Below are 126,067 nucleotides of genomic sequence, written 5' to 3' on the forward strand. Positions count from 1 at the left end.
GAACACTACGTCAGAGCACATGCCTGCAATCGTTGTATCGTAGCGCAGCAGGGGAGAGAGGGTTCATCACAGTAGCACATTCAGAGATTGATTTATAGGCCTCCTTGGATGAGGAAATGGATGAGCAAAAATGTGGGATTTTGTCGTAAACGAGCTTTGTCTAAGGCCAAGATTCAATCAGATCAAGCGTTAACCGGCATAAGCCGACACAAGCATAGTTTATGTTTTGGCGGTGTCAGAGGTGTAATTGTGTTGGAGCTGTCAAATCGGTGAACAGCTGCTCTGGATCATTGTCACGGAGCCTCACCCGTCCCACTCACGTTAGAATTTCAGAACGAGAAAGTGAAGGCTATATAGAACTAATAACGCTCAAATTGAAAATCATCAAACATTACGTCTCACATTCCAGTGTTCAAACTTGTAAACAAGGCTGCATGGGATTTCTCTTAATGCGACTCAGTGCAGCCAATGGCAATGTCTGCTTTAGGTGTAATGCCAGGAGCCGTTTGTGGATTTGACAGCTCTAACACTGTTCCTATTCAGACACCGCTAAGACGACTGCTAGGTGGATCTGAGTGAACAGAGCCCTAAACGTAACGTTAGAAAGTAGCCTAGTCAGGGATGCGGTGATCATGTAATATTGGCATTCTACACTTGATACAGACCAAGTGAAGGGGAACAAAAGTCAACCTTGAATTTGAAAATATCCCAATGCCCCATGGCAGTGATTGTGGACATTGCCCTGTGTAGGGTGCTGTCTTATGGATGGGATGTTAAATGAGTGTCCTGACTCTCTAAGGTCACTGAAGATCCCCTGGCACTTATCATAAGAGTAGGGGTGTTAACCCCTGTGTCCTGCCTAAATTCCCAATCTGGCCCTCATACCATCACGGCCACTTAATCTCCCCCGCTTCCAATTGGCTCATTCATAGCCCCTCTCCCCTGTAACTATTCCCCAGGTCATTGCTGTAAATGAGAATATGTTCTCAGTCAACTTACCTGGTAAAATAAGGGTTAAATATAACATTACAAAAAATAATGAGAAAAAGTTTGACATAGACTGATGCGGAATTGATGCTCTAACTTTTTCTAATGTTCGCAAGTACACCCCCCCCCCCCGTGATTTATATCCTATTATGAAAACACAATATTGTCCTTTCACATTAACACTTAGAGGGAGTGCATGAGCAAATGTAAAATACTACATAAATAATTTATAATGTTATGAAGCAAGAGGGAGAGAGAGAGGGAGTAAATGTGTGTGTGTGTCACAGAGGGAGGGACTATTTTCTGCCATCGCCTCTTGATCGTACTCTCTCTGGGTGTTTCAGAGACAGTTTTAATAAACATGGTGGGACCTATGCATCGCCTGGAGCCTGGCTGGGACCAGCTCTCTACCGCCGCACTGCTCCACAGAGCCCGATATCGCACTCTGTCTAAACGCCATAAATATTTAGCGGAAGGCAGTAGGGGATAGGAGGGAGGGGGGTGGAAGGGTGGCCAAGGAAGAGACTAGCACTCCGGGAAATTGAGAGAGATTTGATGGAATGCATCCGACCACCAGCACACACATACGCACACGCAAGGTGATATTGACACAAACCTCATCCACTTTCAGATTTCCTCATTGTCAACAGATAACATCCCCATTTAGTTGATTGAATTTCGTAATGGATTTCAACACCTACACACATTCTCATTCTCGCTCTCTCTCTCATTTCTGTCTCATATATTTTTTATAAATTATTTCCCTGGGCCTCGGAAATGCTCAGTCTGATCATGTGGGCGTTAGAAAACAAATTTGAAAATGAGATTTGATATTTACATACACAGCCCTTATTGGATGGTCTAGAGCCCAACCCAAAATGGTATTCAACCTGTCAGTTGGAGCTGGACCCTGAAAACTACGAACTTCCACAGGTGTGTAGGCTACAGTGTCTTGTCTTTAAAACAAAAGGCATACAAAAGGCATACATAGAATCTTAATTTGCTATATCATTGTTGTAAAGTTTTCAATAGGTAACCAAAAGATTCAGGACCAGAACAGCCTGTTTGCATGGTGGACCATCCTGGTCTATACCCTGTCTGCCATCTATTCATTGCAGTATGCCCTGATTATCTAAAAGACAGACTATATGGTATAATCTTCAGTGTCATCACAAAGTCTATTTCATCATTTGACGAAATAGACTGTGATGATACTGGATTATAACTTGCTTTCAATGGTGCAGCTGTATAACTTTTTGATGATTTGAGTGCCCATACCAAATCTTTTCAGCCTTCTCACTAATGTTTGCGTGTGATGGACCATTTTAAGTCCTTCGTGATTTGGACACAGAGGAACTTGAAGATCTCGACCCGCTCCACTGGAAACCCAACGATTTGGATTGGGGCGTGCTCGCACTGTGTTGTTTTTGTCGAAGGCTGCAATAGAAGCGTCTTTGGGCAGATCACGAGGGCCATTTCTCAACGGAGCACTTCACGGGTACTTCCTGTTTGAGCTTCTGCTTGTAAACAGGAAGCAGGAGTATAGAGTCATGTTCTGATTTGCCAAAGGAGGGATGAGGGAGGGCCTGGTAGGCTTGCTTGTGTGTAGCGTTACAGTAATCTAGGACTTTATCACCCCTAGTGGCGAAGAAGACGTGTTGATGGAAGTTGGGCATTGTGTGTCTTAATGACGTGGAACTATAATCACCGGCAACAAGGAAAGCAGCATCCGGGTGCGTGGTTTCCTGAATCCAATGTCCTGTTTGCTCGATGAATGGAGAGTCCGTTGAGTTGCACAGCCATGGGGGGTATCTTGTCCAAAAGCCATTTTCAGAAAAGCTGAGAATATTGCAGTTACGAGAGTCCTGTTGATAGCAAATCTGCAATCAGAGGTCATCCATTTTAATCTGTACATTGGCCAGTAGAATGGAGGGAAGTGGTAGCCGGTTTTCCCTTCACCTTAATCTCACCAGGGCTCCCCCTCTCCTGCCTCTGTAATGCCAATTTTTCTTCTTGGATAGTCCGAAAATTGGGTCGGAATAACAAAAAGAGTCCAGGGGAGATGAGCCGAGGTTGAAGCCGGAAATTGAGGTTAGTAACTGCATATATGATGTTCAAAGGTTCTTGTCGATTATAAGAAATGATAACGGATATATTTTGTGCAGAAAAAGATAAACACCAAAAGAATCACAAAATAGCCATAAAGTACAGTGCCATATTCCATAGAAAGTGGGGCTACTCATCTATCTGTGATTGGCTGTATAACCAATATAAGACATTGGTAGAGGTATCTGGCCTATAGGAGCTTTGTCAGTTAATGCTGGGGCTGTCCGGGCCGTAGGAACAGAGTAGTGCTCTGTTCCGGGATGCAGAAAGAAATGGACAGACAAACAAAATATGAACTGCAATACATCGGAACCACTTCTATATATCCATACCATCATTTTCTAGATTGAAACAGAATATTCACTGCCCTCTTATACCTTACCTTTTGATTATAGAATGTAGTGACATATAGTTATTGGTGGTAATCCAGTCATTTGGGGCTATGGCAGTCTATTGCAAATCAACCTGACAGTATTTTTACAGTAGGTCAATCTGAATGAGGTATGAATTGAAGTGATTGAAATTATTCAGAAAGGTATCGGGAAGTGATCAGAAGATCACCAGGCAATAATTGTGTATGATCTTCTGTGTGGAAAATAATATAATTTACATTGCTTTCAATGATGTGGTGCTTTTCGCCACAGTCTGATTATGCCGGGTCCTGTATACTCTCTGTTCTCATGAGAATGAGAGAGAATCTAATCCTTAGGAAAAGGGTCATAATAGTTTATAACTCCAACCGTTCAAAAGCTAGAGCCCCATTTGCAGGGGGAAACAGAAAGCACTTTGTTTATCACAACCGCATTTAGGGGCTATCGGAGGTTACATACGTAACCGCGGTTCTATGAAGATAGCGACACATTTTAATTTGATTTCGAGCTTCTCTCACGACTGCATTTTCAAATCAGGCGAAACCAAGACTTTGGGAAACGTGGCGAGCCAGTCGGGTTGCCTCCCACAACTTTACAACATAAAACTTCCAGCCTATACATTCTCTAGTTTAGGGAGTTAGCTAGCAAGGCCCAGCTAGATAGTGTTGACCGCAATTAGGATACTGACGCGGTATACAGTATGTTTACCTAGGTACCTGTACATAACAAAGCAATATCAGAATCGTAAATAAAGTTAAATGTCACGTCAGTATCCTAGCTAATTGCAGTCAAAGCTAGCTACCTAGATACTAGCCAACGTTAGCTAGCTTAATCCCAGACGTAGGGGGAAAGTGTGGGAGGCAACGTTTGCCGAGGCCCGAGGGCAGCGTTTCCCCTTTACGATTCTGTTATTACTTTTCATGTAGCTAGTAACAGGTAGGTAGCTAAGTGAACTTTAGCTAGCTAGCAGCAGCACCACAATATCATGTACTTTACTTTTAATAATAATAACTAGCTAGAAAAATAATTTAGAAACTTACTTCTTGAAAGGTTGCTGCCTCTGCTGGATGCAAGATGTATGAGACAGAACCCTGATGGAGCAGGATTGATGAAGCTGCTAGAAAATCCACTGGCTGGCTAGTGTAGCTAGCTACCTTGTCGAAATGTGCTGTGCATACGCTAAATCAGATAAAGTGATGGAAGACAGTGCAAAGAAACAATTGCTGCTCATACTGCCCAATAAGCCTTTTGTGCAGCGATTATACATTTCTCACTAAGGTCCTCTCGCGCAAATTAGAGACAGTGATGCGCTATTAGCGAGCACCCCACTAACTAGCTAGCCATTTCACACCAGTTACACTTACCCCCCTTTGACCTCCTCCTTTTCTGCAGCAACCAGTGATCCAGGTCACGGCACCAATGTAACAGTGTTGCTTCCATCCCTCTCCTCACCCCAACCTGGGCTTGAACCAGGGACCCTCAGCACACATTGACAACTATCACCCTCAAAGCATCATTACCCATCGCAGAGCAAGGGAAACAACTACTTCAAGGCCTCAGAGTGAGTGACATCCCCGATTGAAATGCTATTAGGTCTCATCCTGCTAACTAGCTAACCATTTCACACCCGTTAAACAATCTTTCTATAATATGTGGTGGCTATTTAATGTTCTTTATTCTGCCCACTCAACTCGACAGCCAGAGGTCGTCAGCTCTCGATGCTGAGAAGGCTTTGAACCAGGTTGAGTGGGAATATCTATTTACAGTCCTAGAGAGATTTGGGTTTGGCCCATCATTCCTTTCCTGGATTAAGATTTTGTACTCTGTTCGGTTCTGTTCGCACCAACAATGTTACCTCCAGTTACTTCCCTCGCCACAGGGGGGCCAGACAGGGTTGCTGTTTATCCCCTTTCCTATGTGATATGGCTATTGAGCCTCTTGCTATCACCCTGCACGCGGAGGGGAGGATTAAGGGAATACTAAGGGGCGCTATAATTTAGCAGAAGGTATTGGGTATGCCAATTTCCCATTTAAGGTGGAGCATCAGGTCTTTACTTATTTGGGGATAAAGGTCACACGCTCATTGAAGACTGTTTGATCATAACTTCAAAACACATCTGGAGCGCACTAAGCAGGATTTCATAAGGTGATTGTCTCCTCCCAATTCATTAGCAGGTCACATTAATTATGTACAGATGACTGTACTACCTAGGTTTATGTACTTATTTCAAATGATTCCCATTTTTCTGCTAAAGTCGATGTTCAAACAACTGGACAGCTACATTTCCAACTTCCTTTTGAGTAAGTTAAATCCACTAATGAGAAAGGTATATCTAGAGAGACCGAGGCCTTCCCAATTTTGTACATTACTACTGGTCATCAAATATATCTTGATGTGTTTATTGGGTTTCTACATTCGAAAACAAGGATGGTTCAACTTGGGCCATCATGGAGTTACAGTCAAGCCTTCCAACTTCTACTGTCTTGGTCTTGTGCTCCCCACTGCCCATGAACCTTGGCACCCATGTTTTGAATCCCATTGTCAATCTGGTCCCAATTCCGAAATCACTTTAGCCTTAAACAAGCAAGCGGCTTTTCTCCATTAACATCTAATCATCTCTTCCCAGTGTCTTAGTTTGACAAGGCACTCCAGTTCTGGCATAGGAATGGTCTGGTGTTATTTTGTGACCTATTTGTTGATAACACATTCGATATTCTGAGGGTTGACCATAATATTCCCAATACCCACTTTTTTTTAGATACCTGCAAACTCGCAGCTTTGCCAAAAAACATTTCCCTTAATTTTCACCCAAGCCCACTAAGTGTCCAGTCGAGAGGTGCTTAGATCTTAACCCGTATCTGAAGGTCACAATCTCCAGATTATATGACATGATACAGAACATTAATCCGCCTTCCTTGGCAAATACAAAATGGGAGCAAGACATGGGTGACGAGCTACCCAATGATATATGTCAACACAGTATTACGCGTGTGCACACCTCACCAAGGCATGGGCTCATTCAGTTCAAAGTTTTGCACAGTCTCCATTACTCAAATATATCCAAACGTTAACCCCAAGCGTTTGAGAGTCCAGTGACTGTGGGACACATGTTTTGGTCATGCCAATCTTTGAGTGGCTTCTGGGACCCCGTTTTTGAGGCATTCTCACACATGTGTAATACAACGGTTAGCCCCAACACGTTCACTGCTATTTTTGGAGTACCTCCCCAGACCAGAATGCTACCACGCATCAGGCAAATGGAGGGGTGGGAAGGAGGTGTGGAGGGAGGGGTGGGAGGGAGGGAGGGATGGATGGGGGAATGAGGGGTTGGTGTTGTACTGTTTTTCTGTTCTCATATCTGAAAATCTATAAATAAAGTATAAAAAAAAGAAACAATTGCTGCCTTGTAGCCAGCTACTGCACAATCTCTCTTGCTTTTGGCCGTGCATAACTAGCTATCTCCCTCTCCTGTGCATGCCAACAAATTCACCGGTTGGGATAGCAGGAGTGGATATGGAGATCAAAGATGAACTCTCATTGGTCTATTACAATCAGACTGCTGAGTGATGTTATGCGGTGGCCAAAACACCAACCCACCTGAAGAGGCTGAAATGACCGTTATTTTTTTATAAAAATTGTATAATTTCTGTTTGTTATTTCGACCTCAGTGAGGAAATAGCATTAAAATAAAAACGTTTTAGACTGCACTGCTCAATGTCAATGTCAATGTACTAGTCTAGCGTTGTATGGCTATACAGTGCCTTCGGAAAGTATTCAGACCCCTTGACTTTTTCCACATTTTGTTACGTTGCAGCCTTATTCTAACATGGATTAAATACATAAAATCCTCAGAAATCTACACACAATACCCCATAATGACAAAGCAAAAATGTTTTTATAGAAATCTTTGCAAATGTATAAAAAATTATGCACAGAAATACCTTATTTACATAAGTATTCAGACCCTTTGCTATGAGACTCTAATTTGAGCTCAGGTGCATCCTGTTTCCATTGATCATCCTTGAGATGTTTCTACAACTTGATTGGAGTCCACCTGTGGTAAATTAAATTGAATTGACATGATTTGGAAAGGCACACACCTGTCTATATGAGGTCCCACAATTGAGAGTGCATGTCAGAGCAAAAACCAAGCCATGAGGTCGAAGGAATTTTCCGTAGACCTCCGAGACAGGATTGGGTCGAGGCACAGATCTGGGGAAGAGTACCAAAACATTTCTGCAGCATTGAAGGTCCCCAAGAACACAGTGGCCTCCATCATTCTTAACTGGAAGAAGTTTGGAACCACCAAGGCTCTTCCTAGAGCTGGCCATCCGGCCAAATTGAGCAATCAGCCTTGGTCAGGAATCCGATGGTCACTCTGACAGAGCTCTAGAGTTCCTCTGTGGAGATGGGAGAACCTTCCATAAGGACAACCATCTCTGCAGCACTCCACCAATCATGCCATTACGGAAGCCACTCCTCAGTAAAAGGCACATGACAGCCCGCTTGGAGTTTGCCAAAAGGCACCTAAAGACTCTCACACCATGAGAAACAAGATTTTCTGGTGTGATGAAACCAAGATTGAACTATTTGGCCTGAATGCTAAGCGTCACGTCTGGAGGAAACCTGGCACCATCCCTACTGTGAAGCACGGTGGCGGCAGACTGGGGTGAAGGTTCACCTTCCAACAGGACAACGACCCAAAGCACACTGCAGGAGTGGCTTCGGGACAAGTCTCTGAATGTCCTTGAGTGGCCCAGACAGAGCCCAGACTTGAAACCGATTGAACATCTCTGGAGAGACCTGAAAATAGCTGTGCAGCAACGCTCCCCATCCAACCTGACAGAGCTTGAGAGGATCTGCAGGTAAGAATGTCTGAATCTCCCCAAATACAGGTGTGCCAAGCTTGTAGCATCATACCCAAGAAGACTGGATGCTGTAATCGCTGCCAAAGGTGCTTCAACAAAGTACTGAGTAAAGGGTCTGAATAGTTATGTAAATGTATTTCAGTTTTTATTTGTAATACATTTGCAAAAATGTCGATACCTCTTTTTGATTTGGCATTCAAATCAAATCAAATAGTATTGGTCACATACACATGGTTAGCAGATGCCAGTGTAGCTAAATGCTTGTGCTGCTAGTTCCAACAGTGCAGTAATATATAACAAGTAATCTAACAATTCCACAACAACTACCTAATACACACAAATCTACAGGGATGGAATAAGAATATGTACATATATGGATGAGCAATGGCTGTAGGCAAGATGCAGTAGATGGTATAAAATACAGTATATACATATGAGATGAGCATGTAAGATATGTAAACATTATTTAAGTGGCATTTTTAAAGTGACTCGTGATTCATTTATTAAAGTGGCCAATGATTTCCAGTCTGTATGTAGGCAGCAACCTCTCTGTGTTAGTGATGGCTGTTTAACAGTCTGATGGCATTGAGATAGAAGAGATTGAAAAACAGCTTCTGTCTCTCGGTCCCAGCTTTGATGCACCTGTACTGACCTCGCCTTCTGGATGGTAGCGGGGTGAACAGGCAGTGGCTCGGGTGGTTGTTGTCCTTGATGATCTTTTTGGCCTTTCCTGGAGGGCACCTATGGGATATTATGTGTAGATTGATGAGGGAGGGAAACTATTTAATACATTTTAGAATAAGGATGTAACGTAACTTTTCCTTGTGGAAAAGGTCAAGGGGTCTGAATACTTTCCGAATGCACTGTATATATTATTGAAGTCCATTTGTGCTACAAATGTGCTTTGTTTCTATTCGAGGACTAAGAATTTGTGTTGCAGTCCCAAGAGGGCTATTTTATATAGCACTGTAGCCTATGAAAAGTGCCTAAAGCAATGTAAACAAATCTGGATTAAGTGTAGTACAGGGTCATAATCCCTCAACCATGGCCTTCTGCTCAGATATCTAATCTCCATTCGGCGGGATTTTGTAATAATCCTGTGATCGTGTTATGGGATTATATCTCCTCAAATTCCATCAGTGACTTGCTCATTTCTCAAAGTCTCTTAATCTTGGACAATGAAGCCAAGCATGGCATTTTGCCTTCTCAGTGGTTGGCACTGAAGGTAACTGGGGGTGTGCCAGTTTTTTCAAAACCACTTGATCTCCCCAGTGAATTTCTAAAGCATGCTCTGATTTACATAACTCATGATAGTATAAAAACACATTTTTTTTGCAGCCTCATGAAGGCTGTTACAGTAATTACATGATTATAGATGCAGCCTAACTACTGGATCAAGTCTATCATACAAATTCAAAGGAACATCTCATGGGCTCAGTGACCCATTTCTAAATGTAAGTTGTGTTACTTAATTTTCACTTTGCTACCAAACTTGTATGAGTTCTCCATGGAGTGGAGAATCCCTTATACTGTATAAAGGTAGTCTTTTCATGGAATGAATTTAATTGAAAAAGAATAGGCTTCAAAGTACATCAAAAAGAAAAATAGTGATTACTAACAAATCTCCTTTCATCAGTCATTTAGATATTTTCTTTGTGATATTTTTGTGTGATTTTCTTAGATGTCAGAGAAAGTGAGAGACTGGTTGCCATTCTTGTTCTTGTTATTCTCATTTATGTAGGCTATAGCACTTTGTTTGCAATACCTTGACTGAATACCAAGGTTATTTCAGAGAAATAGACCGTATTTTCAAGTTATTTTTTTACATTTCAGCCCTATTAGTTGCACTTAGAAATGAAGGGGCTATCTAGAACCTTAAAGGGTTCTTCGGCTGTCTTCATAAGAGAACCTTTCGAAGAACCATTTTTGGCTGGAACCCAAAGGGTTCTACCTTGAACTTAAAAAGGGTTCTCATGTGTGGACATCCGAAGAACCCTTTTGGAACCCTTTTTATAAGAGCGTAGGCTATTAGATAAATGCCTCTAAAACTGTTAATTATCTCACAATGTTTAAGCCTCCATTTCAATGTGATTCCAACTAACATGTAACATGATGTAACATGATGTTTCAAAGCCTAATACTGTCAAAGATATATGCTGTCATTATTGTTTGACTCTGCATTAACCCACTATGCCATCAACTAAAAGTGATCAACTCCACACAATACTGTGACTAAAACTGTTTCACAGTCATAATTATTCTAAATAACTCAGGAGGATGTTTATCTTTTCGGTGAGTTGGCCTCCTCAAATTACCACACCTGCAGTTTCAACACAAACACATTTTGGCAATAAATTGAGGCTTAACCATAGAGGCTTGGTAATTGCAATCAAGCCACACACACACACAGCGCTATGAATATACTTGAAAGAACACCACTGACAGGCTTTGCTGATAATGAATATATTTGAGAATCGTTTATTTGCTCATCCCAGTGTCGGTTGTTAGTTAAAGGATTGCCACAATTAATTAGTTTCCATGCAGATGATTCTGTCACCCATACCAGGAGGCAGAGCTGCCACACTGTTTTAGGTGTTAGCTGAGCTCCCGGCTGGTCCTTGCCAGATTGTCATTGTTACATAAGGTAAACTATACATTTTGATAGCAATTGTCTTGTTCAGGCTGAAGAAACATAGGTAAGGTACGGTAGGATAATAATGATGGTCATGTTGGTAAATTGTGATTCGAGTGATCTGTATAGAGAATTAGTGAGGTGTGTGTGTGTGTGTGTATCTTTGTCTGTGTGTGTGTGTGTGTGTGTGTGTGTGTGTGTGTGTGTGTGTGTGTGTGTGTGTGTGTGTGTGTGTGTGTGTGTGTGTGTGTGTGTGTGTGTGTGTGTGTGTGTGTGTGTGTGTGTGTGTGTTTGTGTCCCTGTGTGCTGTGTGTGTGTGTGTGCATTGAAAGGAATTGTATAATATCTGTACATTACAATTGTACCTGTGATTACAAAAGTACAATGATTAATGTTTTGCTTCAACTTGAGATTAAGAATCAGTGGTAGACTTTGTAAGTGCATGTCAATTGTACAAAAGTGATGTGCCTGTTTGTTGAAACTATACGTTCAGTTCCTGTTGATACTATGTTCCAGTCTTACTTCTGCTAGCACATGATAGCAATAGGAGGAAGAAGGATTGAGAAACTAACTGCAAATAGCAGTAAGCTGAACTCCACCTAACAGACACATATTTGTATTAGCAACTATTAATTATGAGCTTATATGGTATTACAGTTAAGGGACATCACCCTGGGCGGGGTGATCCAAAGTAGGGGATAGAAAGGGAAAACACCATCGTTTGTACTGAGTGTGTTGCTTGCAAATTACTGTAAGTGTATACTCCGGGTTGCAATCTGGCTTGCAATCCTTATTAAACAAACTAATCTCTGATCAAAGAAGTGTGGTCTCTTGTATAAACAAAGGGCAGAGTTCCCTTAAAGCATTTGTCTGCATGTTTAAACAATAGTCTTACAGTCCTCTGGCACTACGACAGAATCTTTGTGTGTCTCACTACCTTGACTGGTTACTTCTTCCTGAATATAAGCTAAACCCTGGCCAATACACCACCCACTACGGTAACTGCATTCATTCATTGCCTGTGAGCAATCCCTACACAGAACAAAATACATGACTCACCACTATCTACATTATAGTGCATTATGATGTGTGCCTGCCACACACATGAAAACCTATCTCATAAGCCTTGCGAAAGGGAGGGGAACAAGTGAAATTTAAATATCAACCGCTACTGGCCTTTTAACCATTTGGGAAACAGAAATTCATAGCAATTGCTTCAGAATGCAAAGCCCTCAGCTCTGACACCTGCTGCCGTTGAAATAGCATGTTGGCCGGCAACCAAGGTAGTATGTGGGATCTAATAGCAGGAAAATAATCCTTTGAAAGGCTTCTGGGGATTGGTAATCAATTAGAAATGAGTGATTCTACCCTCGGTTTTAAGCCATCCTAAAACCCACCATCCATTATATCCAGCAATGACGCAAATGCCAAACCCTGCCTTTTCTCCAGTGGGAGGACATTTTGGCTCTTTACTTCCAGACCTTTCCGTCTTTGGAGAGGAGTGGCGCTCCTGTATCAGGCAATTACTCTAAAAGCCTGGAAATCAAAGTGACAGAGTGTGACCTAGTCAAACAAGACACTGAAGAGTAAAGTACGAAAGAGACAGACAATAAATGTCATATCAGGCTGTATTGCGGAAACCTACGAGAGTTGACCTTGTTTACCTGTTAGAGCACCATTATCTAACTTGTTTCACGTGCTCATACTGTCTCCTCACATTGAAACTGGAGACCGGGTGGGTTTGAGCCACAACAGTCTCTGTATCCATTCTAATGAAGTCGAGGGTGTTCTGCTCTCTACTGACCACTGGCCTGACCCAGGCTAACAATACGCAAAGAAGCTTAGAGAGCCTGTCTCCCTGCACGTTAACGACTTCCATCGCGCCCGCAATTAAACTCTCATTACCTTCACAATTTGCATTTCTATTGCTGTTTTTACTGCCTTGCTTTGCCAGGCACTCCAGTAGACTGTAATTATAAAACAACACGAACAACAAAAAGGGGCCACACTGTTTTGTCTCCCACTTATTACTTCAAATAAATAACATTTGAATGCAACACAATAGGGTTTTAGTTCACTTTGAATATTCTGCAGTACACAATCCAACAATGTCCATACCCATATAATGTCATAAGCAACAGTAAGCACCACCGGACTATACACCTACTTGCACACAGGGCTGTAATGATTACGTACTGTAATTTAACATCTAATGCCTACTTGGAATGGAATGCCCTGCTAGGATAAAACCAGATATCAGTCCATCCACACGAACCTATGGGAGTCTGGGAGATGGTAGGCATGCTATCCCTAAGAGTGGAGTATGTGGTGGTCCTTTCTCCTTTGTTTCACTTTGTCTCAATGTCATATTTTAATTGTAATAATATATGTTTAGAGGAAGATAGAATTTGTATATAAAGATACGCATTCAGTATATCTTTATATTCAAATTCTATCCTGTTTTGTGATTAGGCACCTTCTGAGATAATATGATAACGTTCAAAGAAGGACAAATAAGCCTCCAACTCAATCATCAAGTTTGGTGAAGAAGGCGCAATAGCGCCTCTTTAACCTCAGGAGGCTGAAAAAATTTGGCTTTTCACTTAAAAACCTCTTGGGCTGTATCCCCGCCAGGTACGGCAACTGCACCGTCCACAAACGCAGGGCTCTACAGAAGGTGGTGCGGTCTGCGCAACGCATCACTGGGTGCAAACTACCTGCCCTCCAGGACACCTACAGCACCCGATGTCACAGGAAGGCCAAAAAGATCATCAAGGACAACAACCACCCGAGCCACTGCCTGTTCAACCTGCTATCATCCAGAAGTCGAGGTCAGTACAGGTGCATCAAAGCTGGGACCGAGAGTCTGAAAAACAGCTTCTATCTCAAGGCCATCAGACTGTTAAACAGCCATCACTAGCACAGAGAGGCTTTAATAATGTAACTTTAATTAATGTTTGCACTGTCGAAACTGAAGCTAAAGCATTTCACTACACTCGCAATAACATCTGCTAACCATGTGTGTGTGACCAATAAAATTTGATTTGATTTGAAGTACGAGAAAGAGCACCCTTGTGAGGCCCCTGTGTTGAGGATAAGCGAAGTGGAGGCGTTGTTTCCTACCTTCACCACCTGGGGAAAGGCCTTCGGGAAGTCCAGGACCCAATTACACAGGGCGGGGTTCAGACCCAGGGCCCCAAGCTTGGAGGGTACTATGGTGTTGAATGCTGAGCTATAGTCAATGAAAAGCATTCTTACATAGGTATTCCTCTTGTCCAGATGGGACAGGGCAGTGTACAGTGCAATGGCGATTGCATCGCATTTGGATCTATTGGGGCGGTAAGCAAATTGAAGTGGTTATAGGGTGTCAGGTAAGTTAGAGGAGATATTATCCTTAACTAGCCTCTCAAAGCACTTAATGATGACAGAAGTGAGTGCTACGGGGCAATAATCATTTAGTTCTGTTACCTTCGCTTTCTTGGGTACAGGAACAATGGTGGACAGGAACAATGGTGGACATTTTGAGGCAAATGTGGGGACAGCAGACTGAGATATGAAGAGATTTAATATGTCCGTAATCACACCAGCCAGCTGGTCTGTGCGTGCTCTGAGGATGCGACTAGGGATGTTGTCTGGGCCGGTAGCCCTGCAAGGGTTAACACACTTAAATGTCTTACTCATGTCGGCCAAGGAGAAGGAGAGCCCACAGTCCTTGGTTGCGGGCGTCGGTGGCACTGTGTTATCCTCAAAGCGGGCGAAGAAGGTGTTCAGCTTGTCCGGGAGCAAGACCTCTGTGTCTGCGACGTGGCTGGATTTCCCTTTGTGGTCCGTGATTGTTAGTAGACCCTGCCCCATATGTCTCGTGTCTGATCCGTAGAATTGCGACTCCACTTTGTCTCTGTGCTGACGTTTTGCCTGTTTGATTGCCTTACGGAGGGAATAACTACACTGCCCACTTCACAGTGGGTACAACACATCCTATACACTTCCTGATGAACTCAGTCACCATATCTGTGTACTCATCGATGTACATTCTCAGAGGCTACCCGGAACATATCCCAGTCCGCGGGATCAAAACAATCTTGAAGCATGGACTCTGATTGTGTTGCACCATTCGGGTTGGTGTTACTAGTTAAAATTAGAGGCAAATTATTCCAATCTTACTGTAAACAACTTGACCAAGCCTAAAGATATGCAAAACTGTTAACAAAACAATTGCACATTAATAAAGGTAATTATGGTTTCAGCAACTTGATCCAGCACTGAAATTTGAGCAGTGAGATTAAAGGGATATTTTGGAATTTTTGCAATGCAGCCCTTTATCTACATTGTCAGAGTTGGATGAACTCATGCATACCATTTTTATGTTTTTGCATCCATTATGAAGGAAGTTAGAGGTATTTTTGCGAACTAATGCTAACTAGCTTTAGCACAATGACTGGAAGTCTATGGTATCTACTAGCATGTTAGAAGTTACCATAGACTTTTAGTCATTGCACTAACGCTAGCTAGCAACTTCCTTCAAACTGCACGCAGCGACATAACAAATGTATCCATACGTTCAACTGACTCTGGTGAAGCAAATAAAGGGTGTAATTGAAGTAGATAAAGGGCATAAAATTATGAAGTATCCCTTTAATTTATCCCCCCTTGTCTCTGCTTGTTCCAGGTTGAAGCACATGACACCCGGCAGATGTAAATAACGTGTTGTAAACCTCCCAGCCACCAGGATAATGAGCATATCACGGAATATTATTCAGTATTGTGCAACATCACAATGTTGGATAGAAATAAATTCACCCATGTTATTGTTTATCATGCAGATTTGTCAGGACATTGTAATTTATGAAGCTAATTCGAAAATATAGAAGTTATTTCTGTCCCAGGGAATTGCACTGTGTGCAAGTATTTTATTTAGACCACAATTAGTTGAATTAGGTTTTAGTGAAGGGTTGGAACAAAAATCTATTAACTCCCGTCCTGTCCAGCTGTGGCTGTCATGACTAAATTTGCCTCGTACTGAACAAGCGTATTAATGTTCGAGGTTAATCTCCTTGATATCCCTCACTTGGGAATTACTTATTTTGTACAATAGACTGTGTATAAGGACTCATCCATAGATACAGGAAAACCAATACTTTTTAAACATTTATTGTGTTGATGTATCCACATGTTTCTAGTTTTGAGGCTTGAGCATCTGGTGACTGCAGTTCATTTGTCTAATCCCCTGCAAGGAGAGAGAAATGTATCAATAATATTACAATGCTGTATTCATTTCATTTAATATACCGTATATTCCTGTTTGATATGCATTTACAGTATGTAAGAGATAAATGCCAACGTTCTGTACATCACCTTGGAAATAATAAACTCCACCCTTTTGCGGGGGAGTTTATCCCACTACTACCCCAGTTGTCAAAGAAAACAATACTCAAGCACAAATTTCCTAGTAGAAATAAAAGCATTTAAATGTCATTTTCATTTTTGTAAGCAAATTCATAATTTCTCATATTTTGGCTGCTAAAGACACCCAGCTGTTCATTCAATTAGTTGTATATTTATGGACACAAATAAAATAAAACAACATTTATTTATATAGCCCTTCGTACATCAGCTGATATCTCAAAGTGCTGTACAGAAACCCAGCCTAAAACCCCAAACAGCAAGCAATGCAGGTGTAGAAGCACGGTGGCTAGGAAAAACTCCCTAGAAAGGCCAAAACCTAGGAAGAAACCTAGAGAGGAACCAGGCTAGGTGGGGTGGCCAGTCCTCTTCTGGCTGTGCCGGGGGGAGATTATAACAGAACATGGCCAAGATGTTCAAATGTTCATAAATGACCAGCATGGTCAAATAATAATAAGGCAGAACAGTTGAAACTGGAGCAGCAGCACGGCCAGGTGGACTGGGGACAGCAAGGAGTCATCATGTCAGGTAGCATGGTCCTAGGGCTCAGGTCCTCCGAGAGAGAGAAAGAAAGAGAGAAGGAGAGAATTAGAGAACGCACACTTAGATTCACAAGGACACCGAATAGGACAGGAGAAGTACTCCAGATATAACAAACTGACCCTAGCCCCCCGACACATAAACTACTGCAGCATAAATACTGGAGGCTGAGACAGGAGGGGTCAGGAGACACTGTGGCCCCATCCGAGGACACCCCCGGACAGGGCCAAACAGGAAGGATATAACCCCACCCACTTTGCCAAAGCAACCCAGTTGCTCTGCAATACCAGTCAAAAGTTTGGACACACCTACTCATTCAAGGTTTTTCTTTATTTTGACTATTTTCTACATTGTAAAATAATAGTGAACACATCAAAACTATGAAATAACACATATGGAATCATGTAGTAACCAAAAAAGTGTTAAACACATACAACATGTATCTTATTTAGATTCTTCAAAGTAGCCACCCTTTGCCTTGGTGACAGCTTTGCACACCCTTGGCATTCTCTCAACCAGCTTCACCTGGAATGCTTTCCAACAGTCTTGAAGGAGTTCCAACATATGCTAAGCACTTGTTGGCTGGTTTTCCTTCACTCTGCGGTCCAACTCATCCCAAATCATCTCAATTGGGTTGAAGTCGGGTGATTGTGGAGGCCAGGTCATCTGATGCAGCACTCCATCACTCTCCATCTTGGTCAAATAGCCCTTACACAGCCTGGAGGTGTGTTGGGACAAATACAAATGGTAGTCCCACTATGCGCAAACCAGATGGGATGGTGTATCACTGCAGAATTCTGATAGCCATGCTGGTTAAGTGTGCCTTGAATTCTAAATAAATCACAGACAGTGTCACCAGCAAAGCACCCCCACACCTCCTCGATACTTCAAGGTGGGAACCACACATGCAGAGCTCATCTGTACACCTACTCTGCGTCTCACAAAGACATGGCGGTTGGAACCAAAAATGTCAAATTTGGACTCATCAGACCAAAGGACAGATTTCCACTGGTCTAATGTTCATTGCTTGTGTTTCTTGGCAAGTCTCTTCTTATTATTTGTGTCCTTTAGTAGTGGTTTCTTTGCTGAAATTTGATCATGAAGGCCTGATTCATGCAGCCACCTCTGAACAGTTGATGTTGAGTAGTGTCTGTTACTTGAACTCTGAAGCATTTATTTGGGCTGCAATTTCTGAGGCTTATAACTCCAATGAACTTTTTCTCTGCAGCAGAGGTAACTCTGGGTCTTCCTTTCCTGTGGCGTTCCTCATGAGAGCCGGTTTCATCTTAGCGCTTGATGGTTTTTGCGACTGCACTTGAAGAAACGTTTTGACTGACCTTCATGTCTTACAGAAATGATGGACTGTCATTTCTCTTTGCTTATTTGAGCTGTTCTTGACATAATATGGTCTCGGTTTTTACCAAATGGGACTATCTTCTGCATACCACCCCTACCTTGTCGAAAACACAACTGATTGGCTCAAATGCATTAAGAAGGAAAGACATTCCAGAAATGAACTTTTACAAGGCACACCTGTTAACTGAAACGCCTCATACCTCATGAAGCTGGTTGAGAGCGTGCCAAGAGTGGGAAAAGCTGCCATCAAGCAAAGGGTGGCTACTTTGAAGAATATAAAATATACATTTTTTATGTGTTTAACACTTTATTGCTTACTATATGATTCCTTATGTGTTATTTCATAGTTTTGATATCTTCACTATTATTCTACAATGTAGAAAATAGTAAAAATAAAGAAAAACCCAGGAAATAGTAGGTTTGTCAAACTTTTGACTGGTTGTGTATATGTTCAGTTCCCATGCTCGCTGGTAACGTTCTTATCCCTTGTTTGCTAGCTAGCCAACTAGCTACGGCTAACACAGTCACTACATCTGCAGCCAGAATAACAGCAAAGTAGCTGCATTTGCGTTTGTTTAAGCCGTTTTAGATTGACATTCATTTGGATATATTCAAATGAATGATGACACCCGATTTTGCCTCGCGTGGCTAGACACTCAGACCCAGGGCCACAAGCTTGGAGGGTACTATGGTGTTGAATGCTCTGTAAGGAGATCGCATTGCATATCCAACACTAGGTTAGAAGCTACCATAGCTAAATAGTTTGTTGCTAGCAAACCTGCCAATATATGACAACTGACTTCAAAGATATCATGGCTGCAACAGTAGGGTTCAGATAAATGAATGTTCGTCACTAACCACCTTAGGTCATCAGATGCTCCAAAAAAAGAAGTCTCTGCAAAAACAAATCAATGCTGCAGTTTGTTTCCCTAGTTGAACCTACGTTTACTATGTATCCAATTTTGGTTTGTGTGGTTGTTGGTTTAGCTTTCTGTAACAAGTACGGTCTGCAAGTGCAGCCGCATATTGGGTCATGATTGCAAGGTGTCCCGATACCTTTTCCAACTGTCCCATTATCTGGTTTTAATGCCCATTCTAGAATGCCCTTATAGCCAATCAGAAATAAGTATTTAACAATGCTGTGATATAAATAATTATATCGGACGTCTTATCCTTTATCACATACCTGTATTTGTTTTGCATCCAATGCATTTAGCTCACATTAAGATGAAGCCTAGGCCTTCTAATCTAGTTAGACTGCGTCATACCACCTTTCAAAATTTGTTATCAACGAATATAAAACCATGTTATCTTGAACATCGGTGTCATTTAATAATATGCACGGGTGTGATCGTTGTATGAATTAATCACAATGCAAGCCTACTCATTAGAAGAAGAAAAAAACATTTGTTCTAATGCAATATTAGCTTCACAGAGAAACACCCCTATTATTGCTATTAACGAAGTGTCAAAACGCTGGGCACTAACTGGCGATGCCCGGAGCTGAAGCATTGCTGCTCAGACCACTGCTCTATGGCAGTTCACAATGCTCTAAGCAAGCCGTCAGAATACCTGATGATACTTGATAGTATGAGGTCAGTTGGTTTACAGAGCCTTCCCCAAACCATAGCCCCCTAGGTACAGTACTGCATAGCCTAAAAACACAGCTTCCACCTACCCCCTGGCGGCAATTCTAAATATTCATTATTCATTCAAATCCTCCTGCGGCAGGAATATTTTCCTACTGCGACGAAATGGGTCATATTAAGATCCAACATCTGAAGTCCATCTGAGGGCCTTTTGTTCTTCATCACTTTGGATATGAAACTATACAATGACTACGAGGATGAAGTGCAGACTGACAGCTTTAATCGGGTGATCCGTTTAGAAATTACAGCACTTTTTGTACATAGTCCCCCCCCCCCCATTTTAGGGAACCAAAAGTATTTGGACAAATTCAGTTATGTGTGTATTAGTATTTGGTCCAATATTCCTAGCACGCAATGACTACATCAAGCGTGTGACTCTACAAACTTGTTTGATGCATTTGCAGTTTGTTACGGTTGGGTTTCAGGTTATTTTATGGCCAATAGAAATGAATGGTAAATAATGTCCTTTTGGAGTCACTTATATTGTAAATAAGAATATAATATGTTTCTGAACACTTGGATGCTGCCATGACTACGGATTGTCCTGAATGAATTGCGAATAATGATGAGTGAGAAAGTTAGAGAGGCACAAAGATAATATCCCCAAGACATAGTAATCTGTCCCCATTACCAATTGCAGTGGAGGTTTACATTTTTTGGGAGGTATGATATTTATGCCTCTAATGTTCTCACTCATCAATATTCCATTATAACAGTACAGAGACGAAACAAAATTAAATGTCTCACTGTCCAAATACTATTTATTATTTTAGGATTTTAAAGGTGATGGAACGGTCACTAGAAACTTGTTGGTTTTCCATGATCCTTTTCAACAGATCTCAACACTGTACTTTGTTACCCATCGGCTCTCAGCCACTAAATGTGCTGAACAACCTCTGATCAGGCCCCACTAAGACAGTTTTTTTGCGTTCCAAAGAAGAAGAACAAAAAACACTGTATTAAAAAAACTGTTAATCTCAAACTACTTGTGGTTCTCTTCACAAACCTGTGCCCTTTCTGAGCTGTGAACACACAGTGCATTGCTACGACTGAACACCCAAACCAGCACATTAGATTTAGGATGCGTCATCGGCGGCCTGGGCTCCTCGGGGGTTCTGACAGTCTGGCGAGGATTACACTGTCATGTCCCTGTTTATCCTGCACAATGAATAAAGGCAAAGACAGACCGGCTAAAATTATTGTTACTTAATGGCCTATAATAGGGGGAATGTTTAAGATGTCTCTGAAAAGACATTTGATGAAGGCCTGAGTAAACAAAACATTAAGGATACCTGCTCTTTCCATGCCACTTGTTAAATCCACTTCAATCAGTGTAGATACAGTGCCTTCGGAAAGTATTCAGACACCTTGACTTTTTCCACATTCTGTTACGTTACAGCCTTATTCTAAAATGTATGAAATAAATAAAAATATCATTATCAATCTACACAATACCCCATAATGACAAAGTGAAAACAGGTTTGTAGAAATTTCATCAAATATCTAAAGAAATATGAAGAAAAAAAAACGTATTTACATAAGTGTTCAGACCTTTTGCCATGAGACTCAAAATTGAGCTTGGGTGCATCCTGCTTCCATTGATCATTCTTGAAATGTTTCTACAACTTGATTGGAATCCACCTGTGGTAAATTCAATTGATTGGACATGATTTGGAAAGGCACACACCTGTCTATATATGGTCCCACAGTTGACAGTGCATATCAGAGAAAAAAACCTAGCCATGAGGTCAAAGGAACTGTCCGTAGAGCTCCGAGATAGATTTGTGTTGAGGCACAGATCTGGGGAAGGTTACCAAAACATAATTCTTAAATTAAAGAAGTTTGGAAGCACCAAAACTCTTCCTAGAGCTGGTCGTCCAGCCAATCTGAGCAATTGGGGGAGAAGGGCCTTGGTCAGGGAGGTGACCAAGAACTGATGGTCACTCTGAGAGAGCTCCAGAGTTCCTCTGTGGAACTGTGGGAGAACCTTCCAGAAGGGCAAGTCTCTGAATGTCTTTGAGTGACCCAGCCAGAGCCCGGCTCTAACATCTCTGGAGAGACCTGAAAATAGCTGTGCAGCAACGTTCCCCATCCAAACTGACAGAGCTTGAGAGGATCTGCAGAGAAAATTGTATAAACTCCCCAAATTCAGGTGTGCCAAGCTTGTAGCGTCAAACCCAATAAGACTCGAGGCTGTAATCGCTCCCAAAGGTTCTTCAACAAAGTCCTGAGTAAAGGGTCTGAATACTTATGTAAATGTGATATTTCCAATAAAAAAAGAAGCTAAAATCTCTAAAAACCTGTTTTTGCTTTGTCATCATGGGGTATTGTGTGTAGATTGATGAGGGGAAAATCTATTTGATCAATTTTAGAATAAGGCTGTAACGTACCAAAATGTGTAAAAAGTCAAGGGGTCTGAATACTTTCAGAATGCACTGTAGATGAAGGGGAGGACACGTGTTAATGAAGGATTTTTAAGTCTTGAGACATTTGAGAAATGGATTCTGTATCTGTGCCATTCAGCGGGTGAATGGACAGGGCAAAATATTGAAGTGCCTTTGAACAAGGTATGGTAGTAGGTGCCTGGCACAATTTCCCGTGTGCATCAAGAATGGTCCACCACTCAAAGGACATCCAGCCAACTTGACACAACTGTGGGAAGAAGCACTGGATTCAACATAACTCAATATTAAGAAGGTGTCCCTGATGTTTTGTTCACTCAGCTTATGCATAATAGTCTGTTTCTTCATACACAGTATTATATAATCATCCAGCTTTAATGCTAGATGATACAACTTCTCAATCAAATATCCTAAGATATAGAACTTGTATAGATGCCATATGCCATTAAATAATTAAGCCCATGTAAACATTATTATGTACAATTTATGAACAATTACAGTTGAAGTCAGAAGTTTACATAAACCTCAGCCAATTACATTTAAACTCAGTTTTTGACAATTCCTGACATTTAATCAGAGTAAAAATGCCCTGTCTTAGGTCAGTTAGGATCACCACTTTATTTTAAGAATGTGAAATGTTAGAATAACAGTAGAGAGAATGATTTATTTCAGCTTTTATTTCTTTCACATTCCCAGTGGGTCAGAAGTTTACATACACTCAATTAGTATATGGTAGCATTGCCTTTAAATTGTTTAACTTGGGTCAAACATTTCGGGTAGCCTTCCACAAGCTTCCCACAATACGTTGGGTGAATTTTGGCCCATTCCTCCTGACAGAGCTGGTGTAACTGAGTCAGATTTGACAGCCTCCTTGCTCGCACACGCTTTTTCAGTTCTGCCCACACATTTTTCCATAGGATTGAGGTCAGGGCTTTGTGATGGCCACTCCAATACCTTGACTTTGTTGTTTTGCCGTAACTTTGGAAATATGCTTGGGGTCATTGTCCATTTGGAAGACCCATTTGTGACCAAGCTTTAACTTCCTGACTCTTGTCTTGAGATGTTGCTTCAATATATACACTTATTTTTCCTACCCCATGATGCCATCTATTTGTGAAGTGCACCAGTCCCTCCTGCACCAAAGCACCCCCACAACATGATGCTGCCATGGTGTTCTTCAGCTTGCAAGCCTCCCCCTTTATCCTCCAAACATAACGATGGTCATTATGGCCAAACAGTTCTATTTCTCTCTTTGTCCCCATGTGCAGTTGCAAACCGTAGTCTGGCTTTTTTTAATGGCGGTTTTGGAGCAGTGGCTTCTTCCTTGCTGAGCGGCCTTTCAGGTTATGTCGGTATAGGACTCGTTTTTACTGTGGATTTAGATACTTTTGTACCTGTTTCCTTCAGCATCTTCACAAGAAGAGCGTCCTTTGTTGTTGTTCTGAGATTGATTTGCACTTTTCGCACCAAATTACGTTAATCTCTAGGAGACAGAACGCGTCTCCTTCCTGAGCGGTATGACGGCTGAGTGGTCCCATGGGGTTTATACTTGCGTACTATTGTTTGTACAGATGAGCGTGGTACTGTCACGCCCTGGTCTTAGTATTTTGTGTTTATATATTTATTTGGTCAGGCCAGGGTGTGACATGGGGTTATTATGTGTTGTGTTGTGGTATTGGGGTTTTAGTAGGTATTGGGATTGTGGCTGAGTAGGGGTGTCTAGCATAGTCTATGGCTGCCTGAGGCGGTTCTCAATCAGAGTCAGGTGATTCTCGTTGTCTCTGATTGGGAACCATATTTAGGTAGCCTAGGTTTCACTGTGTGTTTTTGTGGGTGATTGTTCCTGTCTCAGTGTGTTTGTATTTTCACCAGATAGGCTGTATAGGTTTTCACGTTCCGTTTGTTGTTTTGTATTTTCGTGTGTCATCTTCATTAAAGATGTATCGAACTAACCACGCTGCATTTTGGTCCGACTCTCCTTCGACGGAAGAAAGCCGTAACAGGTACCTTTAGGTGTTTGGAAATTGCCCCCATTTTCTTTCCTGAGGTCTTGGCTGATTTCTATTGATTTTTCTCATGATGTCAAGCAAAGAGGCACTGAGTTTGGTGCCTTGAAATAAATCCACAGGTACACCTCCAATTGACTCAAATGATGTCAACTAGCCTATCAGAAGCTTCTGAAGCCATGACATCCTTTTCTGGAATTTTCCAAGCTGTTTAAAGGCACAGTCAACTTAGTGTATGTAAGCTTCTGACCCACTGGAATTGTGATGCAGTGAAATATAAGTGAAATAATCTGTCTGTAAACAATTGTTGGAAAAATTACTTGTGTCATGAACAAAGATGTTCTAACCGACTTGCCAAAACTATAGTTTGTTAACAAGAAATTTGGAGTGGTTGAAAAACTAGTTTTAATATCTCCAACCTAAGTGTATGTAAACTTCCAACTTCAACTGTACATACTATAAAATATAATTATCGATATGAACAGTCAAATGAATTGAAGCTTTGACCAGAGCTCTAATCCTAACCCTCTCCAACTCTAATCCTGAACTTCACCCAAAATATATTACATCTCAATGTGAGGCATACATTTAAGTCATTTATAAATTCAAGCTTACAGCAAAGTATTCCCAATAGGGAGAGGCTTTGATTGTTGGCTGTTGTAAGTTTGTTATCAACCTGGGAGCTTGTAGCTACAGTGATCCCAAAATGCCTGAGTGACCTAGCAAAGCCAAAGTTATATTTAGGTCTATAAGAAATCTAAATTGCAGTCAGTCTGCCCTCTTCAGTATTTCCTGCTTCCTTCCCTTCCTTCCTTCTCTTCCTTCCTTCCGTTCCTGTATCTGTGTCTTTACATGCCACACCTAGATTGATGGTAAAGTCACACACACCTGGCGGATGAGCCTTAAACCCAACTGGTCCCAGGGATTTCCACCGTGAAAAAGCTTGATTTCACTACTTTCATTCATCTGCTTGCTCTGCACCCATATTTAGACTCACATTAAAGTATTTTGCACATTTATATTCAGGACAACCAGAGCTACAAGTTGAACACAACAATATAACATAAACAGTTACACTCATGAGTTTTATAAAAAATGTTATTAAAATTTAAAAAATTGACAAAGATGCATTCATAAGAATGCTGTAAATACAGAAATTGCTCAGTGGGCTATTAATATCCAACTAGTCACTAACAAATGTGTGGTGTTTTGTGTTCGTGGCGGTCCTGAGATTTCCTCTGCTCTTCTATATAGAAGAACCCCTTACCTTCTAGCGACTCTTGTGTGGGTGTTATAGAGCAAAACCGATTACATGTGCGTATTCGTGAGAGTCTCAGCTTTTTATATCCCTTGTCTCACAAACACCTCTCTGGCTCAGTCCCACGCACAGGTTATTGGTTGGTTAACAGAAGGTGCAGAAGAAATAGACAAACCCAATGCAACAACTCAAATGTCTGTAGCTTAATTTGGATTTATTTATATTTTTTTCAAGATTTTATTTTATTTTCCAAACAGTTTAAACAAACACAGACAGGGGATGACTGACAGATGCACACAAACATTAATGTCACCACTGCCCAGACACACATGCTCCAACTGCCTCCCTCTTCAGCGCCCACAAGACTCTATTGCACATGACCTCAAACTGCTCCACTCTGACCTTTTCTGTCACCCACACCCTTTCAATATTCAAATAATAATGCATTTGATTCTTCCACCATCCCAACAACGGAACATCACTTGATTTCCAGTTTTTTTAAAGCATTTTTTTGTATTTTTATGATTGATGAGAAAAGTACGGTCCAACCCATTGGGCATCTCACTGCACCCATATATGCCATGTCTTGAAATATACGGATTACATTTTTTTTTTTTTTCAAACTTCTTACAGCCAACTTTCTAACTCCGCCCATAAACTTTTGGATTTCATAGCACTCCCAGAAGGCATGAATCATTGAGTCACTGTTAGTTTTAAGACATGGTTCTGCTGTCATGCTGTAGAAATTCTGAATTTTGTCTCTTGTATAATAAATTCTGTACACGTTTATACTGGATTAAGCATACATTTTGTTACACTCAATGTTTAAAAGGGGTTGGAAGCACTAAACTACACGTGATTGTCACGCCCTGACCTTAGAGCTTTTTATGTCTCTATTTTGGTTTGGTCAGGGTGTGATTTGGGTGGGCATTCTATGTTCCTTTTTCTATGTTTTTGTATTTCATTGTTTTGGCCGGGTATGGTTCTCAATCAGGGACAGCTATCTATCGTTGTCTCTGATTGGGAACCATACTTAGGTAGCCTTTTCCCACAGAGTTTTTGTGGGTAGTTAATTTCTGTTTAGGGTTTGCACCTTACAGGACTGTTTCAGATATTCTCTTTGTTATTTTTGTTATAGTGTTCAGTTTTAATAAAGAAAGCATGAACACTTACCACGCTGCACTTTGGTCTGATGATTCCACATCTTCCGACTACGAATACCGTTACATGATTGTGGGACTCGAAGCTTCAAGCTCACCACAGTGAATGGAGATCCACCTCAAAAACATGCACATTAAAAGATGGCTCGATGATAAATTGGGTCCAGTTAATAATCTGAATATATTGGTTCTGGATTTACATTGTCTGTGATACTTGGACTTTTTCCTTTTAAACTGAAGTTCAGGATATAGTAGTGGCTCCCTAAAGTCAGAAAGACGCGAATGAAGCGACTCTGTTCTAGTTTCATTCATGTTCAATTGAACAGGGACGGGAAGCTTTTTGAAGTCGCATGAGTCATGCAGCCAGAAGCATAAACAAGTCATTGATGGATGGCAGTAAACAAAGGGAAAGGGGATTGAGAAGAGGCACGTAACGCAAACTCCCTCTGAAGGCTACTATTACTTATGAGAGCAGATTGTCTGATGTAGGTTAGAGCCCGCTCACCTAAGAGTGTCTGTCTCAACCTTTAAATCCATAGCTCCAAGAGTTACTCACAACTGTGAATCTTAATTCCTTGCGATAAGTGCTGTAGATTCTGTTAGACATTGAAGTAGCTGGACATTTCAAGCCTTTTGGTGCACAAAAGATGCTATTGACAAAGGAGGTCAAATGACTGAACTCACAGCCCTTCTATAATCCAACATATAGGGTAGTTTACAGGAATTAACACCAAATATACATTTTATGTTCAAAACATTACCATACTACAAAAGATTTACATGTTATGTTCCCACATATTTCTGCATGTATTGTGGGTTATCTTTCATTCTGTCTTTTAGACAATGTATTTTCTTTCTTCGACGTTTAGCCAAAGACATTTTCAAATTAAAACTCTCCTTCAGTTATCACAAAGTTTGAAAGAATCTTCTCTTTCTCCACAAAATCGTTTTTGATCAAGTTTTTGCCAGGGGAAAAGAGAATAAGATTAAGGAGGACACTACAGAGACTCATCCTCTCAGAGGGAAACAATGGGGGGGTTCTGGGTAAGGAACTATAAACATCTAACAGGAACGTAATACAAACATGTGAAGCCCATCTGTTAAATTGTGCGTAAGTTATTGCTGTTGTTGTTGCAGTTGTTTTTCCTTTAGTTGGCACAAAAGGGCGTGCTGTGTTATTATTTTATCCCTTGTCCCCTGCATGGCAGCTTAGTCAGGGGCAGATGACAGTATCTGCAGCGCCATCAAAAGAGAAGCTCCCAGCTCCATCTCAATCACCAGGCTCCATTAGGAAAGACAGTCATGAGAGAGAAGGATGACTATAGTCGGAAGGGAAGTGGAGGGTAAGCGAGTAGAGGGAGGAGAGGCAAATATTCTGGCAGTTACAGTGACAGAGGGTAAGAGACAGAGACTAACGTCTGAAAGACAGAGAGGACGGTGTAGAGAAACGGTGAGTCAGAGAGAACAAGAAAGGTGGGAGAGGAATGGAGAGTGATGGACACATCGACTATGAGGAAGTGCTGGAGGTGGAACAGGAAGGGGTAGTGAACGAAAGAAGGATTTAGGAGAGAGGTAGAGGGAGAGTCCTACTGTTCAGATGAACAGAAGAAAAAGGACAGAGCGGCAGATCAAAGTAGACGGGTGATCTGTCAAGGGCCCACCTTAGATTTAATGAAGTGAAAACTTTTCCTACAAAACACATAAAACTGCCTGCCCTTCCGTAGATAAGAGAAGAAAATTACTTAATTTTCATGATGTCTCTGCTAAAGAATGAACATGTCAGATAAAGACAGCGTCATTTAAATAATGGTGCCAGGCAAAGGAAGTTGTAATCGCCTCCCTTCTCTTTCTTTTCTTTCCCTCTCCTTCTTTCTTGTTCATCCTCTTTCATCAACCACTTCTCATCCCTTTGCCTGTCCATTTTAACATCACCCTGGATTTCTCTCCATGTTACCATCTGTTATTTTATCCTTTCTTCCTTCCTCTGCCCTCCTTGACACTTCACTCTCATCTCTTATTCGTTTGCTCTGTCTTTGATTTCGCTTCTTGAACACTGTCCGACTTCTGATCAAGATGAGGACGAGGCTCAGATGAGAATAAGGAGGAACGTACCCCAACCCCCCCCCCCCCCCCCCCCCCCCCTCAAACTGCCTTATCCCGCCCCCATAAACAGACATCCTATGCTGCTATCCTATGCATTAGTTCTTAAAGGGAGGGTTAAACCAGGGTGAACTTTTTCTCCTGGCCTGAGGTTGAATTTGGCCTGAGCTACCCTCTTCCTTATCTCAGGGCAAAGTTAATTAGCTCTTACTTGTGCTCCCATATTTCTCTCCCTCCTCACACCCATAATCTCTCTCTCTCTCTTTGCTGAATGACAGTATTTACCAGTTATCACGTTTCATGGGCACATATTGTGCCCTTCCAACCTCAAAGGCTATTTGTCAGCAATATCGCAAAGCCTCACTGAAAAATGGTAGGAAATAAGAAAACTACATTTCAAATGTCACAAATCCTAGCATTTTACCTTTCGGTAGAAATGACAGAAAACATTTTATAATATGTGATGTTAATATACACATTTGACCACATCACAATTAATAAACCAAGACTTATTTACTAATTTAATGTCATCTACTGTAATACAATACAATATTGTAGCAGTTATCTTTAGTGACGGCTACAGTAATACAATACTGTAGCAGTTATCTTTAGTGACAGCTACAGTAATACAATACAATACGTAGCAGTTATCTTTAGTGACTTCTACAGTAATACAATACAATACCGTAGCAGTTATCTTTAGTGACAGCTGCAGTAATACAAAACAATATTGTAGCAGTTATCTTTAGTGACAGCTACAGTAATACAATACAATATTGTAGCAGTTATCTTTAGTGACAGCTGCAGTAATACAAAACAATATTGTAGCAGTTATCTTTAGTGACAGCTGCATTAATACAAAACAATATTGTAGCAGTTATCATTAGTGACAGCTACAGTAATACAAAACAATATTGTAGCAGTTATCATTAGTGACAGCTACAGTAATACAAAACAATATTGTAGCAGTTATCATTAGTGACAGCTGCAGTAATACAAAACAATATTGTAAACAGTTATCTCTCTTATCTGAGAGAATTGTAACTGACTAATAACTTCTACTACCATTCACATTGTAGCTGGTGGCCAGCAAATTAAATCAATAACAAGACTGGAGCTTAATCGGCAGACCTAGAACCTGTCACACTGAACGAGCCAAGACATTGGACAATCGTTTAGAAGACTCAAGAATTTACCCAGGATGTGACAGTTTTGTCTTGGATGGAGAAAAAAATTGTGGCATAAGACAATTAAAATCATATGGTCTGCAAAGAACATAATTATTTTCACAAATAACCTTTAAGGAGATAGGAACTGCACTGGCATTTCCTTCATTTTGGGGAACCTCAAAGGCTGAAAGAGGATGTCGTATCGTATAAAATAGAACATTTGTTTGAAAATGTTGTTTCTGTCCTCCATGTACCTCAGAAAATATTCAGGTTTCTTTTTTTACATTTTGTTACGTTACAGCCTTATTCTTAAATTGTTATAGTTTGTAATAGTTTTTTTTCCCTCATCAATCTACACACAATACCCCATAATGACAAAGCAAACAGGTTTTTAGACATTTTAGAAAATGTATATAAAACTAAAAACTGAAATATGAAATTTACAGAAGTATTCAGACCCTTTACTCAGGACTTTGTTGAAGCCCCTTTGTCAGCGATTACAGCCTCGAGTCTTCTTGGGTATGACGCTACAAGCTTGGCACACCTGTATTTGGGGAGATTCTCCCATTCTTCTCTGCAGATCGTCTCAAGCTATGTCAGGTGGATGGGGAGTGTTGCTGCACAGATATTTTCAGGTCTCTCCAGAGATGTTAGATGCCCTGTTGGAAGGTGAAACTTTGCCCCAGTCTGAGGTCCTGAGCGCTCTGGAGCAGGTTTTCATCAAGGATCTCTCTGTGTTTCGCTTGGCATTCAGGCCAAAGAGTTAAATCTTGGTTTCATCAGACCAGATAATCTTGTTTCTCATGGTCTGAGAGTCATTTTACTGAGGAGTGGCTTCCGTCTGGCCACTTTATCATAAAGACCTCATTGGTGGAGTGCTGCAGAGATGGTGTTCCTTCTGGAAGGTTCTCCCATCTCCACAGAGGAACTGGGGCTATGTCAGAGTGACCATTGGGTTCTTGGACACCTCCCTGACCAAGGCCATTCTCCCCCTTATTGCTCAGTTTGGCTGGGCAGCCAGCTCTAGGAAAGGTCTTGGTGGTTCCAAACTTCTTCCATTTAAGAATAATGGAGGCCACTGTGTTCTCGGGGACCTTCAATGCTGCAGAAATGTGTTGGTACCCTTCCCAGGACCTGTGCCTCGACACAATCCTGTCTCGGAGCTCTATGGACAATTCCTTCGACCTCGTGGCTTGGTTTTTGCTCTGACATGTACAGTCAACTGTGGGACCTTATATAGACAAGTGTGTTTCTTTCCAAATCATGTCCAATCAATTGAATTTACCTCAAGTGGACTCCAATCAAGTTATAGAAACATCTCAAGGACAATCAATGGAAACAGGATGCACCTGAGCACAATTTCAACTCTCATAGCAAAAGTGTTTTTTTTCTTCATTTGTAACATTTTCTAAAAACCTGTTTTTGCTTCGTCATTATGGGGTATTGTGTGTAGATTGATTAGGGAAAAATGTATTTAATAAATTTTAGAATAAGGCTGTAATGCAACAAAATGTGGAAAAAGTCAAGGGGTCTGAATACTTTCCGAATGCACCATATATGCCATAATGTATTACTGTAAATGGAGATGTAAGTGACCTGAAATATACATGATATGGAAAAATGTTCCATTCAGTTTCGTTCTTCATAGCTAATATGTAAGTTTAATTGTCACCTTGGAGGCCTGAAAGAACAAAGGACATTTAAAGCTATTGGGAATGAGCCATTAATTTACAGATAGACACATTCAGTATGTCCCCCAAGGCCTGAGTTCTGGTATGAAAAGTATATCAAGCACACAACTCATCCCAGACGCCTCAAGACTTCCTTCAGTTTTAGGCAGTCTTATCATACCATTATTCAACTGAAAAGGGGTGATCCTAGATTAATGTATTAAGCAGAGGCATCTTTCCAAAAAATCCATTAGGCAATATATCCATTACACCTGTGCAGACTTGCTTCCAGAAAATCAATATCTTTAAAACTAGCAATTTCTTAGCTAATCGAGTAATTCTGCTAATTGACAGTAATTCTACTCAGATTATTTAACTAAGCAAGTAAGTTAAGAAACATTTTATATTAACAATGACCTGGACAACACTGGGCCAATTGTCTGCCGCCCTATGGGACTCCCAATCACAGCCAGATGTGACACAGCCTGGATACGAACCAGGTACAGTAGTGACGCCTCTGGCACTGAGATGCAGTGCCTTAGACCGCTGTGCCACTCGGGAGTCCATTATGCATGTATGAACTACACAAGACACATCCAGCCCAAAGCGGGAGGTAAAAAAAATATTTTGTAGTCGCTAAAGTCCTAGAGCTTTAAAAGGCTAAGCATTCGCTTTGACTTTCAACTGCAAATTTGCAACCAGACCTGTCATTAATTCACATTAGGTGAAGTCTCAATTCCTGCAGGGCTAGCCTGAGGTGATTCTCACTATCAACAGGGTGAGTCCGAGTGGAGTCTTTGTTCTCTAATTCAAATATGTAACCAAGTACTATTCACAATATTGATTGGTTGTTAGTGTGTCTCGCTGCTCCTGTCATGGAAATAACATCCTAAACTACTGTACACGCTATAAGAATCTGAGAGCCAAGAGCGACCAACAGGCCAAGGCCTTCGATGTTTATCACATAAGAAGTGAAAGAGAAATTATATGAGCAGCCTATGGTCGCCCACTTCCTTTGTATTTTAACCAATGTTAAGAGGATGTGATGCAGATGAGGATGTGGTTTCTACAGAGCTAATAGCTTTTGATGTTCCAAAGAGCTTAAACGTGTGGAGGGCATGTCTTCAAGTCTGACCCCGTTTAAGTGAATGCATTGTGCAGTGCCACCCCCACACCAGAAAGCTATGGTACCAATTTGACGAGATGACTTTAAATGTTCTTTTCATCACCTTAAAGTGTCAATTAGCTCTAAAGCAGGAAATACAATTACTGAAGGTTGCGTTTCTTTGATTTTAGCCTTTGACAAACACTGCAAATTGGCGTACATTAAGATTAGGATTATTACCATCATGCTATCAGTTTATTATCAGTAATGATGCAGAGGAAATAGTGTTGCTAGCGTAACTGTATAAAATACGCAAAAGCAGTTCAGTCATTTTGAATTGCATGAGCAATTAATTTGTGAGCAAGTAGACTATACAATTCCATGCTTACTTCCTGTGAAAAAGTTGCACCTACAATAGCAAACATCTCATTTGAAACCGAGTTGGCCAAACGGGGCCATAATCATGGCTGTTGAACTCTAGTATTAGTATTGTAATTAAACATTTGCCAAGACATGAGTGATGAAACTGACAAAGAGAACATGACTTTCTATTTGTTGTGGTCAATTATACTGTGTCAGGGAATGCCAACACGGATCGAAACTAAAGGGGTTGAGACATTACATGAAGAGTTTCCGGTGTAATTATATTTTGATTAATTATGGGGAACATTGGTTGTTTAACTAACACCTGTGATGGATACTAGCAGAAGGTTGGTCCTATACATAACACATGCCGATCAATACAAACATATTAAGGGAGAATTGATTAAGGAAATGAAACTTAGAATAAAAAATACAGTGTATTTGGAAAGTATTCAGACACCTTGAATTTTTCCACATTTTGTTACATTACAGCCTTATTCTAAAATTGATGAGTATTTTCCTTATTTAATCCATCAACACACAATACCCCATAACGACAAAGTAAAAACGTGTTTTTAGAAATTCTTGCACATTTATTACAAATAAAACACTGAAATATTACATTTACATAAGTATTCAGACCCTTTACTCAGTACTTTTTGAAGCACCTTTGGCAGTGTTTACAGCCTTGAGTCTTCTTGGGTATGACGCTGCAAGCTTGGCACACCTGTATTTGGGGAGATTCTCCCATTCTTCTCTGCAGATCCTCTCAAGCTCTGGCAGGTGGATGGGGAGCGTTGCTGCACAGATACTCCCAGTCCCTGCTGCTGAAAAACATCCCCACAGCATGATGCTGCCTCCACCATGCTTCACCGTAGGGATGGTACCAGGTTTTCTCCAGACGGGATGCTTTGCATTCAGGCCAAAGAGTTCAATCTTGTTTTCATCAGACCAGAACATTTTGTCTTTAGGTGCATCTTGGCAAACACAAAGTGGGCTGTGTGCATTTTACTGAGGAGTGGCTTCCGTCTGGCCAGTCAACCATAAAGTCCTTATTGGTGGAGTGCTGCAGAGATGGTTATCCTTCTGGAAGGTTCTCCCATCTCTGTCAGAGTGACCATTGGGTTCCTGGTCACTTCCATAACCCTAACCCTTCTCCCCTGATTGCTCAGTATGGCAGTGCGGCCAGCTATAGAAAGATTATTGGTGGTTCCAAACTTCTTCCATCTAGGAATGATGGAGGCCACTCTGTTCTTTAGGACCTTCAATGCTCAGAAATGTTTTGGTACCCTTCCACAGATCTGTGCCTCGACACAATCCTGTCTCGGAGCTTTACGGTCAATTCCTTTGAGCTCATGACTTAGTTTTTGCTCTGACATGCACTGTCAACAGTGGAACTTTATATAGACAGGTGTGGGCCTTTCCAAATCATGTCCAATCAATTGAATTTACCACAGGTGGACTCCAATCAAGTTGTAGAAACATCAAGGATGATCAATGGAAACAGAATGCACCGGAGCAAAATTTCAAGTCTTATAGCAAATAGGTCTGAATTACTTACATAAATAAGGTATTTCGTTTTTATTTTAATATGTTTGCAAAAATGTCCAAACTGTTTTCGCTTTGTCATTATGTGTAGATTGATGAGGGAAAAAAATATTTAATCCATTTTAAAATAAGGCTGTAATGTAACAAAATGCGGTAAAAGGGAAGGGGTCTGAATACTTTCCAAATGCACCGTACACAAACAACCCCATGATGGGACTCAAGCTGAGGCGCAAAAACCAGCAGACAACATATTCAATCTCTTATTCATACAAAATGTAATCATGTCTAAAAAGAAAGTAATTCATAATAGAATCAACTATTTCTGCTGTAGACAAATAGTAAAAATATTGATATGCTATTACATTATTATTATTATTTTTTACCCCTTTTCTCCCCAATTTCATGGTATCTAATTGTTAGTAGTTACTATCTTGTCATCACTACAACTCCTGTACGGACTCGGGAGAGAAGAAGGTCGAAAGCCATGCGTCCTCCGAAACACAACCCAACCAAGCCACACTGCTTCTTTAACACAGCGCGCATCCAACCCGGAAGCCAGCTGCACCAATGTGTCAGAAGAAACACAGTGCGCCTGGCGACCTGGTTACCATGCACTGCACCCAGCCTGCCACAGGAGTCTCTGGTGCGCGATGAGACAAGGATATCCCTACCGGCCAAACCCTCCCTAACCCGGACGAAGCTAGGCCAATTGTGCCCCACGGCCCTCCCGGTCACGAACCCAGAGTCTCTGGTGGCACAGCTAGCACTGCAATGCCCTTGACCACTGCACCACCCGGGAGGCCTTTGCTATTACATTTTGTATACAATAAGTCTTTATAAAATAATTCCCCCACAGGTACTTTTTGGTTCATGTTTAATCTCTAGTAACAAGATAGAGATAATTATTACTGGGAAGTCGTTGCAAACATGGCCACAATCTTTGTAATAATGGCCAAATCTATTGATCTAACAGTTTGAATACATTTAGTCAATGCAATGTATCCAAGGTATGTAAATCTGTATTGATCAAATATCCCTCGAAAGCAATTGAAAAGCTAACAATGGTCATGGGCCTGCAACTATAAATACAGCACTCCATTCTATTAAAAAAGTAATTCCACTTTGTGTTGCTTTCTCGTTCTCCTTTAAAACCTCTACGCGATCGGTGTCCCTATACCAGGAAGGGTTAGCTAACGTGCGCTAATGTGATTAGCATGACGTTGTAAGTAAAGGCAAACTTTCCAGGACTTATACATGTTTTATATGGGCAGAAAGCTTAAGTTCTCTTTTAACTTTGTCAATATAAACTGCGCAGGACTCCCACTATCTCTTAACCAGACACACATAGTCCTGTCTCTCACCTTACCTCAATTCCTCGTAATTTCCCAGTAGAAGAAAAATGCTACATTTAATTTCAAACAAATGATAGTTATTTTCTACTTCACAAGAAGTGTACTAAAGTCAGCCAGAGGTTTTTGGGTGGCAATAAAATGTATGTAATAAGACGGAGCTCGGAGGACTAATATTCGAAATGCCACGAAAACAACTAGACAAATAAAGAAACATTGCCTTTTTGTATGGTGCTATTCCCCTGTCTGTGACTTCAAGTGGCTTGTTAGCATGCCAGTGTGTTGTGGCTTACAATGGTGGTGCTAACCCCCTGGGAGCTAACGGCTGTGGAGTTTGATTTCCTGTGCACACTGTCGCATTAGCTCCAAGGCTAATGCCCTGGAGTTTGTGTGTGCTGCATTATGAGGCAGAGGTTTGGCCGTCTCTCACTGCCAGCTTGAATAAGGGGAGAGTCAACAAGGGGAAAGGGAGCTATGATTGATTTTGGAGTATTCACAGGCTACTTCAGGGGTGGCCAACCGCACTCCTGGAGAGCTAAAATGGTATGCACACTTTTGTTGTAGCCCAGCTCTATCACACCGGAATCTAATCAGCTGAATCAGGTGCTTTGTTGCAGGTCTGGAACCAAAGCCTGCACACCCTGTAGCTTGCCCTGGGTTACATGATCTGTGCAAGTATAGAGCACAATGTTTGCAACTGTTAGAAAATGGAAACGCGGTACCCGACCTGACCTTGTCAACTCAAGTCTGACATGAGATGCTTAACAACTTAGTGCCATTAGAAAGACAAGGGATGAGAATGGAGGAGAAAATTATTGTTTACATACAATTGAGAGCCGATAATGAGATAAATAAGTGCAAACTCTGAACCTTTTGTTTTTACAAATGACAGACAGGAGGTAATTGATGCTTTTGTTAAGCCTGACCCACTGACATTACCCTTAGAAACACACTGTTTATGTCTCCACTACTGCAGAGTGGCATACAACTGTCATGGCTGTTGGAAGGAGAGGACCAAGGTGCAACGTTGTGAGCGTACATTTTCTTTATTTTAATCAAAATGACGCCAAACAAAACAAACACTACAAACACTACAAACACCAACCGTGACGCTCAAAAGCAAAGTGCTCTAAACAAAGTCAACCCCCCACAAATACAGGTGGGAAAAAGGGTACCTAAGTATGGTTCCCAATCAGAGACAACGATAGACAGCTGTCCCTGATTGAGAACCATACCCGACCAAACACAAAGAAATAGAAAACATAGAACACAAAACATAGAATGCCCACCCCAACTCACGCCCTGAGCAAACCAAAATAGAGACATAAAAAGGATCTCCAAGGTCAGGGCGTGACAACAACTATCAATTATCAGTCCATAGAGATCGCTATTAAATTACTAGATGGGCTATGTCATAAACCCTCAAAGTTCCAGAATGGGGTAAAAATGGTAGCCATATTGGTCAGGGAGAAATCCAAACCAATTTATGGCTTGAATAGCAGTAAAGGCATAATCCAAATTTGACTAATGCAGGAAAATAAAAGTAAGGCATGTATCAGAAATTGTGTAATAGAATTATAGTCATATAATTATAAATACACATATGGATTATATACAGGTTTAATACAGTTTTGGCATTAATAGCATCTAAAATATATGTAAACAGACCATAAATGTCTACATTTTTTGTTTTTTTGGAAAGCTGTGAGTGCTATTAAATGATACAACATCAGTACTTGTTGCATTTACAACTTGTCTGTCCTATCATCAACTGATTTCAGCCAGTGTATGGTTGTGGATTGACGGTATTGTTTGAGTGGAATGTAGGCATATTGGCAGTGAATTTAAAGAATTAATGGAATAATTCCTCTAAAACTGGATGGCTAGCTATCTAACAAACATACAGTGCAGATAGGGCTGTGGCGGTCACAACATTTGGCCAGCCGTTGTTTGTAAAGCAAATGACTGCCGTTCTCAAGGTAATTGAGTGTTAATTAACATGAACACATTTAGCACCCCCTGGCCTACAAGCCACTGATGCAGACCTTCGGAACATCTACATTTTAAAAAGTCTAAGAAATACATTTAATATTGCCTACACCGACGGTACTCAACTCTTACCCTACGAGGTCCGGAGCCTGCTGGTTTTCTGTTTAACCTGATAATTAATTGCACACACACCTGGTGTCCCTGGTCTAAATCAGTCCCCGGTCTAAATCAGTCCCTGATTAGAAGGGAACAATGAAAAAATGCAGTGTAACTGGCTTCGAGGTGCAGAGTTGAGTTTGAGGGGCCTACACCATCATAATAAATCCATTATTTATTTTAGACTGGTCTAAAGAAACATGAAAGGAAGAAAATGTATATTCAAAAGAGCAAAATAGTATACTCTGAGTTGTCCTTATGTTAGGCCCTGATATGTCTATGCCATATACAGTGCCTTGCGAAAGTATTCGGCCCCCTTGAACTTTGCGACCTTTTGCCACATTTCAGGCTTCAAACATAAAGATATAAAACTGTATTTTTTTGTGAAGAATCAACAACAAGTGGGACACAATCATGAAGTGGAATGACATTTATTGGATATTTCAAACTTTTTTAACAAATCAAAAACTGAAAAATTGGGCGTGCAAAATTCAGCCCCCTTAAGTTAATACTTTGTAGCGCCACCTTTTGCTGCGATTACAGCTGTAAGTCGCTTGGGGTATGTCTCTCAGTTTTGCACATCGAGAGACTGAAATTTTTTACAATTCCTCCTTGCAAAACAGCTCGAGCTCAGTGAGGTTGGATGGAGAGCATTTGTGAACAGCAGTTTTCAGTTCTTTCCACAGATTCTCGATTGGATTCAGGTCTGGACTTTGACTTGGCCATTCTAACACCTGGATATGTTTATTTTTGAACCATTCCATTGTAGATTTTGCTTTATGTTTTGGATCATTGTCTTGTTGGAAGACAAATCTCCGTCCCAGTCTCAGGTCTTTTGCAGACTCCATCAGGTTTTCTTCCAGAATGGTCCTGTATTTGGCTTCATCCATCTTCCCATCAATTTTAACCACCTTCCCTGTCCCCGCTGAAGAAAAGCAGGCCCAAACCATGATGCTGCCACCACCATGTTTGACAGTGGGGATGGTGTGTTCAGGGTGATGGGCTGTGTTACTTTTACGCCAAACATAACGTTTTGCATTGTTGCCAAAAAGTTCCATTTTGGTTTCATCTGACCAGAGCACCTTCTTCCACATGTTTGGTGTGTCTCCCAGGTGGCTTGTGGCAAACTTTAAACAACACTTTTTATGGATATCTTTAAGAAATGGCTTTCTTCTTGCCACTCTTCCATAAAGGCCAGATTTGTGCAATATACGACTGATTGTTGTCCTATGGACAGAGTCTCCCACCTCAGCTGTAGATCTCTGCAGTTCATCCAGAGTGATCATGGGCCTCTTGGCTGCATCTCTGATCAGTCTTCTCCTTGTATGAGCTGAAAGTTTAGAGGGACGGCCAGGTCTTGGTAGATTTGCAGTGGTCTGATACTCCTTCCATTTCACTATTATCGCTTGCACAGTGCTCCTTGGGATGTTTAAAGCTTGGGAAATCTTTTTGTATCCAAATCTTTTTGTATCCAAAATTTAAACTTCTTCACAACAGTATCTCGGACCTGCCTGGTGTGTTCCTTGTTCTTCATGATGCTCTCTGCGCTTTTAACGGACCTCTGAGACTATCACAGTGCAGGTGCATTTATACGGAGACTTGATTACACACAGGTGGATTGTATTTATCATCATTAGTCATTTAGGTCAACATTGGATCATTCAGAGATCCTCACTGAACTTCTGGAGAGAGTTTGCTGCACTGAAAGTAAAGGGGCTGAATAATTTTGCACACCCAATTTTTCAGTTTTTGATTTGTTAAAAAAGTTTCACTTCATGATTGTGTCCCACTTGTTGTTGATTCTTCACAAAAAAATACAGTTTTATATCTTTATGTTTGAAGCCTGAAATTTGGCAAAAGGTCGCAAAGGTCAAGGGGGCCGAATACTTTCGCAAGGCACTGTAGCTGTGGGCTACACCAGTTAATTTAGCAGACAAAATTAGCTTAGAATGCCGTGGCATTATTTTATAATATGAAGAATACAATTAAACATATCTGAATAAAATAGAAAATCTGTTTTCTCCAAAAGATTTCTGATGGAGTGCGTACATGTGGCTATTCTGTGTTGAGAGGTTAACAAAGAACTCAGGTCCTCCTATATGCTTCAGTTGGAGTTATTTATACAACTTCAGTTGTGATACAAATGTTGGGCTATAGGTTTAGATGTTTTATACATTCTAAGGCTGCATGATCTGACTCATGAAAGGCATGAGCACTGCTTTGTTTCTTGCACAGGCTGCACACACTTCATCAGTCTCTCATTCACAATTTTACAAGCACTTGATAATGCCTCGAATTTCCCAGTGGCATCCCCCTAGTGTGGCCGTAATGCCCCTGGGCTGAATATAATAATTATAATTCCATTCTCCCTTCTGTGTGTTCTGAAGCACCTCTCACTCGCATGGCTCTCTCAGATCTCAATTCTTATTAGCCAATACCCGTCACGTGATCAGGTTCTTCTCAAAGGCATCTATCTCAGCTCCCAAGTAGGCTGGCTACAAGTGAAGACAGACACATTGGGGAAGCAACTGCTCACATCCTTCTTATCGAAGCACTGTCCACATTTATTTTCATCTGCCAACAAGATGAGTAGGACTAACGAACAGCAAAAGCACTAGTCTATGTTGATCTACTGTCCCCCATAGTACAAATGTTGACCTATTCTATTTGTCAACTTGTCCTTCTGAGCGAGAAAGAAATATTCCAAACGTAGTCTGGGACAGTTGTGGTATGCGATATATTAATTAATACAACCACTAGCATCAAAAAAAAGTTTAAAAGCAACGAGGCTGATGCAATAGGTCAGAACGTCTAGCTGAAAATGTTGATAAACTATTTATAATGCTTCACACTATAAGCACAGCAATGTGCACACGGCAGTAGGCTATAAGCATGATTGTTCCAAAATGCAATCAATTAGCGGGAAAACACCGTACTCAAAAGTGACCACATATGTGATTATGCATGTAATCCTGCATGTAAGGGTGTGTTTTTATGGTGAAAGTTATCTTCCCCAAACTTGAAACTCACGCACCGCCTATGTATGCCAGTTAGGCTCTACACCGGTTGTAAAGCAGAATAATTCAATCAAATGAAAATGTATTTGTCACGTGCGTCGAATACAACAGGTTTACAAGCCCTAACCAACAGTGCAATTTTTAAGCATAAAATAGGTATTAGATGAACAATAGATAAGTAAAGAAATAAAAAACAACAGTAATAAGACAGTGAAAAATAACAGTAGCAAGGCTATATACAGGCACCGGTTAGTCTGGCTAATTGAGGTAGAATGTACATGTAGGTATGGTTAAAGTGACTATGCATATATGATAAACAGAGAATAGCAGTAATCGTAAAAGAGGGGTTGGCGGGTGGTGGGTGGCGGGACACAATGCAGATAGTCCAGGTAAGCCAATGTGCGGGGGCACCGGTTAGTCAAGGTAATTGAGGTAGTATGTACATAAATGTATAGTTAAAGTGACTATGCATGTAGGATAAACAGAGAGTAGCAGTAGCATAAAAGAGGGGTTGGGGAGGGGACACAATGCAAATAGTCCGGGTAGCCATTTGATTACCTGTTCAGGAGGCTTATGGCTTGGGTGTAAAAGCTGTTGAGAAGCCTTTTGGTCCTAGACTTGGGTTTCTGGTACCGCTTGCCATGCGGTAGTAGAGAGAACAGTGGGTGGCTGAGGTCTCTGACAATTTTTAGGGCCTTCCTCTAACCCCGCCTGGTGTAGAGGTCTTGGATGGCAGGCAGCTTATCCACAGTGATGTACTGGGCCGTACGCACTACGTAGTGCCTTGCGGCAGTTGTAGAACCTTTTGAGGATCTGATGACACATGCCAAATCTTTTTCATTTCCTGAGGGGGAATAAGCTTTGTCGTGCCATCTTCACGACTGTCTTGGTGTGTTTGGACCATTCTAGTTTGTTGGTGATGTGGACACCAAGGAACTTGAAGCTCTCAACCTGCTCCACTACAGTCACGTCGATGAGAGTGGGGGCATGCTCGCTCCTCCTTTTCCTGTAGTCCACAATCATCTCCTTGGTCTTGTTTAGGTTGAGGGATAGGTTGTTATTCTGGCACCACCTGGCCAGGCCTCTGACCTCCTCCCTATAGGCTGTCTCGTCATTGTCGATGATCAGGCCTACCACTGTTGCAAACTTAATGATGGTGTTGGAATCGTGCCTGGCCATGCAGTCGTGGGTGAACAGGGAGTACAGGAGGGGACTGAGCATGCACCCCTGAGGGGCTCCACTGTTGAGGAGTGGGCCAAAATCCCTGCTGCAGTGTGTGCAAACCTGGTCAAGAACTATAGGAAACGTATGATTTCTCCCCACTGTATGTGTGAAATTTGTTTTGATTTAGAATGGATCATTATCATGCACCTGTCTCGGGAAGAGGGGCAGGGGGGGGGAAGCATGTCATCTATGCACTTAAATAGCGAACGGAGGACACTTTTCCCATGGCTAATTTTCATGCCAGCCAGGTAGGCTATACTCCTGTTGTAAAGCAAAGCAATGTGCTTAATATTAGGAAAGTTGAGAAATAAATATAGTAGCCTAGTCTATAGAAAGCTGATGGGAACCTCCTCTTTTTAATAGAGGCCATCACTCTGTTCACTCACGTAATTGCATAGCCTAGAGAAATGTTGTGCAACATGAGGTCATGGGCTCTCATTAAATATTTGATTTGATTTTCGAATACATTTGCATTGATGACAATAAAGTGCTGGGTACCAGGCAGATAGCAAGTTTGGTAGGCTACTAATGATCATCAGCAGCATCAGAGCTAGGAGAAGCATATAGTAGTTACCGTGACTAAATGGTCACGTGGAATTTGACTGCGGTCATGACTCGTGACTGCTGGTGTGGCGGTAATGTGGTCACCATAACAGCCCTAAGTAAAGATAAAATCATCAAATTCATTATTTTACACAATATCTTATTACAACACTGGAAAACCATGGTTGACCAACTCCCTGACCAAAATGGCTGACCTTTATCCCATCATAAGAAGATTGATCCATTCTAGTATTCTAATTCCTAATTATATGTATCAAACGACATCCTGAAGTCCAACATGATGAACAACATGAATTTGTCCTGACCTGACTTCAAAGGATATTTGCCAATGAACAACATAGTGCATGCTGATACAGCTAGATGCAACTCAAAGCCAGCTGTACACTGAAAGACAACTTCTAGAAACTAATCTGAGGATCAATGATTCCCACACTAACCGGGGCGGCAGCATAGCCTAGTGGTTAGAGCGTTGGACTAGTAACCGGAAGGTTGCGAGTTCAAACCCCCGAGCTGACAAGATACAAATCTGTCGTTCTGCCCCTGAACAGGCAGTTAACCCACTGTTCCCAGGCCGTCATTGAAAATAAGAATGTGTTCTTAACTGACTTGCCTGGTTAAATAAAGGTAAAAAAAAAAAAAAAAAAAAAAAAAAAAAAAAAAGAAAGAGAAGAACATCATTGGGTAGGTTTGAGTCTAAAATGTAATGGATTACAGTGTCCATGTTGTCCAAGATGGCTGTCGCAATCACAGTGAAAACATGTTTGACAGACTTTAATTTTAGACTGCCAAATGAGAACCAGTCATATCGTGGAGGTCACACACACACCTAAATAGAATTTGGTAGAGGAAGAAAAAGTGAAAAGCAATATCCTGTTCTCACATTATATCTGACAAGACAGTACATTTGAGATCATATTGCTTTCAGTTGAGTCCGTTCAGACCAGCTTCATGCACAGAACGCAATCCAGCATCACCAGCCCTATGGCTGTTGATAAAATATTAAATGCAATTTTGCCAGGTATGCTGCATCCCAAAAATAAATGCAGTCTAGGCATAAACAACATTTGCATAGGAATACAATTAAGTTCCGCCTCCTGAAGTGAATACATCATTTAGTAATGTAACTCATGTTGTAGAAATACCACTGCTGACTTCAATAAACCCCAGTGCTGGTGAGTAAACTGATCAGTCTCTCTCTCTTTCCAAAAACAGAATATTATTAATATACTGTAGGTGGCAGTCATTTCAATGTGAAATATAAAGTATTTTAGATGCTATTTTATTTTAGATTCTATTCCAAATCTACTCAGTTGATCCATTGGATCTACACCTCTGAATCGCATCCTTCACAGAGGGACCAGATACTAAAATTAAGTAGAGAATGAATCCAATTCAAGTACTGGAGCATTTGACCAATGAACCACGTTTGCTGTTGTCAATTCAATTGAGAACGACAGATTTTTTAGCGTTTCAGCTCGGGGATTTGATCTAGCAACCTTTCGGTTACAGACCCAACGCTCTAACGTACCTGCCGTGTTGATAAAGAAAGGGAAGTCCAAACGGAATTTGTTTTTCCCGGATCCCGGGATACTTGCTGTGCAAGGCAGTTAACCCACTCTTCCCTGGTAGGCTGTCATTGTAAATAAGAATTTGCTCTTAACTGACTTGCCTAGAAAAATAAATGTTTAAAAAAATCCAACTTGCTTCAGTTAAAAGCTACATTTGGGATATAAAATCAACGGCAGTGCTTAGTAACCTGTTATGCTAGAGTGGCTGGTTTTGGCATCCATTGTTAACAAATAGGGAGGTTTCTCCTTTATTCACTGGAGGATAAAAAGTATGAGTGAGGCCTATTTTGGAGGAGCAGAGGGAAGTCTGTGCCAAGCAAGAAGAAGTAGATGACCTGTGCCAAAACTGAGTAACTGAAAAAGTACTCGCACTCAAACCATAAAGAAACAGAGGCCAAGATACAAAAAAGGCCTGTTGTAACCTACCACTAGAGCAGTTGTTTTATAAACGATCAAAACGGTCTTCAAAATGTAAATCAACATTTCTTAGTGTTGCTCTCCTCCTACACAATGTACTGAAGCTTTGTTGAGCTGCAAATGGCAAACATCCCAAAATGCAAAGTGATGATTCAAACATTTAAAAAACGCCTTATGAGATGCCCAAGTCTTGCTGCGTTGGCAGGATTTTTTTTTTTACTGCCACCTTCAAAAGATGCCGCTTCCTGTTTGAGTGTGCAACAAAAAGGCTTGGCTTCCCTAACCGAGAGATTTCCACTTTAGTGAATATGGAAGCGATTAAGTATCTGTTTTTCTCATTTCTCAAGTCTCATAATGAACACTGGCATTGTTAACGTGTTCAACGTAAACACGTCAAGATAGTTATGCTGCGAGCCACATGATCAACCACAACTAAGCGGAATTAAATGATGTGATTGTGGCCAGACATCCAATTAAAGATGCTCTAGTGACATTGATGAGCCATTGTCAACTCTTTGGGAAAGATGTGTCCTCTAGTCAGGATTAATCACACGCATATTAACGTCATCACATTGTCGGCATTTCCTTTACAATCAATCTTTTATATATGTCTTTGGAATCAGTTTTATTTCAACAGCTCCCAGTCTGTGATGTTTTTCAAATGTAGGTGTTTTACCACCAATCCAACCTTTTTACAACATTGTGTAATGCATATACTGTATGTATATACATATATATATATATATATATATATAATGGACCACTGAAATGATTGTGTGTCTAAAGAGGCAAAGGATTACAAGTGCGTTCGCACAACGGATCATGACTCGAATTGCCTGAAAGGTTATATTTCGCTAAACGATTCAAAAATGTAATTGGCAATCAAATAAACATGGTTTCTGCTCTGTCCCACCAATATATGAACATTGTTGCAAAATTTGTCAAACGTGTACATCAGAGGCAATGATCTTAAACAATTTAACAAACCCTTAAACAACGTATGGTGCTAAACAAGCAGACTCACTTCAACAAATGTCAACCATACACATGTAGAGCTGTTTCAGTACCTGATCTATAGAATATATAGATTTCAAACATATTTTTCATATAACTCCTCAAAGGTTATTTCATCAGACTACTACTTCATAAATTTCCCTGTGATTTGAAAGAAATGTGACATTTATGTCCTCAACAATAATGATTAGTTCCTAATGCGGCTTGGGCCGTTGTATGATCAGCTTAATATGCAGTCCTCAGAGCACCACAGTCACTAATTGGCTGCCAAAATGTCCAGCCATTTTTTCTGCCCTTCGTCGCAGCTCTCTCCCCTAATGAACTGTTATTCTCCAAATCAAGATCTATCTGGGTCTGTGCTGACCTCCGACCAAGAAGCACTAGCAGGAGCCACGTAACAGGCGAGGCCGAGAAATAATCGAATTTCTTGCGGAAGTGCAATGAAAGGAATTTATTTCTCATTTTGGTAAATACATTAATGTCTGCTCACTTCTCCCGGGTCACCTCCACATAGACTTGGAATGATGACTCAGTATTGCACTCTGGGTAACCATATTGGCCATTATTGAAAAATATATTTAGATTCCATTCAGGAGAATCTTATTACATCAATATAAATTTGCCCTACATTGGAATTGAGGTGGTTGGCAACGCAGAGAGGAGAGTAACTCATTGCCATGGTTAGCGGTGCCAAGCTTTTAAATCAGACTTCCGTTTCCTACAGAACAAATCATATTAGTAGTTGTTCCCTCAACAGAATTGTTCCCTCAACTGTGGTTGTATTGTTTTTATATTGTCAAATATATATATAATATAATCTATGCTTAATCATTTCATTAGCATAACTGGTATATACAGTAGTACAATGACTTGGTTTGCAGTATGTCCGTGTAATGGAGAAGTCTGCATATGCTTGTTGACTAGCATTTTATTGATCCATTTCACTCCAGGTAAGTGCTGTTGAAGGGTTCCTCCACATGTACTGCAGATCCGAAACAAGGTATTCAATTCTCAGAAAAGCTCAGTGAAAAGCCTAGTTCCAAAACGTTGATTCTGCACAGGAACCGACTGGGAGATTTCTCCCCTTCAGTTCCTTACATGATACTATTTCAGTAGAGACTTTGTGAATCACACATGCACTGATACTATCACCATGACATCAGATAGACCTAAGTGCCTGGAAAACGAGTGTCAACTACATCCCCGCCCGTGGTCCCAGAGACAATCTTTGTAATGGAAACAAAAGAAGACCAAACAAGGGAGCTCAGTTACAATGGCACCATTGTGCCAAGCTCTGCATCAGTCCCACAGTGGAAAACTGGCATCAGCCAATGATGGCATAGCTCCTGTGGAGCCACTCTCTGCTGGTGATCACCTGGGTCTACGCCCATCTCAGCACTGGCAGGCAGTTGGTGGGTGATGGCAGACAGACTGGCAGAGCATGGCCATCTGGCGAGGGTGGCAAAGCCTAGAGAGCTTTATCTCAGCACTACATTGCACACGAGGGCAGGCTTCCAGTCCACGCAAAGCCACCCCCTGTCAAACGTCTTCATTAGCATCACACACACACACACACACACACACACACACACACACACACACACACACACACACACACACATAAAAACAAAAGAGTACTAAAATGACAAAGCCTGATTGCGACAGATAAGATTGAAAGGAAAACTGCAGGGAATATTCCTTGAATCCAGTATGCTGCTGGCCCGTCAGACACAGCTCCATCACTCAATGACTCACACTTAATCTAGAGCCCTCAAGCACAGCGATGTCAGCTCTTGATTGTGTGATTGGTTTCCAGCTCTAAACTGTCATTAATGTAACTACTGATGATTATTAGAAGAGATATCTCACTGGAGTAAACTGTAGTATTATGGACTTGAGGGAAATATAGAATGTGAATGTGGAAATGATGGCCCATTTAAAGCTCACTGTCATCATTTTAATAACAAAACGTCCAGTATAAAACGGTATGTGAATATCCTATTGCGATATGACCAATGATGTATATAACACTGGATTGCTGATGCTGTGTATTGGCTAATGAGAGGCCATATTGGCACTCCCCAGACTAAGCAGTCCTTCATAGGAATGAATGGAATTCTACAGTATTTCAATTAAATGTATTCAAGCATTTTGGCTGTGGTAAATAAATACATTTGAATTGAAATGTTTTTCATATATTCTTTCATTTCTTTGTTTAACTCGTATAATATTATTTAAAAGTATGCATTAAGGTTTCTGTAATATAATAAATGTGGAAAAAACAAATGTAGATATCGATAAATGCATTTCTAAAGCTTCCAAAATATAGTTTACAATGGAGTGCCAAGATGGTGGCACGGTGGCTTTAAAACAGCACCGCCTGTTAGTCATCACCGGGGGCAAACAAGGTGCATCAAAGCAGGGACCGAGAGACTGAAAAACAGCTTCTATCTCAAGGCCATCAGACTGTTAAACAGCCACCACTAACATTGAGTGGATGCTGCCAACATACTGACTCAACTCCAGCCACTTTAATAATGGAAATGGATGGAAATTGATGTAAAAATGTATCACTAGCCACTTTAAACAATGCCACTTAATATAATGTTTACATACCCTACATTACTCATCTCATATGTATATGTATATACTGTACTCTCTATCATCTACTGCATCTTGAACCTTTATGTATTACATGTATCAATAGCCACTTTAAACTATGCCACTTTATGTTTATATACCCTACATTACTCATCTCATATGTATATACTGTACTCTATACATCTACTGCATCTTGCCATCTTTATGTATTGCATGTATCAATAGCCACTTTAAACTATGCCACTTTATGTTTATATACCCTACATTACTCATCTCATATGTATATACTGTACATATTGTATATGTATATACATATGTATATACTGTACTCGATACCATCTACTGCATCTTGCCTATGCCTTTCTGTACCATCACTCATTCATATATATTTATGTACATATTCTTTATCCCTTTACGCTTGTGTGTATAAAAGATGGTTGGTTATTACTGCATTGTCGGAACTAGAATCACAAGCATTTCGCTACACTCACATTAACATCTGCTAACCATGTGTATGTGACAAATAAAATTTGATTTGATCTCGTGTATACATAGTAAATCATTGGATATGACAGGTGATATACTGCAGGTGTTGGTAGGAAAGTAGGACCAGAAAAATAAGGAAGTAAAACAGGAGGAAGGACACTACAGGGGATCACAGAAATAAGTAGGCAGGACATGACACAATGGGAAATGTACAAATATGAAATTATTACAAGAGAGTTGAGCGTACAGCATATATTTTGCAAAGTTTTGGTTCAACCTTAGACCAAATGGCTGAAATAGGTCCTACATTGAAAATAGGAATGCGACCTAGAGATAAAGCTGCAAACATCCTTGCCACGGGAGACCTGGGAATATACTATCAAATCAGTGGATGGGAGATTCATACATCAATGCTGCACCCAAAACAAGTCAACATTTCATCTGATTTATGATAATGACGGTTTGAGTCATGAAAACATAGTCATAAACGGATGTCGGCTGTTATTTCATTACGATGCTAGTGTTAAGTGTACATTATAACAGAGTGAGCTCCATCATTGACTTCCTAGCCTTTTGCACAATAACACAAGGTAATCCAGAGGCACAATCAATATCACTGACCCAGAAGAGTATTACTGGATGTGAAAGTACTTCAAGTCCTAGGAAGGCAGTTGCAATGCCAACTTAGCCATCCCCAATAATATCTAATGCAGAAACTGAATTAACCTTATGGGGTATCTTTCACTTTTCGGACTGTTTCTGAGAGTGAATTTTTGGCCCATCTGAATTATCACTACAAATAAACCAGTTATAGGAACACAATTCACCTTGGCATGATGGCAATGCAAATGAACATTGATGTTGCAGAGACTGGCAGAGTGTAATAATTGTACACTTTACTTCCAGAAAATGGAGCATATGTGTGACAGTCTTGTTTTTTTTTTTCTCCAGTTGGCTGCCGTTGTCAACGCACTTTTGTAAGGCACCACTAATTATCACCCCCGCAGAGCCCTAGCAGATGCAGGCGATTACAGCACAGAACGACAAGAAATGCCTGAGATTACTTCTCAACCAACCAAATTTACTCAGTGTTGCTGTTGAAACAGGAACCACTAGTATCCTGAACTCCTGTCACTCACTCCCTTAACAAACCCGCTGATAGTGAATCATATCTTAGGCCCGACTGCTAATTATCTATGCTGCTGTGAAAATGAAGAGTGCCACTGAAATTTCCTATAGAGAGGAGCTGGTCCTCAAGGGAACTTAGCTTAATATATACAACCACTTAGACCCAGAAGGTGTTGGATTTATAAATTGGAGATTGAACTATGGATAGTTGATGCTGGCATTGTGCATCGGCGTATTCCCTCGGCCCACGAGTATAGGTTATTGATATGATCAATAACAAAATAGATTTTTGAAACTGTGCAGCATATATTTCCTGGAAAACTCTGGATGCATGTCCCTTCATAATCCTCATTACTGTAAAACACATACGGTCTTTTGTTCGCAATCAGATCGATATCAAATACTCAAGCCTAATGGCGAAACATAATGGGGGAAAATAAACATGCAATCGAACAGAGACAGTTCCAAATGGAGACACACGCGTGTCTTGTCTATTGACTCTGCCACAGTGAATGTAAGAACAAGTGTTTCTGGTGGGAATAGCTCATGGTCTGACAAACATGTCGGGTGGGGGGGAGCAGGAAATGAGCACATCATTAATCAAAGTCCACACAACTGTCACAGTAAAAAGGGTGGCAGACCCAGACACTGTGCCTCCTGACAGATAAAGACGTCTCAATAGAGACACACACACACAGACATCAGTGTCTGGAGGCTGGCAGGTTCACTTCAAAAAACGAAAAGCTTATCACATGCCAGCCATATCAATTAACACTAATTGATCATTTGGAAGATTTTTCACAAACCTTGTGTTAGATAGAATCAACAAAGGCTCTACATGAGAGCTGTGAGAACAGTTCTCTCTGACACATGCATCAATGCCGTAGTGGAGAGGGATGAAGAGACATAGTGGAACCATTGTGAAATACCCCAGGAGAATCTGCATGTCCTCAGGGCAGTGCCTTCAGTACCAGTACAGACACACACCAGCTTCATAAAAGTACATGATGGTCATTGATCCTACATCTTAATAATCCTTAAGAGTCCATTGACAAACCCGTGAGTCAATCTAAGTAAAATAATGAAAAAATCCCCATCAAAATCCGTCAATTTAAGATAGAGTTTTTGCATGGGCTGGGTCTCAATCCACTGCAACCGCCTATGTCGGCCTTCCGCATCTGTGGTGTTTGTCAGACCATGAGCCATCCCCAAAATCAGTCTTCTCATGAAAACGTCTGTAGCGTCAAACTATTTTGACCACTCTATGGAAAGGGGAGACTCAAACGAACACGGTGGTGTTCTCCGTTGTGCTCTATGACCCTCTCAAGTGTCACTGGGACTCATCTGACTGTAACCCATACAAACGAATGGAAGTATGGAGGTAGTTTTGTGCCAACAAAAATAAGGGTTTAAATATCTAGTATATCTAGTTTTCTTATATCTTCTAGATAAAGGACAGACACTTCAAAACCTTGTTCCTTATGATGTATTTTTTTTACTGTCTTTTTTGCTATTTATGAATGAGTTATTCAATGCATTTCTATGGGCTATAGTAGGAAAGGCCAAATTCAATATTTAATAAAAAAAATACATTTAGATTTTTTTATATACCTACAATTTAAAATCAAATAGCAAAATGATTCATGGTATGATCATTTAAAAATAATTCCATATGTTAGCTTAGACTTTTAGAGGTTTAACTTACATCTTCACCAACACGGTAAGGCAATTCAGATGTGAAAGTGTTAAAATAATTAGGCTAAATGATTCTCACCTCTTCTTAACAAACAATGTTTTGTTTAATCCAAAGTTACTTACATATTCTCCATTTGAACATTCGCTAAAGCAAATCACGTTAAATGCCTTCTCAAGGGCACAATAGCAGTTCTACACCTGTGATTTGGCCCGCAACATCCATCTGATCACGAAGTTGTCACAAGTCCATATCCCTAACCGCTGGTTCACAACCTATTGGATCACTTCCTGAGAACTGTTGCCAGGAAACAAAGGCTCTGTCAGGCCAGAACCAGTACAGGGCCTCCTACTGAGAGACGGCGGGGCCAGCCTCTCCTGTGGTTGGTCTTAATTGTGCTGTTTGCTCCAGCTGCCACCCCAGACACACAACGGTGGTCATTACTGCTGTCATCTCTAAACCCCACTGCACTGTCACTGACAGCTGTGCACATCTCGTACTTAGTGGCATGGGGGCACTTGAAAGACAAGGCTGTCTCTTAAAATCAATTCCAGATTGGGATTAAGTAATATTTTGGGGCTCTTTGTTGAAGTTAGTTTCTTTTTTTCAGACACATTGGTCATTGCCAAGGAGAATCATGGGCAAATTTTTGATTAGTTGTGCCGATGCTCGTCTAGAAAAACATGTTGGAATAAATGCAAATTGCTGTTTGTCTAGATGAGACCTTGGCATTGTGCAACATCGGTGCTAGTCTCCAGTTCGATAGCTTTTCACTCCGAGCACCTTTCCCAAAATCGCAACCCTTCAATAAAAACTGACAGATTGAACTACCGACCCCCTGGTAGGTATGCTGGCACTGCAGAAGCGAGCATGAGTGTGAAGCTGGCATGTTGCCCTAACACCTATTATAGAGGCCCTGTCCTTTGCCAAGGTCTCTGCTCAGAGCTTTCCCCCCTCTCCTTTCAGCCCAAATGCATTACTTTGTGAAATGGACTCAGGCTAAATTTGATCACATGGCCCCAGAGACACCAAGCTTTTCACACAGGACTTTGAGGTTAAATGGATTGAGGTTTCATTCATCTCTGAGTATGTGTTTCACTATTGGGTTGTCTGCCTGGAAATAATAAATGCAATATAAGATTAGATTATAGACTGTCCTCATTACTTATTGTGAGAAAGTGTCTCCAATAGGAACTGATTGGAACAATCAGGTTTGCCTCACTAGCACATCTGCTCATTTGAAGAGGGAGTTTGAGGATAAGTTCAGTACTCTTGAAACTCGGCAGAAAGCTGATAACTATCTCATCAAAAGTGACACGGTGAGCAGTTTGTTGTTTTTTATTCTACTTTCTGTCCAAAACCATGACTGTCTGAATAGCAGGTGCTAATTATCCCTTGTCCTCTCCTTGGTCCCTGCTGGGTGCTTCAGGGAAAGAAGAGAGAGAGAAACAGATGAAGATGGCCAAGGTCAACTCCATTGAGCTAATGAGAAAACCAAGACGGCTTCTGAGCACGCTCACAGATCCACTCCAATCCCCCAAGCTCACCGGGGTTCATTAAATCAATATGTTAATGACACCAACACTACCAACTCCATGGGGGTCAGGAAAATAAGGCATATGTTAACGGTAACAGGCCTCGAAGGATCCTTCTGGAAAATTCCATCTGCCTAAGTACACACTTCAAAGGTGTGTTCAATCAGGTCCAAAATGATTGTCACCCTTGATAAAGATGAGCAAAAAATAAATAACAAAAATACTGAGCTATATTGTATGTAAAAATTGGGAAATGAAATTATGTTATACTTATACAAGTAAGTACTTTAACAAGTAAAACAAAATTATTTTTAAAAGATAGGGGTCCAAATTATTGGCACCCCTGTTTTCAATACCTTTCAATACCTCACCTTGCGAGGATAACGGCACTGAGCCTTTTCCTAAAATGTTTTATGAGATTGGAGAACACATTGGGAGGGATCTTAGACCATTCCTCCATACAGAATCTTTCCAGATCCTTGACATACTTCGTCTGCGCTTATGAACTGTCCAGAGACAGTCCATAAGACCGAGATGGCCATCTCAAAATGTTGATTTGGGGATTGTTGTCTTGCAGGAAGATCCACTTGCGGCCCAAGTATCAGCCTCCTGGTAGGAGCAACCAGGTTTTTTATTTTCTTGTTGTCAAGGTGCAAGACAATATGCTACTTGAAGGAAATGAGCATACTCTGCTCAAGACAAGAATCTCAAAATGTCTGAAATTCAAGCAGTTACAGGACAGTAGGCAGGACAATCAGGACTGTACGTCCTAAATATTTCCAGTTTAGTTTCCACCTGCAAAGTGTGGCAATAGTACACCATCAGTCACTGTCATCATAGCATCAAGCCACAGCTAACAGTTGTGTGACATCTAGTAGCAGTCAAGCCCACAACAACACAGCCAGCCTGACAACAAATCTTTCATTTAGGCTGTTTTTGGACATTGATAAGTACAGTACTTGTTTTATGAAGAAAGTGGTGGGAAGTGTTATACCACACCGCCCAAGCTGCCACCTGCAGGGAGCTCAATGTCAGGTATTGTGAACATATACTGCGTTCTGGTGAACAGTATGCTAGGCGAGGCATCACACTGCTTTGGACCGACTGCAATAACAAACAACGGCTTCACTTGCGGAGAATTCTGACCCTAGTTAAGCGGCGTATGAAATGTAATTCCCTTTTTATGCACTTTTCTCTCTTTGTGTATTCTGACCTTGAATTTAAGCATCACAATAGCATGCTATTCACCCGCTGTTCGTTCAGGGTGGATATTTGATTTATTTTATTGAACTACTTAAGTTTATTTAGTAAGTATTTTCTTAACTTGATTTCTTGAACTGCATTGTTGGTTAAGGGCTTGTAAGTGAGCATTTCACTGTAAGGTCTACACCGGTTGAATTCAGCACATGTGACAAATATAATTTGATTTGATTTGATCAAATGAATTAAGGTGTGGCGGAGGGATTCAATGAGATTCAAATCTGATCTCTGGCTGGGACACTCAAGGAATTCCACATTCATGTTCTGAAGCAATTCCAGCGTTGCTTTGGCTATGTGCTTAGAGTCATTGTCCTGTACTCTGAAGCAGGTTCTCATCAAGGTTTTGCCTGTATTTGGTTCCATCCATTGTTCCCTCTATCCTTACCAGTCTCCCAGTCCCTGCCGCTGAAAAGCATCCCCATAGCATGATGCTACCACCTATATATCCAGGGATGGTGTTACAAGGGTGATGAGCTGTGCCTGGTTTTCTCCAGACATAGCGCTTTGCATTCATGCCAAAGAATTACATTTTTATCTCATCAGACCACAGAATCTTTTGCTTTCTGCTCTGAGTCTCATGTGCCTTTTCTATTTTCCAATGATGGAGACCACTGTGCTCTTGGAAACATTCAACACTCCAGGTATTGTAATGTTTTGTTGTTGTCATTGTGGGGTATTGTGTGTGGATGGGTGAGAACTGTGCAGGAAAGGCGTGTGTAAGAAAGGAGTACATATCCTATGTCTGAATATACAGTGGGGCAAAAACAAAATTTAGTCCGCCACCAATTGTGCAAGTTCTCCCACTTAAAAATATGAGAGAGGCCTGTAATTTTCATCATAGGTACACTTCCACTATGACAGACAAAATAAGAAAACATATCCAGAAAATCACATTGTAGGATTTTTAATGAATTTATTTGCAAATGATGGTGGAAAACAAGTATTTGGTCAATAAAAGTTTATCTCAATACTTTGTTATATACCCTTTGTTGGCAATGACAGAGGTCAAACGTTTTCTGTAAGTCTTCATAAGGTTTTCACACACTGTTGCTGGTATTTTGGCCCAATCCTCCATGCAGATCTCCTCTAGAGCAGTGATGTTTTGGGGCTGTTGCTGGGCAACACAGACTTTCAACTCCCTCCAAAGATTTTCTATGGGGTTGAGATCTGGAGACTGGCTAGGCCACTCCAGGACCTTGAAATGCTTCTTACGAAGCCACTCCTTCGTTGCCTGGGCGGTGTGTTTGGGATCATTGTCATGCTGAAAGACCCAGCCACGTTTCATCTTCAATGCCCTTGGTGATGGAAGGAGGTTTTTACTCAAAATCTCACGATACATGGCCCCATTCATTCTTTCCTTTACACGGATCAGTCGTCCTGGTCCCTTTGCAGAAAAACAGCCCCAAAGCATGATGTTTCCTCCCCCATGCTTCACAGTAGGTATGGTGTTCTTTGGATGCAACTCAGCATTCTTTGTCCTCCAAACACGACGAGTTGAGTTTTTACCAAAAGTTATATTTTGGTTTCATCTGACCATATGACATTCTCCCAATCTTCTTCTGGATCATCCAAATGCTCTCTAGCAAACTTCAGATGGGCCTGGACATGCATGTCTCCTGACCCCTCCTGTCTCAGCCTCCAGTATTTATGCTGCAGTAGTTTATGTGTCGGGGGGCTAGGGTCAGTTTGTTATATCTGGAGTACTTCTCCTGTCCTATTCGGTGTCCTGTGTGAATCTAAGTGTGCGTTCTCTAATTCTCTCCTTCTCTCTTTCTTTCTCTCTCTCGGAGGACCTGAGCCCTAGGACCATGCCCCAGGACTACCTGACATGATGACTCCTTGCTGTCCCCAGTCCACCTGGCCGTGCTGCTGCTCCAGTTTAAACTGTTCTGCCTTATTATTATTCGACCATGCTGGTCATTTATGAACATTTGAACATCTTGGCCATGTTCTGTTATAATCTCCACCCGACACAGCCAGAAGAGGACTGGCCACCCCACATAGCCTGGTTCCTCTCTAGGTTTCTTCCTAGGTTTTGGCCTTTCTAGGGAGTTTTTCCTAGCCACCGTGCTTCTACACCTGCATTGCTTGCTGTTTGGGGTTTTAGGCTGGGTTTCTGTACAGCACTTTGAGATATCAGCTGATGTACGAAGGGCTATATAAATACATTTGATTTGATTTGATACTGGCTTAAGCAGGGGGACACGTCTGTTACTGCAGGATTTGAGTCCCTGGCGGCGTAGTGTGTTACTGATGGTAGGCTTTGTTACTTTGGTCCCAGCTCTCTGCAGGTCATTCACTAGGTCCCCCTGTGTGGTTCTGGGATTTTTGCTCACCGTTCTTGTGATCATTTTCACCCCACGGGGTGAGATCTTGCGTGGAGCCCCAGATCGAGGGAGATTATCAGTGGTCTTGTATGTCTTCAATTTCCTAATAATTGCTCCCACAGTTGATTTCTTCAAACCAAGCTGCTTACCTATTGCAGATTCAGTTTTCCCAGCCTGATGCAGGTCTACAATTTTGTTTCTGGTGTCCTTTGACAGCTCTTTGGTCTTGGCCATAGTGGAGTTTGGAGTGTGACTGTTTGAGGTTGTGGACAGGTGTCTTTTATACTGATAACAAGTTCAAACAGGTGCCATTAATATAGGTAACGAGTGGACAGAGGGGCCTCTTAAAGAAGAAGTTACAGGTCTGTGAGAGCCAGAAATCTTGCTTGTTTGTAAGTGACCAAATACTTATTTTCCACCGTAATTTGCAAATAAATTCATTAAAAATCCTACAATGTGATTTTCTGGATTTTTTTTTCATTTTGTCTGTCATAGTTGAAGTGTACCTATGATGAAAATTACAGGCCTCTCATCTTTTCAAGTGGGAGAACTTGCACAATTGGTGGCTGACTAAATACTTTTCTTGCCCCATTGCAGCTTCACTTTTGACCTCTCTGTAGAAGAGAAAAGGGCATAGATGTGGTCCTGTTCGAGTACTCTTAAAATGCATCTTTCCTTCCTCCCTTCCATCCCCAATTATGTAATGTAAGTTCAATGATTACTAAGTGAGGAAGGACGGATGCATTTTAACAGTATTCCAACAGGGCCTAGTGCTCGAACTAATGAAAAACTGAGTGGTAGGAGAAGAAAATTATGTTCTCCAAAAATGTAAGGAGGCAGGGAGTTATAATCAAATCAAATCACATTTTATTGGTCACATACACACATTTAGCAGATGTTATTGCGGGCAATGTCGGAGTGGCATTGACTAAAGTACAGTCAAATAGAATACAGTATATACATATGAGATGAGTAAAGCAGTATGTAAACATTATTAAAGTGACTAGTGTTCCATTATTAAACTGACCAGTCTATGTATACAGGGCAGCAGCCTCTAAGGTGCTGGGTTGAGTATCCATATGGTAGCCAGCTTGTGATTGCTATTTAACAGTCTGATGGCCTTGAGATAGAAGCTGTTTTTCAGTCTCTCGGTTCCAGCTTTGATGCACCTGTACTGACCTCGCCTTCTGGATGATAGCGGGGTGAACTCGGGTGGTCAATGTCCTTTTTTTGGCCTTCCTGTGACATCGGGTGCTGTAAGTGTCCTGGAGGGCAGGCAGTGTTCCTCCGGTGATGCGTTTGGCAGACCGCACCACCCTCTTGAGAACCCTGCAGTTGCGGATGTTGCAGTTGCCTCACCAGGTGGTGATACATCCCGACAGGATCCTCTCAATTGTGCATCTGTAAAATTCTGTGAGGGACTATTTCAGATCGTCAGTGATGTGTACACCGAGCAACTTGAAGCTTTCCACCTTCTCCACTGCGGTCCCATCGATGTGGATAGGAGGGTGCTCCCTCTGCTTTTTCCTGAAGTCCACGATCAGCTCCTTTGTGTTGTTGACGTTGAGTGAGGGGTTATTTTCCTGGCACCACTCCGCCAGGGCCCTCACCTCCTCCCTGTAGGCTGATTACCATCATTGTTGGTAATCAGGTGGTTGTGTCGTATGCAAACTCGATGATTGAGTTGGAGGTGTGCGTTGCCACGCAGTCATGGGCGAACAGGGAGTACAGGAGGGGGCATACAGTGAATGGGAGAGAGAGAGAAAGGGGAAGAGAGTTTTGTAAGAATTTGCACTTCATGAAAGAAGGAGGCGGAGACACTTCTGATAAAAGTTTCATGAGTACAACTGACTTTGAGTGAATATTTCATGGTTCTACATCTGTTCCCGCACACTGAAAGCACGGAAGAGGCGGCTGACGTTGCCACTGTTCCTTTCTCACCAATGTACTTATAAAGTGCTGTGCCTCACTCTTCATTCGAAACACAGCGTAATACAGAGGGATTCTACTCTTGACTGCAGACTTGATATTCAGTTCAAATCCCACAAAAGAATGAAACACTCAAACATGTCAAACTCCGTTCATAGGCGTTGTACTGTAAACTGGTATAAAAAAAAAAAGAAGACCAATATCAGCTCGAGTTACCATTTTATTTACTAACCAAACCACTCAGATGAACTTGTTCCAAAATATCTGCATACACCATATTGGAATGGGCATGTGTTCTTAAAAGAGTCCCCTTCAGGAAAAGCCTATACAGTAAAACACAAACATGCTATTCCACACAAGTCACCAAGGTAATAGCTTGGATTGTCTTTCTCTACAGAGGAATCCAATCCTCAACCAGGTTAAATATTGAGTGTATGGTAGCATTATGTTATACATGTGCACCCCTCCTCATACCCCTCTGGCAGAGGTCCCGTCTGGAGATAAGTGAAGCATTATTTACAGTATGAATAATAAAACATGATTGTTATTGCCAAATGTGTCTTTCCAAAAATAAACAGCAGTGATGATTTACATCTGCCCAACAGTAAGGTACTGACTTACGTAAAACAAGCAAACAACTAATGCATTCACTACAACTTTCAATGGCCTACTGTTTGCGCACCTCAGGATGTCAATGACCTCTGGGTGTTGAAATCTCAAGTCAACCAAATGACCCTTTCCTCATGACCTACACCAATGCAGAAAATTCATATTTAAATATGGGCCATGGCCATTAATCCAAAATGATCCCAAGAGCACCTCTGCATTGACAACAAATCCTTTGAAAACGCTTGCTTAAAATTACACCCCTCAAAATGAATAGTCTCACTGGCTGAAGCAGAGTCCCCCTCTACCCCTTTAAAAGGAATTGGTAAAAGTGGGTCTGAAACATGAAAAGGGACCCAGTACAGAGGCGTCTACTTCTTCTTATCTTTCAAAGGCCAGATGGAAAGAAAATGACACCCACTGTTCTCTTTTAACCCCCTCCCCTCTTCCAGCCATTTTCAGATGAAATATTAATGATGCCTTTTGTGGTGAACCGCCTTAAGAAAGCTCTCTCAATATTTTGAAGGGGGGAACTGGCGGAACTAATAAAGATGATCAGTCTCTTGTGGGCAAGACTCCTCCCTGAAATACATAGAAAAAGTTCGAGTCAGGGCAAAGTTGTGGGGGGGGGGGGAGCAAGGAAAATGAGGGACGATATTACATTTAGGATGTCATGCTTCTAACAGACAGAATATAGGCATCTTCCCAAGCGATGAGAGCAGAGAGATTCTACTTGATGATGGACAGCAATAAAGGAGATCTTACTACACTCAGGTACATCCTGTACTGCGTGTCAACTTATGTGCCGCTATGTTTTCTTTGGTTCTATCTGTTGAGGCCAAATGGAAACACCAGCTAGGGTCATGTTTGCCGTCTCTGTGATGATGAAAGGAAACCGCAACATGGGGTGGTTGCTAACTGATCTCAGGTGGTGTCAGTAGGGTGGTCCTTGGAGACTATCCGTCGGCCGAGAACAATCAACACATATTTTTTTTCAAATCACTACGCTTTTAGAAAAAAGGGTTTCAAAAGGGTTCTAGGGCTATCCCCATTGATTAACCCCTTTTGGTTTCAGGTTGAACCCTTTTTGGTTCCATGTAGAACTCTTTTGGGTTCCATATAGAAGGGTCCTACCTGGAACCAAAAGGGTTCTACTTGGAACCAAAAGGGGTTCTTCAAAGGGTTCTCCTACAGGGACAGCCGAAGAACCCTTTTTGTTTCTAGATAGCACCTTTGTTACTAAGGGTGTATGTTAAGATTTCTCTGGGGAGAGAAATGAGAACCAATGAAATATTGGGTTAGAGGTGGATTTCTGCACATGAATGGTTTCTAATATGCCCTCACCACATGAGCTCAGAGACTACATGCTCCTTTAACATACATTATGCATTATATTATACACTGTTTTGGATTGATCCCAATCATAACGTATCCTCTCCGAACAATACATTGATATGTTCCACATCTGTCACTCATGTCCTGAGAGCAATGGACACTATAGGCACCGGTGACTTCATGACCTCAACATAAACACCACAGCTGTAAGCTTTCCCAATCAGGGGGGGGGGGTATATTGTCTGAAAGACAGAGAAACAGAGGATGGTACTGTTTCGAGAGTCCCATTGATAGCAAATCCGCGATCAGAGGTCATCCATTTTATTATGAAGGGAAGTGGTGGCCATTTTTCTCTTTGTCTTAGTCTCACCAGGACGTCCGCTTTCCAGCCTCACTTCAGCCAGTGTTTTGTCTTGGGTAACCAGAGGATTGGATCGGAGATACACAAAGAGTCCAGGGCAGATGAGATAAAGTCGAAGTTAAAGCCAGAATTAAGGTTAGTAACTGCCGATCTAATGTTCAAAAGTTTTTGCCCATCATAGGAAGTGATTGAGGATACATTTCATACAAAAAATTAAAGATAAATGACAAAAGAATCAACAACAAAAAAATAGTTCGGAGCACGCAAGAAAGCAGCCATACAGTACGGCGCCATCTTCATAAATGTGTCTTCAGCTAGTGCACATAATGTAATTACTGTCACAGCATAGCCACGGTAAGTAGTTTGGGGGGGCGCCAATGCAGAAGAAAATAAATCCTTGCATTGATGACGTCTATATCGGTCTGCTAATACAGAACTAGTAAAAGCCCTGATCTGTTTCACCTGTCTTTGTGCTTGTCTCCACCCCCCTCCAGGTGTCGCCCATCTTCCCCATTATCCCCAGTGTATTTATACCTGTGTTCCCTGTTTGTCTGTTGCCAGTTCGTCTTGTCTTGTCAAGCCTACCAGCATGTTTTTCCGTGCTCCTGTTTTTCATAGTCTCTGTTTTCTAGCCCTCCCGGTTCCAACCTGTTCTGCCTGCCCTGACACTGAGCCCGCCTGCCTGACCATTCAGCCTGCCCTGACATCGAGCCTGCCTGCCCCCCTCTACCTTTCTTAATGAACTTCTGCCTGTCCTCAACCTGCTTATTGCCTGCCCCTTCTATTCTAATAAAAATCAGAGACTCAAACCATCTTCCTCCTGTGTCTGCATCTGGGTCTCGGCCTGTGTTGTTATAGTACAAACTGGCAATGACTGACCCAGCAGACTCTTACCGGCTCCGCAACGCTGTCTCCCTGCAGGGAACCACCATTGAAAAACTCCCTAATAGCCTTAACAAAAAGGATCAATGGATGTCTACGGGAGCGAAGGAGGGAGAGGAGGTCTGTTTTCGGCCCCATTCGTTCATCCACGGCTGCTTGCTCGCCGCTGAAGAACCCCGGAAGTCCCTGACGCCTGCATTTCCGAAGGGATCCGAATGCACCCGGGTCCCCGCAGGAACGAGCGACTTGTTTTCTACTGTGCCTAAGCAACGGGGCAGAACTAGGTTGTCACCTCAGCAACAACTACAGAGGCTTAACTCCAACAGTTGCCTGTATTGTGATGCTACAGGGCATTACAAATACATCTGTCCAGAAAAGACCAGACTCATCAGCTAGGTAAGAGTACTATGGTGAGTCATACTGGGAGTTTTCTAACTCCCATTACTCGTACTCTATGCTGCTGCTCTCTCCTGCTGTGGGGTGACCAGTCTAAATCTCTCCGAGTGCTCATTGAGTCTGGAGCTGATGAGAGTTTTATGGACGCTACTCTGATATCGGAGCTGTGTATCTCCACACAACTCATCTCCGTTCCCATGGACGCCAGAACACTGGACGGATGCACCATAGGCAGGGTCACTCATAGTACGGTGCCCATTAACCTGCATGTATCAGGCACTCACAGTGAGTCCATACAGCTTCTTATTGAATCTCCCGATGTTCCTGTTGTTTAGGGATTCTCATGGCTCCAGAGGCACAACCCCGTTATTGACTGGACCACTGGTTCTATCCTGGGTTGGAGCCCGTTCCGCCACTCAGCCTACCCTGGGACGTCCTTCTGCGGGCTCTGGTAAAGCCTCTGATTTCTCAGGCTTTCCCACGGAATACCAGGACGTCCTGGAGGTGTTCAGCAAGGCTTGCGTCACCTCCCTCCCTCCTCATTGTCCCTATGATTGCGCTATTGAATTCCTCATGGGCACAACACTGCCTCGGGACAGCTATATTCCCTGTCTGGCCCTGAGACCAAGACCATGGAGGAGTACATTGAGGACTCTCTGGCTGCTGGGAGCATTCGTCCTTCTGCTTCCCCTACCAGCGCAGGGTTCTTCTTTGTGGAAAAAAAGGACAAAACCCTGTGTCCATGTATCGACTACCGGGGCCTCAATGACATCACGGTGAAGAGTCGCTACCCTCTACCACTCCTCTCCTCGGCTTTTGAACCTCTCCAGCGGGCAACCATCTTTTCCAAGTTGGACCTTTGGAAAGCCTACCACCTAGTGAAGAGGCGATTCCGGGATGCTGGCCTTCTAGGCAGAGTTCCTCTGTCCAGTGTCTTTGTTCTTTTGCCCATCTTAATCTTTTATTTTTATTGGCCAGTCTGAGATATGGCTTTTTCCTTGCAACTCTGCCTAGAAGGCCAACATCGCCTCTTCACTGTTGACATTTAGACTGGTGTTTTACGGGTACTATTTAATGAAGCTGCCAGTTGAGGACTTGTTAGGCGTCTGTTTCTCAAACTAGACACTCTAATGTACTTGTCCTCTTGCTCAGTTGTTCCCTCGGGGCCTCCCACTCCTCTTTCTATTCTGGTTAGAGGCAGTTTGTGCTGTTCTGTTCTGTGAGTAGTACACAGCGTGGGTACGAGATCTTCAGTTTCTTGGCAATTTCTCGCATGGAATAGCCTTCATTTCTCAGAACAACAATAGACTGACGAGTTTCAGAATAACGTTATTTGCTCCTGGCCATTTTGAGCCTATAAACGAACCCCTAAATGCTGATGCACCAGATACTCAACTAGTCTAAAGAAGGCCAGTTGTATTGCTTCTTTAATCAGAACAACAGTTTGCAGCTGTGCTAACATAATTGCAAAAGGATTTTCTAATGATCAATTATCCCTTTAAAATGATCAACTTGGATTAGTTAACACAATGTGCCATTGGAACACAGGAGTGATGGTTGCTGAAAATGGGCCTCTGTACGCCTATTTAGATATTCCATAAGAAATCTGCCGTTTCCAGCTACAATAGTCATTTACAACATTAACAATGTCTACACTGTATTTCTGATCAATTTGATGTTATTTTAATGTACAAAAAAAATGTTTTTCTTTAGAAAATAAGGACATTTCAAAATGACCCCAAACATTTGAACGGTAATGAATGGTAAATTAACTATGTTATTCCTAGTCCCGTCGAACGCTGTAGGCCTACTGTGCAATGTGTAAACGAACAAACACCAGAGTCTGGTATTCATGTAATTTAATTAGAATGTATATTTATTTTGTTTGGTATTGCCAACCAGTCTACTCATCACAGGTGAGCGTGTGCGAGTCATCTTCACGGCTTTAGCACAAATTGTGCACCTCTCGTTAATTGGTTTCTCCCGTTTCGGGGGTGTTTTCGTTGTCCATCAGAAACGTTAATAATCCATTAACATCATTCCCAGTGGAGGCTAATACAACTGTGCATTAGGAATTGACCTGTTTAAAGATGTGAAGGTTTATACTAGGTTAGGGCAGATTCTTTTTCAGTTAGGAAGAGTTGCTTGTATATAGGGGTCGTTCGTATATTTAAAGTGTTGTCAGACTGTCCGTTGATAAATTCAGACTATTTCCCTCTCTGAGTTTTCAGAGCACACACTGGACACTCTGGCTCAGAAGTAGGGTAGAGCTGAGCATTCTGACCTCACAGATTCAGTTTCAGATAAACTTTATTAGCATGAATGACAAAGCCACCATTGCTAAAGGGAAGTGACATAATGCCACGGACAATAATATTTTTTATATATATAATAAATCATAATAATAATGATAATAATAGTGATGGTTATTAGAGAAAGGGGACAATATATATATATATATACACAGTGCATTCGGAGAGTATTTAGACCCCTTGACTTTTCCTACATTTTGTTCATTTACAGCCTTATTCTAAAATTGATTCAATCGTTTTTTTCCCTCATCAATCTACACACAATACCCCATAATGACAAAGCAAAACAGGTTTTTAGACATTTTAGCAAATTTATAACAAATAAAAAACTTGAATATTACATTTGCATAAGTATTCAGACCCTTTACTCAGTACTTGTTGAAGCACCTTTGTCAGTGATTACAGCCTCGTGTCTTCTTGGGTATGACGCGACAACCTTGGCCCACCTGTATTTGGGGAGTTTCTCCCATTCCTATCTGCAGATCCTCTCAATCTCTTTCAGGTTGGATGGGGAGCGTTTCTGCACAGCTATTTTCAGATCTCTCCAGAAATGTTAGATCGGGTTCAAGTCCAGGCTCTGGCTGGGCCACTCATGGACATTCAGAGACTTGTCCCGAAGCCACTCCTGCATTGTCTTGGCTGTGTGCTTAGGGTCATTGTCCGGTTGGAAGATAAACCTTTGCCTCAGTCTGAGGTCCTGAGCGCTCTGGAGCAGGTTTTCATCAAGGATCTCCCTGTACTTTGTTCCGTTCATCTTTGCCTTGATCCTGACTAGTCTCACAGTTACTGCCTCTGAAAACATCCCCACAGCATGATGCTGCAACCACCATGCTTCACCTTAGGGATGGTGCCAGGTTTTTTCCAAACGTGACGCTTGGCATTCAGGCCGAAGAGTTCAATCTTGGTTTCGTCAGACCAGAGAATCTTGTTTCTCATGGTCTGAGAGTCTTTAGGTGGCTTTTGGAAAACTCCAAGCGGGCTGTCATGTGCCTTTAACTGAGGAGTGGCTTCCGTCTGGCCACTCTACCATAAAGGCCTGAATGGTGGAATGCTGCAGAGATGGTTGTCCTTCTAGAAGGTTCTCCCATCTCCACTGAGGAACTCTAGAGCTCTTTCAAAGTGACCATCAGGTTCTTGGTCAACTTCCACTATTGACAGGTTCCACATAGACAGGTGTGTGTCTTCCCAAATCATGTCCAATCAATTGAATTTACCACAAGTGGACTCCAATCAAGCTGTAGAAACATCTCAAGGATGATCAATTGAAACCGGAAATATCTGAGCTCAATTTCGAGTCACATAGCAAAGGGTCTGAATACTTATGTAAATAAGGTATTTCAGATTTTTTTTTAAATAAATTTGCAACAATTTCAAAAAAACTGTTTTTGCTTTGTCATTATGGGCTATTGTGTGTAGATTGCTGAGATTCTTTTCTTATATACTCCATTTTAGAATAAGGCTGTAACGTAACAAAATGTGGAAAAAGTATAGGGGTGTGAATACTTTCCAAAGGCACCTATTTTTATTTCTTAATTTCATTTCCATACATAAAACAAAATTTGAATATACAATGAGGGAAAAAGGTATTTGATCCCCTGCTGATTTTGTACGTTTGCCCACTGACAAAGACATGATCAGTCCATAATTTTAATCGCATCAACTGTTGTCACCTTCTCACCAAGTTGCTTGGCGATGGTCTTGTAGCCCATTCCAGCCTTGTGTAGGTCTACAATCTTGTCCCTGACATCCTTGGAGAACTCTTTGGTCTTGGCCATGGTGGAGTGTTTGGAATCTGATTGATTGATTGCTTCTGTGGACAGGTGTCTTTTATACAGGTAACAAACTGAGATTAGGAGCACTCTCTTTAAGAGTGTGCTCCTAATCTCAGCTCGTTACATGTATAAAAGACACCTGGGAGCCAGAAATCTTTTCTGTCTCTCATTGTTCAAATAAACCTACCATTAAAATTATAGACTGATCATTTCTTTGTCAGTGGGCAAACGTACAAAATCAGCAGGGGATCAAATACTTTTTTCGCTCATTGTATATTCAAATGTTGTTTTATGTATGGAAATTAAATTAAGAAATAAAAATAGGAATATTAATGTGACAAACTTAAAAGCATTTTGCTTTGATAAGTAAGCAAACAAAGTGTGTTCTAACAAAAGTGCAAGCACATGCAAGCACACACTACCTCAACAATCTCATGGGTGAGTTGAGGAAACTTTGCTATTGGCCAATTCATTATTTGAAACAAGTTAAGTATTTTTGTCAACTGCTTTTCCCATGATTTTTCATTATTTGTATATTTTGTAAATATCCTCAGGATACAGTCTTTATCATCACCTACAGCACTGAAAATACCACATATTTTTGCACCTAGATTCTCTGACTAGGTCTAAACTGTTTCTGCTCCACACCAACTAAATAGGCCCGGCTCCTGGAGATAGGCGGTTGTTTTTTATTAGGGCAAAATGCATTTACAAATCGATGTTCTGGGGGAAAAAAACAGACATTTTGAATAGCATTAGGCCTATTAACCGCTGTAGTAGATCCAATCACACTAATGCCGAGAGGGAAATAAGGAGAGAGACAAGATAACGATGGAAAGGCTGAGGTAAGTAATCAGTAGTGTACCGTTTCCTGTAGTATGAAGTGAGTGAGCCAGAAGAGTGACGTAATATGAAAGGTGGGCGGTGGAAAACAGAAGAGTGCTTCAAAATGAAGAAAAACACGAGCTAAAAAATATGAACGGTTGTGGCAAATGGTGTTTCATCAGTTTATATTTTTTCCACTTTCAGGTGTCACAAGACTCAACTGGCAAGGTACAGCAATACACAATACAACAATGTGAGGGGACATGGACAGGAATTGGTAGATATTCAGGGGAATGTTGTAGCATTTCAAATATGTGTTCTCGCTCTCAGTTTTTGTCAGAGCACTGTGCTCACAGCACCGTCCTGCTTTCCTTACTGTGTGTATCAGTGTTGGTGATCAGGTGTCTTTTCTCTGCGGTGGCGATGAGCCCAGGAGCACTGGTCTGTGACTGGTTCAGCTCTACCACGGACACCGGAGACAAGGGGTGAGTGATGATAACAGAGAATATGGTGCTGCATGCAGCCAGCAAGTTTTCTCCCCTATCCTTATCCGCGCACCAGGAATTACTATACTTATCCGTGCACCAGGAATTACTATCCTTATCCGCGCACCAGGAATTACTATCCTTATCCGCGCACCAGGCATTACTGTCCTTATCGGCGCACCAGGAATTACTATCCTTATCCACGCACCAGGAATTACTATCCTTATCCGGGCACCAGGAATTACTATCCTTATCCGCGCACCAGGAATTACTATCATTATCCGCGCACCAGGAATTACCATCATTATCCGCGCACCAGGAATTACTATCCTTATCCGCGCACCAGGCCATACTATCCTTATCCGCGCACCAGGCAATACTATCCTTATCCGCGCACCAGGCATTACTATCCTTATCCGCGCACCAGGCATTACTATCCTTATCCGCGCACCAGGCATTACTATCCTTATCCTCGCACCAGACATTACTATCCTCATCCGCGCACCAGGCATTACTATCCTTATCCGCGCACCAGGCATTACTATCCTTATCCGCGCACCAGGCATTACTGACCATGTCAGCCGTCGCTGTGGAAACAGTGCCCTTTTTTTCTTCCACCTGCATCCAGGATTGTTTTTGTGGGACATTTCCTTCCTTCCTTCCTTGTCTGGAGGAAAGAGATCTTTCCCTGTCGGCAGCTGCAGCAGTGTGCTGCTTTACTGCTGCAGGATAGAATACTCCAGATACAATCTCTGTAATTCCATCATTAAATTGGTGGAACAGCTATGGCTTTCTATTTCAAATAAAACTTGCTTTGTTGCAATAAGGCTTCCCAAGTACTGTTATGGTATATCCTACGCTGCTTCGCGGTGTTATGGTAAGCACATTCTAAGATGGCAAAGATTGAACACTTTCCCTCAGAGAACTCTGATGTTGTCCCAGAAACATTCTGACAAGTGATTGCCCATGAACCCTGACATCCTGGCCTCGTTGAAGGAGGAAGGAACTTGGAATTATATTCAGTGCCATGGCGTGCCTCTGAAAGAATGATCACAAATTGCAGGGGGTTGGATGGTAGCAAAGGTGCTGTTTGCAAATGTCCAGAAGTTCACACGTCTGGTGATAAGGCCAGGCTTGAGGAGACACAGAGCAGGAAACTAAACAGGACAGAGGATGCTAGGTAAAGAATGGGAGGAAGTGAGATGAGAATTTGATGGTGGCCTGCTACCGGGGGACACGCCGAAAGGCAAAAAAACAAAAGCATATCATCATAAGGAGATTGGGGGCGTGCCAAGATGCTCAAAACAAGAAGGGACGAAGCAGGCGAATAAGAGAGAAATATACTTTGTTTAATGTTTGTTGTAATGGAGAACCCTGTGTTTTCATGTAGGCTATCAGCTATGAAAGGTTCAGACAAAATGCTAAGAGAATGTTCACTGGAATCCTGATGTCTATAAAAACGCTGACAAAAACAAAAACAAAAAAATCTAGAATTGTTCTAATCAAAAAAATCTAGAATGGTTCTAATCACTCTAGGAAGTTCCCTGGAATAAGTATACTAACTGTCTCCAGATGGAACATTCTCAAAATAATTTGAAAACTTGAGGAACAGACCAAGGATATTGTCAAATCTCAAGGTCTGTGGCCTTGGGTGCATTTCTTCCTCGTCATAGCTGAAGTTCCTCAACTGTGTCTGTCTTTCCTCAAGTTCTTTAGCGCTTTCGATTTTCCCTTGAGCATTCACTGTCACTCAAAAGCTTAGTCAGTATATCTTAATGAACACATCTCCTGCCTCACTCTCTCTCTCCAGGGACCTATCATCGCTATCATCTTCCCACGAGGCATCAAAGTTTGCCAGCAAATACTTTTAAAGCTTCCTTTCATATGTAAACACTGACGGAGTGTAAATAGCATCTTTGCTTCCCTCTGCCTAACTGATTCCTCCCTCCAGACTTCTTCCTGTTGACACCCATTCTCGCTTTGTTGGTGGGGATCTTGAGGCGGAATGATTATGCTCCTTATCAAACAGACGAGACACTGTGAGTAATCTGGTGTCAGATTCGTGACACGCTGCATGGAAGTGAAATCAAAGCCTTCTTTTAGGCTCCCCCTACACGCTCCCTCTTCGGTTCCCAAACAAACATCTCAGTTATCAATTAAGAAGGAGCACATCGTCAGGGATGTTCAAAGCCCAAAATGAGTCTGTGGCTAGCTCCGCTGTCGTGTTTGAAGGGATGGGAAAAATAGGATTGAGGGGGAGGAGGAGAAGGAGGCGAGAGCTGCCATGGTGGTAGAGCCAACTCCCTCTCGCCTCACATTAACACAAGCGCCTTTGGTGAGGCAGTGGCTGACGGGACATTTCCACAGCCCTGAAAAACCTCATCTGTTTCACAAAGAGAGGAAGTGTGAGGCAGAAAAGAAAGGACACGTGGAGATGTGAAGCCAAACACCTGAAAATGTCAGAGCCTCACTGCAGTCACACCGGTTATGTGGAGCTGGAACCGTCAATGTTCAGTTGTGTCAATCTGCTCCAAACCCTTTTTCAGTATGCAGCCCAGCTACAGCAAACAAACTGCAAGCTTTAAATGGTATCATCTGTTTCAACTCACACATTTTATATCGGATTAATTCTGACTGATCAGCTTGTTCAAACAGTTTATAGGCAATGCAGAATACTATCACTTGTCTTGGCTATTTGTTGACATTATTTTGGAAAGAACTTACTCAATCGATTCATTGCATGAATGAGTTGTAGCCTTCAGGCCTTAAGAATGAGTCTGCTTCAGTATGACTCAGTCATAAACCATAAGTCCATGAGGGTTAATATGTTGAATGCCATGTTCTCTCCTAAAATAATGGGCTCGCTTATGGGAAGGACAGTTGGCTCTCTCCTTGTGAATACAGCATCACAGCATTCCACCCCACACCCACATCTTATTCCCAATGAATTAAGATCATTAATAATTCCTTTATTGTTGTTTTTTAGATGAAGATATGGTAATGAGGAGATATGTTGGACTAAAGAGCTCAGAGATACAGTAGTACTCGAGTCTTCGTTTGTCGACTCTCATCCCCCACAGACTTAGCGTTTAAGCTCTTCCATAAAGGCTGTTGTATTCTTGCATTGTTTGTTTAGTTAAATCGTATTCTCTACGCTCACAGGAGGAGTGCTGGCCTCTTTCCAGTCACCTGCAGGTGTGTTTGCATGAGAGGCAGCGGAGGAGAGTCAGGGTAAGTGTTATTTTATATTGAGTGCAGCACTGGTTGCTGAAGTTAAAGTAGTCTTGCCGGCAGTCTTTCTAAAATGAAAAGGACTTTGCTATCTGTGGGCCTGGATGGATTTGCAAGCCATATCGAATTGGGAAGGAGGGAAGTGGGAAATAGACCAGTTAGCCTGAACAGCTGTTTTAAGCGAAGAGCTACCAGCACACACACACACACACACACACACACAGAGAGACACAGGCACACACACCTCATCTGTCTCCCCTTTCCCTCAAGCTCAGGCTGTAGCCTTTGTGGTGTGAAATGGCATTTACACACTGGCTAGTGAGCTTCTCTACACTTTATAGAAAATCCCTTTCTGTGTGTGTAGGCAAGGCAGGCAGAGGAGCATGTCAGCAACGCCTTACCTGTCAGAGCTACCTCATGGAGAACCTGTCAAGTCTAGGATGAATGGGTATTTTATTTGCTCCATATTCCTCCAGGGTGATGAAGCTGTAGGTCTTTGAACGTTAGCAGAATGTTTGCAAAGGGTTGCAAAATGATGTCTGGACATTGTTGTGAATACTGTAGCTTCCTTGCCACTTTGATCAGTCTTATAGAGAACATTGCTGCAACATTTACAAACATATTTTTTACCAAACTGACAAGTGTATAGGATAGTACGTCACATCGAATGGGAATTTAAAAAGGAATGCTTCCTCTCATGTGTCCTAAATGAATCATTACCAAAGTGTTAGTTGTTTTTCATGTGTTACTTTTTAATATGTTGTTTTTAACAGGTTGCTGAAAAATGTGTTAGGCCAAAAACTATTTGAGAATGTTAAGGAAACATTCAGTTATGTGGGGCCCACAATGGTTGAATCAACGTTGTTTCCAGGTAATTTCAATGAAATTACATTGAACCGTTGTGGAATAGACATTGAATTGATGCCTGTGCCCAGTGGGGCTAGACTGTTTCAGATACCGTGTTTATTTACTCAGGCCAACAGCAGTAGTTTGACAGAGCAGACCTAATTAAAATAGAAACACTGCATCGCTAGTGTTCCTCCAGTCACTCAGGACTGTTGGGGCTGGCAGGAAGTGTTGTTCAGGGTTTCCATAAAGAAGGGGAAGCTGAGAGGAGTGTCAGTATAACTGAGATTCTTCCGGGGAGCATAAAGTGCATACATTACTGATCATAGGGGGATTCATCTGCCATACAGAGATTAACGCACATGCACACAAATATGCCCTCTCGAAAACATCTGTGTGCACACAAACACACACACACAAACGTGCACACACGCATCCACGCACACACACAATCATATCTTCTCCCTCATTTGGCCTCTATTCCCCCTGCTCCTCTTATACACACAATCCTCGACAACCCCCGTTGTTGGCTGGGTTCAGTACTGTGCCATCATTCCAAGGAATGCCAAGGTATCAGCTGTACTTCCCCCTGCAAAAAAGCTCTCCTCCTCCTCCATCTCCACGTTTCCCCTTTTCCACTCTGCCCTGGCAGCCTCTCAGGTTAGCTGCTGGTTCTGATTCCTGAAACAGAAGTGCTGCATGTGGAAGGTCTGCTGTGACCACATCTACTCGCCCACACACACATAGACCAGCTGTCACTCACTCTGGGAGAGAAATGTGTCTGGGAGAGAAATGAATGGTGTGAGTGTGAAGAAAGAGGCAGAGAGAGTTTGAGAGAGAGAGAGAGTTTGAGAGAGAGAGAGAGTTAGAGAGGAAGAGAGAGAGTTAGAGAGGAAGAGAGAGTAAGAGAGAGAGAGTTAGAGAGGAAGAGAGAGAGTTAGAGAGGAAGAGAGAGTTAGAGAGAGAGAGTTAGAGAGGAAGAGAGAGAGTTAGAGAGGAAGAGAGAGTTAGAGAGAGAGAGAGAGAGAGAAAGAGAAAGAGAGAGAGAGAGAGGAAGAGAGAGAGTTAGAGAGGATAAGAGAGTTAGAGAGAGAGAGAGTTAGAGAGGAAGAGAGAGAGTTAGAGAGGAAGAGAGTGAGAGTTAGAGAGGAAGAGAGAGGGGGGAGATTCCAAGTGTTAGGGTTTCTGTGTCTCTGTATCAGGAACTCTACAATCCACCTTGACCATTATCTTGACACTCCATCCTCTATCAGATTCCCTGGCAGTTGAGCTAGAGAGTGAGGGTGGTGACAGACGCTACAGTACATTCTGACACAGAGGATGAACACAGCCAGCTGACAGTGCAAAGGGGCTAAAAAAGTAACCTGCCCAAAGCTAACAGATTAGCTCACATGCCCTCCTCTGTGGCTTGCTTGGCACAGCTGGCCAAAGAGACAGTGCTGCTAAGAGGACACTACACCACCCTGATAGTGGATCCACTCCAGATCACCTGTCAATCTGAGATCTGTCATCACATAGATCTGGGAACAAGGAAATATACTGTACCCACATCCAACTGGTTCAAGTGCAGAACATGAAAAATGCATACAAAGACATGAAGGATGTTGGTAACTTATGAAGGATGTTGAAAACTGGGAATCATGCAATATACGGAAGTATGTGGACACCCCTTCAAATTGATGGATTTGGCAATTTCAGCCACACCCGTTGTTGACAGGTGTATAAAATCGAGTACACATCCATGCAATCTCAATAGACAAACATTGGCATCAGACTTTCAGTGACTTTCAACGTGGCACCGTCACCTTTCCAGCAAGTCAGTTCATCAAATGTCTGCCCTGCTAGAGCTACCTTGGTCAACTGTAAGCGATGTTATTGTGAAGTGGAAACATCTAGGAGCAACAACGGCTCAGCCGCGAAGTGGTAGGCCACATAAGCTCACAGAACAGGACCACTGAGTGCTGAAGCGTGTAGCGCACAAAAATCGCCTGTCCTCGGTTGCAATACTCACTACCGATTTCCAAACTGCCTATAGCAGCAACGTCAGCACAAAAACTGTTCCTTGTGAGCTCAATTAAATGGGTTTCCATGGCCGAGCAGCCGCACAGAAGCCTAAGATCACCATGCGTAATGCGTCGGCTGGAGTGGTGTAATTGAACTCTGGAGCAGTAGAAACGCGTTCTCTGGAATTATGAATCACGTTTCACCATCTGACACTGACAGACAAATCTGGATTTGGCGGATGCCAGGAGAACACAACCTGCCCCAATGCATAGTGCCAACTGTAGAGTTTGGTGGAGGAGGAATTAATGGTCTGGGGCTGTTTTTCATGGTTAGGACTAGGCCCCTTAGTTCCAGTGAAGGGAAATCTTAACGCTACAGCATACAATGACATTCTAGACAATTCTGTGCTTCCAACTTTGTGACATCAGTTTGGGGAAGGCCCTTTCCTTTTTCAGCACAAAGCGAGGTCCATATAGAAATAGTTTGTCGAGATCAGTGTGAAAGAACTTGACAGGCCTGCACAGAGCCCTGACCTCAACCCCATCGACCACCTTTGGGATGAATTGGAACACCAACTGCGAGCCAGGCCTAATCATCAATATCAGTGCCCGACCTCACTAAGGCTCTTGTGGCTGAATGGAAGCAAGTCCCTGCAGCAATGTTCCAACATCAAGTGGAAAGCCTTCCCAGAAGAGTGGAGGCTGTTATAGCAGCAAAGGGGGAACCAACTCCATATTAATGCCCCGTGATTTTGGAATGAGATGTTCAAAAAGTAGGTGTCCACATATTTTTGGTCATTTAGCGTGTGTGATTCAAAAATGTATAGTATAATCGTTTTATTCACATCAAACCATGTCCATTGATGTTGCCCAAGTAACATTTGAGTCACTTCATTTCATAGTCACTTCAAACAGATTTGCTGGCAAAAAAAAGGCATATCCAACATGAAAACAGTGTATGAATTTGAAACTACAAAGATGTGTGATGTCAAACCTCCTGTGAGTATGGGGGAGTTCAAACAATGGAGAAGTGCAAAACGGAGCCATGAAGTTCCTGTGAATTGAGCGTTGTTTAATCACCTCTTCGCCTTGGTTACATTGCTGCTTAGCAGACACCCGCATATTCATAGGGTGCCTTTATTTATACTGTAGCAAGACTGGGGTGGAATGACTACAGACTATGGAGGCTCAAGATGTGCAGCCTAATAGTTCTCTCTCTTGGCGCCAGCTACCCTCTCAGGACAGGCTGACTTCCTGGCTCAAGTCCTGTTCCCTAACCTCTGCTCTACACCTTTACCAATGTCTGTACCACACTGTGCTAGAATCCCCTTGAACAGTTATTCACCAAAAATGACCAACCTGGGTATTCTTGCAGATGAGCAAGTGCCCAGAACTCTGGTTTGGGGTCAGTTTGTGAGGCTTTGAACTCTTTGCCAAATGTCACAGTATTGGTGGAATAAACAGATCTAGCATCAGCAGTAGAGGTACACTACACCCCTGCTTTCAGTTTCATAGAAGTCAGTGGAGGATTCTAAAGAGCAACAGTGGCCCCTAGTGGACCTTGTATAGAAAGTATAGACACTGAAGCACATACTGTTGGGACCACAGTGCTCTAAAGTCAAATCAACGTAATACTTGAATCTGAGGTAAGCAAAATATGTCCATCAATACCTAACACATTCTGAAACAGCTGGTTGTTTTCTGATGACACAGCTTATTGGGTAGGCTCAATTCAATCATCCGGAATACCGGAGGGAAATGACGGGGAGAAGTGAATGTCATTGCTCAGACCAAGAAGGCCACTGCCATCTACTGGTAGACGCATACTATAATAATGATGTGTAACTGCACAAGGGAGAGTGAAATTAAATGTAGACTCAACAATAGGACATCTTCATACACGGTGGGGAGACTTCCTGCTTACAGAAATGAACAACACAATTCCAAATGTGCCATCACTGCCACTGTTACTGCTCCTCAATATGGGCATGCCTCAAGAGAAGGCACAGATTTGGAAGGGACAATAGCGGAAGTCTTGGCAGATTTTGAATTCTGTAGAATTCTGTTGTTGTTGATGGCTGAAAGCAGGAAGTCGCCACACTTTGTATGATGTAGTCATATTCCTGAGTCTACCTTTAATGTGACAAATATTAACTCAATACAACATCAAAGTAATGCACCAAAGCCCCAGTAGTCACCAAAACAGTATTTCTACTTCAGTTTGATCTAATTAGCTGATAGGTCTCCCAAGTGGTGCAGCATTCTAAGGTACTGCATCTTAGTGCTAGAGGTGTTAATACAGACCCTGGTTCGATTCCAGGCTGTTTCACTAACAGCTGTGATTCGGAGTCCCATAGGGTGGCGCACAATTGGCCCAGTGTTGTCCGGGTTAAGGTTTGGCCTGAGTAGGCTGTCATTGTAAATAAGAATTTGTTCTTAACTGACTTTCCTGGTTAAATGAAATAAATATAGTGAAGAATCAAGATGGAAACTGCTTGCATTGCACTTCCTGTCTGTTGTCAAGGCACATGGTGTCATTGCATGCATATGGAGTACACTTTATGCATATATAATCCACCTTTCTGCAAATGTACCAACTTTTGACAATAGCCTTACTTCCTTTTGAGGGAGTATTCTGAATGTTTGCCCACCTTTTGCTTGCCAACAAAAATACTTGAACTTGGAGGATCACAGTTTATGTTCAATTGAATCTAGTGGTTTAGGGCCTTTGTTGAAGTAATTGCATGCTGATACTTTAGCTCAGGGTTTAAAAAAAACGTGCCTAATGTGCTGTAGGGGTGTGTCTGTGTCTAAATAGTGTTACATTGCTTCCTCTCCTCACCTCTCTTCATTCATCTGCACTGATGAGAGAGAGAGAGAGAGAGAGAGAGAGAGAGAGAGAGAGAGAGAGAGAGAGAGAGAGAGAGAGAGAGAGAGAATAAATGTGTTATTTAAGGAAATGCTTCTGAGGTAGGCAGAGACAGGGTGGTCGGTATAGCGAGAGGGCACTGTGATCATCCAACCCCTTTATGTGAATCCTCCTCTAGGAGACTTATCATCTGACTCAGGAGCACTGAGTCTATCTGGAGCCAAGGGTCCATAGGCACTCAGGTAAGCATGTCATAGCACTGTAATTTCAGTGGAAGATGATGTGTGGTTTGTGAAGTTAGAGGTAGTTTTGTGAGCCAATGCTAACTAGCATTAGCGCAATCACTGGAAGTCTATGGGTGTCTGCTAGCACGCAGTGTGTGAGTGTATGTGTTGTTGTGCATACTTGTGTGTTTGTGTATAAGCAAATGTTTGTCTGTGAGTCAGTGTACAGTGCAGCCATGTGCCTTCAAATGAGCTCAGACATTTATGCCCCAAAACAGCATTATTTAAACTCCATTGCCTCAGTTTTATGTAAGACATTAACCATAATGTCAAACCTCTTTTTAAAGAGTGGGTGCTTGGCTACATTGCTAGAGCTGGAGAATGCATGGAAAATATGAGCAGGTCATATTTTTAGTCCCATCGGTTTAGCGACAATGACCACGTCTGTGATTATCAGAGCCACTTAAAGACAAGACAAGACAAAGACAAAACCTTGGAGGGAAAAGAGTGATAATAGCTTTCTAGTAGCTTAAAAATAACTCTGTGGGCAACTCTGTGTGCGTGTGTATACGTTTGTGAGTTTGTACGTGTGCTTTTGGGATTGTTATGCTTATTCTAGTATATTACATTTGATTGCTCCACTTTAAAGTTACCCAATATCGTGAAAGGAAACAGATCATTATAGTATGCACCAATATCCTCAAGCTCCTTGGGTCTCTTACAGATGTAGGATCTTCATTTGAGCCAGTTTGCTAGAGCAGGGAAATTATCTTGCAGCAACAGGAAATGTGAATTACTATGTGGATTGAAATGAATGGACATTTTTGGAGGGGTTGATACTTGTACGGGGGAAATCAAGTCTGAAATTTGTAAGTGGAATTTCAAACCTCAAATACACTACAAGTTTGAAATATCCTGAATTGCAGGGAAGTTATGCAACAGGGTGATCAAAATAAGATCATACATCTGTATCAAAACATCCTGTGTAAAGGGGTGGGGGATTGTGGCAGATATCAGAGTTAATCAGCCTTTGTAGGTCTGAATATGAACAAGAGATACAAGTTCAAGGGGATGAGTTGATAATACAAGTTATAAAACAAGTTTCTCCAGGAGGACACCAACACAGAAGGTCATGTTGCAAATTGAAATTGGCAGCCTACGTGTTATGAGTTTCTCAGACAGCTAACTATTAGCTCTGTTAGCTTTAGCTTACATTGACCCAACAGGAAATTAGACCTTCAATGTTTGAAGGAAGACAGTTACAGCATACAGGCACTGGTAGCCAACTTCTTCTATTTCATTTCAATGTCTCCATCTTATGACTGTTTCACACAGGAAGTCAGACACTTCCGTAAAAAGGTGCAACACATTTTGAAACAAAGCAGCCAGACTTGTGAAGTAAGTCAGCTTTCATGTAGGCTGTTTCAAGGAATCACACATGAGGAAGGTGTGCAAATGCAGTTCAACATTTTAACTGTTTGGGGGTTTGGGGGTATTTTCATTCATATCGGGTGAACCGTTTAGAAATCACAGCGCTTTCTGTCCATAGTCCCCCCCATTATAAGTGACCAAAAGAATTGGGACAAATGTACTTATATGTGTATTAAAGTAGTCTGAAGTTTAGTATTTGGTCCCATATTCCTAGCACACAATGATTAAATCACATTTTTGCTGTTTGTTTTGGTTGTGTTTCAAATTATTTTGTGCCCAATAGAAAAAGTAATGGTTAAAATTGTATTGTCATTTTTTTATAAATTTGATTGGAAATAAGAATATAATATGTTTTTAACACTTCTACATTAATATGGATGCTCCCATGATCAATGATAGTGTCACATTTTATCAAGGTGGGTGGAATCAGGCGCAGAGAGCAGGTTTCAGTGATTCGACAGTTTATTCTCCGGCGCACAAAAAACACGGTCAACCCAACACACAGGGTGAATAATCCAACACAGGATCAAAATAGACCGGAGAATAAAACACAAGTACTACACCAAATGACATGAATACAAAAACAATCCCGCACAAAACAAGGGCGGGACAACCTACTACATATAAGGACGTTAATTAAACTAAAATACACACAGGTGAAACTAATAAGACAAAACCAACAGACAAACGAAAAAGGGATCGGTAGTGGCTAGTAGGACGGTGACGAGGACCGCCGAGCACCGCCCGAACAGGCAGGAGAGCCAATTTCGGCGGAAGTCGTGACAGATAGTCCTGAATGAATCGTGAATAATGATGAGTGAGAAAGTTACAGATGAGGAAATACTGTATCATACCCCCAAGACATGCTAACCTCTCACCATTATATTAACAGGGGAGGATAGCATTTTTGGGGAGGTATGACATTTGTTCTTCAGTAACTTTCTCCTTCATCATTATTCACGATCCATTCAGGATTACCCGTAATCATGGTAGCGTTCACATTAATGTAGAAGTGTTCAAAAAAACATATTATATAAGTGACTCCAAAATGACACAATACATTATTTACCATTCATTTCTATTGGGTACAACGTAATCTGAAACACACCCAAAACAAACAGCAAATGCATCCAACAAGTTTATAGATTCATAAACTTGACGTAATCATTGTGTGCTAGGAATATGGGACCAAATACTAAACTTTTGACTACTTTAATACACATATAACTGAATTTGTCCCAATACTTTTAGTTGCCTAAAATGGGGTCAGTACGTAAATAAAGTGCAGTAATTTCTGAACGGTTCACCTGATAAAGATGAAAATACCCTCATAGGCATTGTATAATCTCAAATCCAAACTGCTGGAGTAGAGAGCCAAAATGACAACAAAATGGGTCACTGTCCCAATAATTACAGAGGGCACTGTAAGTGATCAACATGTTCATGATAATAGAGTCCCACCTGAGGTCCACATTGCTGATTTTATCAGGGTCTATTCAACTCAGAAGAGGGTGGAAATAAATTGATACAGTATCTGTAACTTTTAGCGGGAAAAACAGGCAGATGCTGATGGGTGTGGAAAATGTACATTCAGTGCAAACCCAGAAGCGTAACCATTAGCTATGCAAACTTGAAGGGATACGCAAGTGAGTTTACAGTGTGATTTCCCCACCTATCTGACCTACTTCATTATGTGTCTGGTTTTATCTTTGTTCGCGGTTTCTAACGTATGTGGTCAACATGAAAGTCCTAGCTATGGTTTATATAACCACTTATGAGTAGGTGATAATACACACAGTCCGGAATCCCCTCTCATTCTCACACAGATTATTGAAGTAACATGGAGCTGACTGGTTGCAAAGTGGGTCTTCATAACCCATGCAATTGGTTAATTACCCTTTTACCATAGAGTATGTCAAACACACCTATGACAGAGTCATCTAAGGGAAATTGGCAGCTGCAATGTATCTTAGACGTCCTCTACTGTACAAAGGTTTTTACCCTTCAGGGTATCAGAACCATTTAGCTTTAAAGGCTGGGTGATGTGACATGCTTATCACACTTCCTGTTGGTATCCGAGCAACCATGCAGAGTCATGGAGTGTTCCATTGAAAACATCCCCTGAGGAATAGAAGATCCAACAGATTACACCACATGTACTTATTGAGGAGACACCCGTTTCCAGGAGAAATTAGATGATTGTTTGCACTTTTATTCATTTGTGCCACTGGACCTTGAGTGAAGCAATGTAACCCCTGCAATAACAGGTCATACACACTCCTACAATTACAGTACTTTATGTACTGTGCAATGCTACATGATGAGCTATTCAGAAGATCCTAGAGGGAATATGTCATCAGGAACAAGGTCATATGCCAAAATTATGGACATTTGCGCTTAGTTCATTTTATCCTCGAACTGCTCCTTTGTTTATACTATACTGAACAAAATAATAAAACGCAACATGCAACAATTTCAAAGGTTTTGCTGAGTTACAGTTCATATAAGGAAATCAGTCAATTGAAAAAAATGTATTAGGCCTTAATCTATGTATGTCACATGACTGGGCAGGGGCGCAACCATGGGTGGGCCTGGGAGGGCATAGGCCCACCCACTTGGGAGCCAGGCCCACCCACTGAGGAGCCAGGGCCAGCCAATTTCCCCACAAAAGATCTTTATTACAGACAGAAATGCTCCACAGTTTCCTCAGCTGTCCTAGTGGCTGGTCCCGCAGGTGAAGGAGCCGGATGTGGAGGTCCTGGGCTGGCGTGGTTACACGTGGTTTGCGGTTGTGAGGCCGGTTGGATGTACTGCCAAATTCTCTAAAACGACATTGGAGGCAGCTTAAGGAAGAAAAAGTAACATTCAATTCCCTGGCTACAGCTCTGGTGGACATTGCTGCAGTCAGCATGCCAATTGCACAGTCCCTCAAAACTTGAGACATCTGTGGCATTGTGTTGTGTGACAAAACTGCATATTTTAGAGTGTAATTTTATTGTCCCCAGCACAAAGTGCACCTGTGTAATGATCATGCTGTTTAATCAGCTTCTTGCTATGCCATACCTGTCAGGTGGATAAACTATCTTGTCAAATGAAAAATGCTCACTAGCAGGGATGTAAACACATTTTTGAGTGAAATATGCTTTTTGTGCCTTTACATGTTGAGTTTAAATTTTTGTTCAGGATATATAGGGTGTAATATTGGGCCATTAACTCAAAATGTAATACATTTCAACTGTATATCTGACATGGTACAGTTGTCTTTTTTTACAACCATAACCATGTGTGTGAAGTGTATACTTTTGTTTTAAAGTAGATTTGTTTAAGACTACCAAGAATCACTCTGTGTGACCAGAGTTAGCCCACTACAGTAAAAGTATAAAGGTAATTTGACAGAGAAAACCAGCGTACATCAGTGAACTAACAGGACTGGGACCAGACAATGAGATGTTTCACTTAACCCATTTATTCTGTCTCATCAACTCTAATTCCTTCTCAGAGTCAAAATGGAGTCCTTCAGCTCTAAGGACATGGCCATGAAGGCCCAGAAGAAAATCCTCAGCCACATGGCCAGCAAATCCATGGTGCAGATGTTAATTGACGACACTAGCAGCGAAATCCTGGACGAGCTCTACCGCATCTCCAAGGAACACTCTGGAAACCGCACAGAGGCCCAAAAGGTGGTCAAGGACCTGGTAAAGGTGGTGGTAAAGGTGGGGGTTCTCTTTCGGCACAACCGCTTCAGTAAAGAGGAGCTCAGCCTGGCTCAGGACTTCAAGAAGAAGCTGCACCAGGGGGTCATGACTACAATCAGCTTCCAGGAGGTAACTTTACATCAGAACATTCATCAGAACTCTTCAAAGACTTAGTTTAACCCAACCTAAAGCATGCGTGATAGAACAGACATCTCTCTACAGTCATTGATTATACCTACTAAAATGTCAAACTATCTGGACAAAATCCTAAGGGGACTTACAAAAGTCTATATCCTGAAGCCAATACCATAAACTAGCACCTTAAATGGTGATTACAGCTGTTCGAAGAACTGTAATTACTACTGTGCTGTCACTAATACTTTATTTGCCATCCCTCTGGCCCAGGTGGAGTTCACATTTGATAAGGCTGTCATGATGGAGCTTCTGACAGATTGTAGGGACATCTTGCTGAAGCTCGTGGAGAAACACCTGACACCCAAATCCTTTGGACGCATTCGGCATGTCTTCAACCACTACTCTGACCCAGACCTACTGACCAACCTCTACACCCCCGGCGGCCCACTCTGGCCTAATCTCACCAAGATCTGCAATGGCCTGAACAAACTGGTTGAGGAAGGAAAGCTTTGAGTGGGAATTACAAACAACGCTGGAAAAAGGAGAAACTGTGGCAGGCCTATTAAAGAATTCTGAATTCAGTTTGCCTGTGAAAATATCATTTTGGTAGCTTAATGGGGACATTGACTCAGTGTGAGTTGATGATGTAGATATGAATTTATGTTGGGATCTTCATGACGGCATGGAATCATCGCCTGTGCTTTAAAAACATAAGCCATCTGCATTAGGGCTGGGCGATATATTGTGTAATCATCATTGTCACAATATGAATGTGATTGATATGCGTAGTCACATTTCACCATCAGGATGTTACCTCTACCTCTGCCTAAATGCATTTCAGTCGAATGCTGTTGGAGCTAAGTAAAGTCCATTCAAACATGACATATGATATGAAAGAAAAAAAGGCAACATTTTTTGCTAAAATCACCTTTGTTGACATCTTTGTCAGGACTCCCTGCTTCCAGCACGATAAGAATGCATCTGTGGTCTAATTTCAATTGATTGGTCCTCCTGTTTTAAGACATTAGCTCTTTTATGAGCTATTTTACGAGTGTGTTAAGATTACAGGATGGGGTTGGGGGGCTAGCAGTTTAAACGTTTGTTTATAACATGTTGCGTACACAAGTGTGTAGTATTTCAGCAGTAGCACTTAGTGGATGTTACGCAATGGGAGAAGAATGAGGCAACAATTAACCATGAACCATAACACTTTCCACAGGAGATACAGAACTGCACAGCAAGTGAACTCTAACGGGTGTTCCCTACCGCTTTGCAAGTTATCTGTTTTCTAGAACTGTCTTAGATTTCGAAAGGGAATATCTGCAATTACAGGACTTACGGGCCAAAATATAGTGTGTATCTATCAGGCTTGAAGGCTTATTGTGAGTTCTGTTTCGTTAAACTTCAGACTACAAAATGTTTGGCAAAGAAGGAAACAGGAACTGTCAAAAAGACAGCACCCTCAGGCTTTCCCTGGAAAATGGCCTCAGGAAATGAGGCAAGCATGCATCACCTGCCTGCATTGTGAGACTAGATATGCAAACATTGATTAACGTGTCATTCCAGTTTCAGTACATGCCATTAATGCAACAGGTTATCCTATTCTTAGCCAAAACTGTGAAAAATGTCCGGTTCATGAAGCCATGCTGTCCTCTAGTGGGCTATAGTGAATATTGCACCTGGAGTTGGATCACTTACTGGCACTTGTAATTTACCATAATTCAAGATGAATATACAATCAGTGAATATACAATCAGTACTATCACATAGGCAACTGTATTAATATTATTGAAAGCTACAATAAAAGCCTTAAAATAATCTGCTTCTTGTGAGGTGGGACTCCAACTCATCTTGTACCAGTTAGGACAGAATTATTCTTCCAACATCCATTAGATATAATGATAATTTAATCCCTGTTGTTTGAATCAGATCAGAGTCTTGTATCAAAATGCAGATGACCAATGAACTCCATATGTATCCAAAATCTACATAGGGGAGAGTGGGGCAATTTGAGCCAAAAGGATAAGTTGAGTTATCGTGTTAGAGGTTTTATGATGCTTGTATCTAAGCCGAAGTAAATCATTTAAGATTGTTTTATACTTCAGTTGGGGTCTCAATAAGTTTCAATGTGAGGTCCTAAATATGGCTTGAAAGTAGCTGTGTGGGCTAATAAAATCAAAATATTTGCCTCGGGGTAAGTTGAGCCAATGGCCATGGGGAAAGTCGTGCCATTGGTTGAGCCAATGTTGTGCTGAAAGATTTAAGGCATTATCGCTGGGATATGAGGTATCAACAGGGCCTGGTCTATGTTAAAGGTGCATTTAAAAAGTACAAATTGTTTGTTAGGTGTTAAACCTGTGTTAAAAGAGTCTCATTTTAAGTAAGAGAGAGAGGAGAGAAAGAGAAAGAGAAAAAGAGAAAGGAGAAAGAGAGAAATGTACCTTAACGAGGAGGTAGAAGTTTGGGCGGGATTTCCCATTGAATTCACATTAGTTGACAACTCAACCAAATGTAAATAAAAACCAGACATTGAATTTACATCTGTGCCCAGTGGGAACTATATATCTGGTCTGATGAAGTACAATTATGAAATTGGTTACCTGCTGGTTGAGCTCGGACAGTCCGCCCAACACCATCCACACAGCGTGGGTGAGGTATTTGAGGGAGGTACTGTCTGCAGATGTCAGAGTCTGTGAAAACAAGTCAGTACATTTATAAATAATCCAGAAATGTTCATCAAGTGAAATACAAAATGTGCAAATTCACACCTTCTCACCTCCACGTCGGATACCGACTATCCTCAGAGAGAAGTTGGTTGTCCCTTGGTTTGCAAAGTAACCCCTGTAAATAGAAATGTTCAACCTAGGAAGCTAAAACATAAATCAGTGCCATGAAGTTAAGAAACAATTTTAGCCTATGTTATATCTGCAGGATTCAGAAAGACCATACCAATGTATGATCTAATTTGATCACTCTTTTGTTGCCGATAATTTCTCTGCACGGAATGAAATGCAAACTTGTAGTATATTTGAGTTTTAAAAAGGCTTTTCAAGTTTGTAATTTCCACTTTGAAATGTAAGACTTGATTTGCCCTAAAGAAAAATGTATTCTGTTGCTGCAGGATTTTTTTCCTGCTGTAGCAAACTGGCTCAAATTAAGATACTACGTCTGTATAACTACGATATTCGGCTGATTATTTCAAAACAAATGTTTTTACTATAAATTAACACATGAAAGCGAACTCACCGCAACATTATTTTGCCCCTCCACAAACTCCCCCTCAAACAGACATCAACTTCAACTCTACTAAACGGCATTTCACTTGCAACATCAACTGAAGCAGACAAAACATTCAGCGACATCATGACAATACTTTCATCTTGACCTAACAACTTGACCCTTGACAGACAATACAAACCTGTCGATACCAAAATAATGACACTTAGACACACAAGTACAAATGAAAAAAAGGGTTATTGACTGTAGAACGAGTTTTACCTGGGGAGTGCTGTCAGGGGCCTGGTCCTGGGTGGAGGGGGACTGGGAGGGGGAATAAGAAGGGAAAAGGGGAGGAGGAGGGGGTGGCGGAGAATCATTGGGGAAGGAAGGCTCATGAGGGGTGGTGATGATGTCAGAGGTGGAGAGTTGATATGCCGTCATCTCATGAGCCCTCTCCTGGAACCGCTCCCCCGTGGTGGAGATATCCACCTGCTGTTTAACACACAACATGTGACACTGCAAGCCCAACACTGAAAACCACCATATTGAGAACCCCCCAACCAAACTCTGAAATAAACCTGGGCTTCCTCATAATAGGTGAACTCTGACCTCCTCCTGACAAGGCCATGGATCCTTCTACCAAGGAAATAAAAATGAGGCAAGAGATTAGAATGTATCATTTCATTTTCTGTCAACATGTATTTATGCAAATAGGTAAATGGACCTTTGCCACTTTTTCAGTGAAAAAGTGCTTGACTGCACCTTAATACCAGTCACCTCCTTGTTGTTGAAGGCCACCTGGACGAGACCCTTTAAAAGAGACACAGGGAAACATTACATTTCAAGCAGGAAATATAAGTAGACCTATAGTTTGTGCATCATTTGACACAAATCAGGTGCATTTCAGAGGAAAGATCAGTTGAGGATCTCTCACCCATGGGTCCAGGATTTTTCCTGAATGACTCTGCTCCACCACAGCTGCTTCTCCACTCCCCTCAAAATGCACAGGTGATGCATGTCCTCTTCATTTTGCTATAAAGAAAAAAATGCCTTCAGACTCCAGACCTCTCTCTATATGTTAGCAGTAGATGTTCATATCATTTGGCAGCCGATTTCAGTGTAATCCCTGGCAGTGATATAGAGCCCACATGATGTTCGTACGACAAGTTTCCCCTAGGTTTCAATTAGGGCCAGACATACAAAAGAAAACCCAGAGACAATTGGGAGTTCAAATACACAGATGTTATTTAGAAATGTTAAGAATATGTCTGAAGTACCAGCACTCATCCATAATGGATCTTCCAGTAATGAAAATGAAACAAACCCCAGTTCCCAACCAGCTGCAACTTCTCATAAGGAAAAGGAGTCTTCACTATTTGGCTGCAAAACAAAGACATAATTTTAGAGATTGCTCTGTGATTAATAAGATACCAAATTGTGGCGATAGAGGACATGTTAATGTGTACTATTACTAATCATCTATGACTGTCTAATAATGTGATTGGCTATGTAAGAATATGTTGAAGATAAATACACAATGCAGAGGACGAGAGGATTAGAATTAACAATCAATGGAAATAGTTGTTTTTCAGGTCAACATCTGTTTAGAATATTTTTCGGAATGTCAGTCCTGAACTCATAGCTATGTGTGCTATGTTTTCATTGGTCTGAGTCTGGAGCAGGATACTTCTTATTTGGCCATTGGTCCAGTTGTACTGCAAGGACTTCTAATTGGTCAGCCTCAGGCTAGGGTGTGGGGTTATAAATTACATCCTGTTTCTTTGTTCTGTGGAGAGAATCACTGAAGAGAATCACTGAGGACAGGGGAGCATGAACATCTACCATCTACCTCCCCACATGATTCATCCTCTTTGAATTAGAATAAACCTATTTTCCACCCCTTTATTTGATTTGGGGTCAGTGTTATTGAAGAGTAACATCAACTGCTAACAGCTACCTGTGAATGGCAATCTGAAAGTGCTGACAGTTCGTCAAGCACTAGCCTCCCAGCTTCTGTAAGGTGAAGGGTAGGCTCCTCCATAACCAAATTGGAAGTCTGTGGAAAGAAAAGGTAAAAGGTTACAGCCATCAAACTAAGTAAATTCTCCCTATAACAGATGAGCTTTGGTTAATAATGTGTTTGGTTACCTGTGTGTTTAACACTGCAAGCTCTGTTACTTGCATTCTCCAAGCAAGGGTGAGGTAGTAGACTGGTTTGGCCTTGGAGAAGGCAGGCTATGAAGGCAAGGGAATATGTTTACAGACATTTTCATTATGTTGTTTAATAGAAAACTAGTGACTTGATGTTAATGTTTAATATCCTCTAAAGACTAAAGAGTATCAGAATGGATAGACTCATGGAGATAGGAACATAAAAGGGTCCAGACCAAGGGATTAAAGCCAGACAGGACCAACCTCCTCATCCACATACTAAGGAACAAGACACAATCAAATTAAGAGTCAGTTTGAATTATAAACAGGTAGCCTGCAGTATAGGACTGACATACTGGTATAGGGAGGATTGCATGAGGAGGCCACTGCATGATAGATTCTAAGACAATCGGCAGTTGAACTACACATGCCTGTGTTCAAAGGGTAAGGAAACATCTGAGGTGCCTGCATATGAATGACTTCCTGTTCAATTTGAGAGGACAGTTCCTCCCATACCATCCTCCTAGCAGGAGTGAAACAGATAATAATGGGCTGCTCCGTTGTGAAAATCTGAGAAAATGAGGGAACAGCTTTAAAGACATCAAAGTATTCTACTAGTGGATACTGAAGGTAATCATCCCTATTAGATCAGATTAGTATTAGTTAATCTGAATGGTTACCTGTGTGTTTAACACTGCCAGCTCTCTCACCAGCATCCTCCCAGAGTGGGTAAGGTTATAAATTGGCTGCAGATTGACAGGCTAAGAAAAAGGGAATATATGTTTACAGAAATGCATTTCCATAAGATTATTTTAGAAAATGTTATGTTTATACGCCCCTAAAGACCAGAGAGTATCAGAATTGATGGACTTACAGACCAAGAGATTAAAGCCAGACAGGGCTGCTGCCGAACCTCCTCATTCACATGATAATGAACAAGACAGGGTACATTTAAGAGTCAGTTTGAATGATAGACTGGTACTGTTTAGGAGTAAAAGATTGGCTTAGGGAAGATTGCAAGAGGAGGCCGCTGCAATGAAATTAGTTGAAATGCACAGGTCTGAGTTATAAATGTTAAAACCTCTCTAGGGTATGTGGGACGCTAGCGTCCCATCTGGCCATCATCCAGTGAGATTGCAGAGCGCCAAATTCAAATACAGAAATACTGATTATAAAAATTCAGAAAACAAAACATATTTTACATAGGTTTAAAGATGAACTTCTAACGCAGAAGCGTTACAAAACTCAGAAATAGAGATAAAATTATTCCCTTACCTTTGATGATCTTCATATGGTTGCACTCAGAAGACATTCATTTACTCAATAAATGTTCATATCCAAAGTAAAATGCTGATTGTGTCATATTTAAAATGTAGGCCTAGCAGCCCACGTTGCATGACACAATCCTAATCCTAAAATAGAAATCTTGGACACACAAAATATGGCTGTACAGCCGGCAACAATAATAAATCCAAAAGAGGGTAGCTGTTGAGGAAAACGAGTAGACCAACACAAATCTTCATTAGGAGAGAAAAGTGATCAGAGGCTAAAAGACAGCAAAATGGCAGACAATAGAAATCGAATATGTATGTTACGGCTGGTTAGGGTTATTGTTGTAATTAGGAAGGACTCCCGCAAATATATTGTCTCTCTAAAAAACTGTAGACTGCATATTGGTGATCAAATTGGTCAAAGCAGGGTAGTGATACTCACTAATATGAACCAGTGACCCACACTACAATTCTCACCAAATTGACGCGATACGAAGGGTGCTTGCTTTTCACGCCAATGACCTGAGTTCGCTTTCCCGCCCCTCTATTTGCTACAATATTTTAGGAAAGGGGCATCTTCATGACCAACCATCTTACTCTAAAAACTTTTGTCCAAAAAATTTGGTCAGTCTGTGAAAGTTAGAAGTGGTTGGTTAGTTTGTGAAAGTTAGAAACTTCCAGCATGAATTGACTGTCATCACTCTGACCAAAGGGAATCAAGGTGGATGTACTTTATAGCTACAGTGGTGCTATGGTTCCAAAAGTGCTGGTGATAAAATTAACATTACTGGCATACACATTTCAAAACAAAAGCCTATGATCATGTATGGAATTTTGGAAATGTTGTTAAACCCAACAGTCTATACTCTATAGCACAAAGTTTGATGTCCCCAATGATAAAATGGCATGTTACTCTAATTGTCAGATGTGTTACAGTTTACAATAGGCTACTTAGGCCTACTATACCTTCATCCTGATTAAATAAAGTTGAAATAAAACATAAATAAAAAATAAATGAGAAGAGTAGGCTATCACAGCTGATTCATCCTGGCTCCAGGTCATGTATAAATCTATGCTAGGTAAAGCTCCGCCTTATCTCAGCTCACTGGTCACAATAACAACACCCACCCGTAGCACGCACTCCAGCAGGTATATCTCACTGGTCATCCCCAAAGCCAATACCTTCTTTGGCCGCCTTTCCTTCCATTTCTCTGCTGCCAGTGACTGGAACGAATTGCAAAAATCACTGAAGCTGGAGACTTATATTTCCCTCACTAACTTTAAACATCAGCTATCTGAGCAGCTAACCGATCGCTGCAGCTGTACATAGTCCATCTGTAAATAGCCCACCCAATCTACCTACCTCATCCCCATTTTATATTTACATTGCTGCTCTTTTGCACACCAGTATCACTACTTACACACCATCATCTGCTCATCTATCACTCCAGTGTTAATTTGCTAAATTGTAATTACTTTACTACTATGGCTTATTTATTGCCTTACCACCTCATGCCATTTGCACACACTGTATATAGACTTTATTTTATTTTTCTATTGTGTTATTGACTGTACGCTTGTTTATTCCATGTGTAACTCTGTGTTGTGGTTTCTGTCACACTGCTTTGCTTTATCTTCAGTCTTGGCCAAGTCGCCAAGTCGCAGTTGTAAATGAGAACTTGTTCTCAACTAGCTTACCTGGTTAAGTAAAGGATAATAAAAATTTAATTTAATTAAAGCATTCCGTTTCTAGCCTTGTATTTCTCGTGGGGAAATACAATTGAATGGGAATTAGGCCTAGTATACATAATTTAACTCAAATATCCACAACTCATGTCAGGGAGCCACATTGTCTGACTGATTCTCTCTCTGGTAGCCTATTTCATTGAACACAATGGCAATAGTGGCCAACAGTACTACACAGTGCCTCTTCTCCCAGGAGACTAATTGAATCAAAGCCAATAGCCTCTAACATTACTGCTAGATAGCCATGAAAATACGAACCTCAGTGGCAGAGCTACTGAGATCTTGAATAGGCTGCTGTTTACCGTAATCAGGATATTGTTTTATTAACCTTGTCCTTGGCGATACTTTCTTTGTTCTCGATTCGATGGAAACATGTCTCATATGAACACATGTGTGAGTTGCAGGTGGAACTCCAAAAAACAGAGAATATTCAGAAAAATATTAAATCCACTTTCGGTATTGAGTGAGAAATGCCTATTGCATGTGTGTAGATCTTTCTTTTGGTCACGCTACGGGAAGTGCTGTAATTAAGGCTACTACTAAAACCGCCGCAGCGACTAGTTACTGTAAAGATGTTGGGAAATGCGAGATGTGCAGCAGCTAAAATGCGGAGGAGCTCCTAGCACTATGCAAAAAGTGGATTTCGTGAATTTTCAGTTTTTTGGAGTAGACTACCTGCAACCGCACACATACGTTTATGAGATACACGTTTCTTCCTAGGTTAAGGGTCTAATTGTAAAATAAATGTGTTTGATTGAATAATCAATCCTAATCTAACTGTCGTGGTCATACATCTGGACTCTTCATCATCATCATCAACACTTTGAATTACATAGGAATATTACTGTAGCAACTGGTTGCTAAGGGAACGAGACACCACCATTATCCTCTTGTTGTGTGACTGAGAGGCGGGATTGGAAAAGTGCACGAGGAGGGGTGGGAAGCGGAGACTGAGCGTGGTTGAAATTCCACCAAATGGATAAGAGGCAGACAAAGTTTGACACGTTTATGTTTTCAGTGGTTGGCCGACACGTATGAACGAGTAAACGCTGCTTTTAGCCTAGTGGAAGTATCACAAATGAATACCTCCGTATTATTTATTCACTGCACTGAATCTCCACGAGGGCACAAGTCCGCCTGACAATTTTTGAGTAAAGAGAGGCAGCGCGGGAGAGCTCACTTGTAGCCTGGCAGGTATGTTCTGCTATTTTGAATAAAGCAAGCCATACATGTCACATAAGTTTTAGGCTATTATTATTTTTAGTATAGCTAACTAAATAAATGAAGCTATCTAACAGCAACGCTGTTGTGAGCTTTCACATGTAATTAACTACAACCAGGAGCCTATAATGAATGAAGTCAGCTTTTCAGTCAGTCCTATCGTTTATATTAAACATAGGTTATTATAACACAAGGTAAACACACATTTACAATAATTGTTAGGTCTATGTTATTAGCTTAAAATGTACGGATACAAGTACAGAAACATAGCCAGAGGCATTCTAGGCTACACTGCAATTAACACTACTTATTATACACGCTATGTTCTACAGTGCTGTTCTGATTCTAAAAACTCGGTTGTTTGCCATAAAGTCTTATTATCTCTGTCTCTATCACAGACATGCATGACCAAGGAAGATAGGCGACATAAACAGGTAAACATAGAGAAATAAGGCGCAAGGTAACAACACCCACCCGTAGCAAGGTAGACAGAGGAAGAGAATTAACAGTGAGAGGGTAAGAATTGGAGAGTACGCTCTGTGATGGAAATGCCAGAACACATCTGCTCCGGACCGACGCCTAGTTTGATGTAAGGAAGTAGCCTCCTCGATTGCCTCTCCAGTGTGAGGGAGATGAGGCCAAACCCGGGGCATTGTATGTGATCAGACCTATTGAAGGGGTTCGTGTATGGATGTGAGTATGAACGTGTGTGTATGCATAGCTGTAAGTATGAGGATGTATCAGTGTAAATACGTTGCCATTTGAGTTTTGCCACAATGTACTAGTATCCGGAGTATTTAAGTGTTAAACTTCATTCCTCCTGTTCTACTTCAAAATTATGTCTTACCATTTCTTCTGTCCTCCAGATATAGGGGTGCATTTTGTTTAACATATGTTTAATCATGAATTCATAGTAACTAAACATGTGTGTGTGGAGGGGGAGGGGGGGATTAAATCTTATCTAAGTCTGACAAAAATGTTCAAATACAGGTACAGGCGTTTTGAAAGACTGTTAGAAAACTTGGATAGAGGTTACATTTTCTTTGGAATCGACCATACATGTAGTTGGCCGTGACACTTCCTCAGGGAATGGCAGTGATATTTTTTTACTTTAAATATTTTATTTCAATACAAAAGTACTGTACAGTGCCTCAACTTACTGTATTTTGTTGTATTGCTCAAGATACATGACAATACTATTAGTTTGTTCTTTGCATTGCGTTTGAATACACTTTAGTATCACACATATACAATCATCCAATGAGTGATATACTGTTTGAATCATTTGTCATCAGATGCCTATAAGTGTGAGAACAGAGTTTGGGGAGGACAAAGTGCCGGAGATAGGGCCGAGTATTTAAGTGTCAAACCGCATTCCTCCCGTTACACTTCTGAATGATTTCTTAACATTTTATTCTGTCCTCACTTATCAGCCTCAGAGCATGTTATTCTCTGAGTAACGACTTGCGTGACCTGAGCTAGGTAACACCTTTAGCTTGTTAGATGCATCACAACTGTGGCTATAGCTGGTCATACTCGGGGCCTGAAAACATTGTGACGTGAAGAGAAATTAGGTTGTTCCGGCTAACTCCATTAATCTTAATGCTGGAGGCTGAAACAGTTGTAGCGTAGGCTACGACTACTTTTTTCCCTACCCTGCAACCATAGCCATGGGAAGTCGTTTGGGGGAAATTCGGAAAAAAATAATTACCAGAGCTGAAGCCGTCTATATCGGTCCACTAATACAGAACTAGTAAAGGCCCAGTGTGGAATATAAAAACACATGCTTGATATATGTTTCCCAGTTTCTTGAAATACTTTGCAAATGCAACTTATTTCTACGTGAAAACTAAAATGATCTTACACTAGTGAGTGCATTTTCATACTGGTCCCCCGTGGGAATCGAAGCCACAACCCTAGCATTACAAGCGCCCTGCTCTACCAAATGAGCCACATCATCACAAACCACCTGATGCCTGAATGTACTCAATTACTGTGCTGTCCATTGTTTTTCTTCATGGTGATGGAAAGTCTACAGGTACAAACCTATAAATGACCAACCTATGTACAATACAGTAATGTACATTTACATTAAGAGGTTTGTAAGGATGCAAAATTAATACAACTCAAACCGTGGTTGTTTTCTGAGTGGTGCAGCGGTCTAAGGCACTGCATCTCAGTGCAAAAGGTGTCACTACAGTCCCTGGTTTGAATCCAGGCTGTATCACATCCGGCCGTGATTGGGAGTCCCATAGGGCGGTGCACAATTGGCCCAGTGTCACCCGGGTTTGGCCGGGGTAGGTCGTCATTGTAAATAAGAATTTGTTCTAAACTGACTTGCCTAGTTATATAAAGGTTAAATAAAAAATGTGATCATGAAAAATATTTCATTTGATGTGGATGTTTTGTGTCTTTGCCCATAACTTTGCACCTTTTGATGTAAATGTTTGAGGACAGGTTTTTGTTATTTCTGGATTCCATTAGAATGGCAATGGCAGAGAAAGGGACAGGGCAACAACTCTTGCAATTCCAACGATTGAATCCTGCCAGTTTCATTAAATAGTACCCGCAAAACACCAGTCTCAACGTCAACAGTGAAGAGGCGACTCCAGGATACTGGCCTTCTAGGCAGAGTTGCAAAGAAAAAGTAATATCTCAGACGGGCCAATAAAAAGAAAAGATTAAGATGGGCAAAAGAAAACAGATACTGGATAGAGGAACTAGAAGGCCAGCATCCCGGAGTCGCCTCTTCACTGTTGATGTTGAGACTGGTGTTTTGCTGGTACTATTTATTACAGCTGCCAGTTGAGGTCTGTTTCTCAAACTAGACACTCTAATGTACTTGTCCTCTTGCTCAGGTTTTCACCGGGGCCTCCCACTCCTCTTCCTATTCTGTTTAGAGCCGTTTTGCGCTGTTCTGTGAAGGGAGTCGTATACAGCATTGTACGAGATCTTCAGTTTCTTGGCACTTATGGAATAGCCTTAATTTCTCAGAACAAGAATAGACTGACGAGTTTCAGAGGAAAGTAATTTTTTTCTGGCCATTTTGAGCCTGTAATTGAACCCCCAAATGCTGATGCTCCAGATACTCAACTAGTCTAAAGAAGGCCAGTTGTATTGCTTCTTTAATCAGAACAACAGTATGCAGCTGTACTAACATAATTGCAAAAGGGTTTTCTAATGAGCCTTTTCAAATTATAAACTTGGATTAGCTAACACAACGTGCCATTGGAACACAGGAGTGATGGTTGCTGATAATGGACCTCTGTACACCTATGTAGATATTCCATAAAAAATCTGCTGTTTCCAGCTACAATAGTCATTCACAACATTAACAGTGTCTACACTCTATTTCAGATAAATTTGATGTTATTTTAATGGACGAAAAAATTTGCTTTTCTTTCAAAAACAAGGACATTTCTAAGTGACCCCAAACTTTTGAACGGTAGTGTATATATTTTTTAAAGACTTAAAAAAAAGAAGTTCAAGGGGTGCTACAGCACCATCAGCACCCATACTTTCCTCGGCTATGCCTGCAACCCACAGTTGCCTGTGTAAGACAGTCTGTGGCATCAGCACTGTTCAGGCCCTCATTCAGTTCTTCAGGAAGCTGTGAGCGCCGTCAGTCACCGATTACATAAATGTATGGGCCGTTACCGGCTGCAGAGCTCACCGTGCTGGCTCACCGTGCTGGCGCCGCATGAGTCATCCTAAGTGACAGCTGCCATTACCGCCACAGACAAAGAACACAATGGGAGATCGATAACGACTACGCAAGGCTAATAGCAACAGTGATACATGGCAGCGCGACGTTACCGTATCACCCAAAGGGCTCGAGTGCGGCTGAGAGGGTCAACCAAAAGCAGTCATACAGTAGCTGACCATTATTTACCACGAGTAAGACAAATGTTTTAAGCATAGGATTTGAAAGGAAAGGGATGTGAATCAATCTTAATGAAGCCAATTCTGTACTCAAACCTTACTGCTGTTGTACAAAATGAAATGTAGTAGAATAAGGGTTGTCGGCGCAACTCTCGCCTGGGGGGCCCAACGACGATGTGGTTCATCAAACCAAATTTACAGTGCGGATTTAGCCTAATAATGTCAGTATTCTCTGCATTCCTGTTAAAAATAACCATTAGGATATATTTTTATTGTTGAAATTCTCTTCTAAATGCTCAGTGTACAGACTTACAGAATTGATACACTGGATGAGGGAGAGAAAGCATTGTAGGTTTTACATGATACATTGGACGCGTATAAATCCCAAAGGAAGAGGTGCGAGCCACGTGATCCAGTGTTCTCAGATATGAGCCCGCACACATTGTTTTCTTGGAAATAGAGCCAGAGCATAATTTTAAACTCGCAGCACGCAGCATTGCTTTGCTCACACGGCCAGTGGAGCCGGTTTTCATTGACCGCAATGGAAGTGTAGTTTCACTTGCGGCTCACGCCCAGCAAAAATGTAGCAGGTCTGTTAAGGTGACCCTAGTCTACACTTACCAGAAGTCATTGATAGTCTGAATATTATTACATTCGTGGTGCTCTCCATAGCATTGTGTTACCCATAATTCCTATCCTAACCACTGAATTATTCCGTTTCTCATTCCCTTGTGTCTGTAATTGTCACTGGAAGACTGCAAAATCATGAGATTTATATTAGTCTCAAATAGTGGACATTTCCTATGCGTTCTTGTTTCACATTTGACTCACATTTCATATGGTGTTGTAATGCATATCGACCATGAGCCATGAACTGCTGTCGAATTTGTAGAAAAAAACAAACCAGAGGCATTTATTTCAGCATTGTAAAGAGCAGCCCTATCTCGTATGAACAACTCAAATGCTGATACGTTTTTACATTTTAATTCACTGGACTGAAGTATTGATGTCATATTATATCATATTATTATGAAAAGTATAGTTGACCCAGAATCAACTATGTGTATTCTTTAATCATCCAGAAATGTTGAAGTGAACAATATTAATTAATCACATCTATCTACCTGCGTTCTTTCTTTTTTTCACGCGTAAATACTGACTATCTGCAGATAGATATGTATTCTCCCCCCCTCTCTGTCTCCCTGGCAGTGGAAGAGATAACAGTAATCAAATTCCAGCCATGTTAATGTATTATACCATACTCCCAGATGGATGTTTGGGTGGGATGCCAAGAATGTGAAATAAATGATTGGTCAGTATTCTCATCGTCTATGCTCTCTGTTGTGGAACTACATGAATGTCCTCTCAGACTGATCGTGTTGAGATGAAAGAGCCATACTTGATCCACTGAATAATGCAGTGGGTTTTCTGATTGGAAAGGCAAAGAAAATGTTCTATCCAATAGACGAAAACCTGTAGTCTTACAAGTCAGAATTAAGTATCAAGATTGTCAGATTGCCACCTGTTAGTGTGAATTCATGGCAAAAATGACCATTTATTGCACAATAATGGGGATATTAGTCAAATCAAATCAATAGTATTAGTCACATGCGCCGAATACAACAGGTGTAGACCTTACAGTGAAATGCTTACTTACGAGCCCCTAACCGACAGTGCAGTTTAAAAAAAATATGGATAAGAATAAGAGATGAAAGTAACAAGTAATTAAAGAGGAGCAGTAAAAAAATAACAATATAGGGGGGTGCCGGTACAGAGTCAATGTGCGGGGCACCGGTTAGTTGAGGTAGTATGTGCATGTAGGTAGTGTTAATTAAAGTGACTATTCATAGATGACAACAGAGAGTGGCAGTGGTGTGTGGGGGGGAGCGATATGAATATTCTGGGTAGCCATTTGACTAGATATTCAGGAGTCTTATGGCTTGGGGGTGTTTAGAAGCCTCTTGGATCTAGACTTGGCGCTCCGGTACCTCTTGCCGTGTGGTAGCAGAGAGAACAGTCTATGACTAGGGTGGCTGGAGTCTTTGACCATTTTTAGGGCCTTCCTCTGACACCACCTGGTATAGAGGTCCTGGGTGGCAGGAAGCTTGGCCGTTCGCAATACCCTCTGTAGTGCCTTGTGGTCGGAGGCCGAGCAGTTGCCATACCAGGCAGTGATGCAACCATGCTCTCGTTGGTGCAGCTGTAGAACCCTTTGAGGATCTGTGGACCCATGCCAAATCTTTTCAGTCTCCTGCGGGGGAATAGGTTTTGCTGTGCCCGCTTCACGACTGTCATGCTGTGCTTGGACCATGTTAGTTTGTTGGTGATGTGGACACCAAGGAACTTGAAGCTCTCAACCTGCTCCACTGCAGCCCCGTCGATGAGAATGGGTGTGTGCTCGGCCTTCTTTTTCCTGTAGTCCACAGACATCTGTTGTCCTGGCACCACATGGCCAGGTCTCTGACCTCCCTGTAGGCTCGTTGTTGTCGGTGATTAAGCCTACCACTGTTGTGTCATTGGCAAATTTAATGATGGTGTTGGAGTCGTGCCTGGCCGTGCAGTTATGAGTGAACAGGGAGTACAGGAGGGGGCTGAGCACGCACCCCTGAGGGGCCCCTGTGTTGCGGATCAGCGTGGCGGATGTGTTGTTACTTACCCTTGCCACCTGGGGGTGGCCCGTCAGGAAGTCCAGGATCCAGTTGCAGAGGGAGGTGTTTAGTCCCAGGGTCCTTAGCTTAGTGATGAGCTTTGAGGGAACTATGGTGTTGAACGCTGAGCTTTAGTCAATGAATAGCATTCTCACATAGGTGTTCCTTCTGTCCAGGTGGGAAAGGGCAGTGTGGAGTGCAATAGAGACTGTTGGGGCAGTATGTAAATTGGAGTGGGTCTAGGGTTTCTGGGATGATGGTGTTGATGTGATCCATGGCCAGCCTTTCAAAGCACTTCATTTTATTTCACCTTTATTTAACCAGGTAGGCTAGTTGAGAACAAGTTCTCATTTGCAACTGCGACCTGGCCAAGATAAAGCATAGCAGTGTGAGCATACAACAAAGAGTTACACATGGAGTAAACAATTAACAAGTCAATAACACAGCAGAAAACAAAGGGGGGGGTCTATATACAATGTGTGCAAAAGGCATGAGGAGGTAGGCAAATAATTACAATTTTGCAGATTAACACTGGAGTGATAAATGATCAGATGGTCATGTACAGGTAGAGATATTGGTGTGCAGAAGAGCAGAAAAGTAAATAAATAAAAACAGTATGGGGATGAGGTAGGTGAAAAGGGTGGGCTATTTACCAATAGACTATGTACAGCTGCAGCGATCGGTTAGCTGCTCAGATAGCTGATGTTTGAAGTTGGTGAGGGAGATAAAAGTCTCCAACTTCAGCAATTTTTGCAATTCGTTCCAGTCACAGGCAGCAGAGTACTGGAACGAAAGGCGGCCAAATGAGGTGTTGGCTTTAGGGATGATCAGTGAGATACACCTGCTGGAGCGCGTGCTACGGATGGGTGTTGCCATCGTGACCAGTGAGCTGAGATAAGGCGGAGCTTTACCTAGCATGGACTTGTAGATGACCTGGAGCCAGTGGGTCTGGCGACGAATATGTAGAGAGGGCCAGCCGACTAGAGCATACAAGTCGCAGTAGTGGGTGGTATAAGGTGCTTTAGTGACAAAACGGATGGCACTGTGATAGACTGCATCCAGTTTGCTGAGTAGAGTGTTGGAAGCCATTTTGTAGATGACATCGCCGAAGTCGAGGATCGGTAGGATAGTCCGTTTTACTAGGGTAAGCTTGGCGGCGTGAGTGAAGGAGGCTTTGTTGCGGAATAGAAAGCCGACTCTTGATTTGATTTTCGATTGGAGATGTTTGATATGAGTCTGGAAGGAGAGTTTGCAGTCTAGCCAGACACCTAGGTACTTATAGACGTCCACATATTCTAGGTCGGAACCATCCAGGGTGGTGATGCTAGTCGGGCATGCAGGTGCAGGCAGCGACCGGTTGAAAAGCATGCATTTGGTTTTACTAGCGTTTAAGAGCAGTTGGAGGCCACGGAAGGAGTGTTGTATGGCATTGAAGCTTGTTTGGAGGTTAGATAGCACAGTGTCCAAAGACGGGCCGAACGTATATAGAATGGTGTCGTCTGCGTAGAGGTGGATCAGGGAATCGCCCGCAGCAAGAGCAACATCATTGATATACACAGAGAAAAGAGTCAGCCCGAGAATTGAACCCTGTGGCACCCCCATAGAGACTGCCAGAGGACCGGACAGCATGCCCTCCGATTTGACACACTGAACTCTGTCTGCAAAGTAATTGGTGAACCAGGCAAGGCAGTCATCCGAAAAACCGAGGCTACTGAGTCTGCCGATAAGAATATGGTGATTGACAGAGTCGAAAGCCTTGGCAAGGTCGATGAAGACGGCTACACAGTACTGTCTTTTATCGATGGCGGTTATGATATCGTTTAGTACCTTGAGTGTGGCTGAGGTGCACCCATGACCGGCTCGGAAACCAGATTGCACAGCGGAGAAGGTACGGTGGGATTCGAGATGGTCAGTGACCTGTTTGTTGACTTGGCTTTCGAAGACCTTAGATAGGCAGGGCAGGATGGATATAGGTCTGTAACAGTTTGGGTCCAGGGTGTCTCCCCCTTTGAAGAGGGGGATGACTGCGGCAGCTTTCCAATCCTTGGGGATCTCAGACGAGATGAAAGAGAGGTTGAACAGGCTGGTAATAGGGGTTGCGACAATGGTGGCAGATAGTTTCAGAAATAGAGGGTCCAGATTGTCAAGCCCAGCTGATTTGTACGGGTCCAGGTTTTGCAGCTCTTTCAGAACATCTGCTATCTGGATTTGGGTAAAGGAGAACCTGGAGAGGCTTGGGCGAGGAGCTGCGGGGGGGGCGGAGCTGTTGGCCGAGGTTGAAGTAGCCAGGCGGAAGGCATGGCCAGCCGTTGAGAAATGCTTATTGAAGTTTTCGATAATCATGGATTTATCAGTGGTGACCGTGTTACCTAGCCTCAGTGCAGTGGCTTCATGGCTACAGACATGAGTGCTACGGGTCGGTAGTCATTTAGGCAGGTTACCTTAGTGTTCTTGGGCACAGGCACTATGGTGGTCTGCTTAAAACAAGTTGGTATTACAGCCTCGGACAGGGAGAGGTTGAAAATGTCAGTGAAGCACTTGCAAGCTGGTCAGCACATGCTCGCGGTACACGTCCTGGTAATCCGTCTGGCCCTAAAAGCCTTGTGAATGTTGACCTGTCTAAAGGTCTTACTCACATCTGCTGCGGAAAGCGTGATCACACAGTCTTCCGGTACAGCTGGTGTTCTCATGCATGTTTCAGTGTTATTTGCGCCGACAGAGATGGCCGCCTCGCTTCTCGTTCCTAGGAAACTATGCAGTTTTTAGTTTTTTTACGTGTTATTTCTTACATTGGTACCCCAGGTCATCTTAGGTTTCATTACATACAGTTGAGTAGAACTACTGAACATAAGATCAGTGTCAACTCACCATCAGTATGACCAAGAATATGACTTTCGCGAAGCGGATCCTGTGTTCTGCCTTTCACCCAGGACAACGGAATGGATCCCAGCCGACGACCCCAAAAAACGACTTCGTAAAAGGGGAAAACGAAGTGGTCTTCTGGTCAGACTCCGGAGACGGGCACATCGTGCACCACTCCGTAGCATTCTCCTCGCCAATGTCCAGTCTCTTGACAACAAGGTTGATGAAATCCGAGCAAGGGCAGCATTCCAGAGGGACGTCAGAGACTGTAACGTTATTTGCTTCACGGAAACATGGCTCACTGGAGAGACACTATCGGAGTCGGTGCAGCCAGCTGGTTTCTCCACGCATCGCGCCGACAGAAACAAACATCTTTCTGGTAAGAAGAGGGGCGGGGGCGTATGCTTCATGGTTAACGTGACGTGGTGTGGCCACAACAACATACAGGAACTCAAGTCCTTCTGTTCACCTGATTTAGAATTCCTCACAATCAAATGTCGACCGCATTATCTACCAAGGGAATTCGCTTCGATTATAATCACAGCCGTATATATTCCCCCCCAAGCAGACACATCGATGGCTCTGAACGAACTTTATTTGACTCTTTGCAAACTGGAATCCATATATCTGGAGGCTGCATTCATTGTAGCTGGGGATTTTAACAAGGCTAATCTGAAAACAACAATTTTATCAGCATATCGATTGCGCAACCAGGGCTGGAAAAACCTTGGATCATTGCTATTCCAACTTCCACGACGCATATAAGGCCCTGCCCCGCTCTCCTTTCGGGAAAGCTGACCACGACTCCATTTTGTTGATCCCTGCCAGAAACTAAAACAAGAAGCTCCCGCGCTGAGGTCTGTTCAACGCTGGTCCGACCAATCTGATTCCACACTCCAAGACTGCTTCCATCACGTGGACTGGGATATGTTTCGTATTGCGTCAGACAACAACATTGACGAATACGCTGATTCGGTGAGCGAGTTCATTAGAACGTGCGTTGAAGATGTCGTTCCCATAGCAATGATTAAAACATTCCCAAACCAGAAACCGTGGATTGATGGCAGCATTCACGTGAAACTGAAAGCGCGAACCACTGCTTTTAATCAGGGCAAGGTGACCGGAAACATGACGGAATACAAACAGTGTCACCATTCCATCCGCAAGGCAATCAAACAAGCTAAGCGTCAGTATAGAGACAAAGTAGAATCTCAATTCAACGGCTCAGACACAAGAGGTATGTGGCAGGGTCTACAGTCAATCACGGATTACAAAAAGAAAACCAGCCCCGTCACGGACCAGGATGTCTTGCTCCCAGGCAGACTAAATAACTTTTTTGCCCGCTTTGAGGACAATACAGTGCCACTGACACCGCCCGCAACTAAAACATGCGGACTCTCCTTCACTGCAGCCGACGTGAGGAAAACATTTAAACGTGTCAACCCTCGCAAGGCTGCAGGCTCAGGCGGCATCCCCAGCCGCGCCCTCAGAGCATGCGCAGACCAGCTGGCTGGTGTGTTTACGGACATATTCAATCAATCCCTATCCCAGTCTGTTGTTCCCACATGCTTCAAGAGGGCCACCATTGTTCTTGTTCCCAAGAAAGCTAAGGTAACTGAGCTAAACGACTACCGCCCCGTAGCACTCACTTCCGTCATCATGAAGTGCTTTGAGAGACTAGTCAAGGACCATATCACCTCCACCCTACCTGACACCCTAGACCCACTCCAATTTGCTTACCGCCCAAATAGGTCCACAGACGATGCAATCTCAACCACACTGCACACTGCCCTAACCCATCTGGACAAGAGGAATACCTATGTGAGAATGCTGTTCATCGACTACAGCTCAGCATTTAACACCATAGTGCCCTCCAAGCTCGTCATCAAGCTCGGGACCCTGGGTCTCGACCCCGCCCTGTGCAACTGGGTACTGGACTTCCTGACGGGCCGCCCCCAGGTGGTGAGGGTAGGCAACAACATCTCCACCCCGCTGATCCTCAACACTGGGGCCCCGCAAGGGTGCGTTCTGAGCCCTCTCCTGTACTCCCTGTTCACCCACGACTGCGTTGCCACGCACGCCTCCAACTCAATCATCAAGTTTGCGGACGACACAACAGTGGTAGGCTTGATTACCAACAACGATGAGACGGCCTACAGGGAGGAGGTGAGGGCCCTCGGAGCATGGTGTCAGGAAAGTAACCTCACACTCAACGTCAACAAAACTAAGGAGATGATTGTGGACTTCAGGAAACAGCAGAGGGAACACCCCCCTATCCACATCGATGGAACAGTAGTGGAGAGGGTGGAAAGTTTTTAAGTTCCGCGGCGTACACATCACAGACAAACTGAAATGGTCCACCACACAGACAGCGTGGTGAGAAGGCGCAGCAGCGCCTCTTCAACCTCAGGAGGCTGAAGAAATTCGGCTTGTCACCAAAAGCACTCACAAACTTCTACAGATGCACAATCGAGAGCATCCTGTCGGGCTGTATCACCGCCTGGTACGGCAACTGCTCCGCCCACAACCGTAAGGCTCTCCAGAGGGTAGTGAGGTCTGCACAACGCATCACAGGGGGCAAACTACCTGCCCTCCAGGACACCTACACCACCCGATGTCACAGGAAGGCCATAAAGATCATCAAGGACAACAACCACCCGAGCCACTGCCTGTTCACCCCGCTATCATCCAGAAGGCGAGGTCAGTACAGGTGCATCAAAGCTGGGACCGAGAGACTGAAAAACAGCTTCTATCTCAAGGCCATCAGACTGTTAAACAGCCATCACTAACATTGAGTGGCTGCTGCCAACACACTGACTCAACTCCAGCCACTTTAATAATGGGAATTGATGGGAAATTATGTAAATGCTACCTAATATAATGTTTACATACCCTGCATTATTCATCTCATATGTATACGTATATACTGTACTCTATATCATCTACTGCATCCTTATGTAATACATGTATCACTAGCCACTTTAACTATGCCACTTTGTTTACATACTCATCTCATATGTATATACTGCACTCAATACCATCTACTGTATCTTGCCTATGCCGCTCTGTACCATCACTAATTCATATATCCTATGTACATATTCTTTATCCCCTTACACTTGTGTCTATAAGGTAGTAGTTTTGGAATTGTTAGCTAGATTACTTGTTGGTTATTACTGCATTGAAGCACAAGCATTTCGTTACACTCGCATTAACATCTGCTAACCATGTGTATGTGACAAATAAAATTTGATTTGATTTGAAGTAGTTTAGCTCGTCCAGTAGGCTCGTTTCACTGTGCAGCTCTCGGCTGTACTTCCCTTTGTAGTCTGTAATGGTTTGCAGGCCCTGCCACATCCGAGGAGCATCAGAGCCGGTGTAGTACGACTCGATCTTAGTCCTGTATTGACGCTTTGCCTGTTTGATGGTTCATCGGAGGACATAGCAAGATTTCTTATAAGCTTCCGGGTTAGAGTCCTGCTCCTTGAAAGCTGCAGCTCTAGCCTTTAGCTCAGTCAATGCCATTGGTGGATTCCCGGAACATATTCCAGTCTGTGCAAGCAAAACAGTCCTGTAGCTTAGCATTTGCTTCATCTGACCACTTTTTTATTGATCTAGTCACTGGTGCTTCCTGCTTTAATTTGTGCTTGTAAGCAGGAATCAGGAGGATAGAATTATGATCAGATTTGCCAAATGGAGGGTGAGGGAGAGATTTGTATGCATCTCTGTGAGTGGAGTATAGGTGGTCTAGAGTTCTTTTCCTTCTTTTTGCAAATTTAACATGTTGATAGAAATGAGGTGAAACTGATTTAAGTTTCCCTGCATTAAAGTCCCCGGCTATTAGGAGCGCCGCCTCTGGGTGAGCGTTTTCTTGTTTGCTTGTGGGGAAATACAGCTCATTCAATGCGATCTTGGTGTCAGCCTCTGACTGTGGTGGTATGTAAACAGCTACAAAGAATATAGATGAGAACTCTCTCGGTAGGTAATGTGGTCTGCAGCTTATCATGAGAAACTCTACCTCAGGCGAGCAATGGCTCAAGACTTCCTTAGATATTGTTCACCAGCTGTTGTTTACAAAAATACATAGACCACGCCCCTTGTCTTACCAGACGCGCTGTTCTATCCTGCCGGTACATCGTATAACCAGCCAGCTATATGTTGATATTGTCGTCGTTCAGACACGACTCCGTGAAGCATAAGATGTTACAGTTTTTAATGTCCCGTTGGTAGTTGTCACGGTCTGACCATCGTTCGTATGTGTTTTCCTTGTTTTAGTGTTGGTCAGGACGTGAGCTGGGTGGGCATTCTATGTTGTGTGTCTGGTTTGTCTATTTCTATGTTGGGCCTGATATGGTTCTCAATCAGAGGCAGGTGTTAGTCATTGTCTCTGATTGGGAACCATATTTAGGTAGCCTGTTTTGTGTTGGGTTTTGTGGGTGATTGTTCCTGTCTCTGTGTTTGCACCAGATAGGACTGTTTAGGTTTTCACTTTTGTTGTTTTGTTTAGTCTGTTCATGTATAGTCGTCTTTATTAAAAACATGAATAACCACCACGCTGCATTTTGGTCCGCCTCTCTTTCACCAGAAGAAAACCCTTACAGTAGTTTACTCTTCCCAATAACTTGTCCATTTTATTGTCCAAAGTGTGCATGTTTGCGAGCAGAATTGAGGGGGGGGGGTTTATTTGATCGCCTCCTACTCCTCAGAAGGCAGCCCGACCTCCAGCCTCTCTTTCACCGCCTCCTCTTCACGCAGATCACTGGGGTCAGGGCCTGTTCCAGAGGGAGCCGTATATCCTCCGCCTCGGGCTCGTCAGAGTCGTGAAAGAAGAAAAAGGTTTCTGCTAGCCTGTGGTGAGTAATTGCAGTCCTGATGTCTAGAAGTTATTTTCGGACATAAGAGACGGTAGCGGCAACATTATGTACAAAAATAGTTTAAAAAAAGAAGTTACAAGCAATGAACTAACAAAAAAAACACAATCGGTTGGGGCACATAAAACTCCTTCTGCTTCGGCGCCATTTTAGCATCATTACGGAGTAGAAGTAGATTTTAGGACATTACGGAGTAGAAAATGGTGGCTGTCTGTAGATTGACAAGATTGCAAACATGACAGTCTCAGCCACACAGGCATGAAGTTGAATGGCATTAGTAACATATGTGAGATTGGTTTGGTAGTGTTCATATTTTACAGTAATATATATCTTTCATATCTAAAAGTAGCTTTGAGATGAAGTATTTGCGTAGTTGATAAAGATGGAACGATAGGGCCCTGATTGACCACTATCGCTGCAGTTTGCGCGAGGATGTCCATCGGGAGTTGGCCTGCAGGGACACCACCCTCACCTTCGACCAGCTGGTGGACCTGTCCATTCGGCTGGATAACCTGCTGGCTACCCGTGGACGTCCAGATCGGGTTCTGTCGGTTCCATCCCCCAGCACCGCCACTCCGGTGCCCATGGAGCTAGGAGGGGCTGTGCGAAGGGAGACTGGAGGAGGTTCTGTCTCGTGCACCATCTGTGGCCGCAGAGGTCACACTGCCGGTCGGTTCCGGGTTGGTTCCTCTGGGGATCAAGGCAGCAGGCAGGGCACCATTCTAACCCAGAGCCCTCTGTTGCACACATGTTTCTATATGTTACTTTTCCTGAGTTTTCCCCGCATTCCCAGCATAAGGCACTCATCGATTCAGGCGCAGCTGGGAATTTTATAGACAGATCGTTCGCCCTTAGTTTAGGGATCCCCATTGTTCCCGTGGCTGTGCCCTTCCCCGTGCACACCTTAGATAGTCGACCATTAGGGTGGAGGCCACCGCTCCTCTAGCTATGGTGACGCAGGGGGGTCACAAGGAGAGAATCATTGTCTCTTCCTCATTGACTCTCCTGCGTTTCCCTTGGTGCTAGGCTTACCCTGGTTAGCTTGTCATGACCCCACTGTTTCTTGGCAACGGACGGCTCTCACAGGGTGGTCGCGAGAGTGCTCGGGGAGGTGTTTAAGGGTTTCCGTTGGTGCTACTACGGTGGAAAGTCCAGACCAGGTCTCCACCGTGCGCATTCCCCCTGAATATGCCGATTTAGCTCTCGCCTTCTCCAAAAAGAAGAATCAATTACCACCCCATCGACGGGGTGATTGTGCGATAAATCTCCTGGTAGACTCTGCACTTCCCAGGAGTCACGTGTTTCCCCTGTCACAGGCGGAGACGGTGGCTATGGAAACATGTCTCCAGATCCCTGCGTCAGGGGTACATTCGGTCCTCCACTTCACCCGCCTACTCAAGTTTCTTTTTTGTGAAGAAGAAGGAGGGAGGTCTGCGCCCGTGTAATGACTATCGAGGTCTAAACCAGATCACGGTGAGGTACAGTTACCCGCTACCGCTCATCGCCACAGCGATTGAGTCAATGCCCGGGGCACGCTTCTTCACCAAACTAGATCTCAGGAGTGCTTACAACCTGGTGCGAATCCGGGAGGGAGACGAGTGGAAGACAGAGTTCAGTACGACCTCAGGGCATTATGAGTACCTCGTCATGCCATACGGGTTGATGAATGCTCCATCAGTCTTCCAAGCCTTTGTAGACAAGATTTTCAGGGACCTGCACGGGCAGGGTGTAGTGGTGTATATTGATGACATTCTGATATACTCCGCTGCACGCGCCGAGCATGTGTCCCTGGTGCGCAGGGTGCTTGGTTGACTGTTGGAGCATGACCTGTACGTCAAGGCTGAGAAATGTCTGTTCTTCTTGCAGTCCGTCTCCTTCCTAAGGTACCGCATTTCCACCTCGGGGGGGAGATGGAGAGTGACCGCATTTCAGCCGTGTGTAATTGGCCGACTCCCACCACGGTAAAGGAGGTGCAGCGGTTCCTAGGGTTTGCCAATTACTACTGGAGGTTTATCCAGGGTTTTGGTCAGGTAGCGGCTCCCATTACCTCACTGCTGAAGGGGGGCCCTGTACGCTTGCAGTGATCGGCTGAGGCGGACAGGGATTTTGGTCACCTGAGGGCTCTGTTTACCTCGGCTCCCGTGCTTGCCCATCCGGATCATTCATAGTGGAGGTGGACGCGTCCAAAGCAAGGATAGGAGCCGTGCTCTCTCAGCACTCGGGTAAGCCACCGAAGCTCCGCACCTGTGCCTTCTTCTCGAAGAAGCTCAGCCCGGCGGAGAGAAACTATGACTTGGGGGACCAGGAGCTGTTGGCTGTTGTCAAGGCTCTGAAGGCATGGAGACATTGGCTTGAGGGGGCTAAACACCCTTTTCTCATCTGAACTGGCCACCGCAATCTGGAGTACATCTGGGCAGCGAGGAGACTGAACCTTCGCCAGGCAAGTGGGCCATGTTTTTCACCTGTTTGGTTTTTTCCCTTTCCTACAGACCAGGTTCCCAGAACGTGATGGCAGAAGCACTCTGTATGACACAGAGGAGCGGCGCATGGATTCCACTCCCAAACTCCCAGCCTCCTGTCTGGTGGCGCCGGTAGTGTGGGAGCTGGACGCAGACATTGAGCAGGAGTTACGCGCAGAGCCCGCTCCCCTCCAGTGTCCCGCTGGGCGTCTGTACGTTCCGTCTGTTGTCCTTGACGGGTTGATCTATTGGGCCCACACGTCACCCTCCTCTGGTCATCCTGGGATCGGTCGGACGGGACGGTGCGCTGTTTGGTTGGGAAGTACTGGTGGCCTACCTTGGCCAAGGACGTAAGGGTTTATGTTTCCTCCTGCTCGGTGTGCGCTCAGTGTAAGGCTCCTAGGCAGCTGCCCAGAGGGAAGCTACACCCCTTACCCGTTCCACAGCAGCCTTGGTCACACCTGTCGGTGGATTTTCTTACCGATCGTCCCCCCTCACAGGGAAACACTGCGATCCTGCTCATTGTGGGTCGGTTCTCTAAGTCCTGCCGTCTCCTCGCTCTGCACGGTCTCCCTACAGCCCTACAGACTGCGGAGGCCTTGTTTACATCTTCCGGCACTACGGGTTGCCTGAGGATATAGTGTCTGCTCGATGTCCCCAGTTCACTTCGAGGGTCTGGAAGGCATTCATGGAGTGAACTAGGATGTGGGCAGGTTTCTGCAGTCGTATTGCCACTATCGGCCAGGGAGTGGGCAGCATTCGTGCCCTGGGCCGAGATGGCTCAGAACTCGCTCTGCCACTCCTCCACTAACCTCTCCCCCTTCCAGTGCGTACTGGGGGTACCAGCCTGTTCTGGCGCCTTGGCATCAGAGTCAGACCGAGGCTCCTGCGGTGGACGACTGGTTCAGGCGCGTGGAGGAGACATGGGACGCCGCCCAGGTTCACCTCCAGCGGGCCATGCTGCACCAGAAAGCCAGCGCAGTGAGGCCCCGGGGTTCGCAACGGGGGACCGGTTCTGGCTCTCGACCCAAAACCTGCCCCTTCGCCTGCCCTGCCGGAAGCTGGGCCCGCGGTTTGTGGGGCCATTTAAAGTCCTGAGGAGAGTGAATGAAGTTTGTTATATTGGCTATCTAACTGGGAGTCTCGTGAGTGAAAACATCCGAAGCTCATCAAAGGTGAACGATTTAATTTGATCGCTTTTCTGATTTCCGTGACCAAGATACCTGCTGCTAGCTGGACAAAATGCTATGCTAGGCTATCGATAAACTTACACAAATGATTGTCTAGCTTTGGCTGTAAAGCATATTTTGAACATCTGAGATAACAGGGTGATTAACAAAAGGCTAAGCTGTGTCTCAATATATTTCACTTGTGATTTTCATGAATAGGAATATTTTCTAGGAATATTTATGTACGTTGCGTTATGTTAATTAGTGTCAGTCGATGATTACGCTCCCTCATGCGGGATGGGGAGTCACTAGAGGTTTTAAGGAGCAAAGGGTTCAAATATTGAGGCTGTCACTCTGTCACACCATGGGTTTTTGAGGCAGCATTGACAAAATATCATTTGGAGAAAGAACTTTGATGGATTACCTGACAAGGAACCCATAAGTGGCCTCTGAAAGGCAGACAGAGGCGAGAGAGGCGCTGCATTGGGTGACAAAGTGACAGAGGAGTAGAGTTATGAATAAATAGGCTGGGAACACAGAAGGGTATATTGCATTGGGGTAAGAGGTTACCAGATGAATAGATAGCGACAAAGACTGACGAGGATGGGGAACGTGGGGTCTGATCAACTGTGGGGGTAAGGAAGTGGTTGAAATGGAAAGAGACAGACAGTAGAGGGGAAAACAAACAGACTGACTGATGGACAGATAGACGTAGGGACAGTTTCACAGGGAGACACAAACAGACTGATTAATAGAAACAGACAAATGTAAACGTGAACAGGGAAAGCTAAACAGAAACAAAGAGAAATCTAAAATACGAAGAGAAAAACATTAACAGTGATAGAAAAAGAAAAAGACAAACATAGACTTACAAACAGACAAAACAGAGACAAGACAAACAGAGAGAGAGCCAGACGTAAACATAAATCTGCATAGGGCTGTTGGCTGTTTTGGAACATGCCCAGGTGCCCTGTGGCGCCTGCTTAGGTCTACGGCTCCCTGGCGACCCCCTTCAACTCCCATTTCCCCATCACCATGACGCCACAAAGCGTGACCATGGATCAGAGACTGACTTGCCTCAGTGGAGCACTCCAGACCGCTGGCACTGGGGCCCCAGCTTTATCGCCAGTAACGTCTGCATGACAAAGCAGCCACACACTGGGGAGCACGGGGCACACTGGGGACTATGGGAAAAGACAGTAATAATAGCACGATTTATACACCCACCTGCCTATGCAATACAATACCACCTGCTCATGATCCTGTTGCTCCCAGACAGTGGAACATTATGAAGCATACAAAAGGTCAGACTTCTGTTGCCTACTATTACGTAAGAAGCTAGATCTCTTTGGCATTTTGGTGAGTAAACACTTTTATGTCAAGCGTGCTGCTTAATAATCTTTTGAGTTAACGATTACAGGTGGAGGATTAATAGTAATATTTGTCCAAAATATCATTTTTGCTTAAAAGCTAGCTATAATTTCAAGTTTCTGCAAGTTAATAGTACTGGCCATATTCTGGGATATATTTTTTTTATTTTATTTTTTATTTTACCTTTATTTAACCAGGTAGGCAAGTTGAGAACAAGTTCTCATTTACAATTGCGACCTGGCCAAGATAAAGCAAAGCAGTTCGACAGATAAAACGACACAGAGTTACACATGGAGTAAAAACAAACATACAGTCAATAATGCAGTATAAACAAGTCTATATACAATGTGAGCAAATGAGGTGAGAAGGGAGGTAAAGGCAAAAAAGGCCATGATGGCAAAGTAAGTACAATATAGCAAGTAAAATACTGGAATGGTAGTTTTGCAATGGAAGAATGTGCAAAGTAGAAATAAAAAATAATGGGGTGCATATATGGATATATCCCCACAAATAAGATTTATCGCTGACAAGTTAACATTTCTCCCAAGCTTTGAGAGTAAATGTCCAGAAATAAAATTCTGTGCAATTGAATATACAGATGTAGGATGTTAATTTGAGGCAGTTTGCTACAGCAGGAAAATAATCCTGCATCAACAAGAAATATGCATTATTATTTGGATTATAATTAATGAATATTGTTGTAGGGGTTGATACTGTCGTGACGTTGTATTAGTTAATGTGACGACTGTTGCTCATCGAATGATTACAAGTTTCTAATTACGTGATTAACTGAATCAAGCAATTATTAACTCATTAACCTGGGGCACCATGGGAAAACTAGTTTTTATTGAGTTTCTATTTCCCAAATGAACTCAAAGAATATCAGAATATCGATTTTACAACATCCGCTAATTAACCAGTTGCCTCTAACAATCTCGTTCTGAACGTCGTATAACCCGCGAAACTGCACGGACCCGGGTCCCACCAATGAATTCGTACCACACCAATCTTAGTTGAATATTTATTTACTAAAAAGCTAAAATGATGGTAAAAGATACACATAGACAAAACACATTATAGGCTATTGATTAGAACTTAGTATAACGGGCCAACACACTATGACGCGTGTTACCCACAATGGGAATTTCAAAAGAGAGAGAAAAAAGAAAGTACACAAGAGAAATATACATTTGGATGAATTTGTCAGCTATGCTATTCTAACCCTAGCCTTGCCCCAAACTGCCGTTCTTATGGGTCAGAATATAATGATGTAATTACGTGGGGATGATCTCCGAGGATTCTCTGCGTGGATCGCTCCGCTGTTCGATGACGCACTTCTACTGTGCACCTCCCTGCTCGTCATCCCGGTGTCAGTGTCCTTTTTGGCTTAGGAGTCTGTTCCCTCACCCTTTTCTCTGGAAGGGGTCTTCTGAGGACAGACAGCTCTGTAGCTCAGAGCTCACAGCATAGGAATGAAACCCTTTAGATACCATGATTCGATGGGAGATGGAGGCTAGGTGGTTCGACTTGAATTCACCCACTTAGACACAGCTACTCATCCGTAGCTTGGGTAGAAAATGATTGCTTTGTCCTCAAACTTGCGGTTAATTCTATACTCACAGGTTAATATAAAACCTGTGAGTATAGAATTTACAGCAGGGCTACGTGACCCCAGCTGCAGCGAGGTCTAAAAAGGTAAACGAACCCAGAACGTTGCTGGGGTCATGTAGCCCTGCTGTAAGTTCTATACTCACAGGTTTTATACCCTTGGGTCAGAAGTGGGCGTAGCCGCCTTTAGGGCAATTCTCTGGGCGTACCAAGTTAATGAGGTAAGGTCCAGATTTGACTCAAATCCAATTTTAGACAACCAACTTAACATTTCATCTTCCCCAAAACATTCCCTTTGATTTGGATATTTTCCATACAACGTACAATGTATAAACCTCAAACATATACTAGGAAAACCCTTCACATTAAATCTTTTCGTAATAATGTCATCTATTAACCTTTAATAACAGAACAAAAATGACGTACATTTTCATATTCCATCTATCGTCATGAACACCATTGTTCCAAAGTCCCTTTAGTTCATGTTTAATGTTCTGAGGCTGGTTCTCCATAGTAACAGGACAAAGGAATTTGTCTGTGGCCTGAGATTTACCAGGGGTGTGAGGGGCCATAAAAACCCCCACATCTTCAGACCCCTAGATCTCTCCTCCTCTGTTGGGGTTGAGCGATAATCTGTAGGGTTGTGGTCTCCTGTAACCTGACCTGATCAAGACAGTCATGACAATACTTTTTCGTAAGGGAAAATCAAGTCTGAAATATCTCAATTGAAATGACTAACTTCAGAAGCCTTTTTCAACCTCACATACACTACAATTAAAAAATGTCCTGCATTGCGAGACATTTATCCTGCAACAGGGTAATATATATATATTTTTTAACTTTATTTAACTAGGCAAAACAGTTAAATAGGCACACTTAACCAGCATGGCTACCATAGCATTCTGCAGCACTACGCCATCCCATCTGGTTTGGGCATAGTGGGACTATTATTTATTTTCCAACAGGACAATGACCCAACACACCTCCAGGCTGTGTAAGGGCTATTTGACCAAGAAGGAGAGTGATGGAGTGCTGCATCAGATGACCTGGCCTCCACAATCTCCCAACCACAACCTAATTGAGATGGTTTGGGATGAGTCAGACCGCAGAGTGAAGGAAAAGCAGCCAACAAGTGCTCAGCATATGTGGGAACTCCTTCAAGACTGTTGGAAAAGCATTCCAGGTGAAGCTGGTTGAGAGAATGCCAAGAGTAAAATAGATTTTGATTTGTTTAACACTTTTTGGGTTACTACATGATTCCATATGTGTTATTTCATAGTTTTTACGTCTTCGCTATTATTCTACAATGTAGAAAATAGCCAAAATAAAGAACAACCCTTGAATGAGTAGGTGTTGTATACGGTGGTGTATATATAAAGTTTATAGATCTAACTTAATTAGATTATAATTATAACTGTTTCTAAAATGCGAAATATTAGATCAATTTATCTCAGAGTCGTTTTGTTAGTGACTTCAAATGTTTAGATGATACAGATAAAATGTTTAGTTGAGCAAGAGTAGTGTGGAATTTTTTGTTGTTGGGGGGCAGTTATGTGGGATTATGACATTGTTGCAGTATCTTACTTTCAACAACCGGATTGATTGAAACACATACTTGGTTTGCACTGACATGAGGGATATGAAAGCATCAAACTGACAGACAACACAATGAAGCTCTTTCAAAAATGTTTTTAATTTGTGTAATACAACCTTTTGCTGGTAAACAAGTCAATCATTGCGATATCTTTGTTTCATTAAAGTCAGCCCATTCAAAATCGTACTCTGTGCAATAGCTTAGGGAGTCTGAAAACATTATATTTTCCATTTCATTAAGCCATTGAGATAACGACAGCCAGGCTAATTCAAACAAACCTTCCCTGGACATTTCAACCTTAAAATTCTTCCCCCGATTGACCTGTCCTCGAGCCAAACTGGCCTCAAGGCTAATTCTGACAGCAATTGCTTTAGCACAACATACAAGACTATGAGCTCTAGAATTTCTTCTGCCATTTTTCTCTCCCGTAATGTTTTCTCACATCACAGTTTTTCCAAATTACTGAACAGCCTGCCAGTGGGAACCCTGAATCTAGGTATTGAAAGCCTTCCTTTGTCTCAATGATAATCTCTCAGCTACATGGGTCCAACAGGCCATGTAGGTGACATAGGATCTGTCTCAAATCTGCTCAGCCACTGAGAACCGCAATACTAAAACGATAGGTTTCAAGCCCTTTCTTTTGTCTGGATTCCCCTTTTGTCATTGTGAAACATTAGACGAGAATGTTTCCTGGACACTGTTCAAAAATGTTTCTGTATAGTAAGCATTGTTATTGAATACATTTTCTAAAATGTTTGAATGAAAATGTTCTCATTGTCATTGAATCATGCATAATACAACCACATGGCCAATGGAGATTTCACTTCCTATGTTTAGCAAAAACATTATACAAGTCAAGTGCAGTGCAAAGTTGGCAGTCTGCATTTTTTTTTTCTTTGTTCTGCATGTGTTTGAATCCCAGCTTCATAGTTTGACTTGGTTTAAAAGCTGATCAAAATAATCATCCATCTTGTGTCTACGTAGCTTTCCTCTGAGTCTGGTCATATGTCTGGGAAAGGCACCAAAGCCCATGTCATTTGGTTGGTGATACCACACAAACTTGAGTCAAACTTTCTCCGACTCTCTTTTCAAGTCTGTTTTGCCTGTTTGAGGAGAAGTGAACCTGTCATAACCTCATCCCTTTTTTTCTGAATCAGTGAGATTATCTGTCTGTTGCTGGGCCTTTGACAACACAGGAAGATTTGGGGGTGAAATATAATGCATTTCTTCAATGCCCCAAAAAAGCCTGTACTATACTTGAGTACACTAGTGAACCTGCAACTAAAAAGTTGGGTAATGTCATTGTTTATGGTGCAAAAATGTCACTTGTATATGGGAGGGATGGCTTTACAAACCGAGCACCTCATATACTGTTGTGCTCCTTTCCATAATTGGACCGATGTTGATGACATGTTTACTTTCACTCAGCCTGGTCTCATAGATAGATGTACCATAATGTAAATGAGTATGACATGATGCATTTGGTATGGTTACATACGACAGCAGGTTACTTAAGGGGGGATGAAAGTAAGTTTGTGGGTGGGTTGGTGGGCATATAATGCAAATGCCTAGCAACCCAAAGGTGACGAGTTAAAATTTCATCATGGACATCTTTAGCATTTTAGCCAATGAGCAACTTTTCAACTATTTACTACTTTTTAGCTACTTTGCAACTACTTAGCATGTTAGCTAACCCTTCCCCTAACCCTTTGAGCTAACCTTAACCCTAAACAAATCTTAACCCTTTTAGTTAACCCTTCTCCTAACCCTAACTTTAACCCTTTGAGCTAACCCTAACCCTAAACTAATCTTAACCGTTTTAGCTAAACCTTCCCTTAACCTTAACCCTTTAACCTAACTCCTGAACTTAATCCTAACCCCTAGCCTAGCTAACATTAGCCACCTAGCTAGAATTAAGCAATAAGGCACGAGGGGGTGTGGTATATGGCCAATATACCACGGCTATGGGCAGGTCTTACGCATGATGCAACGCGGCGTGCCTGGATACAGCCCTTAGTTGTGGTATATTGGCTATATACCACAAACCTCTGAGGTGCCTTATTGCTATAATAAACTGGTTACCAACATATTTAGAGCAGTAAAAATACATGTTTTGTCATACCCGTGGTATACGGTCTGATATACCACGGCTTTCAGGCAATCAGCATTCAGGGCTCGAACCACCCATTATCATTCGTAACATAGAATATGAAATGGTTGATAGAAATCCACAAATGAATACATACCATACGATTGCTCGGTTGTTCCACTAAGCAATCTGATCTATAGCCATCATACATACATCAATATCACAGAAATTACAGGGACTTAGGTGTCCAGCCTTCATAATTTTCTCCTTAAACCATCCCATTTCATTTTATAATGCATTGCTGTAAAACTGCTACACACCCACTCCTGGTAAAGAGAAAGGTTCATTCTATTTTTCAATAGCAGAAATGTAACAACTTGCACCTACTTTGTATTCTCATTTTCTTCTACTTAAGAAACTCAAGATTTCCCTTGGTGAGTTTTGCTCTTGACCTTCTTGGAGTTGGATTCATATGAGAATGGGTCCTTATCGGACCACAGTTCCTGTCTCAACCCTCCTGGCATTCCAGGTCTCTAGGAACCTCTAGGGACACACCCAGGGCTAATTACTTTCTTCCCATCGCCAAAAAAACACTACCCTGATGGATCAATGAACTGCTCAACATATTGCAAGACAATGCCTGCAATAAGAATTATTTAAAGGAAAACTCCACCCCAAAACTATATTTTGGTATTTGTTTCATTAGTCCATTGTTGATTTTGTCCCAAAAGGTTTCTATGTCAGCAAACAAGTTTTCAAGATATGTCATTTTCAATGACAGTGGGTTAACTGCTTTGTTCAGGGACAGATTTGTACCTTGTCAGCTTGGGGATTTGATCTTCGAACCTTTCGGTTACTATTCCAACACTCTAACCACTAGGCTACGCTGCCGCCCCAGCAATATATGTATACATATATTTTTGGGCTCTCCATCCATACCAATATACTTACATATATCAGGCACAGCTCAACACCCCCGTGATTATGTAATCACATTGACAAGAACAGCTCTGTTGTCACTCACACTTTCCTACTTGTTTTTCTCCGTATTACGATCACTAACATCACACTGCATCGTAACATTGCACCCTTCACCATTCACACCATGCTCAGAGACACACGCAGTGAATTTACTTGGTCCAGCCCTCGAGCTGAAAGGATGGCAGCCTCTTTTCTTCGGTCTTCACAGTAGACTAATGAGGTCTTAGTGCTAACCCCATGCCACTGTACGTGCCCTCGCACACAGCAGGGCTAGGTTATTCTGAAAGAGGGAGGCAATTTTATTTTTTCAATCAATAAAATCAAGCGTCTCATGGTGCAGTTCGGGAGGAATAGCCCTAACAGGGAGGAAGGAGAGGAGGAAAAACTGTTGAATTTCTTATATTTTCTTGTCAGTTGAAGGTTACCTCCTGAAGTTGGAAATAATAGTGCTTTTAAAGAACGACAACAAATGTGCAGTTTGTTATCTGAAACTCTTTTTGGAAACATTAAAGGTTAACATTAACATTAAAGGTTTTGAAAAGTAAAAAAAAAAAAAAAGGTTTTTAATTTGTACCTTTATTTAAGAAGGGAGTCACCATTGAGACCAGGGTCTCTTTCACAAGGGAGCCCTGCATAAACAATTTCATAAGATAAAAACAGAAAACAACATAGAAAAAAGAGAATGTATTTTTTCCACTTTCACTTACACACTACAAGACAATAACTCCTTTGGTTTTCCACAGCCGCCAGCAGCGTCACTATCCCTCTACCTAACACACTGAGTTGACCTCCTCAGTGCTTGTGTGACGGGTGGTGAGGGTGAAGAAGGAGGGAGAGTTTATCAGTGACCCAACTTCGCCCAAGATGGATGAGGATTTCCTGAGCAGTACCCTGACTGCCTCTGAATCAGACCTGTCCTCAACCTCTTTTTTGACATTGGAGGCGAAGGCAGCCTTCATCTTTGTCCTCATCCTTTTCCTCGTCTTGGGCCTCCTGATCATACGCTGCTTCCGTATCTTGCTCGACCCTTACCGCAGCATGCCCTCCTCTACCTGGACTGACTACATGGAGAAGGACACCTTTGATTACCGTATTGCCTGAGGGGCCTTCCTTATCAAAGGCTGCTGTACTGCATCGCCTGAGGTGCTGGTGACCAGAGCTGCTGCATTGCCAAAGAAGCATCAAAGATAACTATCTAAGAGTTTCCACGTGTCCGGATTCAGCGCATTGAAACACATCTTCTGATTCCTGAGTGTTATCTTGAGATACGGGCTGACTATAGAATTGCCTGAGGACTCCTACTCTGAGGCAGGAACAATGGCAGTGGGAGGTTCTTCACCTTGGCCACAAGGGGATCACAGTGTTTCCTGAGCCCTTAAACATTTCCAAGATACTGCAATGCCAGAGGGGTCCTTCACTGGTGCTACGAGGGAAGCTGTTGTTTTGCCCAAGGGACAGGCTATTATAATAACTGAAATAGAAAAGCTGTTTTTCTCTTGAAGGAACAGGGAGAGCCTGTCCTCTCCTGCAGCAAGTGATATAACTACTCCAGTGACTGAGCACAGCTTGATCACATCACCTCCTAAACCTGACCTGGCATGCTAAGAAGACCACCTTTTTGTACACAGCCCTTTCTGATTTATGTTCTAAAATGTTGGTTTTGGTAAAGAGAGAGATCTTTAAAGCTGTAATTCTATGGCCTAGGTTTTAGGTTACTGTACTTAGTCAGTCAGTAACACACACACACACACACACACAGTCATACAGGCCCCCTGTACAAACACACTACACAAACTATTCTCCTACACAAAGACACCCACACAGACTCGCAACACTCATGCACTCTATGCTCATATATACTCAGAAACATGCAAAGACCTACAATGACCATCACACTTTGTCCAATATCACACCCCAGGAGCCTTTCGACAAACGTGGGTTTATTCTGGCCACGTCAGGGGAACGAGTGCAGCACTTTTCTCTCTGTGACAAGGGGTGGGAGTGTGTGTCGTTATCTCACAAATTAGCCTGCAGTTGTCCTTTTTCTGGGAGTGCATTTCAGTTCAGCCACTGACGATGACTCTTATTACTCTGGCTGTCACTGACAGTGCAGTGACAAGCCTGAAGAAAATGATTTCCACGTCATCTCAACAAAATAATTCAATGTGATGACGTTGAATCAGAGTGGGAAACTGGTTGAATTTGCAAACAGTAATCAATGTGAGGGAATTTCTGCCTAAATCCAATGACAGTGATTTTTTTGTTGTTGATTTCACGTTGAATTCACATTAGTTGACAACTCCACTAAACGTAAATCAAAACTAGACGTTGAACTGACATCTGTGCCCAGTGGGGCAACAATTCACTGAAACATGGCTATTACTACTACACAGATGTAGAATCTTAATTTGATCAGTCTTTTGTTGCTGAGAATTGACAAGCACAGCAGGAAATGCAACCATTTAGTATATTTGAGGTTTAAAAAGGCTTCTATAATTTGTTTCCATTTAGACATTTCTAACTTGATTTATTCAAAAAATGTGTTTTATCAACCTTTACAAAAATGTCCATTAATTATAATCCACATAATAATTCACAATGTCCTGTTGCTGGAGGATGATTTTCCTGCTGTAGCAAACTGACTAAAATTAAGATCCTACATATGTAGCACACGGCTCCTGAAAGTTCTGAATCCTAACTTGAAATAAATTTGCGTAACTCATAGTTTCTGAACTGGGGACCTATCTCAATCGACTGAGAGTCATGTAAGCAGGTGGCATTATTGGTGCTGTATACCGGCACAGATGTTCACCGAATGCAGACTTTCTCTGTTTCTAATCCCTTTAATGCCGATTTTCACCGCTCTTAGTCTGTCTCCTCCTCTTTGTTAGCTCTTTGCCTTACATAAAGCTTGTTTACATTTGACAAACTGGTGGTGGAACAGCCTGGGAGCCTATAGCGTCATAAGACATGTATTACCCTTTAAGATAGTTGCCCTTTGAGGGAGTTCTGCATGTATATTCTCTGATGAAAGTTCCTGTTATGATGAGCTGCTGCTCTACCTGCAAAGAGACTCGGATGATCTGTGTTGTTTGGGAAACTGGAAATGCGTGTTACTGTATGTGATTAAATTGGGATTTTTTTTTTGCAGATCCCAAACCTTAGAACATGTTTGCTCCTCCTTTGATGTTCTAGTCCAGGGATGGGCAACTTTGATGTGGGTGGGAGCCACCATAAATCTGAAGTCATTATGAGGGGCTGCAGTGGCTCACGGCTCTGCATACCCACATCCATAACCGCACATGCAGTCAGAGACAGCCCTAGACTTTTGGGGGCCCTGAGCAGAATGTTTTTGTTTTTGGGGGGGAAATTCATCCGCAGGCGTGCAAAAGGACCAGTTTCCCATCCCTGCTCTAGACTGGCCGTTAGGCATGTCTCTGGATTACAGCATCTGCTAAATGACTAAAATGTAAATGTTAACCAAGGGGTGATTTTATTATTGAATTAGATCATAAGTCATTTGACATAAATATCCATGCATGTTTTATTAGACAGCGATACTATGATCTGACATATTGACCACATACATATCTGTTTCATTGGAATGTCAAGAGGAGAGACGCAACTCAGTTGACTGTATTTTCCAAAAGGTTGTGGCATTTTTTTGTTTTTGCATATGTCTGTATACAAGTCCTTATTGTTGTACTCGCTCATTGGCTTACTGCATTGGTGACATCAATTCACATTGATCACAAACAGGGCAGTGCATAAAATCTTTTTTTGTTTCAGCATTCAGTTGAACATGAGTAACTTCAAATACATGACTTAAGTGAGAGTATTGTGTTTACATTAGAAGTTTATTCCACTGCAACTCTGTTACTACATACACCGTCTCAATGCAAATGCTTTGATACAGATTCGGGATGGTGGTCAAATTACATTAGAAACAAGCCTATATTCCATTTTAGACTTTATGTACAGGGTTCAAATTACGACGTGTTGAATTACTTGACATGACTAGAAAATAAAGTACCTTTACAATATATTTTGTTGTTATTGAGAGTTATTCTAATAGGATAAACCTGCTGTTTACGTACAATGGTCCAGCCTACTGTTTAATCTGTGATCTCTTTTACAAGTGTTTTTTCTTCTTCTTGTTTGGTAAATAAATAAAGCTTCTTCTTGAATTGAGTAAGATTTATGTTGTCGCTCTCTGTTGCTCACTTCTGCACGGCCTCTCATATTGCCTTTTGATGCCAAACCCGGAGTTCAGCAAAGCACGCAAGCTAGTTAAATCTGAGTGAATAAATGGATTAAAGTCTCTGTCACATGGCAGAACAAACAATGCTGACCTTTTGGACTGCGAAAAGGTTGTCTGAATTATCGATCTATGAATCAAGCAGTAGTTGTACAATTTTTTTGTCACAAAATGCTACTTTGCCTATTTAATTAAATGTTCATAGATCACTATCAGGAAATTAAATGTGTCGTAGTATTGGTCCACTACAATGGGCAGCTCATCTATAGACCATTATGTAATTAAATACATCTCCAAATACTATCATAATACAAACAATTCTACAAACAGGTCATTTCCATTACAGGACCTATATAATTACGTTTCTGCAAACATGGAGGAGTCTAACTCTTGGCTTTGGTGCTGGTCAGCTGCATCTTGGGAGTGTTGACGGCCATGTTAATTAAGCCCCAACAGACGGTTGGTGCGGCGAAGCAAAGAAAAACCCTGTGGTGATCACGCACAACTCAGCGCACGGCAAAATCACAGGGCGTCACCACAAGCCGCCATGCAAAATCTGTCACCACACTGTCTGCAGTGCCAGCCTTATCTGGGGGGTAGTGATAGTGCCAATTTGTTTTCAGTCAGTGGCACTTCTTTTTCACGACAGACACACAGCTATTCATATCTGGCGCATAGAGAATCGGCTGTGGACTGATTCAGTGCTGAACAACTTCAGTCACCGTGGAATTTGGAAGTCTTTGGTGCCCTGGGCCAGCAGGAGCAACTCTGCCAGCTGAACCTCACTGTTCCATATGACTCCAAACTGTGCTTCAGGGCTTAGGCCTTTAGGTCTTCAGATAGGTGACACATTCTTTTATCAATATGTAATATATGTATTTCTCTCAAAATAAAAATCCTTTGCCATTAGAGTGGAGGTTTTAAGGTTTTCAGCATTATTGATTTTCGTGCACAGAAACATAATGAATTCCTTGAGGCAAAGGATCTCAACAACTTGAATATTACGTACCTGTTTTATTCTTATTAAACCTTATGCTATTTAATGCTTACTTTTTTGATTATGTTCGATTAATAGACATGCAAACTAATAAGAAACATTAAAAATATTAGTTAGGTGACAGTATTCGTATCATATTGTTTGGGCACCACTGGAATTCACTCACTTCACTATTTTGAAAGAAACTGCATAGTCCTTCTGACTACAATTTTAGAAACTACTGATCCCAAGGCATATTATAAGTTCTGTAGGATGTTCTTGTAGTGCTCCCTCTGTATTTATTCACCTTGTCCTTGCTTCCTCTCTCTTCAGGTGGGTGAAGAACACTAGTGAACCCCACAATGCAATTACACTAAAAGGTCCTTCATAGTGAGGGAACAATCCGCAATCACTTTGAAACAATGTTGCAGACCTACCACTTGTAATGTGAGGGTAATGAGCCCACAGTTAACGAAACACTCATGTAATTACTTAATGGAGGAGGATCGTGGGGAGGCGCAATCTGAGGTTTCCTTTCTGGTGCGGTAAGAATATCCAGCAGTTTAGTCAGGAACGAAAGCGCCCCTTATGCATAATGAATGTGTAAAAGGCATCCAGCTTAGAATTAGAAGATTCAATCAAGACAGGGGGATGGATTACAGGTTCAAAGTTAGTTTGTGGTTTCCTATGATGAGCGTGTTTTTGGTTTTCAAGTTAATTCAAGTTCAACCTTATATAAACACACTATGTAGGACAGGACACAGACCATGCCTATGTCCTCGCCTAATCTGAACGATAACGATAACAATTAAAACCCTACAATTCAATTCAGAGTTTAGAGGCACATTTTGTTGTATATATGCAGAGTATTTAAGTAGTAAGGTTTTGCTGAAGAGAATATCTAAAATGGTGGCCGTTCTGTCTAACCATGAAAGTGAGGCCACGCGATATATAGTGTTTGCCGAGCTCTTTGATTGACAAGTCCACTTTGCCCCCTCCCACACCCTACTTCCCATATTACCACAACCTGCCTTCTGTTCTACCAATCAAGCGGTTCCCATGGAAACGAGGCCCAAAATAGGACCTAGTGGTAACACCGTCTCCCACTTGCAACCTCTACTATTTATCAGGCATACGGACCGGGGAAGGGATGAAAAGAAAAGACCATGACCAAAAAATAGGATGAGAGTAAATCCATGGGAAAAGTGTTAGCATACCTGTAAACATATTCACGTAAGCTGGTTTTCTCCATTTCAGATATGTTGAGTTTTTGTTTGCTCTGAATAACTTTCCAGTAGCAAGTAGGGCAACGTGGGGTAACTATCCCTCCTAAGAACAATGTCCAATTACGGACACAAAAAAAACATTGCTCCATTGTAGGGGAGGGGGGCAGTTTCCCCCAACACAATCACCTTAACTTTTACTGCTTTATTAAAAATGGATTATAATTTTTTATCTCTAAACAAGTGGATTATTTGTCTTTAGGCTCCCCTAATGGTATATATTCACTACCGGTCACACGTTTTTTAGACCACCTACTCATTCAAGGGTTTTTCTTTATTTTTACTATTTTCTACATTGTAGAATAATAGTGAAGACATCAAAACTATAAAATAACACATATGGAATCATGTAGTAACCAAAAAAGTGTTAAGCAAATCAAAATATATTTTATATTTGAGATTCTTCAAATAACCACCCTTTGCCTTGATGACAGCTTTGCACACTCTTGGCATTCAAGTGACAGATGTCACAGACGCATCTCAAAATCAACTGCCCTTCGTGAATCAGGACTTCATGGTCAAATTGCTGCAAAGAACCCACTGCTAAAGGACACCAATAAGAAGAAGAGACTTGCTTGGGCCAAGAAACACGAGCAATGAGCATTAGACCGGTGGGAATGTGTCCTTTGTCTGGAGTCCAAATGGGAGATTTTTAGTTCCAACCGCCATATCTTTGTGAGACGCAGTGTGGGTAAATGGATGATATCCACATGTGTGGTTCCCACTGTAGGAGGAGGTGTGGGGGTGCTTTGCTGGTGACACTGTCTGTGATTTATTTAGAATTCAAGGCACCCTTAACCAGCATGGCTACCATAGCATTCTGCAGCGCTACGCCATCCCATCTGGTTTGGGCATAGTGGGACTATCATTTATTTTCTAACAGGACAATGACCCAACACACCTCCAGGCTGTGTAAGGGCTATTTGACCAAGAAGGAGAGTGATGGAGTGCTGCATCAGATGACCTGGCCTCCACAATCCCCCAACCACAACCGAATTCAGATGGTTTGGGATGAGTCAGACCGCAGAGTGAAGGAAAAGCAGCCAACAAGTGCTCAGCATATGTGGGAGCTCCTTCAAGACTGTTGGAAAAGCAGGTGAAGCTGGTTGAGAGAATGCCAAGAGTAAAATCTATGTTGATTTGATTAACATAGTTTTTATGTCTTCGCTATTATTCTACAATGTAGAAAATAGCCAAAATAAAGAACAACCCTTGAATGAGTAGGTGTTGTATACGGTGGTGTGTATATATAAAGTTTATAGATCTAACTTAATTCGATTATAATTATAACTGTTTCTAAAATGCGAAATATTAGATCAATTTATCTCAGAGTCGTTTTGTTAGAGTGACTTCAAATGTTTAGATGATACAGATAAAATGTTTAGTTGAGCAAGAGTAGTGTGGAATTTTTTGTTGTTGGGGGGCAGTTATGTGGGATTATGACATTGTTTCAGTATCTTACTTTCAACAACCTGATTGGTTGAAACACATACTTGGTTGCACTGACATGAGGGATATGAAAGCATCTAACTGACAGACAACACATGAAGCTCTTTCAAAAATGTTTTTAATTTGTGTAATACAACCTTTTGCTGGTAAACAAGTCAATCATTGCAATATCTTTGTTTCATTAAAGTCAGCCCATTCAAAATCCTACTCTGTGCAATAGCTTAGGGAGTCTGAAAACATTATAATTTCCAATTCATTAAGCCATTGAAATAACGACAGCCAGGCTAATTCAAACAAACCTTCCCTGGACATTTCAACCTTAAAATTCTTCCCCCGATTGACCTGTCCTCGAGCCAAACTGGCCTCAAGGCTAATTCTGACAGCAATTGCTTTAGCACAACATACAAGACTCTGAGCTCTAGAATTTCTTCTGCCATTTTTCTCTCCCGTAATGTTTTCTCACATCACAGTTTTTCAAAAATTACTGAACAGCCTGCCAGTGGGAACCCTGAATCTAGGTATTGAAAGCCTTCCTTTGTCTCAATGATAATCTCTCAGCTACATGGGTCCAACAGGCCATGTAGGTGACATAGGATCTGT

General features: G+C 42.2%; 1 protein-coding gene and 2 long non-coding RNA genes across 8 annotated transcripts; 2 read left to right on the plus strand and 1 right to left on the minus strand.

Annotated features, from left to right (window-relative positions):
• Positions 1–67,576: 67,576 nt before the first annotated feature.
• Positions 67,577–84,463, plus strand: LOC109875849 (tumor necrosis factor alpha-induced protein 8-like protein 2). Of its 2 annotated transcripts, XM_020468272.2 has the most exons (5): positions 67,577–67,668; positions 67,829–67,925; positions 71,088–71,156; positions 82,029–82,353; positions 82,630–84,463. In XM_020468272.2, exons 1-5 carry the CDS (start codon positions 67,608–67,610, stop codon positions 82,870–82,872), a joined length of 795 nt encoding a protein of 264 aa, XP_020323861.2. In that variant the 5' UTR covers positions 67,577–67,607; the 3' UTR covers positions 82,873–84,463. The 2 variants fall into 2 exon arrangements, with proteins under 2 accessions (XP_020323861.2, XP_020323862.1); XM_020468273.2 differs by lacking the exons at positions 67,577–67,668; positions 67,829–67,925; positions 71,088–71,156 and adding an exon at positions 76,856–77,116.
• On the minus strand, positions 81,080–88,882 carry LOC116353401 (uncharacterized). 5 transcript variants are annotated; one of them, XR_004202853.1, is made up of 10 exons: positions 88,410–88,882; positions 87,727–88,299; positions 86,903–87,634; positions 86,513–86,610; positions 86,341–86,388; positions 86,157–86,214; positions 85,858–86,070; positions 85,136–85,200; positions 84,960–85,049; positions 81,080–81,351 (listed from the first exon to the last, which is right to left on the minus strand). It is a non-coding gene; the product is annotated as an uncharacterized LOC116353401 (long non-coding RNA). The 5 variants fall into 5 exon arrangements; XR_004202850.1 differs by having other exon boundaries at positions 85,858–86,388; positions 86,903–86,958; positions 87,536–87,634; XR_004202851.1 differs by having other exon boundaries at positions 85,858–86,214.
• Positions 88,883–91,589: 2,707 nt separating this feature from the next.
• Positions 91,590–120,481, plus strand: LOC116353402 (uncharacterized). Its single transcript, XR_004202854.1, has 4 exons — positions 91,590–91,940; positions 92,366–92,660; positions 106,115–106,212; positions 118,245–120,481. It is a non-coding gene; the product is annotated as an uncharacterized LOC116353402 (long non-coding RNA).
• The last annotated feature ends 5,586 nt before the right edge of the window (positions 120,482–126,067 follow it).

This window comes from Oncorhynchus kisutch, linkage group LG14, assembly GCF_002021735.2.
Source record: "Oncorhynchus kisutch isolate 150728-3 linkage group LG14, Okis_V2, whole genome shotgun sequence".
Classification (NCBI taxonomy): domain Eukaryota; kingdom Metazoa; phylum Chordata; class Actinopteri; order Salmoniformes; family Salmonidae; genus Oncorhynchus; species Oncorhynchus kisutch.

Excerpts from the sequence above, each read along its gene's own strand:
- LOC109875849 (XM_020468272.2), top strand. The coding sequence starts at position 67,608 with ATGGTGTTTCATCAGTTTATATTTTTTCCACTTTCAGGTGTCACAAGA. Across the intron at positions 67,669-67,828 it reads CACAAGACTCAACTGGCAAG|TGTTGGTGATCAGGTGTCTT; the intron begins GTACAGCAATAC and ends TGTGTGTATCAG. Across the intron at positions 67,926-71,087 it reads ACGGACACCGGAGACAAGGG|GAGGAGTGCTGGCCTCTTTC; the intron begins GTGAGTGATGAT and ends CTACGCTCACAG.